The following is a 135,750-nucleotide window of genomic DNA, read 5'->3' as shown; positions in this document are numbered from 1 at the left end:
GTGATGTCTTTGTCTGACTTTGGTATCAGGGTAATGCTGGCCGCATAAAATGAGTTTGGAAGTTTACCCTCCTCTTCAAATTTTGGAATAATTTGAGAATTATTGGCATTAATTCTTCTGTAAATGTTTGATAGAATTCACCAGTGGAGCCATCTGTTACTTGGGATTTTCCTTCTTGGGAGGATTCGGATTATTAATTCAAACTCCTTAGTACTTATAACTCCATTCAAACTTTCTATTTCTTTTTTTTTTTAATTTATTTATTTATTTATTTATTTTTGGCTGCGTTGGGTCTTTGTTGCTGGGCGTGGGCTTTCTCTAGTTGCAGTGAGTGGGGGCTACTCTTCATTGTGGTGCGCGGGCTTCTCACTGTGGTGGCTTCTCTTGTTGTGGAGCACAGGCTCTAGGCACGTGGGCTTCAGTAGTTGTGGCACTTGGGCTCAGTAGTTGTGGCTCGTGGGCTCTAGAGCACTGTCTCAGTAGCTGTGGTGTATGGGCTCAGTAGCTGTGGTGCACGGGCTTAGTTGCTCCGCAGCATGTGGGATCTTCCCGGACCAGGGCTCGAACCCGTGTCCCCTGCATTGGCAGGCGGATTCTTAACCACTGCCCCACGAGGGAAGCCCTCAAGCTTTCTATTTCTTGATTCTTTCTTGGTAGGTTGTATATTTTTAGGAATTCATTCATTTCTTGTAGTTTATCCAGTTTGTTGGTATATAATTGTTTATAGTAATCTCTTATGATCCCTTTTATTTCTATGGCATCAGTTATGTTTCCTCTTTCCTTTGTAATTTTATTTAGTTTCATTATTAGTCTGCCAAAAGGTTTGTCAACTTTATCTTTTGAAAAAGCCAACTTTTAATTTCCTTGATTTTTCTATTTCTATTTCTAGTAAAAAAAATCTCGCTCTAATCTTTATTATATCCATCCTTCTTCTAGCTTTGGGTTTTGTTCTTCATTGTCTAGTCCCTTGAAGTGTAAATCTAGTTTGGGTTTTGGTTTTTTTTTTTTTTTTTTTTTTGAGATATTTCCTCTTTTTTAGGCATTTATTGCTATAAAGTTCCCCCTTAGTACTGCTTTTGGTATTTGGTATTTTTGTTTTGTGTTTGTCTTGAGATCACTTCTAATTTCCATTTTGATTTCTTCTTTGAATCTCTGGTTTTTCAAAAGTGTGTTTTTAAATTTCTACATAGTGAATTTTCCATTTTCCTTCTGTTATTGATTTCTTTTAATCTATTGTCAGAAAAAAAAAAAACTTACCAAACCATAGTGCAAACATCACGTACAGGAAAGTAATTGAGACAACCTTCTTAACTAAACTGCAGACCTTATGGCAAATTCACCATTTTTTCACTAATGTCCTGTTCTCTGCTCCTGGATTGGCATACAAGTAGGAAGTAATATCTCCTCAGCTGCCTCCAGCCTCTAAAATTTCCTCAGTATTTCCTTGTCCTTCATGACCTCAAATTGTGTTGATTTGGTGTTAAGAAGAAAGGCTTCCTAATGAAAGAATGCCAAAATTCTATGGTATCAGTTACATCAGTTTTCCTTATCAGCATATATTTCTGAACGACTAGCCATGTGTCTCGGTTGATATTCTTACCTCATATAAAGTAACTCGGCTTCCATACCAAATCAAAGGTCTATATATAAATCATGAGATGTATATACTACACCTACACTGTCCTTCACCTTCTACTTCATCATTCTTTCTCTTTTTTTGGCTGCATCAGGTCTTATTTGCAGCACGCGGGATCTTCATTGAGGCATGTGGGATCTTTCATTGCAGCGCACAGGCTTCTCTCTAGTTGTGGCATGCAGGTTTTCTCTCTCTAGTTGTGGTGCACAGGCTCCAGGGTGCGTGGGCTCTGTAGTTGTGGCGCACGGGCTTAGTTGCCCCGCAGCATGTGGGATCTTAGTGCCCTGACCAGGGATCGAACCTGCGTCCCCTGCATTGTAAGGTGGATTCTTTACCACTGGACTACCAGGGAAGTCCCCTGAGTATTTCATTTGCAATTTCCTTTCCATTCCTCAGTGGTAGATATACAATTCCACTTTACCTGTGTGTTCTTGTTCATGAACACTTAATCTTCTGGCTTCAGCTGATCTCACTGAGAAGTTAAAATTCAGAGATCCTTGAGATGAGGTTTGCTCCTTTGAAATCACTCCTTTATTGCTTTTTCTCCTCACACACATCTCCTCCCCAAGCCTCTCACATCTTGGGTTGGCCTTCAGAGCATTTCCTCTGTGGTCCTGGTTACGGTTTTCATTCATGACAATTGTTGGGGTCTTAGGGGGGTTCAAAGCATGGCTTGGGGTCATGGTTGGTCCAAGGATCCTCAAAGCTGTGTCTGAAGCACACGTTTTCCTCTCCATTGTCCATTCCTTCCAGGATCCCAGTTGGACATGTCAGACTTACATTTCTGTACCTCCAGCATGTATTCCTCTTCACTATGTTCCCATTGCCCCGGTCCAAGGAGGAAGGTGCTAGAAAACTGGTGTGCCTGACCGGCAGGAAGTAGTGCCCTCCATGGCCAGATCCCCCACAATCATGCCCAGGTGGTGGTAGTGGTGGGGGGGGGTGGATTGGGGACAGGCGAGGAGGGGGAACTTTGAACATTCTCTTGGAAGGCATTGAGAGAGGCAGGGACCTGTCCCCTGGGGTATGGCGCCAAGTCAGGGGCCTCCTCGGCCCACAACTAGGGGAGGTACTGGTATCAGGGAAAACGGATTTTCTGTGGATGCCATCACTTTCAGTGGGGACTCAGGGAACTTAATTGCCCCCATCTCACCATATTCCTGCCCTCCCCACTCCACTATCTGACAGCATTCCCACCCACCCCGACCCGGAAGTGCATCCACAGAGGTGCCTGGTGTGTCCTTGTCTAGCCACTGAGGCCAGCCGCCACCGTGGTGGCTGTGGTGCTGGTGGTGGTGGCAGCAGCGATTCAGATATGTGAGATCTCGGTAACCTGAGTAGAGGAAGGTGAGCACACCCTCCCTATCTACCCACCATCCCCCTCCCTCCCCACCCCCCGCACCACTCCACCCAGCCTCCCAGATTTGCACCCGACACTTGAACTGAGCATGTGCGAGCAAGGAGCGCTGTGAGCATCGCAATGACCACCAACGTTACTAAGCTAGAGTCCTCCAGGCTCTGTGGGAGCAGGATTGCCCTCTGGCAGAGGCCAGGTGCAGGCGCAGGCTGTGAAAGTTTCTCCAGTGGGCGCCAGTGGCCTATGTCCTCCAGTGGGTCCAGTGAATGAATGGAGGGAAGGACAGATATATGGATGGAGGTATAGAAGGATGGGTGGATATTTAGGACTCTTGAGAGTGGAAGAAGGCAAGGCCAGATTGACCAAGGGGATCAGAGGCCTAGCAATGGTAGCCTTTCCTCATGGTGGTGTTGAGGGTGTACCTGGGACTGTCTTGGAGAGGTACTGCTCTCACAGTCAATGGATTTGGGGTTGACACTACCATCACATTAGTGGGGACTCAGGGATCTTCGTTTCCCCCACCTCACCAGATTTCATCACCCTCCTCCCCCATTAGACCCCATTCCCACACACCCCAATCTGGATTTGGCCATACCCTATTTCCATTTCTTTGGTTTGTTCCATTTTGTCTTTAACCTCATCAAAAAGACTCCATTCCCTGTCCAGACTGAGCATTTCCCTTCTGTGTCTTACCTACGTTGAATGTATGTTCTTACCTCCCTGCACTTATCAATGAACTGTCTTTCAGCATGATCCACATCAAACAAAAGGCACTGCTTTTCCCTTTGGTGTGTGATGAATTTTAGCAGATGTACCGGGGCGTGGTGTGCTGCCACCACCAGAACCTTGAACATGGGAGGGGACAGAGCCCAGAAAGGCTTTGAAAGAGCTGATGGTGAAAATCACTGGGGCCTGGAAGAAACTGCTTCTTCCTCACTGTGGTTCCTTCAGGAACCATTAGCGACCTTTTCTTATGATCACCATTGTGGAGGTGACGATGGCCTGACACAGAATTTCAGTCAGTGAGCCAAGTGCCCACCAGTGTACATGTCTGAGCCAGGATTCAGAAACAGCTGGCTTCAAAGTCCAGAGTCCTGGCACATCACCACCAAGCTCTTCTGTCCATCTTAAGACACACCTAAGACTAAGATGCCTTGCCCTGAAATAAACACAGCCGGGTCAACCTCCAAACACGCTTAGTTCTTACTACAGTGTTGGACTCATATCTTCCCTCCAGATACCCTTGCCCCTCTCCCTTAACACTGGGCCCCCAGACACAGCCAGTTACCATGTGTGCCCACCTCTCCAAATGATGCCCAGGTCACTTCCGGACAGAAATAAGTGGCTGCAACCAGGCCCTGTTTGCCAACTCTGGTCTGGGGAGGAGGACCAAGGGTATCTCTCTGCTGGCTGGTTCAAGCCAGGCCACCCTTCTTCCTGGACAAAACACAGCCTCACATCACAGCTTGGATTTTTCCCTCCAGGAGGAGGAATATCCTTGCCAGGACAGAAGGCCAAGAAAGGCTTGCCCAGGGACTTCTCTGGCAGTCCAGTGGTTAAGAGTCTGGGCTCCCAATGCAGGGGGCACGGGTTCAATCACCAGTCAGGGAACTAAGATCCCACATGCTGCAGGGCACAGACCAAAAAAAAAAAAAAAAATTCAGAATAGTATAATAAGCCTGCCCATGTACCTATTTCTCAGCAGATAGGATAATTTAGCAATTATCAATCTTGTTTCATCTATTCCCCCACCAACATTTTTCCTGGAATAGTTTAAAGCAAATCCCAGATAACATTTTTAAGATAAATTCTTCCATGTATCTATCTAATATATAAAAACTTAAAAATACAGAACTAAGAAACCTTAATACACCTAATAAAATGACTTTTTAAATGTTGTATAATCCATTTCTTTCCTCCCATCTGACACTATTCCCACTCACCATGATCCAGATTTAGGTCCACAGGGGTACCTGGCGTGACTGCATCTGGCCACTATGTCTAGTCACCGCTGCGGTGGAGATCTGGGTGACCTGAGGAGGAAGACTGGCGCACCCTCCCTACCTCCCACCATCTCCCTTACGTCCTCTCTCTCCTCCCCTCTGAAACCCAGGTTGTCAGAATTGAAGCCCACTCTCCAACAGCCCATATGTGGGACGTAAGCCAGATTGCAGCTGGCTTCACAATGATAAGCACTATTGTTGCTATGCACCCAGTGCCCTATGCTCTGGGCGTGTGCTAGTTGCAGACAAAGGCTGTGTCCTGTGCTCTGTTAAGGGCCTGTGGCCTGTGTCTTCCAATGGTCCAGCGGATAGATGGAAGGATAAATGATGGACAAATGGAAAGATAGATGAATCGATGGATGTGCTGGGATGTCAGTAACCTGAGGAGAAGGCCAGCACACCTTCCCTACTTCCCACCATATCTTCCTTCTGTCCTCTCTCTCCTCCCTACTGACAACGCATTTTGCCAGAGTTGAACCCGCTCTCCAACTGCGCAAAAGAGACCAAGCGCCGCTGGCTTCACAATGACAATCGCCACTGCAATGCGCAGCTCCGATAAGCTCCGGTGGAGTGACAGCGCCGTTGGACGGTTGGCAGGGTTAGTGTTCCGTGCTCTTTTAAAAGGCCCGTGGCCTGTATCTGCCAGTTGTCCAGTGCATAGAAAGAGGGATAAATGGATGGATCGATGAATAGAAAGATGGATTGTTGGGCTCCCGAGAGTGGAGGAAAGCCCTGCTTTCCAAGGCTTTCCAGGCTTACCAAGTAGGATTAAAGGGGGCGGGAGAGGTTGGGGCTGGGGAAGAAGAATGGCAGGGAGGAGGGGCTTTCAACAGATGCCTGGAAGGCACTGCGAGAGGCAGGGACCCTGCCCCGTGTGGCGCCAAGACGTGGGCCTTTTCTGTCCATGTCTAGGAGAGATGCAGCTCTTGAGGGTCAATGAATTTTCGGGCGACAAGGACCAACACTTCAAGCGGGTACTAGGGATCCTCATCGCTGTCTGCCACAACAGATTTCATTCGCCCCCCACTCCCACCCCCGCTCCTTCCATTTAACACCATAACCGCCCACTCCAGTCCGGATCTGGGTCCACAGAGCGTCTCACCACCAAGTCCAGCCACCACCCTACCTCCCACCACCTCCCCTCTGTCCTCTCTCTGCTACCCTCTGCAAATGAGTTGTTGAAACTCAAGGGTCTTCATCTCTGCCTGCCGATGAGATTGCATCTCCCCTTCTCTTTTCATTTGACTCCATTACCACCCACTTAGATCCAGATTTGGGTCCACAGAGCCTCTCGCCACAAGGTCCAGCCGCCACCGTGGCATCGGCGTCGTGGAAGATGATGGCACAGACTCAGAGATCTGAGATGTCGGTAACCTAAGGAGAGGAAGGCTGGCACACCCTCCCTACCTCCCACCACGTCCCCTCTGTCCTCTCCCACTTACCCTCTGACAAACCAGCTTGCCAGTGTTGAAGCCCGTTCTCCCCCTGCGCATGCGCGGGTCATGAGCGTGGCTGGCTTCACAATGACAAGCAGTTGCTGTTGGACTGGTCCACTAGGCTCTGGGGGAGCGTGAGCGCCTTTTGGCTGTTGGCAGGTGCAGGGGAAGGTTGTGTCCGTGCTCTGTTAAGAGCCTGTGGCCTGTGACTTCTAGTGGTCCAGCGGATAGATGGAAGGATAAATGGATGGATGGATAAATGGAAAGATGGATGGATGAATAGATGGTTGGATTGTTGAGACTCCCGGCCAGGCCAGGCTTACCAAGCAGGATGAAAGGGGGTGGGGGAGAGATGTTGAGGGGTGGGGGAGGAAGAACGGCTGGGAGGAGGGGCTTTCAACAGATTCCTGGAAGGTACTTGGAAAGGCAGGGACTCCTGCCCCGTGTGGCACAAGGGCATAGGCCTCCTCCGCCCATGTCTAGGGGAGGTACCGCTTTCGGGGTTAATAGATTTTTGGGCGACAGGGGCCATCACTTTGAGCGGGGACATGGGGATTTCTTTTTTTTAATTTATTTATTTATTTATTTATTTATTTAATTATTTTTGGCTGTGTTGGGTCTGCGTTTCTGTGCGAGGGCTTTCTCTGGTTGTGACGAGTGAGGGCCACTCTTCATCGCGGTGCGCGGGCCTCTCACTGTCGTGGCCTCTCTTGTTGCGGAGCACAGGCTCCAGACGCGCAGGCTCAGTAGTTGTGGCTCACGGGCTTAGTTGCTCCGTGGCATGTGGGATCTTCCCAGACCAGGGGTCGAACCCGTGTCCCCTGCATTGGCAGGCAGATTCTCAACCACTGCGCCACCAGGGAAGCCCAGGGATCTTTTTTTGCCGTCCTCAGTACTAGATTTCATGACAACCCCCCATCCCCACACCTTCCTCCCATCTGACAGCATTCCCACCAACCTGGATCTGGATTTGGGTCTACACAGCATCTCGCCACCAGGTGCAGCTGCCATTGTGGCGGTGGCGGTGCCAGCGCAGGCAGCGTCAAAGATGGCGACATAGATACAGAGATCTGGGATGTCGGTAACGTGGGAAGAGGAAGGCTGGCATACATTCCCTACCTCCCACCAACTCCCCTCCTTTCTCCTGTCTCCTCTCGCCTCAGACTACCCAGATTGCTAGAGTTGAAGACCGCCTTCCAACCGCTGGTGCCGGGGACAGAAACACAACAAGGCCGGTTGCTATGCGATAGGTTGGCTAGGCTCTGGGAGAGCGCCACCGTGGCGTCGTGGAACAGACTCAGAGATCTCGGCAGTTGGCAGGCGTAGGCGAAGGCTGTGTCTGGTGCTCTATGAAGGGCCTGTGGCCTATGTCTTCCAGTGGTCCAGGGCACGGACGGATGGATAAATGGAAAGGTGGATGGATCGACGGATGGATGAATAGATGGATGGATTGTTGGGCCTCCTGAGAGTGGAGGAAAGCCAGGTCAGGCTTATCAAGCAGGATTAAAAGAGTGGGGGAATGAAGTTGGGGGGCTGGGGAGGAAGAATGGTGGGGAGAAGGGGCTTTCAACAGATTCCTAGAAGGCACTGGGAGAGGCACGAGCCCGCTCCCCATTTGGCGCTAGGGCATGGGCATCCTCTGCCCACGTCTAGTGGAGGGAACCACTCTCGGGGTCAATGGATTTTCAGGCGACACGACCATAATTTTGAGCAAGGACTTGGGGATCTTTATCGCTGCTCGCCACACCAGATTTCATCCTCCCTCTCCCCAACCCCAATTGACTCCATTATCATTCATCTAGATCCGGAATTGGGTAGACTCTGCGTCTCGCCACCAGGTCCAGCGGCTACCGCGGTGGCGGCGTTGTCAAAGATGGCAGCACATACTCAGAGATCCGGGATATTGGTAACCCAAGGAGAGAAAGGCTGGCACACCCTCCCTACCTCCTATCATTTCCCTTATGTCCTCTCCCTCTTACTCTCTGACAACCCAGCTTGCCAGGGTTGAAGCCCGCCCTCCCACTGCGCATGCGCGGGACACAACGGCAGCTAGCTTCGGAAAGACAGGCACGGTTGTCATTGGAAGGGTAAGCTAGGCTGTCGGGAAGCCGGCGCGCCGTTAGGCTGTTGGCAGGGGCAGGTGAAGGCTGTGGCCTGTGCTTTCTTAAGGGCCTGTGGCCTGTGCTTCTAGTGGTCCAGCGGATAGATGGAAGGATATGGATGGACAGAAAAATGGATGGATAAATGGAAAGTTGGATGGATGAATAGATTTGATGGATTGTTGGGGCCCCGGAGAGTGGAGGAAAGCCCGGCCAGGCTAGGCTTACCAAGCAGGATTAAAGGGGGTGGGAGAGAGAGGTTGGGGGGAGGAGCTGGGGAGGAAGAATGGCGGGGAGAAGGGGCTTTTAAGAGATTCCTGGAAGGCACTGCGAAAGGCAGGACATGGGCCTCCTCTGCCCATGGGGATGTGCTGCCTTCGAGGTCGATGGATTTTCGCCTTACAGGACCATCACTTCCAGCAGGACTTGGGGATCTTCATGAGCCCCTCCGCAACCAGATTTCATCGCGACCCCTTCCTCCATTTCCACCCGCTGGAATACAGGTTTGGGTTCACGGTGGTGCAAAGCATGTCTGCGTCTTGCCACCAAGGCCAGCTGCCACTGTGGCAGCGCCGGCGGCTGCGCCCACGGTGGCAGCAGAAACCCAGAGATCTGGGATCTCGCGGACCTGAGGAGATCTCCCCCTATCCAACACCCCACCCCCGCCCGCCCCACCCCCCGCAAGAGTCCAGCTTTCCATTGTTGAAGACCGCCCTCGAACAGCGCAGGCACTGGCCAAGGAGCGCTGGTGGCTTCAGTGACCAAGATGGTTGCTAAAGATGGGTCCTCCAAGATCAGGGGGAGCGAGAGCTCCCTCTGGTGGTGGGAAGGAGCAGGCTGTGGCCCGTGCTCCATTTTAGGGCCTGTGGCCTCAGTCTTCCAGTGATCCAGTAGATGGATGGAATGAAGGATGAAGGATGATGGACAGATGGATGGATGGATTGTTGGGGCTACAGAGAATGGAGGAATGCGGTCTGGGCCAGTCTGACCAAGCAGGATCAGAAGCCTACCAGTGGAATCCCTTCCTCCCGCCATGCTTCAGAGAGTGCCTGGGGCTATCCTGGAAGAGGACTGCCTTGTAACCCCCGAGATGGGACTGCTTGTGTATTTCTGGGTGGCTTTGCTCCCTTATAGGTTTCAAAGCAGGGAGTCAGAAGGAATTCCCGTGCGGTCCAGTGGTTAGGACTCCTCACTTTCACTGCCAAGGGCCTGGTTCAATCCCTGGTTGGGGAACTAAGATCCCAAAGCCAGGGCAGGGCGAAAAAAAAAAAAAAATCATGGAGCCAGAGCCAGAGCCTGAGGAGATGCCCCTGTGGGTGGATGAATGGGGCTTGTCCAATGGGCCTGGGACTCCCTGCAGTCCCTATTCTTCCTGATGACCTTGTGGCTGTATTGCTGTGTTTGGTTGTGACTGAATATGACTTCTTTTCCCTCGTTTTTGTCGGGTTTTCTTAAGGTGTGCCTGACTTTTCGATGGCTTTGGACTGGCAGTGTAGGAAGCCCCTCTCCATCCTGAAAGGCACCATTTCAAACACAAAAACACAAGAAGACCTTATCAGGAACTCATTTTCGACTTCCAGGAAAGGTGCCCAAAGAGGTCAAAGAAGGTGCTCGTGACTCTAACGCCCCCATACCTCCAGTCTTCTTCCCCCAGTGCTAAACTCTTACCTAATCATACTGCCATGATCCAGAAGAGGAAAGTCACTCTGGGACAATATAATTGACTCCTCTGTAGACTTTATGGTAAATTTATCACTTATCCACTTTCAGTTTAGCTGTTTTTTTGGCCTACCAGCCCTTCATCTTCTTGCTTTGACTCTTTTTACTGGGAAGTCAGTCCTGGTGGGGGGGTGTGTGTGAGTGTTCCAGCCAAGGAACACTCCTTGGAAAGTGTCCCATCTGTCTCTCTGGCTTTTGTTTTTTGCCTTGTCCAGATATATGACGGGAACAGTGTGCGGATGGAGGGTGCAGGAGACGGGAGAAGCAGTGTTTCCAGGAAGGTACTCTAAGAGGCATGGCTCTCCTTGGGTAGAGGTTTTGGAATTGCCCCTGTGGAACTAGGAAGTTGCTAGCCCACCAATGTGCCGAGCTCAGGAGATATCACTCTCCTTGACCAGGCCCTCTGTAGCCCAGCCCTCCTTGGTAGCCCCAGGTAAAGGTGGTAAGGTGGGATGCTTTTGCCATGTCTAGGAATGCACTCTAGAAGTCAGGGCCCCCGGGGGTTGAGACCCATATTGGGTCCCTTTTTGCTATGTCTGAGAGAGCCACTGGTCTCACAGTAAATGAATTTTCAGTTGACACTATCACTTTGGGACTCAGGGACCTTCATCTCCCTGTCCCCTCATCAGCCACATTCTCTCCTCACAAGGCTGAAGAGGTGGCAAATGGAAACTAGGATCCATTTGTGCTGTGGGATCCCTGTCTCAGGGCTTTGTTGACTGTGTGAGTGTGACTATCCCTGCAGGAGTCCACCAGAAACAAAACAACAGGGCTTCCCTGGTGGCGCAGTGGTTAAGAATCCACCTGCCAATGCAGGGGACACGGGTTCGAGTCCTGGTCTGGGAAGACCCCACATGCTGCGGAGCAACTAAGTCCGTGCACCACAACTACTGAGCCTGTGCTCTACAGCCCGCGAGCCACAACTACTGAGCCCACACACCACAACTACTGAAGCCCACATGCCTAGAGCCCATGCTCTGCAACAGGAGAGGCCACCGCAGTGAGAAGCCCACGCACCGCAGCAAACAGTAGCCCCCACTCGCTGCAACTAGAGAAAGCCTGCACACAGCAACGAATACCCAGGGCAGCCAAAAATAAATAAATAAAATAAATTTATTAAAAACAAAACAAAACAAACAACAAACCTAATAACACAATCCTAACAAGAAACTTCATTATCAACTCATTTTAGCCTTATAGAAAAGGTGCAATGACAGTTCAAGTAGAGTTCTTACAACATCTCACCACCCCTCTTACTCTAAAGGTAACCACATAACTAACCACTGTAGATATTTTGAGAACCAGAAATTCACAGAGGGACAATGTTATAAACTGAGCTACAGATCTTATTGGAAATTCTGCCATTTTTGCACTAACGTCTTTTTAAATTTTTGATCCAGGATCCACTTTGCATTCAGCTGCTATTTCTCCTTAGCCTTTTGCCATCTTCCACATTTCCTCAATCTCTCCTTATCTTTCATGACCTTTATGCATGTTTATTTTGTGTAAGTCGTAGAAAAAATAAAATGAAATTATAATAGAATTCTTTATTGTCATTTAAATCATTTTTTCTCACCAACATATATTTGTTTCTTCTGGGACATGCTATTGTCATATACGTCTCTGTTGACATGCTGTCTTTGTACAGAATTACTTTTTGTTTCGATGCAAAATCCTATTTCAGGTTGCTTCACGTATCAATACAATGGGATGAAGCCATTAATTCATGGTTCTTCTTGGCCTTTTTATTCCTGTTGTCCAGTGACTTCATCTGCAATACGACCATTTTTCTTTCATTCTTAGATATATCCAATTGTGTTTAACTCTTTGCTTTTTCTTATTAGCACTTTATCTCATGGCTTCTACCATTTTTCATTAAGCCCATCCTAGGGAATTCCCTGGCAGTCCAGTGGTTAAGACTGGGTGCTTTCATTGCTGGGTTCAATACCTGGTAGGGGAACTAAGACGTGGCAAGGGAAAAAAAAAAGTCCAATGCAATGGACTTGGTGCAATGTTTGCTCCTTTGAAGGCCATTCTTATTTTTCTGGAAGCTTCTAAGATCTTGTTTTTTGCCTTCAGCAAATTTCCTTTTTACGATCCTAGTTAGGATTTGTTGTTGTTGTTAGTCCTCTTGGGGTTCTAAGTGCATCTTAAAATTGTGCCTTGGTGTCATCTGTCAATTTTGGAATCTCCAAAAGTCAGAACTTTCTCTGTCTTCTTACCTTCTAGTATCCCCATTTCACAAATGTGAGACTTTTACAAGGTACTGTATACCTTGTGCTTGTATTAGGTCTTAATTCTCTTATCATTTTCTCCTCATACTCTATTCTGGAATTCATGTCATCTCTTCCACTTGGCTAACATTTTCCTCCCCCATGTCTATCTCTGTTCAACCTATCTGTTGAGTCCTTTCTTTCAGTTATTTGAATGTCATGAAAATCCCCATTTGGATAATTTTTCTTCTATAACAGCTTCCTTTGCCAAAACTCAAATCGTCTATATCTTTTTATATACTACTAGGTGTAGTTATTTTTGTATCCAGGCTGTATGCTTTAAATTAGCTTTATTGTGGTATGACTTGCATAAAATAAAAAAAAATAAATGCACTCATTTTAAGTATGAAGTGTGATGATTTTGGACAAACATAACTGGAAGTGGGGAATGGCCATAATAAAAACCTAAAATGTGTGAGTGGGCAGCCTTTAAGGATCTTTCTTTTTCATTTTGTTAACATACTTAATAACTACGTCAATTTCATTATTATAACCATTTTAAAGATGCCAAAAGTATGGCACAGAAAATTTAAGACGATTCCCATGTGCTCAAATAGTTTGGTTTTTTAAAATTATTTATTTATTTATTTTGGCTGTGCCGGGTTTTAGTTGCGGCATGCGGGGTCTTCGTGCGGCACGTGGGATCTTTAGTTACAGCACGTGGGATCTTTATTTGCAGCACACAGACTTCTTAGTTGCGGCATGAACGCGGGATCTAGTTCCCTAACCAGGGATCGAACCCACGTCCCCTGCATTGGGAGCACGGAGTCTTATCCACTGGACCACGAGGGAAGTCCCTCAAATAGTTTCTTATTTACTGTTTCCTGGGCCCTTGGCCATATGGATGGAACCTGAGAGTGGCCTCTAGTTGCTGAGAGTGGCTCCTGGCTGACAGCCAGCAAGGAAACAGAGATCTCTGTCCTGCAAACATAAGGACTAAATTCTGTCTACAACAAGAATGAGTTTGGAAGTGGATTTTTCCTCAGACCCTTCAAAATGGGAACTTAAACTGGCCACCACCTTGATTTCAGCCTTTTGATACCCAGAGCAGAGAACCAAGCATGCCATGCCAGACTTCTGACCTACAGAATTGTGAGCTAATATATGGATATGCTCTTGAGCTGTTAAGTTTGTGGTCCGTTATGCAGCAATAAAAAACGAATACAGATTTTGGTGGTGGCTTGCCTTCCAGTTAATTAATTATGCCTTGGCTCCCATTTGATCAAAGAGATGCCATTTTTCATTGGTTTGGTCCAATCAGTTATCATCTAATTGTTCCCTAAGATAATTTTGTTTCAGAATCATGTAAGTAATTTCATTTTTAAAGTTTTTATTTTTTTTATTTAAGTATAGTTGATTTACAATGTATTAGTTTCAGGTGTACATCAAAGTAATTCAGTTTTTCATATATATATATATATATATATATATATATATATATATATATATACACACACACACATATATATACACTCATACATATAGATAGATGTTCTTTTTCAGATTCCTTCCCCATATAGGTTATTACAAGATATTGAATATATTTCCCTGTGCTATACAGTAGATCCTTGTTGTTTATCTATTTTATATATAGTAGTGTATATCTGTTAACCCCAAACTTCTAATTTATCCCTCCCCCCCTTCCCCTTTGGTAACCATAAGATTGTTTTCTATGTCTGTGAGTTGTTTCTGTTTTATAAATACGTTTATTTGTATCATTTTTTAGATTCCCCATATAAGTGATATCATATGATATTTGTCTTTATCTGACTTACTTCATTTAGCATTGTAATAGGGGCAGGGCGGGCACACAGCCTAGAGTAGATGGAACTGCTTATACTGACTACTGTTTCTGCAGGGTCTCACTCATGTGGTTCTGTTCCCTTGCATGACTGATCATCTGTGACAGCTTGCTGGTCACTGTCCCTGAAAAAATTATGTGTGGAGGAATAGGCATAATATAGGTATGCCCTCCTTCAGAGTGTATCTTCATTTGCCCTGCAAGGTACTACCCGTCAAGACCGCCTCAAACCAAGTTCATAGTGTGAAGTTCCTTAATTGACTGATTCAGGTTTTGAGTCCGTAATGTCCCATATCTGATAAACTTTACAAAGGAAAAAAAAAGAAACTTACCCCAGGAAAAGCATGCCAGAATTGCCGAGAGTGGATCCCAATCATTAAAATTTTTAAAATCTGGGTGAATTTAAGATGTAACTAGAATTGACAGCCCCTGGACTTGAGAGATGGGCAAGGTAAAGGAACCAAGTCGTAAAAGAGAAACATATTTAAAATTAAATATTATGTCTAAATGTGAGCTTAAGCTGCGGTCACTGGTACATGGCACTGACCATAAGCAAAAGACCAGAATCTACTGTTTTTTTCTTTTTACCTTTTAATATAGAAAAGAAAAGAAGAAAAAAAAAAGCAAACATACACAAAAATAGAGAGAAAAGATTAATTAATCACCATGTATTCATTACCCAGATCCAACAATTATCAACATTTCCCCAATTTTGTGTTAAGAAAAATTATCAAAAACTAGGAAATAAGGAAACTATACTGTGTCATCCTGTGTGCCTTTTCAAAGTCATGCTAGGGCATGGTCTAACAAACCCACCCAAAATCTAACAAATCATTTTAGAGAAAGGTTCCCTAAACTCAGCACTGTTCACATTTTGGGCCAGATAACTCTTTGTTGTGCAAGGTTGTCCTCTATATGGTGGAAAGCATCCCTGGCCTCTATCCACCACATGCCAGTAGCACCTCCCCTCCCCCTAAGTCATCTCCAGAGATTGCCTAATGTGCCCTGGGGATTAAAACTGCACCAGTTTGAGAACCCACTTCTCTAGCAGAATGTAACTTTGTTTGATGGGCTTTTTACTACTAATGAGGATGCAGACTATATAGATAAATGTTAACTTGGAGACAATTGGTACATTTCATATATTTGTCTGTTATAGATGCAAACTGATTCTGTAAAGAAAAGATAATCTTAAAGGTTATGGTTTTACTGCCGTGTAGGACATTAAATAGTTTTGTATCTAACATTGCAATCTTATTCCAAGATTCTTTATTCCACTGACTAAATACCTGTTTACTTTGAACCAAATTTCCAATCATGCTAGTTCCCTCATTAATAAGTTAAGCGAATCTCTGAATATCTGTAAGAACTCTAATTTTCAACTTTTTGAAAATTATACTTTGAGACTTGTATCGCCAGTTACCACCAGCACCATCATCCCTGGCTCCAGACAGGACAGGATGGGGTGTAGCCTCAGCTCATGCCAGGCTACTCTCAAGATCCATCTTGATCCAGGGGACAGTCACATCCATCACATCCTATCTAGATCTGGAACAGTCTTCACTCATGCAAGGGCAAAGCCCTATTTCTACTCAGGCCAGGGCACAGTCCTTTCTGCTACAGAGCAGGGAAGAGCTATGCCTCCTTTTTAGGCCACATTTGGGGCCCGGTATCCCTTTAAATGATGACAGTGTAGAGGGCCACCACACCTGGTTCAACAGGCTGAGACCTATCAGCCAAGGGAATAAATAAGAGCTGATGGTCAGTGCAGGCTGGGTTAGCCCAGAGCCTTTAATTTGCCAAACCACAAACCCTTGGAGGCTCCTTTCTCTAATTCCTCTGCCTAGAGGGGGCACTGCCATAAGCCATAAGTGTTCATGATGGTCTTGACAGGGTCTCATCTTTCCACAGACTATAGTAAAGTGCTGTCAGTTCTTCTTCCATGCCTCTCTCTTTTCCCTAGACTACACGATCACTCAATACCCTGAACACTCTTTTTCTTCAAAAATTTAAGGTACAATTTACATATAATAAATGCACAAATCATAAGTGTTTACTTTGATGAGTCTTGACAACTCTTGAAACCACCACCCTAAACAACATATAGAACATTTTCACCACCCCAGGAAATTCTCTTCAGAGAATTCAACAGTCACTAGAGTCAACTGCGTTCTGAGTTATAACTCAACAGATTTGTTTTGCCTGTTCTTGAGCTTCACATAAATTGAATCCTACAGTGTATACTCTTTTGTAAACACTCTTCTTTTACCCATTTTCTCTTTCCTTGTGTACTCCGCCCCCCACCAGACCTCAACATCTTGAGTATCCTTTATTTTTATTGGAGACCTCAGTCTTCTCTTTGTTCCCTAATTCAGTGCCTTAAATATACTGAAGTAAAAAATTTAACAATAATGGTGATGATTCTTTACCTTCGTATAAAATAGACATACTTGGCTCAGAGTCCTTCTTTTTTACTTACTAGCTGGGTGATTATGGGTTGGTCACCTCATCTCTATAGTGCATTTTCTTTAGGATGGTGATGATAACATTGTTTTCATAGTGTTTGTGGACGTCTTTAAGGTTGTTCCTTAAATATTTCTAGCTCTCCCCATTCCAAGCTTATGGTAAGATTGTATTTCTATCATGTGGTTGGGTGACTACTCAGTGAGCAGTGAGAGGAAATGGTATGTGTCATTTCTGAAGCAGAGCATTTAATTCCCAGCATAAGACACTCCAAGGCTCTCTTTCCTTCTGCCTTTACAACTGGTGCTAGAATGAGGGTAGCCCTTGAAGTGAGAAGGCCGGCAACAGGCCAGGCATGTAACGGGGACTCTCTAAATGGTTATTTTTGTTAATTACTATAATCACTTCAAAGCACTGTCACATAAACCACTTGTATTAATTCAAATGAAGCAAGACTCTTAAACTTCGTTAAATTTTAAATATCTAGCAGAGCCATGGGCCTTTTATTTCTCTATCATGCAGGAGAGGAGGAAATTGCTAATAATCCCCTCTGGTTTGATAGAACAATCTCACAAGTTTAGGAACTTGTTTAAGGAATCCAGAGATGTCAATTATAGCATTTTTACCACAGCATCCAAGTTATTGATTGCTGCATAACACGTTACTCCCAAACTCAGCAGCTAAAAACAAATATTTAATAGCTTACACATTATATGAAGGTCAAGGATCTGGGACCTGCTAGCTGGGTGGTTCTGAGTCCCGCATGTGGTTGCAGTCATCTCAAGGTTTAACTAGGGTACAGGATCTGCTTTCAAGATGACCCCTTGATACAAGAATGCATCAGTTCCTCCCTGGCTGTTGGCAGGAGATCTCAGTTCCTTGCTACATGGGTCTCTTCATAGGCTATCTCAGTGTCCTCAGTGACATGGCAACTAACTTCTCCAGAGTAAGTTATTTGAGAGAAAGAGCATGAGCACCTCCAAGACAGAAGCTGAGGTGTCATTTACAACTTAATCTCAGCAGTGACAAGCCATCACTTCTATTATATACTATTAGTCTCACAAATTTGCCTTGGTACAACGTGGAAGGGGACTACACAAGGGTGTGACTACCAGGAGGTAGGAATTGTTGGGAGTTATTTTAGAGGTCAGCTGTTATACCACTTGGTAAGACCACCAAATATAATTTTTTTATTTTTTTAAAGCTATTTTCATAGGACAAGGCAATCATTTCTAGAGATGTTCCAAAACAATGCCTGTGATGTGCAGAACACTGCTTTGGATGCATTAAAAACAGGACTCTGGTGAATGCTATCTCTACCCCACCACTTTGCCTGGGCACTCACCATGCCCATATGCTGATGGCTGGCTTCTTCCCAACTACAGACTCTACTTCAGATCTGCCCACAAGGCAGGCTGAAAATGCTACAGCTTTAAGGCCCTTACAATAGCCCTCAACAATGAGGAACCAGAGATGACATATAACTATCTCAGCTTCATCAGCCCTTGAGTGGGACAGTTTGGAGGTGATTTCTACACAATCTCCCAGAGTTCCCCACAGGACTGAGCCCCCATTGCTCACAGGGGTACTCTGGCTCATGGATGCACTCTGTGTTGGTTTCCATTCCTCCCCTGTCTCACTTACCCATCGTCTACCTGTCAAATAAACTGCTTGCACTCACACCAGTGTTTCAGGTCGTCTTCTGGAGCATGAAAATAAAGGAAAACCTCACTCAAATGGAGTAGGGTGGCCTGAAAGGGGAGCTCTCAGGCAGTACCACTCCATGTCAATTACAGGAAGAACTGACCCCAACAGAAGAATCAACAGGAAAGAATCATCAATCACAGGCCTCAACAAGAAGAGATGAACATTGCATCTCCTACAAGAAATCCACTACCTCAGCAACTCAGCCAATGAGAAACTCTCATAACTCTGCATTTTCACTTTTCTCCAAAGGACTTTTCTTCAAAACAACCCCTCCCAACTACCTCCTTTTTCTCTATAAAATAACAGTTCCTCTCCTTTGTTTGGTGGACTTGCCTATGATTTTTGCTGTAGCTTGCTCGTCCGGAATTGCAATTCTCTGCTATTCCAGAATAAACCCATTTTCTGGTATTTCTTTTTTTTTAAGTTTCATTTTATTTATTTTATTTATGGCTGTGTTGGGTCTTCGTTTCTGTGCGAGGGCTTTCTCTAGTTGTGGCAAGTGGGGGCCACTCTTCATCGCGGTGCGCGGGCCTCTCACTATCGCGGCCTCTCCTGTTGCGGAGCACAGGCTCCAGACACGCAGGCTCAGTAATTGTGGCTCACGGGCCCAGCTGCTCCGTGGCATGTGGGATCGTCCCAGACCAGGGCTCGAATCCGTGTGCCCTGCATTGGCAAGCGGATTCTCAACCACTGCGCCACCAGGGAAGCCCTGGTATTTCATTTTTAATGTCAAAAAGCGTCAAGCCACCTAGATAAAGACTCGGCTTTCAACGTATTCTTTCAATAGCCGGCTAAGAACCTCCTACTTGCCCTCTCTTGCAGCTCCGCCCCCTCCGTAAAGTATCGCTGGGGCCTCAGCCTCCGCAAGAGAAGAGCCTCTCTTCTTCGCTATTCTCCAAATACTAGAGCTGGCCCAGAAAAAGTTTCACCTTGCTTTACAGACGTTCCTCCTGAGAGATGGCCGCGCCCATTTCACGTGAAAAGCGGTATAACGGACGCGGCCATCTTACCTCACTGCCTGCGCAGCTGGAGACAAAGAAAGCTCAATTTCCAGGTCAGGGAGCCTCTATATTGGTCTCAACAGGTTTGGGCTTCTGAGACGCTAAAAGCAGCAGTGACGTCTGTGTTTAGGGACCCCGGAACACTTGCTTCTCCCCGCCCTAAAATAGCCTAATCGTCTAACAAAGGGCCTAGCCATTCGCCGTACGGCACAGATTTAAACATGGCCGCCCCCGGCGAGAGGTTGTCAAGCAGGCGCGGCCATCATACCTACCGTTAAAATTCAGAAACCCAGAATCCTGTTCTCTGGAAGGTTGCCAGGTGGCGGCCGACAGCCTCAAAGATGCGACTGAGTCTGCGCACGGCCACTCCGGATGGGAAATGCTCATTCCGTGGAGAGGCGGCGTGGTGCGGCAGTTTCAGGTTACGGGCGCGGATGCGGGGAAAATGGGAAAGGTCAGTGTGAGAAACAGTCCAAATTCAGGACCTGTGTAGGAGGGCGACCAGACGGCTACGGTGGCCCACCTGGGTCAGTCATGGGAACCCATAAGGCTCAGAGACTGAGGGTACTGAAGGGTTAAGTGATTGGGCGTCTGAGCCTCTTGGGGGAGAGAGTCTGTGGTGGCGGGTTTGTGTGAGTCAGTGTCAGTGTCTGTGAAGAAGATGGATTGGGAGTATATGGGTATCAATAAACGAGTATTCTTGATTGAGAGAGTGCGTGGGGGTCAGTTTATGGTAGTCTTCAAGGGTCTGAGGCCAAGTGGGTTTCTTCGAAGACACTGATTTGAATGGCGTTAGGGCTCAGTGATCAGAAGCCTGAGGGGTCAGGGATTGGAGGTTCTAAGTTCTGTTTGGGTACCTGGAACTGGTGATTGTGGAAACTTCGAGGTTCAGTTCTGAGGGTGGTCAGTGAGGATCAGTGTTTGGAGAAATCTTTAGGCCATCAGTGATGAAGACTCCCTTTAGATCATCGATGGGGGTATCTGAGGGCATCAGTGACTGGACTTTTGTATATCAGGGAATGGGGAATAGAGGGATCAATGGGGGGAAGATGTCAGTGATTGGGACTGTTAGTAATTGTGGGGGGAGGTAGGACAGTGGGAGTCAGCGATTGATCCCCAGTCTTTGGGATAGCATTGGAAATCAGTGTGGGTTCGCCATCAGGGATCTGTGTAATTCACTGTTTCACTGTTCGGCAATCAGAATGGATCAGTGAGTTTTGTAGTCACTGACTAAGTGGTCCTTGATGGTCAAATTTGGCATTCCGGGATATCTGTGACTACAAGGACCTCTGGGAGTTATAGATTGGAGACACCGCGTGTGTCTGTGATTAGGAGGCTTAATGGGGGGTTGGTGTTGAGGCTTGCAAAATGCAGACGTTGGGGATGGGAGAGTCAAGGATTTGAGGCTGCATCCCTGCACAGTGGGAACACACTTCACCCATGTGACATGCCCCAGCTGATGAGCAGCCAGTTCCGTTCAGTTCGTTAGGGCCAAAGCCCACCTCAAAACTCTTTTTGAAACCTCCCTCTCTGGGAATTGCCTGGCAGTCCAGTGGGTAGGACTGCGTGCTTTCACTACTGAGGGCCCAGGTTCAATCCCTGGTGGGGGAACTAAGATCCTGCAAGCCACGGGGAGCAACCAAAAAAAAAAAGAAACCTTCGTCTCCCTTTTTTACCGTTCCCCACATTAGTGAAAGTGCTTTGAAAGGATCAAGTGTTAGAATTCTCTAAAGTAACATCTTGTTAAAAATGCATATTTCTCCTAATATTTCCTTTAAGGTTCTTTCTGGAAAATGTAATGACATGTCCATCTGTGACAGCATCCGAAGAGTCAGCCTGGTTTCTGGAAATCTATTCTGACTCCATGGCAGCTAGGATGGATGTAACTTTGCCTGTGGTTAGAAAACAAAGGGTTTACTGAGTAAGTATCTAAACTGATGTAAAAGATTTGCTGAAGGAGCAAACCTTGAGAGCATTCGGAAAATACTTTTATCTAGGCTTAACTTTAAAATAATGTTCTCACCAAACACACACACACACACACACACACAAAGAAAGAAAAAAAAGGTAATTATGTGAGGTGATGGAGATGTTAACTAACCCTGTCGTGGTAATCATTTTGCAATGCATACATGTATCACATCAGGGCATTGTACACCTTAAACTTACACAGTGTTATATGTCAATTATATCTCTATAAGGATGGGGGAAAAAAAGATGAATTATGGAAGGAAAAGAAACTGGATCTAGAAGTTACTGTGTTCTAAGAATTTTTTTGCTTCGTTCTGTGTTTTTTACGCATGGCACGTTTGACCTCCTTGAATCTGTGCCATATAAAATCCTGGTAGAACAATTCAATAAACGTAAAACCACAATAACAACCGCAAAAACAAAAGTTAAAGCTACTTTTAGAAACTGTTCTTCACTGAAATTAAAGTCAAACTAATGGTGATTAAGATGGACTGAGACAAAATTACAAATGAAATGCAAATAAGATTTTGACCATTAGCTTAATAAAAGGGTGAAATGCTGAAACAGTATTTTAATTGTTTTTATAAATATTACATTCAATCCTTATGTAGTCTTTAGACAAAACACAATGAGTATATCACCTTAAGGAGCAAAGGAAGTTGAGAGGTAAGGCAGGTAACATCTTTCAGAAGCCATACATGTCAAGCTTTCATTTTTAGAGCAGACAGTTCCTGATTTCTACCTGCACAGAATCAAAGATACAGAACACATATGCATGGGTAGGGAGTTAGGGCATTTTCTTTTTCTTGTAGCTCTTTTCCTTCATCACCTACACTGTGCTTAATGCCAGGTTTGGGAGCAAATACTTTTTCTTTTTTAAGTTTTTAACATAAATCTTTTATTGAGATGTAAAATGCATAGAAAAATATACATACAGCTCAATGAATTGTCACAAAGAGAACACCCCTGGGCGTTCAGATCAGAAGACAACGTTCTAGCACCCTGAAATTCTCATGATACCCCCTCCCAGTTACTACCCTGCCATGGGGAACCATTCTCCCAATTCTAACATTACAGATTAATTTTGTCGGTTCTTGAACTCTAATTAAATGGAATATCTATACCTGATGGGGTGGCAGTATGTGGGTCTATGTGAAAAAATTTTTTAAGTTTGAATACAGATTGTTTCATTTTATTTATGCAAGAAACATTTTTCCAGGTCGTTTCCAGATCTGGACACAGATACACAGACAGTCGAGTATTCTTATGTTAAGGCTACAGCTCAGTGAATTTTTATATTGCAGAGAACTGTGTAAACACAACGTAGATCACGATATACATCATTTCTAGCATGCCGAAGCCTTCCTTATCAGTCAATACCCACTGCCGCCCCTGGGTATAATTCAGTGGATTAATTTTGCCTGTTTTTGAACTTGAATTAAATGGAATCATAGAAATAATCTGAAGCCAAAACATTCATACAATGTGGAAGTTTTGTCTGAAATTCTGAAACCAGACACACACCAGGATAAAATTCTGTTCTATAGCCCTGGCTTGGCCATTTGAGATTGCCTGTTTTCTGTTATTCCCTCTGGAATCCAAAAACATAAACATTTAAGTGAACCCTGCAGTTTGGGGTGAATTTGGAGTCAGGATCCTGTTAATGAAGTTAACAAGTTAAGGCTGGTTCTTCTTTGTAGGTAATTTGGAGGGGGACCTCAGAGACCCCTGGTCAAAATCTCTTAGCCTTTGGAGACTGGCAATTGGCTGCAGAGACTGAATAAGGCAGCTTGAAAAAGAGCCTGCAGGGAATTCCCTGGCGGTCCAGTGGATAGGACTCGGCACTTTCACTGCTGTGGCCCGGGTTTGATCCCTGGTCAGGAAACTAAGATACTGCAAGCAGCGGGTCATGGCCAAAAAACAAAAAAGCCTCCATGTGGTTGCCTGCCTCCATTTGACAGTAAGTTGTAGACATGATAGCCCTTTTTACCCCTAACGTGAATTTCCTGAGTACAAGAACATTTTCTTATATGACCACAATATAATTATCAAAAGCAGGAAAGTTAACATTGAAACACTATTATTATTTAAAAAAATTTTTTTCACATCTTTATTGGAGTATAAATGCTTTACAATGTTGTGTTAGTTTCTGCTGTACAACAGAGTGAATCAGGTATATGTATACATATATCCCCACATCCCCTCCCTCTCAAGCCTCCCTCCCACCCTCCCTATCCCACCCCTCTAGGTCATCACAAAGCCTCGAGCTGATCTCCCTGTGCTATGCAGCAGCTTCCCACTAGCCATCCATTTTATATTTGATTGTGTATATACATCAATGCTACTCTCTTACTTCATCCCAGCTTCCCCTTCCCCCTCCATGCCCTCAAGTCTGTTCTCTACGTCTGTGTCTTTATTCCTGCCCTGCCACTAGGTTCATCAGTCCCGCTTTTTTAAATTCTATATATATGCGTTAGCATACAGTATTTGTTTCTCTCTTTCTGACTTACTTCACTCTGTATGACAGATTCTAGGTCCATCCACCTCACTCCAAATAACTCAATTTCGTTCCTTTTTATGGCTGAGTAATATTCCATTGTATATATGTGCCACATCGTCTTTATCCAGTCATCTATTGATGGACATTTAGGTTGCTTCCATGTCCTGGCTATTATAAATAGTGCTGCAGTGAACATTGTGGTACATGTCTCTTTTTGAATTATGGTTTTCTCGGGGCATATGCCCAGTAGTGGGATTGCTGGGTCATATGGTAGTTCTGTTTTTAGTTTTTTAAGGAACCTCCATACTGTCCTCCGTAGTGGCTGTATCAATTTACATTCCCACCAACAGTGCAAGAGGGTTCCCTTTTCTCCACACCCTCTCCAGCATTTATTGTTTGTAGAATTTTTGCTGATGGCCATTCTGATACCTCATTGTGGTTTTGATTTGCATTTCTCTAATGATTAGTGATATTGAACATCTTTTCATACATTTGTTGCCATCTGTATGTCTTCTTTGGAGAAATGTCTATTTAGGTCTTAACGCCCATTTTTGGACTGGGTTGTTTGTTTTTGTGATATTGAGCTGCATGAGCTGCTTGTACATTTTGGAGATTAATCCTTTGTCAGTTGCTTCATTTGCAAATATTTTCTCTCTTTCTGAGGGTTGTCTTTTCTTCTTGTTTATGGTTTCCCTTGCTGTGCAAAAGCTTTTAAGTTTCATTAGGTCCCATTTGAAACAGTATTATTATTGAAACAGTATTATTATTGTTATCATAGTAGCATCAAGTGAAAAAAAAATCAAAAACAAAACACACAACATAAGAGCTGTGAGTTGAGTTTTATTCAGTGTCTTACTGAGAACTATAGCCCAGGAGACAACCTGTCAGCTCTGAGGAACTGCTACGAAGAGGTAGGGGAGAAGCCAGTATGTATATGATTTTTTTTGACTGGGAAATACATGTAGTCAAGCATATAAAGATTATTGCTAGTCACAAAGAACAAACATCTCAAGTTAATGATTTTAGTGCTTTTCTGTGTATGGAAGAATTTGGGGTCATTGAAATTCTTCCTTAGATATGCATCTTAACTATCTAGGTGCCCTTCTAACCAAAGCACAGAGTGCCTCCTGTCTTTTCCATTCTCAATTTCCCTCAGGGCACACTGTCAGTAGGCACCCACAGTGGCTAATGACTTGATACTTGTAGAACTGGAATGGTGAGCAACATTTTTTGTTTACAGCTGTCTCATCCACAGACCTTATTTAGATTTCTTTAACTGTCCCAATAATGTCCTTTATAACAATTATGTTTTTCTGGTCCAGGAATCTAATCCAGGATTACATGTTGCATTTAGTTGTCATGTCTCTTTAGAGTCCTTTAATTTGGAATATTTTCTCAGTCACTTTTTGCCTCTTTTGACCTTGATGTTTTGAGGAGTACAAGCTAGTTATTTTTATAGGATGTCCTTCATTTGAGTTTTTCTGATTTTCCTTATGAAATATGTACATTTCTGATTGCTACTGGAGTTATGGTGTGTCCTCAATGTCACATATCAGGAGATGCATGATGTTGGTTTGTCATATTGCTGGTAATGTTAACTATGATCATTTGGTTGAGGTTATCCACTGTAACCTTAATAGTGGGTTGTTCACTATAAAGTTATGTTAGTAAGTATCTTATGGGGGCATTTTTTGAGACCATGTAAATAACCTCAAACTTTCATTCACTAGTGTTAATATTATCCTTTAATGATTGTTGCCTGAGTCAATTACTACTGTTATGGTTGCCAAATGATGATTTTCTAATTGTATCATTCCCTTATATTGATTAGTTGGAGCTTTCCCTTATCCCCCATGTATTTATCAGTATAAATATGATAGTGCGTCCTAGTTACATATAAAACAGGAGCTACACATTAGTAACTTACAAGCTGTTTACAGTGTTGCGTTAGATCATGAGCCAGAGCTCAAACCTTCTAAATCTCAAAGAAAACATCTTGGGAGATTGACTAGTTTACAGAGAAAGAGTTGTCAGATCATGTGACAAATAACCCACATAGACAGGAAACCTCTAGGGTCCCACTCTGGCCAGATAGATTTCTAAAGTGCTGTCACAATGAGGGATTTGGGAGCTAGAGAAGGAAAAGAAACGGACTGTCAGAAATGTAGTAGAACTGTCAAAACCTGATGAAATGATCCATACATATTGTAAAACCCAAGTCATGGTTTTATTGATTCTGTGACAGTGTATCATATTGTATTTTTAAAAAATCTTGGTGGAAAAGGTCAGATGAGATTATGTGGGATAGTTTCTTCAGTTGAGTTATACCAAACTGTGGGTAGTTTTCTGTGGTTTTATTTTCTGTCTTGATTAAATGTTTAATCAAAGAAGTTAGAAGATATATATGAAAAGTGGAAGGAATCAATAGATACAAACGGAGAAATTAATGAGTTAAAAAAGAAGAAAGGGAAAACTGATAAATCTGATTTTTTTAAAAATCAAAAATATAGATTAAACCACTAGCAAACCTTATCAAGTCAAGAGGAAATTAACAGATATACAAATACTGCAAAAAAGGAGAATAACCATATCATTAAGAAATATCTTTGTAAAACTTTACATTAATATATTTTCAAGGCTGATGCAAAGAATGATTTTCTAGGAATATATGGATATACGAAAATTCCATACAAAGAGAAGGAAAACTAAAAGCTGTGCAAATTTGAAATACTCAGAAAGGTACCTGTACACCACCTCCTGCCATTCCCTATTTCTCTTCTCAAAAAAGAAAGACAAGGCTTAGATAGTTCAGTTGGTGTTTGAGATTTGAAGTAGTTTCCAAATAACTTACAGTTCTTCAAATAGTTAAATTCTCCGAGGGAATTTATAAAGGAGGAGAATGCTACCACCTGTTTTTATAAAGTCATCAGTGTTGCTGTCAACAAAAAATTAGTCAGTTGATCTAAGAAAGAAATGGAAAACTTTATTCAAGCCAAATTTGAGGACTATAACCCGGGGAGAGCATCTCAGAAAGCTCTGAGAACTGTTCTACCTGTTAGAAGTCAAGGCACAGTTATATAAATGTTTTGAGACAGAGTTTTGTACAGTAAATGATATATTATTGACAGTTTACACAATCTAGATCTAAGCATCATCGTGGCCCCTTACAAGATCAAGAAGGAATGTTATCTTTTAAGGAGTTGTCTTGTTGATGCTAGGAGAATGTTGCTCTTTATGGTTGAGCAGGTGTTTCTGCCCATGGGGGAGGTTTGGTTGATGCATAATGCAGATGCACAATGCACAACAGCAGAGAGAGGAAGCCAGAGGTCAGAGAAAATTTTTTATGTTTGAATTTTTCCTTGACAGAAAATATGGATTTTATTTCACATTGCACTGATTGCAAAACTAGAAAAGGTGGGATTGCATAAGAAAACTATAGACCAACTTTGTGAATATATATGCAAAATCTTTTTTAAAAAATAAACAGTATATTCAAATAATAATGCATTCTGACTGAGAGGAAATTCATTCTAAAGATTTAAGGAAAGTTCATGTTTTTTTTTGAATTTTATTTTATTTTTTATACAGCAGGTTCTTATTAGTTATCTATTTTATACATATTAGTGTATACATGTCAATCCCAATCTGCCAATTCATCACACCACCACCACTCCCCACCCCCCCCTGCCACTTTCCCCCCTTGGTGTCCATACATTTGTTCTCTATATCTGTGTCTCTATTTCTGCCCTGCAAACCAGTTCATCTGTACCATTTTTCTAGGCTCCACATATATGCGTTAATATACAATATTTGTTTTTCTCTTTCTGACTTACTTCACTCTGTATAACAGTCTCTAGATCCATCCACGTCTCTACAAATGACCCAATTTTGTTCCTTTCTGTGGCTGACTAATATTCCATTATATATATGTACCACAAATGACCCAATTTCGTTCCTTTTTATGGCTGAGTAATATTCCATTGTATACATGTACCACATCTTTTTTATCCATTCGTCTGTCAATGGGAATTTAGGTTTCTTCCATGACCTGGCTATTGTAAATAGTGCTGCAGTGAACATTGGGGTGCATGTGTCTTTTTTTTTTTTTTTAATTTTATTTATTTATTTATTTTTGCTGTGTCGGGTCTCCGTTTCTGTGCGAGGGCTTTCTCCAGTTGCGGCAAGCCGGGGCCACTCTTCATCGCGGTGCGCGGGCCTCTCACTATCGCAGCCTCTCTTGTTGCAGAGCACAGGCTCCAAACGCGCAGGCTCAGTAGTTGTGGCTCACGGGCCTAGTCGCTCCGTGGCATGTGGGATCTTCCTGGACCAGGGCTCGAACCCGTGTCCCCTGCATTGGCAGGCAGATTCTCAACCACTGCGCCACCAGGGAAGCCCTGCATGTGTCTTTTTGAATTATGGTTTTCTCTGGGTATATGCCCAGTAGTGGGATTGCTGGGTCATATGGTAATTCTGTTTTTAGTTTTTTAAGGAACCTCCATACTGTTCTCCATAGTGGCTGTATCAATTTATATTCCCACCAACAGTGCAAGAGGGTTCCCTTTTCTTCACACCCCCTCCAGCATTTGTTGTTTGTAGATTTTCTGATGATGCCCATTCTAACTGTGTGAGGTGATACCTCACTGTAGTTTTGATTTGCATTTCTCTAATAATTAGTGATGTTAAGCAGCTTTTCATGTGCTTCTTGCCCATCTGTATGTCTTCTTTGGAGAAATGTCTATTTAGGTCTTCTGCCCATTTTTGGATTGGGTTGTTTGTTTTTTTAATATTGAGCTGCATGAGCTGCTTGTGTATTTTGGAGATTAATCCTTTGTCCGTTGATACGTTTGCAAATATTTTCTCCCATTCTAAGGGTTGTCTTTTCGTCTTGTTTTTAGTTTCCTTTGCTTTGCAAAAGCTTTGAAGTTTCATTAGGTCCCATTTGTTTATTTTTGTTTTTATTTCCATTACTCTAGGAGGTGGATCAAAAAAGATCTTGCTGTGATTTATGTCAAAGTGTGTTCTTCCTATGTTTTCCTCTAAGAGTTTTATAGTGTCTGGTCTTACATTTAGGTCTCTACTCCATTTTGAGTTTATTTTTGTGTATGGTGTTAGGAAGTGTTCTAATTTCATTCTTTTACATGTAACTGTCCAGTTTTCCCAGCACCACTTATTGAAGAGGCTGTCTTTTCTCCATTGTATATCCTTGCCTCCTTCGTCATAGATTAGTTGACCATAGGTGCGTGAGTTTATCTCTGGGCTTTCTATCCTGTTCCTTGATCTATATTTCTGTTTTTGTGCCAGTACTATATTGTCTTGATTACTGTAGCTTTGTAATATAGTCTGAAGCCAGGGAGTCTGATTCCTGCAGCTCCGTTTTTTTCCCTCAAGACTGCTTTGGCTAATCAGGGTCTTTTTTGTCTCCATACAAATTTTAAGATTTTTTGTTCTAGTTCTGCAAAAAATGCCACTGGTAATTTGATAGGGATTGCATTGAATCTGTAGAATGCCTTGGGTAGTATAGTCATTTTCACAATATTCATTCTTCCAATCCAAGAACATGGTATATCTCTCCATCTGTTTGTGTTAACTTTGATTTCTTTCATCAGTGTCTTATAGTTTTCTGAATACAGGTCTTTTACCTCCTTAGGTAGGTTTATTTCTAGGTATTTTATTCTTTTTGTTGCAATGGTGAATGGGATTGTTTCCTTAATTTCTCTTTCCAATCTTTCGTTATTAGTGTATAGGAATGCAAGAGGTTTCTGTGCATTAATTTTGTATCCTGCAACTTTACCAAATTCATTGCTTAGCTCTAGTTGTTTTCTGGTGGCATCTTTAGGATTCTCTATTTATAGTATCATGTCATCTGCAAACAGTGACAGTTTTACTTCTTCTTTTCCAATTTGTATTCCTTTTATTTCTTTTTCTTCTCTGATTGCTGTGGCTAATACTTCCAAAACTATGTTGAATAATAGTGGCAAGAGTGGACATCCTTGTCTTGTTCCTGATCTTAGAGGAAATGCTTTCAGTTTTTCACCATTGAGAATGATGTTTGCTGTGGGTTTGTCGTCTATGGCCTTTATTATGTTGAGGTAGGTTCCCTCTATCCCCACTTTCTGGAGAGTTTTTATCATAAATGGGTGTTGAATTTTGTCAAAAGCTTTTTCTGCATCTATTGAGATGATCATATGGTTTTTATTCTTCAATTTGTTAATATGGTGTATCACATTGATTGATTTGCATATATTGAAGAATTCTTGCATTCCTGGCATAAATCCCACTGGATCATGGTGTATGATCCTTTTAATGTGTTGTTGGATTCTGTTTGCTAGTTTTTTGTTCAGGATTTTTGCATCTATATTCATCAGTGATATTGGTGTGTCATTTTCTTTTTTTTGTAGTATCTTTGTCTGGTTTTGGTATCAGGGTGATGGTGGCCTCATAGAATGAGTTTGGGAGTGTTCCTTCCTCTGCAATTTTTTGGAAGAGTTTTGGAAGGATGGGTGTTAGCTCTTCTCTAAATGTTTGATAGAATTCACCTGTGAAGCCTGGACTTTTGGTCCTGGACTTTTGTTTGTTGGAAGATTATTAATCACAGTTTCAATTTCAGTGCTTTTGATTGGTCTGTTTATATTTTCCATTTCTTCCTGATTCAGTCTTGGAAGGTTATACCTTTCTAAGAATTTGTCCATTTCTTCCAGCTTGTCCATTTTATTGGCATAGAGTTGCTTGTAGTAGTCTCTTAGGATGCTTTGTATTTCTGCAGTGTCTGTTGTAACTTCTCCTTTTTCATTTCTAATTTTATTGATTTCAGTCCTCTCCCTCTTTTTCTTGATGAGTCTGGCTAAAGGTTTATCAATTTTGTTTATCTTCTCAAAGAACCAGCTTTTAGTTTTATTGATCTTTGCCATTGTTTCCTTCATTTCTTTTTCATTTATTTCTGATCTGATATTTATGATTTCTTTCCTTCTGCTAACTTTGGGTTTTTTTGTTCATCTTTCTCTAATTGCTTTAAGTGTAAGGTTAGATTGTTTATTTGAGATTTTTCTTGTTTCTTGAGGTAGCCTTGTATAGCTATAAACTTCCCTCTTAGAACTGCTTTTGCTGCATCCCATAGGTTTTGGGTCGTCGTGTTTTTCATTGTCATTTTTTTCTAGGTATTTTTTGATTTCCTCTTTGATTTCTTCAGTAATCTCTTAGTTATTTAGTAACGTATTATTTAGCCTCCATGTGTTTGTGTTTTTTTATATTTTTTTCCCTGTAATTGATTTCTAATCTCATAGCGTTGTGGTCAGAAAAGATGCTTGATATGATTTCAATTTTCTTAAATTTATTGAGGCTTGATTTGTGACCCAAGATGTGATCTATCCTGGAGAATGTTCCATATGCACTTGAGAAGAAAGTGTAATCTGCTGATTTTGGATGGAATGTCCTATAAATATCAATTAAATCTATCTGGTCTATTGTGTCATTTAAAGCTTGTGTTTCCTTATTCATGTTCTGTCTGGATGATCTGTCCATTGGTGTAAGTGAGGTGTTAAAGTCCCCCGCTATTATCGTGTTACTGTCAATATCCTCTTTTATAGCTGTTAGCAGTTGCCTTATGTTTTGAGGTGCTCCTATGTTGGGTGCATATATATTTATAATTGTTATATCTTCTTCTTGGATTGACCCCTTGATCATTATGTAGTGTCCTTCCTTGTCTCTTGTAACATTCTTTATTTTAAAGTCTATTTTATCTGATATGAGTATTGCTACTCTAGCTTTCTTTTGATTTCCATTTGCATGGAATATCTTTTTCCATCCCCTCACTTTCAGTCAATATGTGTCCCTAGGTCTGAAGTGGGTCTCTTGTAGACAGCATAAGTATGGGTCTTGTTTTTGTATCCATTCAGCCAGTCTATATCTTTTGGTTGGAGCATTTAATCCATTTACATTTAAGGTAATTATCAATATGTATGTTCCTATTACCATTTTCTTAATTGTTTTGGGTTTGTTATTGTAGATCTCTTCCTTCTCTTGTGTTTCCTGCCTACAGAAGTTCCTTTAGCATTTGCTGTAAACCTGGTTTGGTGGTGCTGAATTCTCTTAACTTTTGCTTGTCTGTAAATGTTTTAATTTCTCCTTCAAATCTGAATGAGATCCTTGCCGGGTAGAGTAATCTTGGCTGTAGGTTCTTCCCTTTCATCACTTTAAATATATCGTGCCACTCCCTTCTGGCTTGTAGAGATTCTGCTGAGAAATCAGCTGTTAACCTTATGGGAGTTCCATTGTATGTTATTTGTTGTTTTTCCCTTGTTGATTTCAATAATTTTTCTTTGTCTTAAAGTTTTGTCAACTTGATTACTATGTGTCTCGGAGTGTTTCTCCTTGGGTTTATCCTGCCTGGGACTCTGCACTTCCTGGACTTGGGTGGCTATTTCCTTTCCCATGTTAGGGAAGTTTTCGACTATAGTCTCTGCAAATATTTTCTCAGGTCCTTTCTCTCTCTCTTCTCCTTCTGGGACTCCTATAATGCGAATGTTGTTGCATTTAATGTTGTCCCAGAGGTCTCTTAGGCTGTCTTCATTTCTTTTCATTCTTTTTTCTTTATTCTGTTCCACTGCAGTGAATTCCACCATTCTGTCTTCCAGGTCACTTATCCGTTCTTCTGCCTCAGTTATTCTGCTATTCCTTCTAGTGTACTTTTCATTTCAGTTATTGTATTGTTCATCTCTGTTTGTTTGTTCTTTAAGTCTTCTAGGTCTTTGTTAAACACTTCTTGCATCTTCTCCATCTTTGCCTCCATTCTTTTTCCAAGGTCCTGGATCATCTTCACTATCATTATTCTGAACTCTTTTTCTGGAAGGTTGCCTATCTCCACTTCATTTACGTTTTTTGGGGGGTTTTATCGTGTTCCTTCATCTGGTACATAGTCCTCTGCCTTTTCATTCTGTCTATCTTTCTGTGAATGTGGTTTTCCTTCCACAGGCTTCAGAATTGTAGTTCTTCTTGCTTCTGCTGTCTGCCCTCTGGTGGATGAGGCTATCTAAGAGGCTTGTGCAAGCTTCCTGATGGGAGGGACTGTTGGTGGGTAGAGCTGCATGTTGCTCTGGTGGGCAGAGCTCAGTAAAACTTTAATCCGCTTGTCTGCTGATGGGTGGGGCTGGGTTCCCTCCCTGTTGGTTGTTTGGCCTGAGGCCACCCAGCACTGGAGCCTACCTGGCTTTTTGGTGGGGCTAATGACATACTCTGGGAGGGCTCACACCAACGAGTACTTCCCAGAACTTCTGCTGCCAGTGTCCTTGTCCCCACAGTGAGCCACAGCCACCCCCTGCCTCTGCAGGAGAGCCTCCAACACTAGCAGGTAGGTCTGGTTCAGTCTCCTATGGGGTCACTGCTCCTTCCCCTGGGTCCTGATGTGCATACTACTTTGTGTGTGCCCTCCACGAATGGAGTCTCTGTTTCTCCCAGTCCTGTCAAAGTCCTGCAGTCAAATCCCGCTAGCCTTCAAAGTCTAATTCTCTAGGAATTCCTCCTCCCATTGCCGTACCCCCAGGTTGGGAAGCCTGACGCAGGGCTCAGAACCTTCACTCCGGTGGGTGGACTTCTGTGGTATAAGTGTTCTCCAGTTTGTGAGTCACCCACCCAGCAGTTATGGGATTTGATTTTATTGTGATTACGCCCCTCCTACCATCTCATTGCTGCTTCTCCTTTGTCTTTGGATGTGGGGTATCTTTTTTCGTGAGTTCCAGTGTCTTCCTGTTGATGACTGTTCAGCAGTTAGTTGTGATTCTGGTGCTCTCACAAGAGGGAGTGAGCGCACGTCCTTCTACTCTGCCATCTTGAACCAATCTTCAAGGAAAGTTCAATGTTATTTAAAGAACTTATTAATGAATTTCACCATGTTAGTAAGTCAGAGAAGAAATACCCTACAGTCATCTCATAGATGATAAAAAATAAAAAAGCTTTTAATAAAGTTCAACATCTCTTCTGGATTTTCTAAAAAATAGTAAGACTATTTGAATACTTTCTTTTTTTTTGGTTCTCTGACCAGGGATCAAACCCATGCCCTCTGCAGTGGAAGTGCAGAGTCCTAACCACTGGACTGCCAGGGAATTCCCCAGTTGAATACTTTCTTAACATGATTAAGATCTTCTTTATCTCAAATTGAAAGTCAGTATCAGATTTCTTGGCAGAACACTAAGCATTCCCATTCAAGTTCGCAGCCTCTCCCAATTGTGTTTTCTTCTTTTTCTAGAGTGCTAGTGTTACCAAACCAAACTTGGGTCTGCTCGCCCACTGCACACCAAAGTCAATCTACTGACACTGGGTTGTGGTGAAGGAAAGTACAGCATTTACTGCAGGCACCAAGCAAGGAGAACAAGCAGCTCGTGCTCAACAGACCCAAACTCCCTGATGGCTTTTAGGAAATGTTTTTTAAATGCAGCATTTGGGGTTAGGGCTGCAGTTCATGGGCTTTCTTCTGATTGGTTGGTGGTGAGGTAAGAGGGTGATGTTTCGGGAGTCTTAATCATCAACCTTCTGTTCCAGCCAGTCTGGGGTCTAGGGGCTTGTGGTCAGCACTTAGTCACCATCCTGCACCTGGGTGAGGGGGGTCTTAGTTTCTGCTGAACAACTCAGAAGTATGCATCCAATTGGTATGTATATCCCTTGGGGAGTAACTAGGATTGCTTAACTGCTTTTCCTTTGTTTCTGCATTCTATCACTTCTCTAATTAGTTCCTGCTTGAGTCTGTCTTTGGAACTCAGGGAAGGCCTTGGAGACTAAAGCCTTTTTCTACAAATAGAAACAGGTAACGCAGAGGGCCTTTTGTACCAGGGAGGGCCCCGCAGGGTCCTGCTCAGTTTCAACCCCAACTTTTCTTTGATACTCCTCAATCTTGAGGGGAACAGGGGCGGGACAAGAAGGGAATAAAATTTTGGATAGAGAGGTTAATCGTAAACTCAGCAGGGGAACTTAGTTTTAGGGGGACTTGGTTTCACTAGTGGGTGCAGTTCATCAGGGAATGAGATAAGAGGTATAAAATACTGGAAGAAGAGAAGAGAAAACTAAGTTTTCGTGGATGATATAATTATATACACCGCCCCCCCCCCCCCTCAAGCTGAAAAGGATTAACTCTAAAACCATTACAGACATTAAGAAAGCTCAGTAAAGTGTCTGGTTTAAAATGAATATAGGAAAATAGATTGATAACTTTTCCATTTCAGTCAGTAATTCAGTGGGTGAAAATATGCCATTTAGAATAGCAACCAAAAACACAATTAACTACCTAGTGATAAATATAAAGAGAGTTAGAGTACCTTTATGCTGCAAAGTATAAAACTGTTTTGAGATGTAAGGGAAGTTTTGAATAAATGGAGAAGTCTTGATCTTGGATTGGAAGGCTCATTTTTCAAAATTGTCATCATTTTCTTATATGGACAAATTCAATGTAGTGTCAAGCAAACTCTAAGAAATGTTGGTTGTGTTTTTTTTAACTATTACAGAATAATTCTACATTTCGTACCAAAAATGAAACATTCGAGAATAGCCGGGATATTTCTGAAAAATAAGTAATGAGAGGCACCCTGCCAGGCAAAGTTTTCAAACATGTTATACAGCTTTGGGAGATAAAGACTGTGACCCAAGAGGAAGAGTAAGTTGAGGGAAGAGATACTGAGTTCACTTTTGTGAGTGGCGAGGAGAGATCCATGATCTATCTGGTTTTAAATTTGTGCCTGAGAGCATCCAGGTGTTGGTATCTATATAGTAACATATGGCTTTTGAGTTCAAATGTTAGGGTCTGGTGATAAGGATGTGCAAGTCACAGTCGTGTAGGGAAGGAGGAGATGGCATCCCTTCAGGTGACTGCCATGCTGCTGTTGGGGACTGACTGCATGGTGGTACCACTTACCAAGATTGGCTCTTTACCAAGAAATATAATGATTGGCTTCATCTTCCACCACACTATCTGGTGGAATTATCCAGATTTTCTCCCCACCCACCCACCCCCAAATAATCTGCTTTTTAATGAAAACAGAAAAATTTACCTTGTTGCTGAAGGAAATTGAAAAAGAAAATCTCCATAGTTTCACCATATGCACCCAATTACTGTTTCCTATCCTTTTTATTTTAGTCTGTGTGACATTGTGATTTATAATAAGAAATATGTATTTGGTCTCTTCAGTGTCATTTCTGGTACAGAACTCCTAAAACCCTTGGGATTTCCTAAGTGATAAGAGGGATAAAGGTGTCTTTTGTTATTTGGAACTCAGCCCCTTTCAATCACTTCTGGGTTTTGTTTTGTTTTTTTTCCTCAGTTCCCTGACCAGGGATTGAATCCGGGCCCTCAGCTGTGAAAGCCCGGAATCCTAACCACTAGGCCACCAGGGAACTCCCATGGGTTTTGTTAAAGGAGGTAACTTTTGGAAAGCCCCTAAGGATGGGCTTTTTTAAATTATCATTTATCATTCCTGTTTTCACAGATGAGGAAAATGAGGCCCAGTGAAGTGAATTGTCTGGACTAAATCGCTTCAGTCAGTTAAAGGAATCACTGGCTTCAGACTTCTGTCTGAGTAACTCTCAGGCTCAAAGTCTTTCCAGAAGTTCCCCCTGCCCCAAACCCGGAGCACAGCCATCATTCAGATATGTCTACTGCCCAGTCTTCTGCAGGCTTCTTCCTCTTAGGCCTCAGAGAGTATTTGGGGAGGGACCATTTGATGACTCTCACCATGGGGTCTGCTTATCTTCAGGTTTCCTGAGTGCCCTGTACACCTTTGGGTCCCACCACCTCGCTGGACAGCAGGGCTCTCCTTGGGGCCCACAGGACCTTGGACACGTCTACAGAAGGCCCTGTCAGCAACTGCAGCTGAGGGTGAGTTACTGTTTTTTTTTTAATATTTATTTATTTATTTATTTATTATTTGCCACGCCACAAGACATGCAGGAACTTAGTTCCCCGACCAGGGATCGAACCCTTGCCCCTTGCATTGGAAGTGTGGAGTCTTAACCACTGGAACCCCAGGGAAGTCCCAGAGGATGAGTTGAGAAATAGAGCTGTGAGAGCCTAGGAGACCAGGTAAAAGACCCTCTGGTCCAGGAGAGGGGAATTTGGGACAAAAATCCCCTTCTGAAGGAGTCACCTAGGGTCCAGACCTCTTGCCAGAGCAAAGATTCCTACATAACAGGAAATAGCATCATCCCTGAGCCAGAAGTTTAGCAAGACTCAAACTGTTGTCTCTCCTTCCAGGGACCCTCCATGGCTACATGGTGGGAGAAGGGTTGGCCCTAAGATTCAGAGAGACAGACAGAAGTGAAGAGGGAGGCAGGGAAGGCCATGTTCTCTCATGTGATAGGCATGTTCTCTCAGGGGAAGGTGACATTGGTCCAACCCAGTGCATTCTGCCATCTTGTAGTGTGGCATGTGGCCAACCCACTCCCTTATTTTTTCTGGCCCTGTCTGGACTCTTAGCTGCATAGCCACGGAGACCAGGCTGAGGCTGAGTAGCCAAGTCCAGGAAGGTGAGGGAGGGAGTGTACTCTCTTAGAGTCCAGGAAGGTGAGGGAGGGAGTGTAGTGGCCCAAAGCTGGATTAACTGCCCCAGGCCTTTCCTGCCAGCTCAATTCCTAATGGACAGTTCAGTTCTCTCAGAGAACCCCGTCCCCTTTTCGAACCCTCATGTGACTTCCCTCATAATGAAAAAAGGCAGTGGGAAAATGAATGAAATATGTAAACAATGAAATGCATATGTGTTACAGTTACAGATTAGAGTAAGAAACATCTGCCACCCAAATCGAGCCACTAATAATATTTTATTGTATTTCATAACAAAAGTTTTTCTACATATATATTTCTTAAATAATGGGATTGTGGGTTTTTTTGTTTTTTAAAACTTGAGATGTAACTTACATAGAAAATAGCATGTAGCTTTATGAAATTTTCCATATATGCACCCTCATGTACCCACAGCCCAGATCATGATAGAGAATATTTCCAGCTCCTCAAAGGCTTCCCCACTTCTCCCAAGCAGTGCCTGCCCAAAGCCATCACTTAGGTCAGGGCTGCCTGTTTCTGAACTTCATATAAATGAAATTGAAACAAGTAGATCATACCTTGTTTTTTAACTGCTTTTTTGACTTACAGGTATAACTTGATTAATATATTATTTAAGCAAAGAAGTATCTGTATTTAACATTCAAGAAAATCACTTTTTATTTCTTCTGTAGAAGAGACAGGAATCTAAGTAGTTCATCTTAATACCATTGAGGCAAATTTGTTATATCTTGTGAACAGGATGTTCCTTAACAAAAGACATAAGGGAGCTTTCTGGGTGATGGAAATGTTCCATATCCTGATTGTGTGGTGATTACATGGGTGAATAATTTGTCAAAACTTATCGAACTGTACAGTTAGAATGGGTTCATTTATTATGTGTAAATTATACCTCAGTAAAGAAAAAACATTTTTTTAAGACACAGTAAGCTCATTGCTCAGTCTCTTCCGCTGCTGATTCGATAGTTAAATGCCACTTTCACACTAACCATGCTTTATGACTTATGCTTTATGACCTGTACAGTATTTCAGTGCATTTAATGGATATTTATTGTCTACTAAGAGAAAAGTAAAACATTAACTCACTTAGCACTGTAGTGTTAGGAATTTTTCCATATATGTACCCTCACGTACCCACCACCCAGATCATGATAGAGAATATTTCCTGCACTTCAGAATTATTCTCTTTTTCAAAAGATGATATGTCAGTAGGTTCATGAGAAAGAACTTCTGTAAAACAAAGCAAGGAAAATGTATTCATTTGGAAACAATTTTTTCCCTTAAAACTAGTGTCTTCTGCCAATCACTAAACTAATTGGAAGCTGTTCACTTTCCTTAAAAGGAGAAACTCATAATTTTATTCACATTCTTTCAGAGGTTCAGAAGGGCTTCTAGAATTTCCTCCTCTCAGAGAATCTTTATTTTTTCTTAGTAACAACTTGAACAGTTCTTCATCTACACTATTGGAATATATAAGTAAAGCAAACAACAATTTTTACCACCATTATTAAGATGTTGTATAAAATTCTTCCTAGCTTTTGAATAATTTAGTAGGTCTGGACCTTGGGTGACCTTGAGGCCTCAGTCTTCATCCTGAGGTAGTCTGACCCAATGAACCCTCTGTATTGTTAACATTTGGCATGCCTAGGCTATTTTACCAAGAAAGTTTACCTCCACTTGTCCAATTAGGACAAGTATTATCTCAGTTCGAGGATGATAATATTATAGGGATTTCACCTTCAGTGCTAAGCTCACCATGTGGGCAAGCTTAATATTTAGGGACACTGAAGTCCTGTTATACTTATGTGACATTTGGAATAAGTCATTTTTAAATTCTCAGGCTTACTTGACACATAAAAGTATAAAATTAAATAAAGTCTGTTCTTCCAGCCGTGGCCATTTCTTCTCAGTCTCCTCTGGTTAATTTTCTTTGATCTCAGAATTGACCAACTGTAAGAAAAGGGCAGTCACTGATTAGTGTTGGAGGGATTATTCATGATTATGTAAAGAAACCTCAGGACAGTAATTTGCTAGACCTGTTTTTACAGGAGAGAAATCAGGATAGTCAAATGATGTGAATGTCACTATACTCAGGAAAAGCTCTTCTCTGTCTTGTAGGAGAATTATAGTCTCTTCTTTTTGCAAAGGAGAGATATTAGTTGCTCTGTTTTAAAGGTTGTCCTCCTAGACTGTTTCTCAGTGGGCAAAGCCTGGATCTGGGGGGAGTCAGCTGTGGGGTTGACAAAGTTGGAGTTGTCAGCCATCAGGGCCACAACTCAAGAATGCCAATCAGGAGACAAACTCTTGTAGCCCCACAGTGGTGGGATGGTTTTCCTGCCCTCAAAGGCGTGAATCAGTTCTGGTGGATGTTAAGACTTATTTTGTCTGAGCCTTGCCTTTTGCTTTTTGCCTTTCTTTTCCTTTTCTCTTTTACTGAGGTATAAAATACATAGAGCAAAATGTACAAATCATAAATATACAACTTGATGAATTTTTAAAATACATATACACACTCATGTAACCACCACTTAGATCAACACTTCCATCACCTTAGAGCTGGGGTTGGCAAACTCTAGCCCACTAGCCAAATATGGCCTGCCAACTGCGTTTGTAATTAGTTTTATTGGAATACAGCCACACTCATTCGTTTACATATTATTGTCTACAGCTGCTTTCGTGCTACAACAGCAGAATTGAGTAGTTGTGGAAAACTCCATATGACCCCCAAAGCCTAAAATATTTACTGTCTGGTCCTTTAAATGAAAAGTTTGCTGACCTACCTTAGAAGGCTCCTTTCTGCCCCATCTCAGTGATTCATTCCCTTCCCCCATTCTGACTCTGTCTCCATATTATTCCTTTTACCCATTCTGGAACTTTCTAGAAATTGAATTATACAGTATATTCTCTCCTAAGTTTGACTTCTTTCATTTGGCATAATGTCTGTGAGATTTATCCATGTTGTTGCATGGATGTCAGCAGTTCATTCTTTTTTATTATTGAATAGTATTTCATTGTATGGATGCATCACAATTTATCTAGTTCTCCTGGGCAGTTTCTAGTTTTGACTCACTATGATCAAAGCTGCTATGAACATTCTTACATTAATACAAGTCTTAGTTGAACAATATGCATGTATTTCTCTAGTATATATCCAGGAATGGAACTACGTTCAGCTTTAGTAGATATGGCCAAATGGTTTTCCAAAATGGTTGAACCAAATTACAGTCCCCTCAGTCATGTGTGAGAGCTCTTGTTGCTTCTGGATGTGGATTTTCAATCCCAGGCTGTAAATTATTGGCAAAGTATAGTCAGACCTATTTGTAAGGTTTCTCACTATTGTAAGTGAAAAACTTAAAACATTCTTAATCAATGTTTGGTACAAATTTAGTTCCATATTTCGTAATATGGTAGATGTTTGCTCTCATCTGTTAAAAATTATTTTTTAGGGAATTCCCTGGGGTCCAGTGGTTAGGACTCAGCGCTTTCACGGCAGTGGCCCAGGTTCAATCCCTGGTCAGAGAACTAAGGTCCGGCAAGCTGTGCAATGTGGCCGAAAAAAAATTATTTTTTAATGACAATACTTAATAAACTGCTGGGTGAATAACAAGGTTTAGCCTTTCAGTAATTATTTGTACCATACTTTAAGTAACCATTAGTTGTATTAATGTTACACAGCTATTTTACTTTGCTTTGAGTTTTTTTGATAATATTTTTATTACAGATATAGAAGCCCCTTTTCCAGAATATACTTGGGGACAGTTATTTAAGTTTTAAGGATTTTGTTTTTTAATAACTTTCAGTTCTTACTTGGTAGCAACTTTTGTTTCCTGATAAGTCTCTTCTGTGCATCCACATTCTGAATTGAATGGCAACACTTTTTTCTTCTACCCCAGTGATCTAAAGCATGGGTTTTTGTCCAAGATTTACAGGGAATTTGCAAGTTCTAAAACAAGCCCGGTCCCTCACAGCTCTGTTCTCTTTCCCCATCCTCCTCCCCACCCCTCCCCCCATCTCTATCTTCACAGGCCGCAGATCTTTTTCCAAGAAAACAGAAAATGATCGAGTACCAGGTAAGTGTGACATTAACGCGCCTACTTTTGGGACTTCCTTGGCGGCCCAGTGGTTAAGACTCTGTGCTTCCAATGCAGGGGGTGCGGGTTCGATCCCTGGTTGGGGAACTAAGATCCCACATGCCGCACGGCGTGGCCAAAAAACAAACAAAATGAGCCTACTTTCCCTTCTTGGGGAAACTGTTCTAGAAAAAAATATATGCATTTCAACCACATATGCTTTGTCATAGGCTGGGTTCTCAGGAAAACAAACTTGGGGGTGGAAATTTGCACACAGAAGGTTTACTAGGGAGGCTCTTGGAACACCTGTAAATCAGTGAAGGAAGCAAGGTGGGCAGAGGGAGTTGTTGAACAGAGGCATCAGCTGATCTTATAAGATGCTCTGGAGCTGGGATGGTCCTCAATGTTGTCCTGAATGGAGGCAAGGAGGCCTTTGTATTCTGAAATCAACCAGTCATTGGTTGTAGGCTGCCCCAGGGAGGGGACATAACCTTGGGTGGGGTCGCTCCCTTCGGCCAAGGGAAATTCTCTAAAGGTTTCAGGCCGGCAACAGCCAGCCATCTCCTAGCAGCTGGGAGAAGTACCTTGGTACTGCAGGGAGATTTGGGTGGAATACCACAGCCTCTCTATACACATAGACACAATGGCCAGATACTTATTATACATACTACTCTACCCTTTTTTCCCAATTAAAATATCCTAGAGATTGTACCATATTAGTACTAAGAACCATGCTTTTTTTTTTTTTTTTTAATAACATACATAATGCTCAATCATATGCATGGAATACTTAACCCATCCCCCATATTATGGACATTTCGGTAATTTCCAAATTTGATATTTTAAGCAATGATGCAAGGAACATTCTTTGTTGGAATACAGATGTACAAGGAGAGAGTCCAGTGAGAGTCAACTGTGGACTTCCTGGTAGCCCAGCAAAAAGGCAAACACAGCCCATGACTTGCATTGGCCATAAGGGAGAAGCATATTGTTATTTCCAAGAGAAAACTAGCTTTTCAGGGCACTTTTTTAAGAAGTGTCTTAGACATTGATGTTCCTGTGGGTTTGAACCTTCTCTGGGGCCTCTGGGGGTGGTTTCATCCACTCTTAGGTTGATGCTGGTGCGTCTGCAAGTGACTCCCACATCCATACCTAAGTTGAGGCCTCCTCTGAGAGCTTCAGACCCCTTTGCCCAACATCTGCACCTGGCTGCCCCAGAGCACTTCAGATTTAATGTGTACAAAGTTGAACTCTTGATTTCTGTCTCCTCTTCCCTGTTTCTCATCTCAGGAGATGGTACCATCCCACGAGGCAAGCCAAGACCCTGAGATTTACCCTTGACTTCTCCCCGCCTTCCACCTCTCACACTCAGTCACCAAGTATTGCTGATTTTACAGCCTCAGTGTTTCTTCCATCTCTCTCTTCTTCATCCCTGTGTTCGGTGGAAATGACATGGCCTTTTAGGTGCAGGATTACGTCTTTTCTGCTTTGCTCTGTTCTATTCCCTCCTATTCTGTTTCATCCTGTCCTGTCCCACTCCACCCCATCCCATTCCAGTTAGCTCTTTTTGGGAAATACTGCCCAGAACCTGTCACTGAGCCAGGTCCTGTGCTCTGTGATGAAGCCTGACTGCTGCTCACCCACTACCACAGTATGTTGTTCTGGCATCAGAGAGGGAGTCTAGTTGGTACCTCCTTTGTGTGGGTCTTAGGGTCTCACATGCCAGCTTCCATGGCCTCCACCCTGGTTTTGGTCCTGCCTTCAGATGCATCTGCCTGGGCCACTACTCAAGTGCTACTGTTGCAGGAAAAAGAGTGGGGTGCGAGAGGGTGGTCACATCCCAGGTCTCAGGTGAGTCCCTGGGACGGCCGCCAAGTGTGGGTTCTTGGCTTCGTGCAGGAAAGAATTCAAGAGCAAGCCACAGTAAAGTGAAAGAAGGTTTATTCAGGGAGATACACACTCCACAGACAGAGTGCGGGCCATCTCAGAAGGCGAGAAGGGCCAGGGTATGTACGGGGGTTGTCAGTTTTTACAGGGGTGGGTAATCTCATAGGCTAGTAAGTGGGAGGATTATTCCAACTATTTTAGGGAAGGGGCAGAGATTACCAGGAATTGGGCCACCACCCACTTTTTGGCCTTGTATGGTCCACCTTGGAACTGTTATGGCACCTATGGGTGTGTCATTTAGCTTGCTGATGTATTACAATAAGCGTATACTGAGGTATACTGAGGCTCAAGGTCTAGTGGAAGTCAGTCGTCCACCATCTTGGACCTAGTTGGTTCTAACCAGTTTATGTCGTGTCCTCAATGGCTGTCATTCTTTTAAAGGTTGTGCCCTGCCCCCTTCCTGTCTCACCACCATAGGACCCAGCATTCTTCAAGGAGACCTACAGCCTCCTGAGAGTGGAGAGTGGCTGCTCTCAGCCCTTTCACCTCTGTGGGGCCCTATCAATGCTTCTTCCCTCTGGCCCCTCCCAGAGGTAGTGGGCCAGTGCCACTGGCACTGTGTGGTGCACTAGGGCTCTCCACCCCACTGACACCGAGGCACAGGTCCTGGGTGCATCCCCCCACCTTTTTTTCTGTCCTTTAGAATTGTTTTCCCTTTCTTAACAGATTTTTAAATATTGATTTACAATCTTTTTCTACTTAAAATAGGTACTTTTATATTGTGCTGTCATATGCCAGGCACAGTTTATAAAGGCTTTACACATGTTAACTCATTTAAACCTCATAATATAATAACTAAGAGACACACACTATTATTATATCCATTTAACAGATGAGAAAACTGAGGCACAGAGAGGTTAAAGAGCTTTCCCAGGGTCGCTTATTTAGTGGCTGAGCCTGTATTTGAACTCGAGCAGTCCTGCCCCAAAGTTCATGCTTTTAACTGATCTGCTCCATTGCCTCTCACATCTGTCAGTGACTGTAGAGCAGTGGACAGCAGTCCACAAAACCACCCTCACTTCTGACAGCAACTGTAAGTTTGGAGGTTCCCAAGACCACCCTCGGGTTTGATAATTCGCTAGGAAGACTCACAGAATGTTATATTCAGTTAGGGTTCATTACAGCAGACGTATACAGATTCAAATCAGCCGAGAAAAGAGACACTTGGGGCAGAGTCCAGGAGAGTTCCACACACAGGACTTCCATGTGTCCTCTCCCAGTGAGTGTGGACAGTGCGAAATTCTCTCAGCTACCATGTGTGACACTACAGAGTATTACCAACCAGGGAAGCTCACCTAAGCCTTGGTGCCCAGAGTTTTCTTTGGGGGTTGGTCAAGTAGACATGACTGACTGCTGACTTCAGTTTCCAGCCCCTCTGGAGGTTGAGCTGATTGATGTCTGTGAGCCAAAGCTTCCCCCAGAAATCATGTTGTTAGACTATCTGGTGTGGCCCAAGGCCCCCAGGTAAACAGAGACACTCTTACCTAGGAGGATGTTACAGGGGTTTAGCGATTAACTTCTAGGAACTGAGGGCAAAGGTCAGACCTCTCCTTGGGCAAGGTTAAATTCTCTACTATACAGTCACTTGAAGATAATATCTTAGGTACTAAAGAAAAAACTGTTTCCTCTACTCACAGGAGTAGAAGAAGTTTTTTCCCCACACAAAACAATTCTCCAATTCTATGCAGACCCTACAAGTTAGGGGGTCAGTCTTACAAGACTGCCCCCCACTTCAGATGCCTATTGGATATCCCAGGTGGTTACCTGAACTTCTGAGTAGCCAGCTATAAGTTGGGGGTTCCCATGACCCCCCTCCTCAGTTTTGATAATTTGCTATAACTCACAGAACTCAGGGAAACACTTTACTTACTATTACAGGTTTATTATAAAGGATATTATAGAGGATACAAATGAACAACCAGATAAAGAGGTATGTAGGGCAAGGTACAGAGGGGTCCGGAACACAGGAGCTTCTGTCCCCATGGAGTTTGGGGTGCACACCCCCTGGCTGAGTTCACGAACCTGGAAGCTCTCCCGGGTTTTTATGGAGATTCCATTATTTAGGCATAATTGATTAAATTATTGGCCTTTGGTGATTAGCTCAATCTCAAATCCCTCTCCCCTCCCCAGAGATTGGGGGGTGTATGGCTATAGGTTCCAACCATCTAATACCTGGTTGGTTCCTCTGGCAACCAGCCCCCATCCTCAAAGAGTTACATCATTAATATAAACTCTGAGATGATTGACACGGGCTTGTTACTACTAATAAAAGACACTCCTATTATTACTTCTGTCGCTCTGGAAGTTACAAAGGTTTAAGAAGCTCTGTGCCAGGAATCAGGCAAGAAGATCAAATATATATATATTTCTTTTTTTTTTAATTTATTTATTATTTTTGGCTGAGTTGGGTCTTCGTTGCTGCGCACGGGCCTTTCTCTAGTTGCGGCAAGCGAGGGCTACTCTTCGTTGCAGTGCGCGGACTACTCTTCGTTGCGGTGCGCGGACTTCTCATTGCGGTGGCTTCTCTTGTGGAGCACGGGCTCTAGAGTGCGGGGGCTTCAGTAGATGCGGCACGTAGGCTCAGTAGTTGTGGCTCATGGGCTCTAGAGCATAGGTGCAGTAGTTGTGGCACACGGGCTTAGTTGCTCCGCGGCATGTGGAATCTTCCCGGACCAGGGCTCAAACCTGTGTCCCCTGCATTGGCAGGCAGATTCTTAACTACTGCGTCATCAGGGAAGCCCTATATTTCTTAATATATCACAATATCACAGATGCCTTCTTAGGTTAGTACCTGTGGGTCTTTCAGCAGGTATCTGGTTCCGGGGCACTGGGCTCTTTGGAGAATTTGTTCTCTGTGCCCTAAACCAGAGGACTGACTGCCCGGACAGTGTAATCTGAGGCTTGCCAGGCTGTGGAGCCTCCTTTCCAAACTTCCTCCTCTGGGTCTCCAGCTGGACTCTTCTGCCATTGGCCTCTTGTGTTTTAGTGTCCCTTGGGCCTCTGGCCTGAGTACTCTGCTCATCCTGTCTCCTTGCTGAGAGAGACCACACTGTGTGACAACTTTAGCTACCACTTCTGTGCTGATGGTTCACACAGCTTTAGCTCCGTTCCTGTTCTTGCTCCTGACATGACTCATGTCCATCCTGCTGCCTGCCGAGTGTCTCCCCCTTTGTGTCCCCCAACACACCACGTCCTCTTTGCTTTTGCAGTTTTTCTCAGCTGCAATTGAGATTGGTGACCAGTGTCACCCAGCTGCATTTGAGATACCACAAAGGTAAGGGTGTTACCCTTACACCTTCTTCACACCCCACGACCAGTTAAGGTACAGGTTCTGCTCTTCTTTACATTGGTCCTTCTCTGTCTCACTGTTTCCATCCTACTTGTGAGCATCATCTTCCACCTAGGTTAGTACAGAGTCTTTCCTTTCTTCTCCCTCCAGGTCACCCACCACATTTCTCTTTCCATCCATTCACTTTCAGACTATCTGTGAGTTCTGTATCTCTTGTAGGCAGTATTACTTTTTTCTCCAGTCTAACAATCTCTGACTTTTTGGAGTGTTTAATCATGTATTAAATAACCTTATAATTTAATATAGTTTAATATAATTATTGGTAGGATTGGATCTATATCTTTTTAGCATTTAGTTTTCTATTTGTCCCATCTGCTTTTGCTTTGTTTCTTTTCTCTTGTGTGTGTGTTTTTGTGCGGATTAACTGAACATTTTTTAGAATTTTATTTACTTCAATACACCTCTTTGCACTGAGTTTAGTGATTACTCTAGGAAACAATGTACATCCTTAACTTTTCACAGTCTGCTTAGAGTTACCATTGTACAGCTTGACACAGAATGCAAGAAACTCACCACATACCTTCTAGAATGTGCTTTCTACATACCCCACTCCCTTGATAGATTTCTCATTGTCTTAAAGTCCATCATTTCATCACTCACAGGCCTCTGTACTCTCTCCTGTAACTGAGTGACTTGCCATCCTTAAAATCACTGTTTGGCCCCCGTGCCTTTGTTCATGCTGCTCCCTCTGCAAGGAAGGCAGTATTTCCACCTCTGCAGAGAAGATTCAGCTGCACATATCCCTTAGCTCTGAAGCCTAACTAGACCCTGATAATTTTAGTGGACCATTCACTTCTCTGCATGCCATAGCCCAGATGTCCTGCTATCACAGCTCTTACCCTTTCACCCTGAGGGCCTTACATATTGCTCTCCCTGCCAGGCTGTGAGCTCCTTGAGGTCAGGTGCCACCCATGACTGTGTCCCCAGCAACCAGGACTGGGTCAGACACAGTCTTCAGTCAATATGTGTTGACCCAAATATAAATGACAGTGGCTTCCAATCCCATCATATATAGTCCAAAGCCAGGAATATAAAAAGCATCCTAGATAAATGATCATAATAAGCTCTGACCTATGAACATTATAAAAAATCAGAACCATCCACCTCTGCCTACACTTTCCCCACATGACTCAATGTCATTTCATCTTCAGCAGAGACCTGTGTCATTCAAGGATGTGGTAGTGGGCTTCACTCAAGAGGAGTGGCACAGGCTGAATCCTGCTCAGAGGGCCCTATACCGGGATGTGATGCTGGAGACCTACAGCAACCTCGTCTCAGTGGGTAAGAACAGCTCTGCCACACAATTTAGATTATGCTTGAATGACCACCTTTCCTTTTTCAGTTGCTAAAAGTAACTGAAGTACCTAGAACCTCTGAAGTACCAAATACTTTCTATGTGCCAGATACTGTTTTAGCCACTTTTAAAATATTAACTCATGTAATCCTCATAAGAGCCTTATGAGGTAGGTACTGTTAGTACCACTATTTTACACATTTGGGAACTGAGGCAGAGAAGGTGAAGTAACTTGCCCAGTGTCACCCATGCAGTACATAGCAGAGCCAGAGCGGGATTTGAACCCCAGCAGTATGGCTGCACAGTATGTATTCCTAACCTTTATACTGTGTGCTTCAGTGAGCTTGGCTTGAGTTTCAGTGGTCCTGGATTACTAGTTCCTTTTGAGTTCTGGACAAAGTGTGTGTACAGTCTCCTCCCAAGTACAGTGTCTGTTGTGTAGCCTTTAATGCTGCCTGAGAAGAACAAGGAGCTCAGTCCAAGGCCTGGATCATTTCCCTGGAACAGGTTATGAAGGCACCAAACCATATGTGATCCTCAGGCTGGAGCAGGAAGAAGCACCATGGATTTGTGAGGCGTCATGCTCAGGCTGCCACTGTTGGGGTAAGTATGATAAATCCAGCAAAAGATGTACTAAGGGAGGCTGGCACCTTTGGGATTTTGTTCAGTGTCCAGCTTTTAAAAGCCTTAGAGCTTTGAAAGCCGCTGGACACATTTCTCTGAGAGCTTCAGCCTTCTTGGTGACCCTTCAGCCTCCATGCATCCCACCTCCCTGTGTGCTTGCTCCATCTCCTTTTCTCCAGAATCCTTGGTCTCTCTCTTGAGGTTATCAGTACACTTTCTCTTTCACATTCAGGCATTCTTACAAATAAGCTTCTGTGATTCTCTTGTTCTTGCTGATTCCTTCCTATTCTCTATTCTAACAGTTTTTGGGTAAAATGCCCCAGACCTGCCTGCCATACTCAGAGTCTCACTTCCTATCCTTTCTTTAATCCCTTATGTTATCCCTGAGTCCCTTAATTTCCTAAGTCACAGAGGAGGAAGCAGTGAATTCCAGGAAGTGAACAGGGACAGTTGGGTAGTGAAGGAGATGCCTGAGTTTGGCCTGTCTTAACCACTTCTATTTAATTTTCAGAATAACTGCCCCTCTCCCATCAGCTCTATAAAATATCTCAACAATAATCCCTGGTATCCTGAGTGTTGGTAACCTACTCTTTAGAATGCCTCTGGACTTCTGCTTCTCCAATAGAGTCATGAGTTTAGCAAGAAGAGTCAGTGCCATCTGTTTCTGGATCTCTTTATGCCATTTGTACTTGGTGTTATAATCCCATAATTGAATTAAATATTATATAAACCCCAAAAACATTCAAGTCATTTCATGCTTCTCCCCAAAATAATGTCTTTGAGATTACAACCATCCAGCTTTCACTGGTTGTAGTAGTAGCAGCAATAACATTAGCATTTCTGGCCAACACTCAGTGTGTGCTCACTTTGTGCCAGGTCTGTTCTCAGTCCTTTACATATATCAACTCATTCAACCCTTACAATACCTGTGAGGTGTTTATTACCAGCCTTTATTCCCCCATTTACAAATGAGCAAACAATCACAGAAAGGTTAAGAAACTTGTCTAAGAACATATAACAAAGTAAGGGACCAAATGGGGATTTGAACCCAGGTGGTCAGGCTCTAGAACCAGCATTCTTTTTTTGTAATTTTTTGGCCATGCCGCACGGTATGTGGGATCTTAGTTCCCTGACCAGGGATCGAACCCGCTCCCCCTGCAGTGGAAGTGCAGAGTCTTAACCACTGGACTGCCAGGGAAGTCCCTAGAACCAGTATTCTTAACCATCACACTCTGGTGCCCTCTGAGGTGTATATTGCTTCATGAAACTGCTCGTCAACCTTCCTGAAACCATTGTAACCTGGCTATCAACTGCTTTTCTTTTCCCTCTTTCAAGAATTTTATATAATAATTGCCAAAAAAAAGTATCTAGTCAGCCCTCCTTTCTAAGTTCTCTGTATCCTCTATTTCCCTGCCTGCAGCCCAGCCTTTTCCTTCCAAGGGACTACTGCATTTTCTGTTTTCCAAACTTGATTCTGTTCTCAATGATGTAACTCCCTAAAGAAGTCGTCCGTTCTGAGACCATATGATGCTCACAACCGTCCTCTTTGCCATTTTGCCACCTTTTGTCCGCCTTGTACCACCTAGGCTCCCCTATCCCCCATTTTACCAGTCTGGATCATCTCCACAGTTATGTCCACTTATCCCTGTTTTTTGTCGAGCAAGAACTGAAGTCATCCTCTTTTCTACTTGCTACCTCCCCTCCACCCAACACGCACACAAGTGCACGCATATATATACCTCACCTTACTTCTCATTCCAGAGTTTTGCTACCATGAGCTCATTTTGAATCTTCTGTCTCTGTCACCCTAATTGTTCTATGCATATGTGCTAGTTTTGTTGGTTTTCCTTTGAGAAATGACGTTAAATCTTCCTGTCTACTTTTCATTTTCCACTGACATCTCCTAAAGTTGGACCCAAATTACCTCATGCCTGAATGTCTTTAAGTTAGGGTTTCTTAATCATTTTTGTGCCATGGAACTCTTAACCATTCTGGTGAAGGCTAATAGACCCCTTTTTTACATATTAAAAAAAAATAAAACCCATAAGATTACATGAGAAACAAATTACTAAAATACAGTAATTACTGAAATAAAGTTAGAAAATGCAGTATCAAAATATTAATGATGTTAATGATATTAGTGATAGTAGTAGATATACTTCCTTATTTATACATTAAATTATGAGATCTCCCATCAGGTCAAATGAATTGTCATGATCTCAAAGTAGAGATGATTGTAAACATATTTTGAGAAATCTGTGACAACTATAGTGTGACATGAAAATACCTTATTCACAAACTAGGACAGTTACAGGAGCTAATACTACTGTGTTTTGTTGTTCACATCCATAATCAAAGGAAATGCTCAATTGTAGTTAGAACAGATTTCTATATACCAAGTTAAGAGCTCCTGCTTTAAATTCTAGTTAGCTTCGTTGATTCCTTCTTTTATCTAGTTCATCTTAGAGCCCTTGCCATTTATATTATTACTAACTAGCTCAACATAAGCTCTCTGACTGCTATAACAGTGCTTGTCAAACTCTTAATATGATAACGAAGCATCTGGGCAACTTGTTAAAATACAGATTCTGATTCTGTAGGTTTGGGGGTGGGGCCCAAGATTCTGCATATCTGCCTACATATCAGTTCCCAGATGAGGCTGATGCTGACCATTGAGAACCATGCATTGGGTAACAAGGTGCTTTATGACATTTAAACCCATTTCCTCTGTAACAGGGATCGGCAAACTTTGGCCTGTAGGTCAGCCACCTAATTTTGTGCATAAAGTTTTATTGGAACACAGCTGCACCCTCCTTACATTTACATACTGGCTGTGTTCTCACCATACAATGGGAGAGTTAAGTAATTGTGACCGAGACCATATGGCCCACAAAGCCTAAACTAGTCACTGGTCCTTTAAGAACATGTTTGCCAACCACTGCTATATAATATCTTCTCATCTTCAAAATTATTTCTCTCTATCATCTATGACATGTTCCATTACATTTGTGCCGGTTTCTGAATCTTCTATACTCGTATAATACTTTTCCCTGTATTGGTGCCTTTAGTTACGATTCATGCTCTCTATTCATATACTGTGCACCCTTTAAATTTTTAGGGCATTTCTCAAATAGTTTTATTCCAGGTCATAATAACAGATTCATAAGGAAAGATTTGCTGTACCTTCTCCAGAAAACATTTGGCAAGGTAACGTCCAGAAGAAGAGACAGCAAGACATGCTTTTGAGGCAAGGTACATTCATCAGCAAGAAAACGTTGCCCAAGGAAAGAAGCCATGAATGTAATAAGTTTGGGAAAATATCACATCTGAGCACTGATCTTTTTCCTTCAATTCAAAACCCTAATAACTGGGACTCTTGTGGAAAGAGTGTGAACCATAATTTAGACTTGAATGGTTTTAAGAGAAACTATTCAAAAAAGCAAGATGAGTGCTATGGATGTGGGAAATTATTACAACATACAAAGCATGATAGAAGACCTAATGGAGAAAAATTCTGGGAATGCAGTCACTGTGAGAAAGCTTTCAGCCATAACCCAGCACTTACGTATAAACCAGCAGTAACCAATTCTCTTGTGTACAAACGGAAGAGGGTTCCACCTACAGAGAAACCCCATGTCTGTACTGAGTGTGGGAAAGCCTTCTGCTACAAGTCTGAATTCATTAGGCATCAAAGAAGTCACACTGGGGAGAAGCCATATGGATGCACTGACTGTGGAAAAGCCTTTTCACATAAGTCAACCCTCATTAAACACCAGAGAATACACACTGGGATAAGACCCTTTGAGTGTTTCTTTTGTGGGAAAGCTTTCACCCAGAAGTCACACCGCAGAGAACATCAGAGGACACATACAGGAGAGAGACCCTTTGTGTGCAATGAATGTGGGAAGTCATTTGGTGAGAAGTCATACCTCAATGTACATCGAAAAATACACACAGGAGAAAGACCCTATCGTTGCAGAGAATGTGGAAAATCCTTCAGTCAAAAGTCATGCCTCAATAAACATTGGAGAACTCATACCGGAGAAAAACCCTATGGATGCGACGAATGTGGCAAAGCTTTCTACCAGAAGCCAAACCTCAGCAGACATCAGAAAGTTCATGCTAGGAAGAATGCTTACAGGAATGAAAACCTAAAAATTGTAGGAAAGCCTTGAACAAGATATCCTGTTTCATTATATGTGGAGGAATTCATCCTTAGGAGAAATCTCATTGATCTAATGACCAAGTGTTTTATCATAAGGCAAGTCATGCTCCAATTGTGACAGAAAGTTTTATACTAAAGATTATAGAAAATATTTTATAAAACATAAACCTGTTCATTCTGGCTTATGAAAGTTTAAATGATAACAGAATACAAAATATATGTGAAGAAAATTAGAGGTATATTATGGTATGTCCCACAGTGAGCCACATAATAAGCACTACTTATATTTTAGAATTATAAATGTGAATTTAATAAATTATGAATGTCAAGCACATATGTAGAATGCCATTCACCAAACTTTTTCACTCTAAATATCACCATTGTCTTTTGGTGTCTAACAATACAAAAAACAACAACAACAATCATAATAATAATATGGCCAGCTATTTTTTTTAAAAGTTTTAACATATTAAACCAGCACATTTTCTCCACCTTTTCTAGCACAACTGGCTTTTTAATCAGGAAGAAAGTAAAGTTGAACCAACAGCACAAACCATACGAAAAAAAAAACTGCAGGCAGACTTAAGATTTAAAATTTTAAAATAACAGTAAAATTCTTGAAATAAAATGAAAGGAGACTACATGTACAATCTAGGAATTGGGGGAGATTAACTTTACCAACCCAGGACACTCAAAAGCTGTTAAAAAATAAATATTTGACTACATAAAAAGTGCAATCAGACTTCCCTGGTGGTGCAGTGGTTGGGAGTCCGCCTGCCAGTGCAGGGGACACGGGTTCGAGCACTGGTCTGGGAAGATCCCACATGCTGCAGAGCAGCTAGGCCCGTGTGCCACGACTGCTGAGCCTGCGCTCTAGAGCCCGCGAGCCGCAACTATTGAGCCCACGTGCCTAGAGCTTGTGCTCCACAACGAGGAGAAGCCACCGCAATGAGAAGCCCACGCACCGCAATGAGAAGCCCACGCACCGCAACAGAGAGTAGCCACCGCTCGCTGCAACTAGAGAAAGCCCCCGCACAGCAATGAAGATCTGATGCAGCCAATAAATAAATAAATAAATATATTTTTTTAAAAAAGTGCAATCTTTTGCACGGCAAAAGATGCCATCAACAGTCAATAAACAATGATTTGGGGGAAAATATTTGCAGAGCCAATCAGAGAAAGTGGTCTTCGTATTGACAGGAAAGAAAATAACCCAATAGCAAAACATGGCAAAGAATGGACAGTTGAGAGAAGAGCAAATCCAAGTGGCTGATGGGCTTATCAAAAAAATGGTTAGGGCTTCCCTGGTGGCGCAGTGGTTAGGAATCCGCCTGCCAATGCAGGGGACACGGGTTCGTGCCCCGGTCCGGGAAGATCCCACATGCTGCGGAGCGGCTAGGCCCGTGAGCCACAACTACTGAGCCTGCGCATCTGGAGCCTGTGCTCCGCAACAGGAGAGGCCGCGACAGTGAGAGGCCCGCGCACCGCGATGAAGAGTGGCCCCCGCTCGCCGCAACTGGAGAAAGCCCTCGCACAGAAACGAAGACCCAACGCAGCCAAAAATAAATAAATAAATAAATAAATTTATTTTTTTAAAAAAAAGGTTAGCCTCAGTAGTTGTTGGAGAATGCAGATTTAAGTTATAATGACAGTATGCAATCAAGCTGACGAAAAAGAGCAGGAATGCTTTTTGCTCTCAGGACAAAGGGTGTTCTTAAGACACTGCTGGTAGAAACATGAATTGTTACAGCTCTTTTGAAAAGCAATCTGACATCTATTATAACTTAAAATACTTATGCCACTTTGGGGAATCTTCTCTTAGAAGTAAAACCCCAATACATAAGGGACATGTACATTTATTGTGAATTGTTCCTAGTGGCAAAAAACACTAGAATCAAAATAAATGCCCATCAGCAGGGAAACTTGAAGAGGGAAGGAACTATAGTATATCCATTCCATAGGATGTTTATATAGCCATTAAGGATTAAGGTGGACAAGTTAAAGCTATGCTAGTGGACTTGAATGGAATTCCACAATGTTTTCTTGAGAGAAAAAAGCAAGGGAGAAGTGTGTAAAATGACTCTGTTTTTGTAAATCAGTTACAAAATGCTTCTAGGTGCTTATGAGTGATAAACATGTATCATATATGTTTGTGTAAGATTTTATATGCATGGAGAAAAGTATAGAAGAGTATACATTGGGTTCGGGGAAGGTGGGTGATGCAGGTGGATAATGGGGTAGTCAGAGAAGGAAAATGAAAGCCCCAAAGAAAAATTATGTAAATAACTGAACCAAGTATGATATGTCAAATATGTGATTAAGAAATTTGAGGGGGAAGCTAGAACTCTACTAATTTGTGGAGATATTTGTGGTATATTGTTAAGTGAAAAGAGAAAATTTCAGAATAATGTATATGAATCTATTTTTTTAAATTAAAACACGTATATGTGTGTTTATGCATGTATGTGTTTATATGAACAAAGAGAAAAGTGTGGAGGGATAGATATAAAACAAGGTATTAACATTGGTTACCCTGGTGGGGAATGGAAATGTAAGTAGTTGTTTAATTTATATATCTTTGTATTGTTTTACTTGTTACAAACATATGTTACTTTTGTAATTTGAAAAACAAAATAAAGGGGGGAAGAGTGTTTTGAAATACATGAGGCCTTGCAAATGTTTTTATTTTCTGACAAGATGGCACTCTGGCCTGGTCTATTGCCTCTCCCCTAGCTCAGTCCTTGAGATATCACCAGAGTAAAAGAAAATATGTAGATATAAAGAGCAAAAGGCAATACTTTGAGAACCCCTCAAGTAGAGATTTTTTTGATTTTATTTTGAAATAATTTTTGACTTATAAAAAAGTTGCAAAACAGTTCCCAAATATTCTTCACACAGCTTCCCCTAATGTTAACATCTAATATAACCATAATACAATTATCAAAACCAGGAAATTAACATTGATATAATACTAGTAATTAAACTATAGCCCTTCCTACTGATGTCTTCGTCTAGCCCAAGATCCAGTCCAGATCCCACATTGCATTTACCTGTTATTTCTCTTTAGTCTCCTCCAGACTATGATAGTTCCCCAGTCTTTTCTTGTGTTTCATGACTTAGACACTTTTGAACAATACTGGCCAGTTATTTTGTAGAATATCTCTCAATTTGGGTTTGATTAACTGGGTTATGCATTAATATTACAAAAGTGATGCATCTTCAGTGCATCATATCAGAGGGTACATGATGGTGATAAATCTTATTGGTGATGTCAACCTTGATCATTTGGTCAAGGTGCTCAATGTCAGATTTCCCCACTCTAAATCTGCCATTTCTGCCTTTGTAGTTAATAAATATCTTGGGCAAGATACTTTGCAGAGAATTTTTTTTAAAAAAACATATTGGCCCCAGAGATTCTGTTTGATTAGTTCTGGCAGAGGGTTCAAGCATCCTTAGTAATTCTGATGGTCAGACAAGGGTGGAGCTGTGGTATGGATCACACACCTAATCATTAGCCCTGAAACAAAGCATCCTCCTCACAGAACAGATAGTAATGAGAAAAAATTATGACATTTGTTAACACTGGTCTCTAGCTTTGGTAACCTAAGTGTGTTAGTTACCTAGTGCTACCTAACAAATTATCACAAATTTAGTAGCTTAAGCCAACCCACATTTGTTATCTCACAGTTTCTGTCAGTCCAGACACAGCTTAGCTGGGTCCTCTGGTTCAAGTCTCACAAGGCTATAGTCATGGTGTTGTCAAGAACAGTGGTTTCATCTGATCCTCAACAAGAGAAGGAGCTGCTTCCAAGATCACATGGTTGTTAGCAGAATTCAATTCCTTGTGAATTGTTGGACTGAGGGCCTCCATTTCATTCTGGCTGTGGGCCAGAGGCTACCCTCAGTACCTTGTCACATGGGCATCTCCAAAGTCCAGCTCACAACACAGCAGCTTGCTTCAAATAAGGAGTCTGCTACCAATACAGAAGTTACACTCTTATGTAATATTATCATGCAAGTGACATCCTGTCACGTTTGCTGTATTCTGTTGGTTAGATGCAAGTCACAGTTCCCAGCCACATTCAAGGGGGAGAAAGTACACAAGGGGGATTTCTCTTTCCAGACTTCCAGGAGGTAGAAGTCATTGCAGGCCATCTTAGAACCTACCCACCTCACCAGGGAAATAGATTTGAAAAGTAGGAAGGAGTCAGGAAGGCGATTGTGCTGGAGCAGAGATCTGAGTGAGTCACAGATTCTGGATGTGCTTGTTGGGAGTTCTTGAACTCTAAATAGAAGTAATATATCCATTTACCCACAAGTGCATTCTGAGTGCTTACCATGAACCGGGCACTGTTCTTGGCATTGGGGATACATCAGCAAACAGAAAGGGAAACTGATAATTGTCAATGAGCAAAAAGTAAATAGGGAAAGGGTATATAAAATAGTAGGAGTATCGGGACTTCCCTGGTGGCCCAGTGGTTAAGACTCCGCACTTCCACTGCAGGGGGCGCAGGTTTGATCCCTGGTCAGGGAACTAAGATTCCACACGCCATGCGGCGCAGCCAGAAAACCCAAAAACTAAATAACTAATAAATTAATTAACTAGTAGGAGTGTTACAGAGCCCAAGCTCACTCTGCTCACTGTAGGACAGGCCAGTAAATCGGGAGACGAATTGTTCTGGCAAGGAATAACGACTTTAATTGGAAAGCTAGCAGACCAAGAAGATGGCAGACTAGAGTCTCAAAAAACCATCCTCCCTCAGTCCGAATTCGGTCTCCTTTTATACAGAGGAGGGGGAGGGGAGAGGCCCACTGTTGTGCTGACCAATGGCTGAGCGGGACTGCTATAGGTCGTGCCTGCGCCTCCCCTATTACAGGAGGGGAGTGAAATTTTAGATACAGTAGCCAAGAAAGGCCTCCAAAGTGACCTCTGCATAAAGACCTGAAAGAAATGAGGGACCTAATAATGCACCTGTCCCCCCCAGAAAAAAATTATTCCAGGCAGAGGGAACAGCAAATGCAAAGACCCTAAAATAGGGAGTGTGCCTGGAATGTTGGAGACCAGCAAGGAAGGTGTACTATCTATTGCCGAAAAACAAACTACCCCAAAAATTTACTGACTTAAACCAACAATAAACACTGTCTCACATAGTGACTATGGGTCAGGTTGGAAGCGCCATTGGAGCTGCACTCCCCCTTACTGCGGCTTCTTTCCCCTTGCCCTGCCCTTTCCCAAATCTTTGTCCACCCAGGGCCTCTTTCCCAACCCCATCAAGCCAGAGCCCAAGTGCCTTTTGCACTTATTGGAAGGTACCCCCTTGCCATGGCCTCTTTGGTTTCCCTACCCAGAAGCAGAATGTAAGATGCCTGGCACCTCCTCCAAAATGGTGGCGCCCAGGATGCCCTACCTTAACGCTAATAAAAACAGGTTGCAGGGCGCTGCTATTTTTCTTATGACCGACAACAGGTGATTAAGAGGAGACGCTGGCTGTTGTATTGCTGCAGAAGTGGCAGCGCCAGAGCTGGAGTCCCTGAAGAAAGGATGGGAGCAGGTCGGTATCAGTCGCCTATCCTACCTACAAGCAAAAACTGGGCCAGAAAAAGATTGGGGAATTGCCAGAAATATCCTTGATAATGGTTGCCCCCAGGGGGCCAATGGGCGCAGCTACCTGCTTCACCACCATAGACCCACCTGCAAAGACTGTACACAAATGTCTATAGCAGCTTTATTTGTTATAGCCCAAAACAGGAAATAATCCAGTGTCCATCAATAGATGAATGAATAAACAAAATATGGTATACAGTGGAATGCTACTCAGCAATAAAAAGGAATAACTATTCATACATACAACAATATGGATGTCTCAAACTAATTATGCTGAGTGAAAGAAGCCAGATTTTTTTTTCCTCCGCAGGGCGCAACTTGCAGGATCTTAGTTCCCTGACCAGGGATCGAACCTGTGCCCCCGGCAGTGGAAGCGCTGAGTCTTAACCACTGGACGGCCAGGGAAGTCCCCAAAAGCATACATTCTGTATGATTCCGTTTATATGAAACTCTATATAGAAAGCAGATCAATGGTTGTTTGGGGGATGGAGTTTTGCCCGGTGTGGGAGGGAGAGTTACAAAGTAGCACAAGTAACCTTTTGGAGTGATGGGCATGATCAAATATTGGTTGCGATGGTTTTACGTGTGTAGGTATATGTTGAAACTTATTACACTGTACACTTTAAATATGTGCAGTTTATTGTATGTCAGTAACATCTCAATAAGTAACTAACAGGGCAAGAAATAAATCTTTAAAACAATTTTTTACAATGAAATAAACAATTGTTATTTTAATATTTTATTTTAATTTTTAATATCTATATATTGAATATTCGAAAGTATTCATGTATTTTACATACCTTAATTTGTGTAATAAACCTGATCTTCCAAAAAAGTCCTATCACACATATGAAGCATTAATGTGAAAATCGTCCCCCTGAATTTATTTAAAAACCATGCCTGCTTTCAAACTCTAAGTATAATCTATTACTGGCATATTTTAATGGTCTGAGAGGCTTTTTCATCAGGAGCCATCCTGATGTGGGACTTCAGATGCACTGTTTTTTTCAGATATGTCTGGTAGGTCGGAAGGAGAGAGTTGGGGCAGGACCAGTTACATAATTTGTGGACCTAGGGCAAAATGAAAACGTGGGGCTTCTTGTTCAAAAATTGCCACAAACTTCAAGACAGCAACAGCAGAGCGTTAAACCAAGTGTGGGACCTTCTGAGTGTGGGGCTGTCTGCAGCTATACAGGTTGCATGCCCATGAAGCCAGCCCTGGGTAGAGGGGAGTGTCCTGGGTAGTCTGTTAACACCTGAGTGAGTTGCCTTGCCATGGCAGTCACTGTGTGTGTTGATGCTTAAAATTCCCTGGGTCTCTTAGTGCAGGAGCAATGGAAGCGGAGGTCCTCCCTTGGAAGTCAGTAAAAATGCCCTACACAAGAGTCAGTTCCTCAGAAGTTACCCCAAGATCAGCCCATTTGTAACCTTCTTCACGTTCTCTTCCCCTGTTACCCCTCTAACTTTGTATTATGAAAACTTTCAAATATACAGAAAAGTTGGAAGAATTGTCGAGTGAATACTCATATACCACCATTAACATTTTACCCTATTTGCTTTTTTATCTTTCCATCTATCCATTCATCAGTCCATCTCAATTTTTCATTCATTTCCAAGTAAGCTGAAGAAATCGGAATATTTTATAAGTGTACATTTGCTGAATTTAAACAAATGCATGCACTTGTATAACCCAAACCCTTCTGCAAAGCCCTTTTAATCTCAAGAAACTTTTACCTCCCAGTTCTTTATTCACTTTCTCTATCCTTTCTCCTCAAAACCTTGTTTCCTCTTCTTTCTAATAGACTTTGCAAATCTGTTAAACCCAGAACCAGAAGTAACTCAACAGCTAATCCCCCTTTCTCCCTAGGAAGTGTTAATCACCTCTGCAACAGCAGATTTAGTGCTTTAGAGCTTGGTGAAGAGCCAGACAGTATTTTCAGCTTTGCAGGCCTGGCCCTACAGTCTGTCACAGCTACTCAACTCTGCCCTTGTAGTGTAAAACCAACCACAGACATTACATAAACAAATGAGCATGGCTGTGTTCTAATAACCTTATTTACAGACACTGAAATTTGTGTTTCATGTAATATTCACATATCACAAAATATTTATTCTTTTTGATTTTATCTTAATTACTTAAAATTATGAAATCTTGGACTTCTCTGGCCATGCAGTGGTTAAGACTCTGCATTTCCACTGCAGGTGGCACGGGTTCAGTCCCTGGTCAGGGAACTAAGATCCCACATGCCACCAGTGCGGCCAAAAAAGTAAATAAATAAAATAAAATTATGAAATCTATTTTTAGCCATACAAAACGAAGGGACTTCCCTGGTGGTCCAGTGGTTAAGACTCCGTGCTCCCAATGCAGGGGGCCCAGGTTCGACCCCTGGTCAGGGAACTAGATCCTGCTTGCCACAACTAAAGATCCTGCATGCCACAACTAAAGATCCTGTGTGCCACAACTAAAGATCCTGTGTGCCGCAACTAAAGATCCCACGTGCCACAACTAATACCCGGCACAGCCAGATAAATAAATAATATTAAAACAAAACAAAACCAAGCAGCAGGCTGATTTAGTCTGTGGGCTGTAATTTATTAATTCCTGCTTTAGAACCTCACTGCTCCTAAGGTGTCCTCAGACTAGCCCTATGGCAGCTTATTTGAAAGAGATTCTCTGGTCCCACCCCAGACCTCCTGAACCAGAACCTGTATTTTCACTGATTCCTGGATGATTCTTGTTCACATGAAAGTTTGAGAAGCACTACCCCATAGCTTGGGTTTGGAGACCAGAATGCCAGAGGTTGAATTCATCCACTCTTACTGGATGAGTGACTGATGGTAAGTTACCATAATTGCAGGTTTAAAAATAGAATTCTACTTATTAGTAATTATGAGACAAATTAACAATTACTGATACAGATTGTGTAAAAAATTCTGAAGGAAAGAACACAATATGGGAAAATGAAAGAGTTGTGAAATGAATGTTATATCTATCTGATTGTTCACTTTATATGTGGAATAAACTCTTAGAAGATATATACTGGCAAAAACTCCTAAATATTTATGTACTTTAAAAAAACAAACAAACCTGATCTTACTAACAATTTAAAATATTATAGTGGTACAATTTTTTTTTTTAATGTGATATTGAATAGAGATAAAGTATAGTGAATACTGAGGTGTGCCACCCATCTCTCTCCCTTTCAGGGCCAAAGCACTCATCCCCCTAGCTGCTGGGATTGTTGGCTGCTGACAACTCACAGCTGAGTCCCTCTTCAGCAATTGCAAAGGTACAAACACCCAACCTCCTTGCCATTATTCGGGAAATCACTAAGAGCCATCTTAGTTTTAAACCACACCTGAATATCCATTTGGTGTCAAGGAACCCAGGATCTGACACAAATCAACAGGATATAGAAAGGACATCAGCAAAAGCAATACTACTGCAGTAGTAAAGATGCTCTTGTCTGAAAGCTAAAGAAACCAACTCTGGCTACCTTCAGCAGAAAAGGCAATTAACCAGAATACTAGGGTAAGGAGTGGGTTGAAGAAAACCCTGGACAACCAAGAATTATCTGATAATCAGCTAGGGCTGTTTTGAGAATGTTTGAACCTTCTATATTGCGGCAGCTCCCAGGCTAGGCATATCTCCCTTCCAGATTTCAGACTGCCAGGAGAGGGAAGGTGACTGGCTGAGCTTGGGGTGAGGGCAGCTCTGACAGGGTCGGGAGGTAGGGGAAAGGGGAGGTGGTGGACAAGACGTAGTCAAGACTACTTATAGGGTGACCAACTGTCCTGGTTTTCCCAGGACTACCCCGGTTTTAGCACTGAAACACCTGCTTCCCGGGAAACCCCTCCTCAGGACATGCAAAGTCCCAGTTTTTACAATGGGTGCAAAGGTTGTGGGTAAAGTAGAAAACTGATATGGTGGCCCCCAAAATAGGAACTGCTGAAAGCAACAGATTTTAGTGTCAAATGGATACAGCAGAGATTTTCTGCCTTCCATACTGCCTCTGACTGCTGCTGTTGATAACCATGATTGGTAGTTCACAATAAGGAATCATTCATTGATGCATCACTCTGAGCAACGCAATTTAGGTGTGTTGTAATTAGGAGCCGTAACTGTCTTTGCCTGTGCCTGTGGATTAACTCGTGCTTTGTATCAAGTAGTGCTAGTTTTAACTTCTGACATTGTGAATACTGTGATAATGCTTTCTAAGATTTTAGATAATGAAAAGAATGGTTACAATACCAACACCAGCATAACCCAGACCAAAAAAAGGCTAAGTGAATGTGTTCTTTTAATGACAAATGGAAGGACACATGGATTAGGGAGATAAAAAACCAAAACAGAGAATACTGAACAATATGGAGAAAAGAATTTAGGATTGAGTATTCGGGAGAAAGGTATGTAAAAGTACACACGGTGACAATCTCACAAGTCTGGGACAAGACAGGTAAGTACTTTTAACTTCGTCAAGGTTTTTCAGCTCCCCCAAAGACACCAATAAAAATAGTGGTGGTGAACTGGCTTAGGTATACCAAACACACATCATCATCATTCCTTTGACTGCTCTGTGAAACCAGGTACAGTTCAAGTACAGTTAATTTTCCGAACTCAGAGCTTGCAGCTAAAACGTCCCCGTGGGCAAGCTAAAGGGGAAATTTTGACAAGATATGTTGGTCCCTTACAGTCTAAAGCCTATTTTGTCAGATCTTGCCAGCCATCATTATAAGCTTTCTACAGTTTATCAGGTGGTATGTGGAGTCATTGTAACAAAAAATTTCCCCCTAGTTCTTAGGTACTCGAAAAATGGAGTTTCAAATCATCTTCTTGATTTCTATGAAGATTTTAATGAAACCACACCCACACAAACATAAAACGAAAGGGTGTTGATATCTTGTTCAATTAATAACTAGATTTTGTTCATCTATCTGCACATTTGGCAGACAATGTAGGTGTAATTTTGGTGAATTCCATTCAGTCCCTAAACTTTTCACCAAAGAAAATTAAAAGATATTAGGGACTTCCCTGGCGGTCCAGTGATTAAGACTTCGCCTTCTAATGCAGGTGATGTGGGTTCGATCTCTAGTCGGGGAGCTAAGATCCCACATGCCTCGTGGCCAAAAACCCAAAACGGAAAATAGAAGCAATATTGTAACAAATTCAATAAAGTCTTTAAAAATGGTCCACATCAAAAAAATCTTTATAAAAAAAGAAAATTAAAAGATTTTATCTGCAACACTGCAAAAAAAAAGGGGATGTGATTTGCTTATCTGAATACTGAGGCTTTCACAATGAAAGGTTTTGGTTATTTCTCGATTTCTTCAAAACATGCAGAAGCACTTGGTAAGATTTTAAGCTTTAAAGAAATAGACGGAGATGGCCTCCTTAGACATATGCCTACCAGATTGCTATTGATGCTAGCCATAGAAAAGATGTTAAAATGTCTTACTGTACAATTATATTTTCCAAGTGTGGAACAAGCATGTCCTTCTCTAATTTGGAGAATGAGGATGAGAATGGAGAAAATGATTATAGTAAAACAAAAGTTATATGCTGTTTCTCCAGAACTGTTTGATGATCTGATTAAATAGAACTTTCTCAATTTCTTGACTGAAACTTAAACTGTTAACTTCAATTTCACAAGTTCAAATTACCTTTCTCATTTTCCCTGAGAGGGGTTAACTTACAGTTACATTCAAACATTGAAGTGCTTAAAAAGTGTGGACCTTTTAGACATGGATAGCCTCTGTTGAATTTATAGACCCAAGACCCAGCAAACAGCTGCTTTACTAACATAAGCCTGTTAGATACAAAATGGATAGACATTTTTAGAGAGCTGGAAATGAATTCATCCAAATCTAAAAACCTGCTGTTGCTAGTAGGTAAAATCATTAAGTATCCCATGCTCATATGCTTTTGTTTAGAAGATATTTGGCTTGCTGTCATCAAATTGGGGTGACACCAGGAATTAGCATAACGTGGGCTTGATAGGAGCAGAGCTCCAAGTCAAAGTGAATTTTGTATGTAGTCAGTTTTACCACTACTGTTCATACAAGAAAAGAAGTATGTCTTGAAGGCCACAGGCAGTTCAGAGAAATATTATTGACAAAGGCAACAGAGTGAAAACATCCCACTATATCATGAGACAGAAATATTTCATTTTTAAAATTAAATATAGGTATTATCTTTTTCATTAGCCCTATTGCATTTATGTTCTCCTTTTAAAGTCTTAAACTTATATACTGTAGACTATAAATTAACATAGCCCACAGATTTTAAATATCCAATGGAGAGTTTTTAAAAAGTTAAACTGATGTATCAGAGGAAAAAAAGAAACATAAAATACTGGGGTTTCTTCCTTGCATAAAGTATGTTTAATTTGTTCTACTATTAATTACTACTAATTATCACAATTAACTGATTCTATTGTTTTACTCAGACCATTGCATGATTTGCCTCTGCACCCCTCACCCTATCTCTCTCCATCCCTTTATACTGTCTTTTCATTAGAGCACTCACCTGTGTTTTAAAAGTTTAATGTTGTCTATTGCTCAACTAGAACATAAGCTATTGAGACCCATCTGTCCTGTTCACTGCTGTGTGCCCCACTTCTAGAAGTGTCCAGCACTCAGCAGGAACTCAGGCAGTATTTCCTGAATGAATTAAGTGACGTGATTTGCACAAGGCCACGTTCTGAGCCACAGGAGAAGCCAAGAGTTAACAAGCTCAAGCTCTAGTCCTTTTTCTTGGTATAAATAGGTGTCATGAATCATGCATTCATTTTGTACTCAGAGGAGGTAAGATTTAGTTGTAAAGCGTAGAGTAAAATGAGATATAGTTGGGATTTAAAAAGAGCTGCTTACAAGCTCTGGGATCCCAGGGCAGGCCCCAGTTTTATGGCATGTAAAATGGGGACAATAGACGCCTCCAGAATTGGAGCCCCAGGATGTAACATCGAAGCATCAACCCCTGTCTTATTTATTTATATTTTTATTTTTATTTTTTATTTTTGGCTGCGTTGGGTCTTTGTTGCTGCACGTGGGCTTTCTCTAGTTGCCGCGAGTGGGGACTATTCTTCATTGCGGTGCATGGGCTTCTCATTGCGGTGGCTTCTCTTGTTGCAGAGCACAGGCTTTAGGCGCACGGGCCTCAGCAGTTGTGGCATGTGGGCTCAGTAGTTGTGGCTCGCGGGCTCCCGGGCTTAGTTGCTCTGTGGCATGTGGGATCTTCCTGGACCAGGGCTTGAACCAGTGTCCCCTGAATTGGCAGGTGGATTCTTAGCCACTGCACCACCAAGGAAGCCCTCTTCTTTTCTAATATATATATTCAATGCTATAAATTTCCTTCTAAGATCTGCTTTCACTGTATCCCACAAATTTTGATAAGCTGTATTTTCAGTTTTATTTATTTTAAGATATTTTAATATTTCTGAGATTTCTTTGACTTGTGTGACATTTAGAAGTGTGTTGTTTAATCTCCAGGTATTTTGGGGTTTTTCAGCTATCTTTCTGTTGTTAATTTCTTGTTCAGTTCCACTGTGGTGCGAGAGCATACATTTTATGGTTTCTGTTTTTTTAAGTTTGTTAAGGTATGTTTTAAGGCCACAGATGCTTGCTGTGTTTATCTTGGTGAGTGTTCTTTGTAAAATTGAGAAGAATGTGTATTCTACTGTTGTTGGAAGAAGTAGTCTATAGATATCAATTATATCCAGTTAATTGATGGGGCTAGAAGTCAACTGTGTCCTTACCGATTTTCCATTATTAAAAAAAGGGTGTTGAAGAAATCCAATTATAATAGTGGATTTATTTATTTCTCCTTGTAGTTCTAAAAGTTTTTGCCTCACATATTTGGATGATCCATTGTTAGGTACATATAAAGATTACTACTGCTTTGTTACACCTGTATCATTATGTAATGGCCTTCTTTATCCCTGATAATTTTCCCTGATCTGAAGTCAGCTTCCTCTAAAATTAATATAGCTGCTCCAGCTTTCTTTTGATTAGTGTTAGCATGCTATACTTTTCTCTATTTTTTTTTTTTAAATCAGGGTTGAAACCTTGCTTCCTTCCTGCTAGGAGGTGCCATGTCATTTATTGAAACAAAACAAAACAGGGCAAACACATTTCTTAATAAGCACAGTTTGTTAAAGTCCTGTTAAAACATATGGATCAAGGGGAAGTAAAAATAATCAGAGGATCACTGTAGGAAAAACCTTTAGGTCTGGCACCTGGGAGAGCTCTGGAGAGGAGGCAGTGAGAAACTTCATGTTCTGAAAGGAAGGAGCCCCCCAACTCCCTTCTTTCCTCTCACCCGATTAATCCCACCAGAAACTACCAAGACGCCCAGAATAAAAGGTTTCAAGTTCAATAGTCACACTCTCTCCAAATACAAAAGGCAGGTACAATTCAACTCAACACAGAAGCTTGTGTGCAAAGTTACGGGAAACTGAGACATTGTATAAAAAGTTAGGTTAAAGATGATTCTGTGGTTTTGTTTTGTGTGTGTTTTGTTTTGAGGGTGTGGCTCTTCCTCGGTCACCTGAACTCAGCAAAGAAATGGTTATCCTGATGAAATATCAACAGCTGACCCACAGTAAAAAGGGATAAATTCTAAAAATTAAAAAAAAAGAAGCATAATTACCAAAAAAAATCTGTTGCTTCTTCCTCCCACTGCATTTTGCTTTTTTAAACTTGTGTGTGTGTTTAAGTTTTTGATTTTTTTTTTTAAATCCTGAAAAGTAGACAGTAAAACAGCTCCTGGAAGAATTTACAACCAACTGCATGAGAATCTGGGAAGCTGAGGGGCTGGAGCAGGGCTGGGACCAGAGTACAGGAAGGGGCCCTCCCCACAGCCCTGTAGCCTCACTGTACGACCAAGGGAGGAGGGTCTTTAGTCAAAAAGGAGGAAGGGAGGAAGAGGAAGAGGAGGGGGGTGGGGGGACAAACAAAATAAATGGTCATTGTTGCCTGTTTGAATCCAGAGGAAAATGCCCGGCCCTGTGTGGGGGAAGAGCCCCTTGGAAGGGAGGCAGCCCTGGGAGGACCCGTCCCCCAGCACCACGTGACCCAGTGGGGGTGGACAAGGGGGGCCAAGGTGGGCGCTGGTGGAGGAAGCCGGCAGAGGCCTCCAGGACACACTGGCTACTGTGTGCTTGTGCCCCCCTGTGTGTTCCCGGAGTAGCTCCCGTAGTCGTAGTTCCCATAGTACGTCGGCCACTGGCCCTGGTTCTGATAGTACTGGTTCCGCTGCTGGGCATACTGTTGGTACTGGTTATAGCTGGGCTGAGGGTAGGTCTGTGCAGTGGGGGGTGGCGGAGGGGTGTAAGGGGCTGGGTTGTAGCCGCCGTAGCTGCCATAGTTGTAGGCAGGTGGTGGCGGAGGTGGAGGTGGTGGAGCTGTGTAGCCCTGGCTGTAACCTCCTTGGTTGTAGGGAGGTGGCTGGCTGTAACTCGGCTGTGGAGGGCTGTAGCTGCTGACAGGAGGGGTGCTGGTATTGGCGCTCGAGCCAGGGATGTTGCTGCTCTTCGTGTAGCTGCCAGCCCCCGGGGGGTTCCGAGCAGGGCTGTAGCTGGGTGGCGGTGGAGGCTGCTGCGGCGGTGGCTGCGGGGGCGGCGGCTGTGGCGGCGGCTGTTGCTGGGGAGCCCGGTTGTAGCTGCCTCGGGTGTTGGAGTTGTTGTTATCCCGGCTGTCGCTACCCCAGCCGTTCTGGTTGTCGCCACCACCTCCACTGTGGTTGAAACCTCCTCGGTAGCTGCCTCCTCCACTGCCTCCTCCCTGATTCTGGAAGCCTCCTCTGTTTCCCCCGGGGGGACCTCGGTTGTCATAGCGCTGGAAACCGCCGCCACCCCCAAGACCCCAGAAGCTGCCACTGCCTCGGTTGTCAAAGCGCTTTTCAGGGGATGGCCCAGCCTTGTGGCCTTCCTCATTGTATTGCCTCACCAGCTTGTCTGCTTCCTCTCGCTGCAGCTCAATGAACAGCACCTCGTCCAGGAAGTCCCCAACATCTGGCAACGTGAAGTTGGCTTTCATTTCTAAGACCGTGTGATCTGGGACATCCTTTGCTTCTTCGTTGGTTTGCTTTATTGTTCGGTCTTTTAGGTCCTCATCAGTGGGACAAATTACAATAGCTTTGCGCTGGAAGCCTTCAAATGGTCTCATTTTTCGTCTCTGGGCTGACCCATAAACATTTGTCTGATCTAGGATATAGTTGCGTTTCTTTCGGGCAGCGATCTGGATGAGGCGGTTGAGGCACTGGGTGGCCTGCTGGATCAGGACGTCCCAGCAGCCAGCGTAGTTCCTCTGACTGCGTAGGCCCATCATCCGCATCTTATCCATGATGGCATTGGTACCCAGGATGTTATACTTCTTGGAGGGGTTGGAGGCTGCATGTTTCATGGCCCATGTGGTCTCACCGGTGGCAGGCAGGCCCACCATCATAAGAATCTCACACTCTGCCTTGCTCTTTGGTCCAACAGTGCCCTGGATTCGCTCACTCAGGGGAAGGTGCTGGATGAAGGTGTAGCCTGGGAGGACAGAACAGTAGGGCTCTGCCCTCTGCCCGAAGTTGAACTCCACTGCACAATTCTTCACCAGGACATGAGGGTAGAGGGCCTGACCCCCTAAGTCTCCCTTCTGGATTCGGAAGGCAATGCCCATCTACTTCCCATTTTTGGTGAAGGAAAGTTCCACGTCATTTCCACATTCAAAGTCCGCAAAGCAGCCAATCACATCATTCTCTGCAAATTTGTCTCCATAGTTTTCAAACCAGCTATTGGTGGACTTCTTCCCAGTGCCTCCATAGCCATAGGAGAAAGGCTCTTCGCCTAGCTGAGTGCTGCAGGAGTCCAGAGACCAACCAATATGGACAACGTGTGGGTCGGGCTCTGTAGATGGAAGGTGCTTCACAGAGATTTCCTCATTGATCTTCATCTCAAAGCACACACGGCCCCTTCCGACCCCATAGCTGGCACGGGCTCCTGACCACAGGTATGCAAAACTTTCAGTTGTGAGTGGGTAGCCACTACTCCGGTCTCAGGCCACCTTGAAGTGGAGGTCGCAGTTATATGTGTCAATGGCAACAAGGGTGTCGTCAAAGTCATCTTCATCCTCTTCAGCAGGAGGCTGAGGAGAGCGGCCCCTCTTATCCTCTCGGTGCTCGCAATACCCCCATCCCCGGTTTTCTTCATAACGCCTCTTGCGACTCTGGAACTGCTGTCTGTCTGGTTTGAGTTGAGATGCTTCGGGCAGGAGGAAGCTGGTGGGTGCCTCTTGCTTCATCTCTGTCTTCACTTGTACTGGGCGATAGGTCCATTTCCAGCGTTCTCCTCTCGTAGCCTGACTCGTTCTCTTTCTTGATGACCTGCATCTCATAGAATTGGTTCTGCATGGTAATATTGTCCATGACATCTCCTCATTGTTGTGCCCGGGTCGCCCCGGTTCGTCATCGGCCTCGAGCTCCCGCTCGTCGACGGGCTCCTCGGCCTCCAGCGCCTCCTGCAGCCGCTCAGTAAGCTCAGCCTTGAGGCCACGAGTGTCCAGGCCACGGCGCTGCAGCTCCTCGCGAAGTTCGTTCACCTTCAGTCGGCGTACATCCATGGCCCGGGCCCCCAGGGCGGCCCCTGAGCCCGGCCCGGCCTCCCAGGGCCCAGTCCCCCTTAAACCTTTCCTGTCAGGAGGCAAAGGGGGAAAGGGGGGGCCCACTCCAATCTCTATTTTTTTTAAATTTATTTTTTATTTTTATTTTTGGCTGTGTTGGATCTTTGTTGCTGTGCGTGGGCTTTCTCTGGCTGTGGCGAGCGGGGGCTACTCTTTGTTGCGGTGCGTGGGCTTCTCATTGCAGTGGCTTCTCTTGTTGCAGAGCATGGGCTCTAGGCGCCTGGGCTTCAGTAGTTGTGGCATGCAGGCTCAGTAGTTGTGGCATGTGAGCTCTAGAGCGCAGGTTCAGTAGTTGTGGCGCACGGGCTTAGTTGCTCTGTGGCATGTGGGATCTTCCCAGGCCAGGGCTCGAACCTGTGTCCCCTGCATTGGCAGGCGGATTCTTAACCACTGCGCCACCAGGGAAGCCCCACTTTCCTCTATTTTTGATTTTATCTTTGATATGTAAAGTGGTTATTGATATAATTGGATTAATACCTATCATATTTATTACTGTTTTCTGTTAATTGTCTCTGTTGTTTTGTTTGTTTTTGTTTAAACCTAGACTTCATGTGCTGGGTAAAAGGAACACTGGTAAGACCTTTAGTGATGTGGTGATAAGGTGTAGGGGGAGGGGTTATGTTCTATAGTCCTGTGATTAAGATTCAGTCTTGGTGAAACTGCCACTGGACTGTGAACTTTGCCAGTGTCTCTCAGTCTACCTCCCTCCCTCAGGTGGGACAGGATGACTAGAGTGGGCTGGAGCTGAGCATTTCTTTTCCCTCAGGTTGGTGAGACACTAATGAAACCTCAGTAGGTTATAGGCTCTGGTACAATAGTTTCTCTTTGTGGCATGCCTTATTAAGAACAGAATGCTTTGAGAATATTTCAAAATAGCGACTTTCCCCCTCTCTCTGCCAGAAACACAATGGGGAGTTTTCTCCAGTCCTCACTATGAGGACTTGATTGGGCTCCTGGAGGTAAAGCTCATAAAAATGCAGGGGCTTCTTAAAGACTCAGACCCCCTTGGAGCATTTAACTCTCAGATTTGTCCACACTGAGCCTCCTGCAATTTGTCCATTACAGTTTAGGTTTTCCATCTTCTGTACTGGTTCCCACAGAGGTTTCTGCTAATGTGCCTATGCTCTGGTAAGTTGTGATTCTCTGTATCCACGTGTCTGTGGGCAGCAGTTTACCCTGTGACCTTAATTCTCTGATGGATCTACGCAAGAGTTGATTTTCAGTTCATTCTGCTTTTTACTTGTTGTTATAACGGATTGATGACTTCCAAGCTTGTTATGGACTAGAAACTGGAAGTCTTATCTCTAGTTGATTTTTTGTAGTGACACGTTTCGATTCCCTCCTCATTTCCTTTTTTGTGTATTCTATAAATATTTTCTTTGTGGTTACCAGAGGAATTACATATAACATCCTAAAGTTACAACAATCCATTTTAAATTGATACCAACTTCAATTGCATACTAAAGCTCTATTCCTTTACAGTTGGCTCCTTCTCTTTATGTTATTGATATCACAAACTGAATCTTTATATATTGTGTATACTTTAACCTAGATTTACAATTATTTTTATGCATTTGTTTTTAAATCTTGTTTAAAAAAAACCCAAATTTTGCAAATCAAAATTACATTAATACTGTTTTTATATTTATCCATGTCTTTACCTTTATCAGCGATCTTAATATTTTTGATGGCTTACAGTTGTGTCCGGCATCCTGTAGTGCCTGATATTAGGGAGATGGAAAATACTCCATCCCCAAATTCCTAGCTTACCTGTAATGATTTCTTTAATTTCATTCTTTGATTCATGATTTTAGCCAAAAAACAAAATAAAAACCCAAACAGTTCCCAAACATATACACTTCCCAAAAATGTTACCAGTAATTAGGAGCAAATAGGACTTCATGTTCAAATTAGTTTGGATCACACTTGGATAAACCAGTTAAGTGGGAGTTCTGTCTCTTTTTTTTAACTGCACAGTTAATATGCTGCTGTGCATTATAGGATGTGGGATTATAAGGCTATTGCTAAGATGCAGACATAGTATTTGGAGGTAACTCCTAAAGTCACTCATTATATCCACATTCATTTTATTATAGAATGTAACATACTGTTTTGTTTTTAACAAAATATTTTGCAAAGTGCGTGGCAATGGTGAGATGCATTAAACTATAGGTGACTGGTGTTTTCTGGATCGCTAAATATTTGGAATGTGGACAGAATGGTAGTGATGATAGCAGTGACATCACAGCAGATGGGGTAACAACTCATTTTGAGATCAGGTTGCATGTATGTTGACATATGTAAAATGGTGAATATATGTTATAAGAATATATTAAAAATCCAATTCTAGGGACTTCTCTGGTGGTGTAGTGGTTAAGAATCCGCCTGCCAATGCAGGGGACACGGGTTCCATCCCTGGTCCAGGAAGATCCCACATGCCATGGAGCAACTAATCCTGTGTGCCACAACTACCGAGCCCTCGTGCCATAACTACTGAAGCCCATGTGCCTAGAGCCTGTGCTCTGCAACAAAGAGAAGCCACAGCAATGAGAAGCCCGCACACCTCAATGAGGAGTAGCCCCCGCTCGCCGCAACTAGAGAAAGCCCTCGCACAGCAATGAAGACCCAATGCAGACAAAAATAAATAAATTTTTAAAAATCCAATTCTAATAATGCTTAGAAAAATAAAGCTCAAGGAAACATAGAAGATATTGGGGCTTGGTCAAACAAATTCTCAATCTTATGGAGTTTAGATATATAAACTCCAGATTTCCCATAGGAATTATCTTTTGTTGCATTTCAAGAATCCCTCACTATGGATCTATTTGTTTTCTGAGTTTGGATAGCACAGAATACTGTGTTAACCTAATCTATTTGACGTCTGTGTTTCAGAAAGTGACTCCAGGCATACCTCAGAGATATTGTGGGTTCGGTTACAGACCACTGCAGTAAAGAGAATATGGCAATAAATTTTTTGGTTTCCCAGTGCATATGAAAGTTAGTTTATACTATACTGAAGTCTATGTTTACCCTACACTGTGTAATCTATTAAGTGTGCAGTAGTGTCATGTCTAAACAATGTACATACCTTTAAAAAATACCTTATTGCTCAAAAATGCTAAGCATCTTTGGAGCCATCAGTGAGTTATAGTAGTAACATCAAAGATCACTGATCACAGATCACCATAACAAATATAATAATGAAAAGGTTTGAAATATTGCGAGAATTACCAAAATGTGACAGACACAAAGTGAACAAATGCTGTTGGAAAAATTGTGTTGATAGACTTGCTCAATGCAGGGTTGCCACAAACATCCAATTTGTAAAAAACGCAATACCTGAGAAATGTAATAAAGCGAAGTGCAATAAAATGAGGTATGCCTGTATCTAGAGCAAGGATTGATGAACTTTTTCTGTAACAGGCCAGATGATAAATATTATAGGCTTTGCAAACCACTTAGTCTGTCACAGGTACTCAACTCTGTTTTAGTGTGAATGCAGCCAAAGACAATATGTAAGTGAATACATGTGGCTCTGTATTAAAAACTTTACTTATGAACAATGAAATGAATTTCATATAATTTTCCAATATATTATTTTTCTTTTCATTTTATTTTAACCACTTAAAAATGTAAAAACCATTCTTAGCTTGCAGGCCATACAAAAACAGGCAATGATCTGAATTAGTTAACTGACCCCTGACTTAGAGTTTGATGGTAAGTTTTATCGAAAGTATTTGATTTCTGAGTTTAGGTAATGGATTCAGATTATGATGAATATCTGTATTCTTTTAATAGACTGCTAGAATAAATTTTCATGTTTGCAGACTTAGTACTATATGACACTCAAATTATTATATTTTTGACATCAGGATTATGTAAAACTCACAGAACAAGATGGCAAGCTTTTTCTCTCACATGATTTGTAAATTCCTTGAATATTTGATAGATTTTGCCCATAAAATGATCTGGCTTGGTGATCTCTTTAAGTAGAGATTACATCAAAATATTATTTCTGCATTGTTTGGGTCTATTAAGGGTTTACATCTTTTGGAGTTAATTCTGTCATTACATTTTCCTACAAATATCACATATTTCACTTGATTTCCAGATATTAGTAAATACATTAATCTCTCTAAACATAATCATGTCCATATATAATTTATGTATTCATCTGTCTTCTATTTTTTCCATCAGAGTTACCAATGCTTGTATCTATATGTATTTTTTTCGGACAAAGAAATAATTTTACTTTTTCCTTGAAGTATTTTTGCCTTTTATTTTTACTGATACCTTTTATTCTATATTTGGATTTAGTTTGCTTTTATTTTTCTAGCATTTTGGCTTGTACATTTAGTTCACTTATTAATAATTTCTTTTTTCCTTTTGGCCGTGACATGCAACTTTTGGGATCTTAGTTCCCTGACCAAGGATTGAACCCCGGCCCTCAGCAGTGAGAGCGCAGACTCCTAACCACTGGACTGCCAGAGAATTCCCTGTTAATAATTTCTTCATGTTTTAATATCCACATGCCTATTAGGCTATACATTTTAATCTAAATACAGATCTGGCTGCCTGTCAACCCTCAACGTTTTTCTACATAATGTGCTTATTTTCATATATTCATAATTCAGGGATTGATTTCCTTCTTAACTAATATTTGGAGGGGTGTTATCAATATTCAGATATTGTTGGCTATCATATTTTTTTCCCATTCTGGAAAAGAATGTGACCTACATGTGTTCTGCTTTGAGGGAGAAGTGATTATTAATATTTCATGTTTTGCTCTTTTTTGACAAATGTGTTTTCAACTACTATAAATAGGTTTTTTTGATGGGTATGAAATTGTGCAGCATGAAATATGAGGTGTGAATGTAGGCTTATTCACCCATTCTTTGTCTTTTTCTTAGGATTTTAATTTTCTTTTTAAACTTCATGCTGAATAAGGAGTAAGTGTTGGTGAGATGCTTTTCTAAAAACATTATACCCACTGGTCTTTTTTCATTATAAATTCTTTGATATAAATTAAGGTGTGAACATGATGAAACATGGTAGAAGTCCTTTCCACAAATAATAACAGTGAAAATATTACTGCTAACGTTGGATAACTATCAGCTAGTTACTGTATACTGGTAAGAGTCCCAACCATTTTACACTTAACTCATTTATCCTTACAGCAATCCAAGACACACATCATCAGTATATATTTATACAAAAAAAATTATAAAGCAGCACTTTTTCTACAAGCATTTGCTTATTTGGTTGTGTGTGCATGCACGTAAAAAAGTTTTTTTTAAAAGGTCTCAAAGGATAGGGCTTCCCTGGTGGCGCAGTGGTTAAGAATCCACCTGCCAATGCAGGGGACATGGGTTTGAGCCCTGCTCCAGGAAGATCCCACATGCCGTGGAGCAACTAAGACCATGCGCCACAACTACTGAGCCTGCGCTCTAGAGCCTGCGAGCCACAACTACTGAGCCCACCTGCCACAACTACTGAAGCCCGTGCACCTGGAGCCCATGCTCCGCAATGAGAAGCCACTGCAATAAGAAGCCCACATACTGCAATGAAGAGTAGGCCCTGCTCACTGCAAACAGAGAAAAAGCCCGCATGCAGCAAAAAAGATCCAACACAGCCAAAAATAAAATAAATTTTTAAAAAAAGTCTCAAAGGATAAAAACAAATTTGTAATAGTGATTATGAGGGAATTGGGAGTTATTGGCAATTTTTTATAGGAAGAAAATGTTCATCAGTTATTTCAGCACTGATATTTAATGTTTTTTTTAAGTTTCAAACAAAAAAAGTACTAAAGTTGCATTTAGAAGGCAACTTTTCTAACTGCAAAGTTTAAACAGGCACCAAAATGTTTATCGGTAGTTATTTAGCAAAATGATAGTCGACCACAGAAAAGATTATTATGATACCATTAAAAAGAATGATACATAAACATCTATACTTGCTGAAATAGTAGCATGATAAAAGCAGGTTATGGTACAGCATGCATGTCACGATTACACTAAATAAAGCCTGGAAGGATATGTTGTGATAATTTGAAGTAGTCATCTCTGTTTGGTAGGCTTACAAATAATCTTTATTTTTTTCTTGGTGTCCTTTTTTTTTTTTTTTTTACAATAAGAAAATATTAATTTTACAAAAGGAAAAAAGAATACAGCTGCCTTCAAAAACAAAGTTATAATTCCACCATGAATTCAAAGATAGCCTATGTAACATAATTTACAGTGTAGTAATTCTGTAGGCCACAGATATAGAAAAGACGGCCCTAAAACATAAGTTAATACAAGCTATATAACCAAAACAGAGAATAAATGGGAAGGAATTATGGAATAAGTAGTTTGGGGATAGAATCTTTTTTTGGGGAAAAGGGTGTTTAATTTAGACCTTGAATTCACATTTTAAAATACATTTGATTACCTTTATGTATAAAATTACAAATACATTAGAAAACAGTGTTAACAGAGTGTAATTGGTTGAAATATGCTGAGGTCCTAACACCTGGTATCTGTGAATGTGATCTTACATGGAAATAAGGTCTTTGCACATATAATCAAGTTAAGATGAGGTCCTTAGGGTGAGCCCTAATGCAATATGACCAGTGTCCATATGAAAGAAGAGACACAGAGAGAACACAGTGTGAAGATGGAGGCAGAGATTGGAGCAATGCGTCTACAAGCCAAGGTATGGCAAAAATTGCTGTTACAAGAAGCTAGGAGATAGGCATGGAACACATTCTTCCTCGGAGCCCCAGAAGGAACCAACCTTGCCAACAACTTTGTGGGTTTCAAGGCTCAAAAACTGAGAGAATAAGTTTCTGTTGTTTTAAGCCACCTAGTTTTGTGGTACTTGGTACTTTGTTATAGTAGCCCTAGAAAACTACTACAGAGAGGAACTTTGATCATGCATTATCTGGGATTTTTTGTTTATTTTTTGCATTACCTGTTTTAAAAAATATTATTATAAAGGTTATCAAAAGGGCCTATCATTTATCCAATATGAATTCCTTCATGGTGGATGAGGTCACAGCGACTACCAAAGGCCTTTCCATACTCCTTACAGTCATAAGGGCCTTTCATTTATCCAATATGAATTCCTTCATGGCGGATGAGGTCAGAGCGACTACCAAAGGCCTTTCCACATTCCTTGCAGTCATAAGGTTTCTCACCAGTGTGAATTCTTTGATGTCGAGTAAGGTTTGAGCCTTTATTAAAAGCCTTTCCACATTCATTACATTCATATGGTTTTTCATCTGTATGTATTCTCTGATGTTGAATAAGTTCTGAGCTCTGAATAAAGGCCTTTCCACATTCTTTACATTCATAGAGTTTCTTGCCAGCATGAATTCTGTGATGGTTAGTAAGTGTTGAGGCACTACTAAAGGCCTTCTCACATTCCTTACACTTATAAGGTTTCTCACCAGTATGCATCCTGTGGTGTTGAATAAGCCTTGAATGTTGAGTAAAGGCTTTCCCACATTCCTTACATTCATAAGGTTTCTCACCGGTATGAATTCTCAGATGTGGAAAAAGTTGTGAACTCTTAGTAAAGGCTTTTCCACATACTTTACATTCATAGGGTTTTTCACCAGTGTGAATTCTCTGATGATCATTAAGGTTTGAGCAATAATTAAAGGCTTTTCCACATTCCTTACATTCATAGGGTTTCTCACCAGTGTGAATCCTCTGATGTTGAGAAAAATATGAACTACAACTAAAAGCCTTGCCGCATTCTTTACACTCATAGGGTTTTTCACCAGTGTGAATCCTCTGATGTCGAGCAACAAGTGAGCCACGACTAAAGGATTTCCCACACTCCTTACATTCATAGTTTTTTTCAGCAGAATGAATTCTCTGATGTTGAACAAAGTGTAAGTTTTGATTAAAGGCTTTTCCACATATTTTACATTCACAGGGCTTCTCTTCATTAATAGTTTTTTGATGTGGAATAAGAAACGTGGGCTGAATAAAAGTGGGTATGTCTTCATGGGTAAACATCACTTGACTAAAATGTCTCTTCTTTAGAGAGAGTAACTTGGTCTCACACATGGATTCCAGATCTGGAAGAAAATAAAAAGGCATACGCTCATTTTTCCTATGCTGGGAAAGGTTAAACTTCTGAAAAAGAAATGCAAAGATTAAGCTGAAAATATTTGGGAAAGTAAATGCTTAGACAGTCCTCAAATATGGCTAGGCAATTTGTAAAATTGATAAGAAAAGCACAGACATTAAGGAGAAGCAACAGAGGAAGTTGAAGAGGGTAATTAGGGAAATAGATGGCCTCTATAATCCTGGTGTGGATCAGAATCACCTGCAACTTCAATGAATCCACACTATTCAGGGCCATCTTCCACATTATACAGTGATTCTAATCATATATACATTTATATAAGCATATACTCACAGAGCGTCATACTATATGTTTTGTTATTTGTGGATAACTGTCATACCTATAGGACTACTAAGGAATAAATGTGTTGAAATGTATAAATGGGGGTGGGGGAGGGTCAGCAACTCTAAGCAAAGGGTATGTTGTTGGCAAATTCACACTGGGGGACAGCCCTCAACAAGTCTAGGGTGCTGAATGAAACTGGTGAGAATGGCAGACACGTAAATTTCTTCTGTGAATAGAGCCTCATATATGTTGGGGATTCACTGAAAATAGTTTACCTTGGAATTCTGTGATGCTGATGCTGGGAAAGAGAAATGGAGTCTTCAAGTCATGGCAGTTACTAAGAAGGGAGGAAGCTTGAGTGTTAGAAAGAAGAGAATAAGAATGAAACATTCTCTGTGAGAAAATAGGAACTCCATGTCAACATTTTCTGCCACTCTGCATATGTCTGCTAATTACCATGAAAGCACTGTAAGTATTGATTTGGGGCTTACAAATAAATCTTAGTAAGTGAATTCATAAATAATCTGTGAGTAATGAGGGTCAATTGTATTTTTAATAAAAGGGGGGCATAATTTCTGTTAAAAATGGCAGACAGTATATATAAGTTTACCAATTCTTGTTCATGAATCCACAAGAAAATTCTAGTAAAAGCTTAACAAGGGGAAAGGAAAACCCCACTAGGACAAAAGATACTGGAGAAGAAACAGTAGCAATAAAACTTGGAAACTGGAAAGCCAATGGATGAGTGGTAAGTGAGTGCAGACTGGAGAATATCAAATTGAGCCAACAGTGGGTAAATTCCACAGTACTGATTCATGGTGCAAATCCCTACAAATGCACAAGAATTGGAGGCATCAGGCACTTCTAACAGTGGAGTGCAGAGAACAGTAAAAGCTGAAGGATGAGTTCAAAGACTGTATCTCCTCCCCATCGCACAGGACAGGATGATTATAGTTTTCCATTCTCACAGAAAACTAGAAATCTAGAAAAATGGAACCAGAGAAAATCTGGACTCAGGAATATCCAGCATAGCTGTGGGCATGGGTACTGAACTGAGGAGAAAGAATTAACAGAAAATATACATACTTGTGATACAGAAAATACATCTGGTCTTTGTTTCCAGTTCCTGGCACAGAGCTTCAAAAACCATTGGAACTTCAAAAACCACTAGACTGTCTTTTGTTATTCACAACAAGTGTCTTTTGATCATACCTGAATTATGATAAGGAGGTGATTCACAATGGACCCTTAGTTTCAAGGGATGGCACTGGTCACCACTTCCCACATAATGACACCCCCAGTAAAAAACTTGGCAAGGATTGGGGGAAGCTTCCTGGTTGGTGAACATATCTATGTACCAGAAGAGTACAATGTCAACACAAAGTGTGGGTAGTGAGAAGTAAAAGTGTTTTTGTATGTGACTGAAGTTAAATTGTTATCAGCTTAAAACATACTGTTATATTTTTGAAAGCCCAATGATAACCACAAAGAAGATACCTTATAGAGATTACAGAAAAGAAAAATAAAAAGGATTCAAAGCATATCAATACAAAAAATCAAAGAAACAAAAGGAAGGCAGCAAGAGCGGAAAAGCAGGACAAAAGAACTACAAAAAGAACAGAAAACAATGAACAAAATGGCAATAGTAAATCCTTCAATAATAACTTTAAATGTAAATGGATTAAACTCTCAAATCAAAAGAGACTGGCTGAATGGAGAAAACAACAATATCCAACTATATGATGTCCTCCAGAGACCCACTTTAGATTTAAGAACACAGATAATGGCTGAAACTGAGGGATGGAAAAAGATAATCCATGCAAATGGTAACCTAAAGAGAGCAAGGGTGGCTATACTTACATCAGATAAAATAGACTTTAAGCTAAAACAGATTTTAAGCTAAAGCTGTCACAAGAAACAAACAAGGATATTACACAATGATAAAATGGTCAATTCACCAAGAAGCTATAACAATTATAAACATACCTGCACCCAATATCAGAGCACTTAAGTATATTAAGCAAACACTGTCAAAACTGAAGGGAGACATAGACAAAAATACAACAGCAGGACACTTCCATAGCCTACTTTCAATAATAGATAGAACAATCAGACAGTAAATCAAGAAAGAAAAGTGACTTGAACAATACCACAGGGCAAATGAACCTAAATGACATATATAGAATATTCCATTCAACAGCAGCAGAATATATTCTTATCAAGCATACATGGAACATTCCCTAGGATAGATCACACGTTAGTTCACAAAATAAGTCTTAAGAAATGTAAGATGGAAACCATATCAAGTATCTTTTCTGACTACAGTGGAACAAAACTAGAAATCAACAGCAAAAGGAAAACTGGAAAACTCACAAATATGTGGAAATTAAAAACACACTTTTGAACAACCAATGGCCCAAAGAATTAGAAAATATCTTCAGACAAACAAAAACACTTATGGGATGCAGAAAAAGCAGTATGAAGAGGGAATTTTATAGTTCCTACATTGAAAAAGAAGAATCGCAAATATACAACCTAACTTTACATTTCAAGGAACAAACTAAACCCAAAGTTAGCAGAAGGAAGGAAATAATAAAGATTAGGGCAGAGATAAATGAAATAGAGAATAGAAAAACAACAGAAAAGATCAATGGAACTAATAGTTGGTTTATTGAAAAGATAAATAAAATTGACAAACTTTTAGCTAGATTAAGAAAGAGAGGAGACTCAAATAAAATCAGAAATAAAAGAGACATTATAACTGATGTCACAGAAATAAAAACTATCATAAGAGAATACTATGAACAATTATACACCAAGAAACTGGATAAACTGGAGGAAATGGAAAAATTCCTAGAAACATACAACCTACCAAGACTGAATCATGAAGAAACAGAAAGTCATGAAGAAACAGAAAGTCTAAATAGAAAGTCTATAACTAGTAAGGAGACTGAATTAGTAATAAAAAGCCTAGGCTCTTCTTTGTTGGGAGGTTCACTAGTGAATTCTACCACACATTATGCCAATCCTTCTCAAACTCTTCCAAAAAAACTGAAGAGCAGGGAAGACTTCCAAACTCATTTTATGAAGCCAGCATTACCCTCAGACCAAACCCAGACAAGGAAGTCATAAAAAAGAAAATTACAGGCCAACATCCCTAATGAATATAAATGCAAAAATTCTCAACAGCACACTAAAAGGATCATACATCATGACCAACTACGATTTATCCCTAGGATGCAAAGATGGTTCAACATACAAAAATCAATGTGATATACCACATTAACAAAATAAAGGATAAAAATCACACAATCATCTCAATAGATGAGAAGCATTTCATAAAATTCAACATCCTTTCATGACTAAAAACTCTCAATAAACTTAGAAGTAAAATTGTCCCTATTTGAAAATGACATAGAAAACCCTAAAGGCTCCACATAAAAACTGTCAGAATTAAACAAATTTAGTTTTCAGTTGCAGGATACAAAACTACAGTGTTTCTATACACTAACAATAAACAATCTGAAAGGAAATCAGGAAAACAATTCCATTTATAATAGCATCAAAAGGAATTAAATACTTAGGAATAAACTTAAATAGGGAGATGAAAGACTTGTACAGTGAAAACTATAAAACATTGAAGAAATTAAAGATGACACTAAATGGAAAGCGATCGCATGCTTGTGGACTGGAAGACTTCGTATTGTTAAAGTGTAATCTACAGATTCAATGCAACCCCTATAAAAATCCCAATGGCATTTTTTACAGAAATATTAATAGAAAAAAAATTGGAAGAGCTAAAAATAATCTTTAGAAAGTGTAAGAAAGCTAAGCGGTATCACACTTTCTGATTTCAAAGTATATGACAAAGCTACAACAGTTAAAACAGTATGGTACTGGCATAAAGACAATCACATAAACCAATGAAACAGAATATGCTAAGCACGTTTTAAAGATTTATTTAACCCATTAATGAGAGGGCCAGAGGAATGATCAAGCTAGTTCCAATTATCTAGGAGAGACTGAGTTCATATGGTATCCTAAAGAAAGAATGCAGGAATAACATCACTAAGTTGGATACAAAAATGAGTTACTGTGTTATAGGATAATAAAACTATACCTTTCGGCTACCTTTTCCACCAGACGAATCATTCGCAACTTATCAATCTTTTTAAATTTAACATCTAATTTTAAGAGAACCTGGTCCCTAATGAGTAGTAAATAGTAAGTGAAACAATGATACATTTCCCCAGATAATTAAATAATCCTCGAATGGACCTGATAGATGATACACTGGTATGACATTTGAAAGACATGAAGTATTTATCCTTTTGCATTATTTTCAATTTTAGATATATACCCCAAAGTGGGGCATATGTATACCTGTTTAAGTAGTACCAGATGGCTGTAGAGAAAGGCAACACCACTGTATACTTTCACCAAAAGTGCGTAAGAATTTCTTTGTCCCCACCCACAGTTGTCATTATCCAGCTTTCTACTTTTCTAGCCTAATAAGTGAAAAGTGATATTTCATTATTGCCTTCATTTGCATTTCTAATTATTAATAAGTATGAACATCTGGTAGGCTTATTAGCATTTTAGCTTTGTTAACCTTTATTGGTATTTTTATTGGGGTCACTAACTTCTTCCTCTTAATTAGCAAGTATCTTCTAGTCTACTCTGCATTAAATTTATCTATTGTGTCCTTCATTTAGCAGAAATCCTTAATTCAGATGTATTTCCAGTTCATGTTTTTGCTGTATGGTTTGTACTTTTGGAGTTTTATTTATTTATTTTTAACAATATTTACTTAAAAAGGGAAAAAGAAAAGCTTCAAAACCAGAGTGTGATGCCCTGTTAAGTATATCTAATATGCATTCGAAGTATTGGAAAGCAATTTTACCAAAGGGCAATGTCACTAGGACATGTGGACCGTAATTACAAAAGAAACTTTGAAACATAAAGGTGCCCATGGAAAAGAATAAAGAGAGGGAACAACGGCAAGGACACAGAACAATGAGCAGGTGCTTTGAGAGTAAGACTCTAAGAAATGACTTGGACATTGGCCCAGGGCTGAGGTGGATATCTGGCCAACAGTCTGGGTTCCGAAGGGGAAGAATACAATTAGCAGGATTCGAGAAGGCACTGCTGCAGCCTCCAAACAAGTCTCTAGTTCTCATTCCCAAGTGGATATGCTTTCCAGATTTCAACAAGGTCTCCTTGGGAGGATTAGCTCTCCGCTGTGTAGTAATGATACAGAATACCTAAGAGAACATGGTCTATGATGGGGAAGATCCAACACGACCAGCAGCTTTTGCATGTGTTGCTTTTTGGAGGGTCCTTGCTACCCTTTCCATGTTTTTTTGTTTGTTTTTAAAATATTTATTTATTTTGGCTGCACTGGGTCTTAGTTGCAGCACGTGGGATCTTTAGTTATGGTATGCACGAGGGCTTCTTAGTTGCAGCACACAGACTCTTAGTTGAGGCATCCATGTGGGATCTAGTTCCCCAACCAGAGATCAGACCCAGACCCCCTGCATTGGGAGCACAGAGTCTTACCCACTGGAGCACCAGGGAAGTCCCCCACTTCCAGGTTTAAAGTCATTCAGAGGCACATCACCAATATAGTACTGCTTGAGCACTTCTCTGGCCTCAGACGAGTGGCCTACATCTTCAAAGCTTTCAGTTGCATCTCCACGAGCTTGATCCAGCAGAACCTCTTCTCCACCAGGATGCTCGTTAAGAAAGCAGGTGACATCACAGACTTGCCCATGGATCACCAGCCATATCTCCTTCAGGGAGTTGCACTTTGCCACCTCCTCCAATCAGTAAAAGGTAACTGAAGTCTCGACTCCCTTGCCCTTTCCCATTGCTGCTGCTTGCTTCCACAGTCGCCACTGGGCCTAAGGTAGCTCTTCTCCACCGCTATCCAGGTTTCCGCTGCCAACTTCCTTGAGGTAGACTTCGTGCTCCTACTTTTGGAGTTTAAGGTAAGTTATCTTTCTTTGTCTATTTTTCACAAAGATTTTCTCTTTAAAAAGTTTAAATATTTAAAAATTTCCTTTTTAAATAATAGTTTTACCTTTCATGTTATATATTTAATACTATTTAATTAATTATTAAAAAGTGGAAAAAGAATAAACAGAGACCATGTGTAAAAGTATGGGGTCAAGGAAAGATAGAGAAGGGAGTGAGTAAGCAAGTTGGTAGGGAGGAAAAGCAATAAGAGAGACACAGAGAAATAAAAACAAAAAAAGGAAAAATACTCCAGAGGCTAAGCAAACCTTGGATCTGAAAAATAAGAAGGTGATATTAGATATTAAAAAATACAAGCCAAAGAAATAAAGACACTCGTACTGGCATTACACCATAACAAGACAATAGAGTGTGGAGAAAGACTCATATATGCGAATTTATTACCCAATAAAGATGGCACCAGAAATCAATGAAGAAAGCTCAATTCTTTTACAGATGATAGAGAGGAAAATGATTCAATTTATGGAGGAAAAAAATTCTGGATCCCTGCTTATAAAATATTTAAGGCTAGCTGAGACCTACTGAGGGCAAGGAAGGAGATTCACAAACTCCTGCCTAGATTCCTAGAGCTTTGTTGAATCCAGAATTCTCTCTCAATGGAGGCATGGTCTATTTCTATCACTATCTCGATAGGTTACATCTACTTCCAAGGATCCAACAATTAATTTCTACTTGAATCAATACCACTTCTGTACTTTTTGACTGTTCTATAACTTTCTTCTGAGCTTCCTATTTGTTCTTCTTGTTTGCTGAATTCTACTTTGTAGAAATAATTTACAGAAATGTTCTAGTTCCCACATTAAACAATGAATTTCTTAATAAGTCTACATATTTTTTAAACTATGTAGCACCTAGCAGACTACTTGCACAAATTAAAAAATCAAACTTTTTTAGAAGACTGTTCCAAAATGTTAATTCTCCAGAAACTGATGTATAAATTTATTTTAACCTTAATCAAAATGTCAGCAGTTATTTTTATGTGTGTGTGAATATTAATAAACTGATTCTAAAATTTATAATGAGGACTTCCCTGGTGGTGCACTGGTTAAGAATCTGCCTGCCAATGCAGGGGACACGGGTTTGAGCCGTGGTCTGGGAAGATCCCACATGCCGCGGAGATACTAAGCCCGTGTGCCACAACTACTGAGCCTGCGCTCTAGAGCCCATAAGCCACAACTACTAAAGCCCGTGTGCCTGGAGCCCGTGCTCTGCAACAAGAGAAGCCACCGCAATGAGGAGCCCGTGCACAGCAACGAACATACAACGCAGCCAAAAATAAATAAATAAATTTATGAAAAATAATTATAATAAAATAAAATAAAATTTATATGAAAATTACCAAGAAGAAGAAGCAGGAGAACTTGCTCTGCCAGATAATAAACCTTATTATAGACTACAGTACTATTATAGTGTGGTATTGGGACAAAGGTAGACAAGCCAATGGAACAGAATAAAGTTCAGAGACAGACTCACAGATATGGCAACACATGATTTATGACAAAAGTAGCATTATAGAGAGAGGGAAAAAGTCTTTTCAGTATACACTGCCTGGTCAATTGGATATTTATGTGGAAAAATAATGAAATTTGACCCCTACTTCATACTATATACAAATATCAGCTCTAGGAAACTGGAGATCTAAATGTAAAAGGTAAAACAATAAAGCTACTAGAATATAACACAGGAAGCATCTTCATGACTTTGGGGTAGGCAATGAGTCCTACACAGAACACAAAAAGCAACAACTATAAAGGAAAAGATAGATAAGCTTGACTACTTAAAATTAATAAAATTAAAAGACAGCACTAAAAGAATAAGAAAGTAAGCTATAGAGTGGTAGATGATATTTACAAAGGCTCATATACAGACTATACAAAAAACTCCTTCAAATCACTAAGAAAAATGAAGACAACCTAATGAATAGAACCAAGAAACTTAAACGGGCAAGTCACAGAACACACACACACACACCCACCCACACCCACCCACACCCACAGAATGTCTAAAATTAAAAGGTCTAGCAATATCAAGAACTGGCAAGGGCTTCCCTGGTGGTGCAGTGGTTAAGAATCCGCCTGCCAATGCAGGGAACACAGGTTTGAGCCCTGGTCCGGAAGGATCCCACATGCCATGGAGCAACTAAGCCCGTGGGTCACAACTACTGAGCCTGCTCTCTGGAGCCTGCGAGCCACAACTGCTGAGGACCGCACGCCTAGAGCCTGTGCTCTGCAACAAGAGAAGCCACTGCATTGAGAAGCCCGCGCACTGCAACAAAGAGTAGCCCCTGCTTGCCGCAACTAGAGAAAGCCCACACACAGCAACGAAGACCCAACGCAGCCATAAATAAATAAATAAATAAATAAATAAATTTATTTTAAAAAAAGAACTGGCAAGAATGCAGAGCAATAGCAACTTTCACACTGCTAGTGGAAGTATAAATTGGTATAACCACTTTGGAAAACTGGCATTATCTTTTAAAATTGAACCAACACATATCCTATTACCTAGTAATTCCACTCCTGGGTATACACCCAAAAGAAATGTGTACATATATGCACCAAAGGAATGTTCACATAGCTAAAAACTGGAAAACAACCCAACGGTCAATAGTAGAAAAGATATTTATTTATAATAATTAGCAATACATAATACATACTATAAAATATATTCATAGAATGGAATACAGCATAGCACTGAGAATGAACTAACATCAGCTATATGCAATAACATGGATGATGTGTCCCATAAACATAAAGTTGAGAAAAAACAAGGGCAAAAGAATAAATACTGTATGATTCCACTTATATTCAGCTCAGAAAAAGGCAAAATTATTTCATGGAGTTAGAAGTCAAGAGGAGGACAAAGAGGCTAGTGATTGGAAAAGGGCAGAAACGATTCTAAGGTGCTAGTAATTTTCTATTACTTGTCTGAAGTGGTGGTTACATGGATGCATTCACTTGTAATTCTTCACACTATACAATCACTCATGTAGTTTCCATATGTATGTTATATCTGAATTTTTTTAATGTAAAAAAAAATCAAATGTTTGATAAATGAAACAATGAACTACTATCCAGGACAACCTGGTTAATGAAGTTAACAAATACTTGGAAAGTAGATAAAATGAAAACCAGTATCGGAACACATACACACAACACACACACACTTCTTAGGGTGGGAATATCTACTGTTAATACAAGTCTAAATGCAGCAGATCCTATGAAGGAATGAAATCTAAAAGGTAGGTAGAATAACTCTTGGAAACGACAAAGGAAGGTACTTGCTACTTTGGACTAGGAACAAAGTATAAGAGAAAAAAAGCAAGATACCTTTTTTATGGAAGAGGGCTTGGGTTTTTGAGGGGAGTTTTCTGATAACATCTTATATAGGTAATACCTCCTCAGGTTCTGCTCCTGCTCTATCACCTCTCACTTACCTGAACAAAGGCCTCTCGTCAGCTCTCTGTCAACCATCCAGGGCTCTTTTCCTTGTTCCAATAAGGAGATCACAGCTGGCTTAGAACTGGAAAGTCCTGATCACAAGAAAAGACATGGGACATGGTTATGCTGTTGGTGTCCCAGAAGCCAGATCCAGTCCCTTGGTGATCAAGAAAGAGATGCCCCTATAGGGAAGGACCGGAGAAAGATGAAGATGAAGCTTCAGCCACAGCCCAGTGGAGCTGCCCATTTCCAACTCTTCCATTCCATTCCAACTCAACCATTCCTTGGGGAACAGAGTGCAGAGATTTAGCTGGTTACTTGAAATGAGTAATTCACAATGGAGAAAGGAGACATTCCCAAGGGCAGACTCTGAATTTCGGGGGAGAGTTATCCTTACCCACTGAAACCAGGTTGCTGAAATTCTCCAACATCACTTCTTTGTATAAATTCATCTGACCAGAGTCCAGGCACTCCCATTCCTCCTGAGAGAAGTTTATAGACACATCCCTGAACATCACTGACCCCTGAAACAACAAACATGCTTTCACAATGGAAAGAGAGAAGAAAAAGATGATAGTAGATGAGGTGGTAGAGGGCTCTACAGAAAAGGACAGGGATTATTAAGCAAACTGAAGGAGCTGGAATCGATTATATCAATATAAGTCAAGACATATCTCCTATATACAGAGGGGTATGTCTAGGAATGTGCAAACAGAGTGGACTTTTCCAATGAGATGAAATAGCAAGCATGCAGTTCAGTGCCTGGCCACAGTAAAGTCTGCATAAATGAGAATTCCTTCCCATGTTCCCTTTAAGCCCCAAGAGAGGGAAAAATGTGACGGACTTAAAAAAAAAAAAACCTTATGATATATTTTGGACTAAAATTTCAGAATATCAGGGAAAAACAGAACTTTCCAAAAGCTTCTGTGGATCACATAAAAATTTTCAGGAATCAGAATGGCAATGGATTTCTCAACAGCACCATTTAAAACAAGAAAATGAAGTGATTCCTTTAATATTACAAAAAACAACAAATTCTGGCCGAGAATTCCACACACAGCCAAAGCTAGTATGAAGATAATATACGAAGCAAGATTAAATACCAAAATTGGTTTGCAATAGTAAGTCATGCTTTTCCCCTAAAAGGGGACGGAGGGGTGGTAATCCACGAGATAAGCTAAATTCTTAGAAGAATCCCTTGATCGGAAATTATGGCTTTGAGTTTTGTTGTTCTATTTCCTGAAAATAACTTGGAGATGCTCCTGATTTGTCCACCTACTGCTTTGATTCCTTGGATACCACTCATTCTTTCACTTTAAGCAAAAACAAGTAATTGTTGCACAGGTCTCTGTATTTTGCAGCTGCCCTCTTGTAAGATGCACTTTTCCCAAAGAAAACAATTTTTAAAACCCATTAAAAAAAAGAAAGATTAAATACCAAGTTAGCGCGACGATTAAATCAAGACAATTCTAGGGACTTCCCTGGCGATCCAATGGTTAAGACTCCACACTTCCAATGCAGGGGGCGTGGGTTCGATCCCCGGTTGGGGAACTAAGATCCCACAAGTCATGTGGTGCAGCAAAAAAAAAAAAAAAAGAGACAATTGTAGAACCACAGAGAATGAATGTTAAATTATCTCCTGTCTAGCTTTTCTCAGGAAGCTACTGGCCTAAGTGTTCCATCAAAACTAGAGAGTAAATTAAGAAAATGAAAGGTATTATATTCTGAAACTAGAAAACTAACATGAGAATGGTGAACAAAGTCCAGTATAATTGTAAAAGGCAAGTCCCCGAACAATATCTAGACCTAGAGAGCAGACCTAGAGAGCAACACCTAGAACAGGAGGATAGAGGACTATAGTAAAGAAACTGACTACTGAGCAAAGAAAAGAGGAGTTCAGATTAAAGAAACAAAGCAGCTTAGTAGGTCCCCCTTTTCACACTGTAAGCTTCTAGCCTGAAGCAAGTCTGAGCTCAGAGAAAAGGCTTTAAATGAAATTTGCACATTATTACACTCAACTAGAGGTTGTAATTAGTAAAATGAGACTGATCTTGTGACTGAAAATAACCAAAGAATACCAAAGAGTGATCAAAACAATTATAGGGACTACACAAGCTTTTATTCAGGGCAACAAAAACATTAGCCATAGAATTGAGAGTGGAAATTACAGGGGGAAAAAATTCTTTTGCTTGCTCCCTATGGAGTCCTGCTTATTTCAAAGTGTTGGTTACAAGTTGATTTGATTTTCCAGGTACACAGTCATAGCATCTGCAGAAAGTAATAATCTTACACTCTCTTTTCTAATTTTTAACTTAATTTTTCCTCTTGTCTAAGTGCTTTGGTTAATACCTACAGAACAATGTTAAATAACATCGGTAATGCTGTATAACCTTGTCTTTTTCTGATTTTACCTGGAATGTTTCAGATATTTCCTGATTAAACATTAGGTTAGCTTCTAAGAACAAAATTCATTTTATTCCTTTTAAAATTTATTTTCCACTACAGTATACTACCTCCCTAGAGTTACTCCCATTAATATTGGGCAATAATCTTCATTACAGAGATGGCGAGTGTAATTAGAGGTTGATGGGGGAAGGGAACCAGATGCTCTGTTCGGGCTTTGGCACAGGAGAATGGATTAGAAAGACTCAGCCCTTTTCTGAAGAAATTCAGATAGAAAGGCCTTAAACTGAACAGACTTGGGGAGACTGATTCTCATCCTGACTTTCTTTGCCTCAGTACCAAACACACATTTTTAAAATTGAGAGTTCCAAATTTAGTTTCAGCTCCCAATTTATACCTTCAGAAAACACAATCCCTATTCTGAGTCCTCTACCTTGGTACACTCTAATTTTCAGATAAGAGAATCATAAAGTGAACTGATAGCCTTATGATTTGGTGAGCTCCCCAAGATTAGAAGTGTTGAAACATAACTGAATAAAGATATTTTTTTCTACCAGTTAGAGGAAGAACCCAAAAACTCTAGCTACCTGCCATGCCCTCCACTCCTGTCCTGAAACAAGGTAAAGTTCTTTTGCCTAATATTGCTTTGATTTTAGCTACAAGTATTAACTCTAAAAACCAAAAAGAAAGTAATAGACCAAAAAAAAAGGAGAGAAATTATAACCTGTGTATAATTAGAGCCTAAGAAGAAGAGAGAGAATGAGGCAGGGCAATCTTTGAAGATGGCTGAGGATATTCCTGAACACCTATCCACAAATTCAAAAACTCTTAACAAATTCCAAGCAGATAAATAAAAAGAAATGCACATTTAGGCACATCATACTTGAGTTACAGAAAGCCAAAAACAGAGAGAAAGCCTTAAAAACAGCCAGAGGAAGAAAAGTCAAATTACCTCAAATGAGGAGCTAGAATAATTAAAAATAGGTTAAGTAAATAAATGGGATTATCGTTTTAAATATAAATATAGAATATTTGCATAACCTTGGGACAGGGAAGGATTTCCTAAATAAGATACAAAAAGATACCACCAAGGGAAAAAAATTTGATAAAAAATTAGGGGGACTTCCCTGGTGGTGCAGTGGTTAAGAATCCGCCTGCCAATGCAGTAGACACGGGTTCGAGCCCTGGTCCAGGAAGATCCCACATGCTGCAGAGCAACTAAGCCTGTGCACCACAACTACTGAGCCCGCGCACCACAACTACCAAAGCCTGTGTGCCCTAGAGTCCGCGCTATTAACTACTGAAGCCCGCGCGCCTAGAGCCCGTGCTCTGCAAAAGAGAAGCCACGGCTCCCTGGGGGCGCAGTGGTTGAGAATCTGCCTGCCAATGCAGGGGACACAGGTTCGGGCCCTGGTCTGGGAAGATCCCACATGCCGCGGAGCGGCTGGGCCCGTGAGCCACGATTGCTGAGCCTGCGCGTCTGGAGCCTGTGCTCCGCAACAAGAGAGGCCGTGATAGTGAGAGGCCCGCGCACCGCGATGAGGAGTGGCCCCCGCTTGCCACAGCTAGAGGAAGCCCCTGCACAGAAACGAAGACCCAACACAGCCATAAAAAATAAATAAATAAATAAAATAAATAAATTTTTTAAAAAAAGAGCTATTATATGTAAGTTTAAAAAAAAAAAAAAAGAGAAGCCACGGCAATGAGAAGCCCACGCACTGCAACAAAGACTCAACGCAACCAAAAATTAAAAAAAATAATTTAAAAAATTCAAATTTTATTCATAAAACTACCTTAAGGGAAGTGATAAAACAATCCAAATAGTAGTAAAATATAATCAATAAAGGATCCATATCCCGATAATATAAAGAATTCCCATGAATCAATAAGAGATAATCCAGGGACTTCCCTGGTGGTGCAGTGGTTAAGAATCCGCCTGCCAATGCAGGGGACACAGGTTCCTGGTCCGGAAAGATCCCACATGCCACGGAGCAACTAAGCCCGTGTGCCACAATTACTGAGGCTTGAGCGCTAGAGCCCGTGAGCCACAATTACTGAGCCCGCATGCCACAACTACTGAAGCCTGCCCACCTAGAGCCTGTGCTCTGCAACAAAGAGAAGCCACCGCAATGAGAAGCCCGTGCACCGCAACGAAAAGTAGCTCTCCGCAACTAGAGAAAGCCTGTGCGCAGCAATGAAGACCCAATGGAGCCAAAAATAAATAAATAAATAAATAAATAAATAATTTATATCTTAAAAAAAAGATAATCTAAGAGCAAAATAAAAGATTTCAACAGGTGTGTCACAAAAGAAGAAACCCTGATAACCAATAAACATATGAAGTGGTGTTCAATCTCATTATTAATCATGGAAATTGCAACTCAAGCCTATGTGCATCTATGTATATGTGTTTGTACAAATAAATATTTTAAATAAGTGTTTAAAGATTTCATGTCTGACACAACTCATCTGACGAATAAACCATAACTCATTCACAAAAAATAGTGTATCTTTGAAAAATGGTATTTACAAAGATCATTTGACAACACAGGAGAATGATACTTTTTAGTGAAAATATAGGATATAAAATGGTAAATGAAGCATAATTTGATTTTGGAAAAATAATGAAAATACACCAAAATATTAACACTAGTTATTTGAGTGGTCTCATTTCATTTTTTCTTGGTAATCTGTGTTTTTAAAATCTCTAAAACATTATGCTTTTATTTTAAAGTCATAATAAATATTGCATTTAAAATTTTAGAAGAAAACTTGGGACTTCCCTAGTGGTCCAGTGGTTGGGACTTCGCCTTCCAATGTAGGGGGTGCAGGTTTGACCCCTGGTGGGGGCGCTGGGATGCCACATGCCTTGCAGCCAAAAAAACCAAAGCATAAAACAGAAGCAATATTGTAACAAATTCAATAAAGACTTTGAAAATGGTCCACATCAAAAAAAAAAAATCTAAAAAAATTTAAAATATAAAAATAAAAAGAAGAAAACATGGCAAACAGAGTGGAGCCATTTTCCAAATAAGTAAACGTTAGGTATATGGGAGTTACTGTGCTTCAGTAGCAGGCTCAACTATCCTTTTCTCCAGTGGGAAAATTATAGGAACCTATAATCAAATGGCATCTTTATTAAGCATTAACTTTCAGAAGAACGAAAGAAAAGAGGAAACCCCAACATACCCTGAAAACTGCTTGTAGAAGTTCAGCATGCATTGTTTCCTTCTCTTCTGCGCCTCACCTGGAGAAGGACAGAACTTGGAAAGTAGAAAGTCATCGTAAGACACCAGGTTTTTCTTGTTGCTCAAACTGGTCAGGTCACAGGTCAGCCCCATCCCCATCCCCCAGCACATAAAGGGAATGAGATCAGAGGAATGGGGCGTCCCGTCCAATCCCAGTGTCTCAGGAGAAAGCTGAGGTTACTGCTGTTGAGGTCAATAATCTAACCAAACCTCACAGAGATTTCCTAAGGACAGAGTTCTGGAGTAACAATCGCACAGTTGACAGGAGCCTCATACCCATACACACAGTGCCACATACCTTAAACAGTCGTTCTTAAAACAAGGGAACACGCACTCCACATCCGCACACAGAACCAAACATGGTATCACAGATACAATCACAAATTCAACACGAAACACACACACTCGCACAGTCGCAGGTACCCCAGTGTCGCGGGGCCACAAGGACACACCACCATAGGGGGGCACAGTCACAATTCCACAATGACAGGCATCCTATATCTGCACACGGGTCGCATAACCTCCCTCTTCTCACGCCGCTCCGCCCGCACAGGCCCAAGTACCGAGCTCCATATCGGCCTCCGGTCTCCTCAACTTAGGCCTTTCGGGTCCCCGGGGGTCCGAAGCTGCAGAGCTGAACCAGTTCCCCCAGGTGCCCACGATCTCACCTCAAGGATCTAACGCTCCCGCCAGGCGTGATGAGAAGTTCGAGTTCCCGCGAGAAGAGCACGAGTCGCCAGGCCCTCTGGGAAATGTGGTCCACAGCGAGCCCCACGGCCGATTCCTCTCAGCGCCCTCGCTGGGTCCACCCGAAACGACTGCTCCTGCAACTCTCAGAGTTTAGCCAGGTCTCAGAGTTGCAGTTCGCGGTAACTCGGCACGCTCGGGCTCAGCCACCAGAGCAGACCTGGCTCACCAGCCGCCCTCACACAGGAAACTCCTGCTCCGTTCTGGCCGGAAGTTGAGTCGGGCCGCGAGGGCTTCTGGGAGGCGTTGTGTAGTGGAACTTCCGTTGGGAGGCGGGTGCGGAGGGTTGGTTCGGCGTTACCGGCGTCTGGTTCGGGCCATCGTGCGTGTCACCTTCACCCAGCCTCCCAGAAACTGCGCGTTAGATGTGCACTCGGGCCTTTCCGGCAGGTGACGCTACCGCGTCCCCGGAGCGGGACTTGAAGGAGGGCCTCAAGCAATCTGGGCTGAACCAGCGCGCGCCGCTGACGGGGCGGAGCCTTTAAGGAGGCCCAGAGTGTCTGGAGTAGTGGCAGTGCAGAGTGCTCGGGGTGGGAGTACGCTCCTGGAGCGTGGCTGGAGTTGTTGGGACAAGAAACTGGTGAAGAGTTAGTGTGTGTGTGATTATGATGGACTGTGGGGTTGTGATCCTGTGTGTGTGTGTGTGTGTGATTGTGATGATGCGACAGTGATGGGGGTGTGGTTGTGTTGAGTGTGGTGGAGTAATTGTGATGGGATATTTGTGTCATGGTGATGTTTGTAATTGTCTGTGATTTATGATAACGTGTGTGGTGTTGTCTGTGATTGTCAGGTAGATGTGCAGAGTGTGGAGGTGTTTGCAATTGTGATATGTGTAGTGGTTCTTGTCTTACCTCATTTGACTTTTGTGTAGCCTTTGGCATAATTGGTAACCGCATGAAAAAATTTTCTGTATTTGGTTTCACGTGGTCTTTCCTCCCCATTGGCCACTCTTTCTTAGTCCCCTTTGCTGCCCCCAGCAGTTCTTGGCCCGGTTCTGTTGTGCTCCAGTTTCCCTTGGTGATCTTTTCCAGATTTATTATTTCATCTTCCTATGTCTTCTTTTATTATATGTATTAGTTATTGTGACCATAATAATGCTGCCTAACAAACCACTCTTAAACTCAGTGGCATGAAACAGCAAGCATTTATTCTCTTGTTCACAGGTTTGCAGGTTCTGTGTTCAGCTTATCTAGGCTGGGCTTGCCTGGGTGGCTGGACTGCAGAATCGATTCAGACCTGCTCCACATGTATTCTTTCTGCAGCTCAGGCTAAAAGGACAGTGGTTACCAGAACATGTGCTTCTCCTGGTGGATCACCAGCATACAAGACAGATCATAAAAACACCCTTAAAAACCTCTGCTCCAAAGTATACTAATATTAGGTTAGCGAAAGCTATTCAGGTGCCTAAGTGTAACATTAATTACACCCAGTCAGAGGGCAAGACAAAAAGTGTGAATGTGTAATCCTCTTAGCGGAGGGTGAAACATTGGGACCAAGATTCCAATCTACGACATTAAGAAACATGCCTCTTTATCCTGGTGAATGTCTTTTAGTCCATGTTCTCATTTGTCTGATAATATTGCTTCTCACGTTTTGTTATTGTATTTTCCAGGAATTTCATTTTACAACCCCTTCCCTTTATGTCTTTATACTTCAGGTCTGTCTCTTGTTAAGAGCATATTGCTGGGCTTTTCCCCTTTTTATCCTGTTTGACTGTTATTTTAATAGGTGAGTTTAATTCATTTACATTTATTGTGATTGCTGATAAAAATTTGTTTTATTTTCTATTATGCCTTCTTTTTTTATTGTGCAGGTTTACCTTATCCCCATTTCTTTCTCCAATGCTTTGGTTTCTTATCCTTGAATTTTTTTTTAATTAATTAATTTATTTATTTTTGGCTGCGTTGGGTCTTTGTTGCTGCGTGTGGCCTTTCTCTAGTTGTGGTGAGCGGGCTTCTCATTGCAGTGGCTTCTCTTGTTGCAGAGAACGGGCTCTAGGGCATGTGGGCTTCAGTAGTTTTGGCTCATGGGCTCTAGAGCTCAGGCTCAGTAGTTGTGGTGCACGGGCTTAGTTGCTCCGCGACATGTGGGATCTTCCTGGACCAGGGCTCGAACCCATGTCCCCTGCATTGTCAGCCGTATTCTTAACCACTGTGCCCCCAGCGAAGCCCTCTTATCCTTGAATTTTTAACATGCATGTTTAACAAAACCCAAACTTAAATAAGGTTTTAGAACACTTGAACTCCAAACTACCCACCCATTTCTATGTTATTCTTATCTGATATTTGGCTTTCTTCTAATTTTAATTACCCCAAATTAGTATTTATTCATTTGCTCAATATGTACAGCTGACCTTTGAACAACGTGGGGGTCCGATTCCCTCCCCACCCCTTGCAGTCAAAAATCTAAGTAGAACTTTACAGTTGGCCCTCTGTATCCTAGGTTCTGCAGCTGCAGATTCAACCAACCTCAGATCGTGTAGTAGTACTGTAGTATGTATTTACTGAAAAAAAAATCTGCGTGTAAGTGGACCCACACTGTTCAAACCCGTGTTGTTCAAGGGTACACTCTGTGTGTATTTTTTTTAATTGTGGTAAAATAGAGATAACATAACACATGACATAAAATTTGCTATCATAATATCTGTACCCCTATGTTCGTTGCAACAATATTCATAGTAGCCAAGATATGGAAACATCTATCCATTAACAGATGAATGGGTAGAGAAAATGTGGCATATATGTACACTGGAATATTATTCAACCTTAAGAAAGAAGGGAATCCTGACATTTGTGACAACATGGATGAACCTTTAGGACATTATGCTAAATGAAATAAGCCAGTTACAGGACAAATACTACATGATTCTTTTACATGAGGTATTGAAAATAATCAGACTCAAAGAAGCAGGGAGTAGAATGGTGGTTGCCAGGGGCTGGGAGAGAGGGAAATGGGGAATTGTTTTCCAATAGGTACAAAGTTTCTGTTATGTAAGATGAATAAGTTCTAGAGCCCTGTACAACATAGTACCTATATTAACAAAGTGGTACTATGCACTTTAAAATACGTTGAGAGTAGATCTCATGTTAGCTGTTCTTACTGGAAAAAAAACACAAAACACAAGGAAGTGTTTGGAGGTGATGGATATGTTTAGTACCTTGGTTATGGTATTGGTATTAACAGATATATGAATATGTCCAAACTGATCAGGACATATACACGTAGATTTGTGCAGGGTTTTTTTGTATCAGATATACCTCAATAAAGGCAAAAAAAATACACAAAAATTTTACCATCTTACCAACCATTTTTAAGTGTTCAGTGGCATTACATCCATCATGGCTGTGCCACCATCACCATCTGTTTATCCATAGAACTCTTTTTATCTTGCAAAACAGAAACTGTACCCATTAAACAATAACTCCCCATTCCTTCAGTCCCCCAGTTCCAGGCAACCACCATTCTACTTTCTGTCCCTATGAATTTGACTTTACCTCATTATGTACTCTGTGTACCAGATTGTACAGTATTTGTCCTTTTGTGACTGGTTTATTTAACTTAGCATAATGTTCTCAAGGTTCATCCATGTTAAAGCATGTGTCAGAGTTTTCTTCCTTGTTAAGGCTGAATAATATTTCATTGATTGTATATACCACATTTTGTTTATCCATTTATCTGTCAGTGGACAGTTGGATTGTTTGTTTCTTTTGACTATTCCAAATAATGCTGCTACAAACATGGGTGTACAAATACCTGTTCAAGTCCTTGCTTTCAGTTCTTTTAGGTATATATCCACAAGTGGAATTTATGGATCATATAGTAATTCTATTCTTAATTTTTTGACTGCCATACTGTTTTCCCTAGTGGCTATACCAGTTTATCAACATATTTTTTGAGCACCTACTATCAGTGGCAAAAAGACAAAAATAAATCCCTGTTTTCATGTATTTTATATGAGGAGGTGGAAAGACAATATGCATGATAAATTATATAATTTGTTAGTGATAATTGCCATTCGAAAAAAATAGAAACTGTGTGAGGGACAGTAGGAGTATATCCCAAGCATAACACTTCTCAAAATTTATTATAATTGAATGTTTTCTGTTTTATTATTTCTTTTCTGTCATTCAGAGTAAGGATTAGTCTACTCTCTTGTGTATCATTTTTTTCACCATAGATGATAAATTAATGTCATGTGACAATGTCACTGTGACATGAGTATAATTCTCATTTCAAATGACGAGCATGGGAGTTCTATGTTACAACTCTCGTTTATCTCAATTGTCAAGATAGATAGGAAATGGAGTAGCTGGACTTTTAATGCACCTCTCTTTCACACCAAATCTGGGGTTGCTGAAAATCTGAATGTTTTTTGACTCAGCTTTATATCTGTCACTGCATCAGGCCTACACCTTTATGCTTACAAAAGATATTTGAGGAGCAGATATTATGTGAACATCACTATTGTATTCACTTTGTTTCTAGACTCTTAGTGTTTCTATTGGTTCAGCCTGAGTTGCTGAGTCTTTGAGTTTTCTTCCAGACTCCTGCTGTCTCAGCATTTCTGGTCAGTGACTCCAGGGACTGTGAATTACAAGCAAGGAAGCTAATTGTTTGGGACTGTATTAATTATCTATTACTGTGTAATAAGGTACCTCAAAATTTAGTGGCTTAAACAACAATAAACATATTAAACAACAATAAACATTTATTATCTCAGTTTTTGGGGAGTGGAGAGTGACTTAGCTGGGTATTCTGGCTCAGATATTTCATTAAGTTGCAGTCAATTGCTGGCAGGGCTGCAGTCATCAGAAGGCTAATGGGGACTGGAGGATTTGCTTCCAAGATGGCTGGCAAATTGGTGTTGGCTGCGAGCACAAGCCTCTCCCTAAGGCTTGTTGAGTGTCTTCATGGCATGGTGGCTGGCTTCCTTCAAAGTGCGTGATTCAAAAATGTGCAAGACAGGCTTCCCTGGTGGCGCAGTGGTTGAGAATCTGCCTGCCAATGCAGGGGACATGGGTTCGAGCCCTGGTCTGGGAGGATCCCACATGCCACGGAGCAACTAGGCCCGTGAGCCACAATTACTGAGCCTGCGCGTCTGGAGCCTGTGCTCCGCAACGAGAGGCCGTGACAGTTAGAGGCCCGCGCACCGCGATGAAGAGTGGCCCACGCTTGCCACAACTAGAGAAAGCCCTCGCACAGAAACGAAGACCCAACACAGCCATAAATAAATTAAAAAAAAAAATGTGCAAGACAGAAACCATGATGTCTTTTATGACCTAACCTTGGAAGTCACACACTGTCATTTCTGCAATATCCTATTGGTTATACAGGTCAACTGTATTCAGTGTGGGAGGGGTATATGAAAGACATGAATACCAGAAGACAACGATCATTGGGGGCCACCTTGGAGGCTGGTTCCCATAGGGATCCAGTGAGAAGACATCAGGTAAATTGGATTTATATCATAAGCCCACAGGTCCTGGCTCCACAAAGATAAGACAGATCTGTGATGTGAGGATAAAGAACCGTGAAGAGCAGGTATCTATCGTGGAAGGAGACCTCCTGATCTGAGACCTTCCCTGGAAGCTGGGGAGTCCTGAGATAGAGTGGACCCTGGAATTGCTAGACCTGCACCCTATCTTAACCCCTCTGTTTAGAGTGGGAAAGGCCTGAATGACATCTCAACCTTCAGAGATCAGCAGTAGGCTGTGTGACAACGGAGCGTTTGACCCAGATGATGGAAAGGACAGGTGAGGTGGCTCAGAGATGGGCAGAGTTTAGGAGAGAGTCTGTAAAAAGAGTTACGAAGTTCAGTACTCCTACCAAGAAAGTTCACAAGTTATTGACCATGTTGACGTTTGTTTTTTATTTTATTCACTTGACAACTTTTTTAAAATAAATTTTTAATATAATTCCTATTTTTCTTAAATACATTTAGATTTTTTAAAAAGTACTGTTAAATATATAACTGTAAACAAAAGTTTCCTGTTCCATTCCTTCCATACCCTGGTCCCACTACCCATAGGCAATTACTTGGAACATTTTTTTCTGGATATTCTGGTATTCAGCTCTGCTTTCCTGAATAACATCCTCATACTGCTAATGTTTGAATTCAGTTTTAGATATTTCCTATTGACTTTTGACAGTAGAAATAAGGATTTATCTCTGTTTTCTATCTAACCCCTTCCTCATCACCCTCACCCCACCCCGACTCCCACCCACTCTTCTCCTTGCCCTTCTTTCTAATATGGTGTTTTGTTCGAGGTTGGAGGTTGACCAAATGTCAGGATATGTATGCATTTTCTTTTGAGCTAGTCAGTTTTCCCAGCAAGAAGTCCTAGATTGTTTGAGGAGTATAAGCCAGGACTCCTGCTTTTGGGAGGCAAAGAAAAGAAAAAAGTTGAGGGGAGCACTTCATCTTTCAATCTGACAGCTTTTACTTAATTCCCTTATTTTCTCTACATTGCTTCAACCCCACCTTGTATGTAGTTCCCTGTTTTTCAGCCCCACCCCAAACTCCTGCCTGTAGCAGTACCTAATACCTCCATTCCTGAGCCTTTCAAGTGTTCTGCCATGGTTTCCCCACCCTCACTTAAGCTTCATCTTTCTCTAAGTTAGAAACCAGTCATTTGCTCTCTATCTTTCAAAATTTTGTTGACATCTCTTATCCGCTAAAATCTTCTGTATTCTTTGTCCTTGTGAGATTGTTTCTTTTGTTTCTTTTGTTTTGGTTGTGTTTCAGAGAGAGCAGAAATAAATGCAAGTATTCAGTCTTCCATTTTTAACCTTAAGGCCCTGAAATTTTTAGGGTAAAAAATAAGTCAATTAAGTTATTTTAAAATGTCTTTAGAATTATAACTGCATTTCATTCCATCATATGAATGTTCCACAATGCCTGTAACGTGTCTCTGATTAAAGTTTTTTCCAAATTCTTTACAGTGCTTCATAAATAATTTAATCCTTAAATCTTTGTGGTATTTATTATTATGTACTTTAAAAATCTCCTATTAGGAATAAAATAGCAGGAAACTAGGGAAATAGATTCATTGGGCACCCTAGACTTAGCCCTCCAGAAATTCCCATAGAACCCTGTATGATTAAATTACAAGCCATCTATGTACATTTCAGTGTCTCTGTAGCCTGGTGGTGGTTAATATTTCTCAAAGGTCTGAGGATCATTATAGGTGATCTTATAGCTGGTGCTGAAGATTTCTCTAGTCCTTTATCTGGGGCTCTGAAGTAAACAGATTTTTATTTCTCTTTCCTCAGCTTGGTGTTCTCCAGATTCTGCCCTTTTCAAGGAAGAAGAGGATATGACCAGTTCTCTTGTACGTTGCTTTTTTTTTGTTATTAATTAATTTATTTTTGGCTGCGTTGGATCTTCGTTGCTGTGCGCGGGCTTTTTCTAGTTGCGGCGAGCGGGGGCTACTCTTCATTGCGGTGCACGGGCTTCTCATTGCAGTGGCTTCTCTTGTTGCCAAGCCCGGCCTCTAGGCGTGCGGGCTTCAGTAGTTGCAGCACACCGGCTCAGTAGTTGTAGCACATGGGCTTAGTTGCTCCGCAGCATGTGGGATCCTCCTGGACTAGGGCTGGAACCCGTCTCCCCTGCATTGGCAGGCAGATTCTTAACCACTGCACCACCATAGAAGTCCCCTCTTGTACGTTTTAAGTATTTATTTGTTTCCTGCATTATTTTACAATGCAGTTGCAATGGGTTACCTTAACATACCAGTAAGTTGGAAAAAACTAAATCAAAAATCAAGGTGAGGAAAAATACAGCTAGAAGGTCAGAACCTGGGGAAATTTGACATATGGCTATGCAGAAACAGGTCCATACAGGATTATAAAACTTGAGTTCAAATTTGAGGAACTTCCATGGCAGTCCAGTGGTTAAGACTTTCCCTTCCAATGGAGGGGGTGAGGGTTCAATTCCCTGGTCAGGGAGCTGAGACCCCACATTTCTCACAGCCCAAAAAGCAAAACATAAAACAGAAGCAATATTGTAGCAAATTTAATAAAGACTTTAAAAATGGTCCACATACAAAAAATCTTTAAAAAAAATTTTTTGAATATGATCTGGAGAAGCAAAAGCAACCTGAGACATAAAGTTCATCCCATAATTTGCACTACTTATGAGGAAAAAGCTTATAATTCAGGAAAGAAGAAAGCTTTTCATTGGCACCTAGGTCAAAAAGAAATCCAAAATAATTCCATAATTCTTAGGATTTTAAGCTCAGTTTATTAAAAGTCCTTCTTGGCCATAGATTAAAAACTAGAATTATCAGGAAGAGTAAATCGAGTACTTCTTTCAGATGATCCTCCATATATATTTCCTTCAGTTGAGACTTTTTTTTTTTTTAAAAGAATTATTTATTTATTTATTTTTGGCGTGTTGGGTCTTCGTTTCTGTGCGAGGGCTTTCTCTAATTGTGGCAAGCGGGAGACACTCTTAATCGCGGTGCGCGGGCCTCTCATTATCGCGGCCTCTCTTGTTGCAGAGCACAGGCTCCAGACGCGCAGGCTCAGTTGTTGTGGCTCACGGGCCCAGTTGCTCTGCAGCATGTGGGATCTTCCCAGACCAGGGCTCGAACCCGTGTCTCCTGCATTGGCAGGCAGATTCTCAACCACTGCGCCACCAGGAAAGCCCGAGACTTTTTAAGTTGAGCTAAAATATATACTAAAATTCTGTGGCAGAATTTTTATAGTTCTGGTATCTGTAACTCTCCACGTCTTTTTTTTATGGTCTCAAAAGATACAGTATTCTTCATCTTCTTACAAAATGACTCATTTTCCTCTGCTGTTGATTCTTTTTGTTTCCAACACTGGAATCCCTCATACTTCTGTATTTTAAATATTTTCCACTGCCTCTTTTTCCTCAGCTCATATCTTTTCCATCCTGAAACACATACACACTTCTATTGACCATATGATTCTGTGGCTTATCCAGTTATTTCTCCTTTTGGCAGAGTGGTTTTCTGGGCCTAGACAGACTTGGGTTCAAATCTTGGCTCAGTGACTTACTAAGTGCATGATTATGGGCAAGTTTCTTAATCTCTTTGGCCTTAGTTACATCATCTGTAAGTGGGGATAATAATAATACTTACCCCATAGGAATATTGGGAGGGTTAAATGCATAGTAAGTGCTCCATAAATGATAAATATTGTTAATAATTATTAGCTATATAAATCTTTCTACCTGAAAAGGTCTTTGAATGTGTTCGCTGTATTCATTGACCTACTTTTTTACTTTAACATATGAAACTGATAAGATAAAAGAGTAGATGCCTCATTTGTGTTCACAAAATTAATCCTTCTCTTCAATAAAACTACCATAAACACTGTAATAAGGCAAAACTGGAAACAGTTTTTGTAATACATATGCAGAAATATACTAGCAATTCTTGAAAACCAATAATTAAGAAAATAGAAAATTGGGTGAAGAACATGAGCAAGCAGTTGGAAAAAATGCAAGTGGCCAATAAATATTTTAAAATAAAAATGTCACAAAAAAAAAGACTATTCAGATTTGTAGATACATTTTTTAGATGTATTTTGAATTAGTGGGTAATGACCATCTTTTATGAGAGGATTCCAAATAATTAGTTCACATGTGAATTTTCCTTATAAAGTAAAAAGCTGGAGATAAGGAGTTGTGATCTACAAATAGGACACTCTATTAGCTTTCAAAAACTTCATTCAGTTCCTTTCAGACACTAGAGCCAGACATCTTGGTCTGGACTATCAAACAGAAATGGACTGCCTATGTTTCTGGGCATTCATTCTAGAATATGAATGTAAATATATTCCGTGGCAGCTTTTATTTATATTTGAATAGACTACCCAGCAGCTAGAAAAATCTTCTACAGCAATAAGTATAATAGCTTTACTGAGTACCTATTATGTGCCAGGTATATTGTGCTATAAGCTTAACATAGCTTATTTCATGTAATCATTATCAGAAGTGTGTAAGGTAGATATTATTTTAATTTTTACAGAGAAAGGAAGTGAAGCACAGAGATTAAGAAACTTACATAACTTCATGCATCTAGTGTGCAGTAAAGCCAGGATTCAAACCCATGCAACCTGACTCTAGGACCACACTCTTATGATACTGTACAAATGGAAATCCACTCATGAGTGAAGAAATGCAAATTTTGCCAATTGACTGTTCATATTATTTGTCCATTTTATGCCATTAGTCCTTTTTCTACTTGAAATTAAGGGATTTTAAGAATGCCTGCTTCAGCATTAGGATTTATGGAGATATCTTCTTCTAATTTGTCACTTATATGTTATTGTGTATCTTTTGTTGTATATAAACTTTAAATTTGGATAGTTTCATCTAACATATGATAAGTTTGTGCATACAGTAAGAATTCAGTCAAAATTAATATGCAACATTAATTTTTATTGTTGTTGTTAAACTTGGGAAACATTTATTTTTACTTTCCCATATCAGCAATCATGGATATAAGTGGTTAAATCTTGTATCTCCTCAGGAAGACATAGCACTGTTGAGTGACTATTATTACATTCCATGGAGAACTTCAGTCTTTGGTCACAGCATTAAGAGCTCCTGGTTTTGGTCTCATAAGCCCTCTTTGAAATGACATATGCAACATTAATGTTTAATGGTCTTCTTTCATGAGTTGCCAATGTTGGTATTTTATAAGATATCTTTCCTAATGTTATGTTACAGTTTCTTTTCAAAGCTTTGCTTTTCATATTTAGTCTTTGATCCAACTGGAATTCAATTTTGTAATTGGTCCAAGGTAGGAATTTACTGATAATTATATCAGTAAAATTATTTTTGCATGTAGGTGACCAGTGTTCCAATACCATTTGTTAAATAGATCTTTACTTTGTGATGCCACCTTTATAATATACATGCTTAATCGTTTCTAGACTCTTTATTCTGTTTCTTTAATCTATTTGTCTACATCTATACCAGTACTATGCTCTGTGTGTGTGTGTGTGTGTGTGTGTGTGTGTGTGTGTGTGTGTTTACATTGTCTTAACTACTTTAACTTTATAATAACCCTGTTTGCTTGGCAGGGATTTCCCCACTTCCCACTACACAAATGTTCCAGTTTTAAAAAATTTCTCAGCTACTTTGGGACCTCTGTGCTTTCATTTGAATTTTAGAATCAGTTTATCTAGCTCTAAGGAAAAAACGCTGTTGGGATTTTAATTGGAATTGCAAAGAATTGTAGACTACAGACCTTCCTGACTTACATCCTGATAAACCCATCATAACTTGAAAATAGCATAAATTGAAAATACATTTAATACACCTAACCTACCAAACATCATAGCTTAGTTTAGCCTACCTTAAATATGCTGAGAACACTTACATTAGCCTTCAATCATCTAACACAAAGCCTATTTGATAATAAAGTGTTGAATATCTCATGTGATGTATTGACTGCTGTACTGAAAATGAAAAACAGAATGGTTTAATGGGTATAGAATGGTTTTAAGGGTGTACTGGTTGTTTACCCATGTGATCACATGGCTGACTGGGAGCTATGGCTTGTTGCCGCTGCCCGGCATCACCAGAGAGTATCATACCACATAAAGCTAGCCTGAGAAAAGATCAAAACTTAAAATTCAAGGTATCTATGTTTTCTGTGTGTATCACTTTTGCACCATTGTAAAGTCGAAAATTCATAAGTTAAACTATCTTAGGTTGGGGACTGTCTGTAATTGGAGAAGAATTGAGTGAAACATTTTTTTCTGTCTATCAGAAAGATGTTTCAATTTAAGGAAATCCATTAATATAATTTATCATATTCAAAAAAATATATAATCAGCTCCATAGAGCTACTAATTTTTTTTTAAATCAGAATTTGAGATTTTTTAAAGAGGATCTATTTATAAAATAGAAGTAAAAGGACACTTCCTTAACATGATATTTTAAAAAATTATTCTACACACATACTAAGCTAAAGGCCAGAACCATGTTTCCTGCGGGAAATGATACATATTCCTACTAAAGTCAGGAACATAACCAGATTACTCATGGTACCACATTTATTTACTGTAATTCTATATGCATATAGAAAAGAAAAAAAAGATAAAAATTGGGAAGGTGCATACAAAATTATATCTAGGCGATACAATTATGTATGTGGGCAGTTGAAGAGGAAACAAGAGAATTCAATACAGTATGGAAACAAAATTAATGTACAGAAATCAACAGCATTTCTATATACAAACCACTAACCAGTTCAAAAGTAAAATGGAAGGTGGGAATTCCCTGGTGGTCCAGTGGTTAGGACTCGGTGCTTTCACTGCCATGGCCCAGGTTCATTCCCTGGTCGGGGAACTAATATCCTGCAAACCTCACGGTGCAGCCAAAAAAAATTAAAATTAAAAAATAAATACAATGGAAGAAAAATGTTAAGAGTAGAAACAAAATCCTAAAGGAAAAAAAAAATGTATCTGATGTATATGGGAGAAAGAAACCTTTAAAGCATTACTGAGACCTAAAAGGATTTGAATAAATTTTTAATACATACTTTTTTTGGAAAAGATCATCATTATTAAATCAATATAAAGTCTCTTTAATCTTGAGATTTATTGGAATCTCAAATATTCTAAATATTCTTTTTAAGGCAAGTCTATTCAAGCTGAGTGTAGAAGACATTTGAAAAATAAGTGTGTAAAATATCCAAGAAAAAATATGAAAAATGTTATGTGTTATACTCTAAGTTTTAAAAAGAAGAATATTCGGGCTTCCCTGGTGGCGCAGTGGTTGAGAATCTGCCTGCTAATGCAGGGGACACGGGTTCGAGCCCTGGTCTGGGAAGATCCCACATGCCGCGGAGCAACTAGGCCCGTGAGCCACCACTACTGAGCCTGTGCGTCTGGAGCCTGTGCTCCGCAACAAGAGAGGCTGCGATAGTGAGAGGCCCGCACACCGTGATGAAGAGTGGCCCCCGCTTGCCACAACTAGAGAAAGCCCTCGCACAGAAACGAAGACCCAACACAGCCAAAAATAAATTAATTAATTAATTAATTTAAAAAAAAAAAAGAATATTCGTTTAATGTTTGTGTGACTTTAAGGAAAAAAAAAAACTTTTACAAAAAGTTGCCGGTCAGAAAGAAAAAAGTTGCCAGTCAGCATATATACCATAGAACTAACATGTAATTACCTTTATGCCTTCACTGTAAACTTTGTTATTTTTAAAAAAAGATTTATCATATTAAGTATCATAAAAATGAAGGAGAGGAAACTGCTGTGATACCAGCAGGACCTCTGGAAATGCTAAGGCTTCCTGCCAGGGCCCAGGAGATACTCATCTTTTTCTTGGTTCTGTCTGACAGGAGGAGGAATAAAATTTAATGACACGAACTGTGAATTTGTGTTTTTTAACAATCCTCTTTGTTCCTTGCTCCTAATATGGAATTCTTGACATATGTATGTAAAGAGAGTCAGCATCTTAGGAAAATAGACTATTTGTTCTAAAGCACTGATTCATCATTTTATACAGTTAGAAATTAACCCATATTTACTTTTGTTACTTGTTTTATAATTTTTGGCAGGAGTACAATTTTTTTTTTGGTATGAAATTTATGCTAATTTACTAGTTAGTGGGAAAGATGTTTTAATGCTAATTTACTAGCACTAGTAGAAAATATATTTTCTTTGTTGTTGTTCTTCCCTAGTTTTTTTAGTGGTTCATATTCCATAGGGGTTATCTATTCCTGAAACATTTATTGAATGATTATTGGGTGCCAACCTCAGTTCTGAGTGCTTCACAGTTTTTGGTCTCATTTAGTCCTCATAACACCCCTTGGAGGAAAACGCCACTTTACAGATGAGGCTCAAATTTGGCTATTTGTCGATTTTAGTTTAAAAAAAAACTTTTTTTTGTTTTTGGCTGCGCTGTGAGGCTTGTGGGATCTTAGTTCCCAACCAGGGATTGAACCCGAGCCATGGCAGTGAAAGCGCCGAGTCCTAACCACTGGACTGGCAGGGAATTCCCACACGATTAAATTTTGAAGCCAGGATTTGAACTCATGATGTCAGACTCTACAGCCTGTTAACCAGTAAAAATATCTAAATCCAGCTCCATTTTGAGAGCCTAATTCTTTGAAAAATTTTCAATCAGGTATCTTTTCAGCTTTTCTGCTGCTTTTATGAGACCTTTATGCTCATGCAGGTTGACTATGTGGGCTTTGGGTTCTGCTTTGGGCTGCAGATCACCTGGCCCTGACTCAGGCTGTGGCATGGGCACATCTCCTCCACGTGCGTTCACTCAGGTGAAAGAACAGCAGCTTTCTGGGGCAGGGTCTTCACTTGCCTGATCACTGGAGTACATGAACCAAGTCAAGGATGTGTTTAAAAACAAAATTCAACTGATTACATTTTGAAGATCTTATTGGCTTTATTCAATGATTCATGAGTCAGGGAACATCCAATCTAGCAGATACATAGAACTCTGAGGAGCTGTACCAAGTCAAAGACCTTTATAGGCAGAAGGGAGTGGGAATAAGGAAGTTATAGTAGCAAAAAGTGGATTGGTTCTGGCCAGGTTACTTTCCTTTAGGGGATGATAGGGTCTATCAGGCAGATTACCTCACTAATGCTGATCAGGTGATTCCTGCTTGACTAGTTTAAGGTTTTATTTCTAGGAGAGGCTGAAATTGTAGGTAAGTCTCAGTTTGGTGACATGAGGCTTAGCATAAGTGACTCCATTTTGGACCTGTTGTCTTGTTTTTAACAGGTATAAGCGCGTTTCAGGCCTCTACTCACATCATGTTCACTGACATTCCTTTAGCTCTAACAAATGGCTCATTCAGGGCCCACACTGGGGGATGGGACATTAGCTAGAGACACAATATTTGTGGAATAATAATCAAGTTAATCAGTAACATTTTCTGATGGAATTATTTTTATTGGAATTTTTTTAAAACTTGAAATACATTGAAACGGTCTCACAACCTAAAAAAAACTTTGTTGACATATAAGTCACATACCATAAAATTGACACATTTAAAGTATATAATTCAATGATTTTTAGTATGAGTTGCCATTACCACAATCAATGTTAGAACATTTCATCACCCTAAAAAGGAACTCTGTACCCATGAGCTACCACTTCCCATTTCCCCCCAAGTCTCCTTTGTACTTTCTGTTTCTATGGATTTGCCTATTCTGGACATTCATATAAATGGAATCATATAATATATGGTCCTTTGTGACTGTTTTCTTTCACTCAGCATAATGTTTTCAAGGCTCATCCATTTTGTAGCTTGTATCAGTACTTTGTTTCTTTTTATTTCCAAATAGTATTCTCTTATATGAATATGACTTTTTTTATAAATGTATTTATTTATTTATATTTTATTTTTTTGGCTGTGTTGGGTCTTCGTTGTGGCAAGTGGGGGCTACTCATCGTTGTGGTGCATGGGCTTCCCATTGCAGTGGCTTCTGTTGTTGCGGAGCATGGGCTCTAGGCATGTGGGCTTCAGTAACTGTGGCACAGGGGCTCAGTAGTTGTCGCTCATGGGCTCTAGAGCTCAGGCTCAGTAGTTGCGGTGCATGGCTTAGTTGCTCCACAGCATGTGGGATCTTCCTGGACCAGGGCTCGAACCCATGTCCCCTGCATTGGCAGGCAGATTCTTAACCACTGCGCCACCAGGAAAGTCCTGAATATGACATATTTTATTTATCTTTTTATCAGTTAATGGACATTTGAATTATTTCCACTTTTTGGCTATTACAAATAATGTAGCTAAGAACATTTGTGTACAAGTTTTTATGTGGGCATATATTTTTAGTTCTCTCATTATATGTAGTGGAATTGCTAGCTTATACAGTAACTCTACATTTAACTTTTTAAGGAACTGCCCCACTATTTTACACAACAGTTGTACCATCTTACGTTTCCACCAGCAGTGGATGAGGATTCTAGTCTCTCCACATCCTCATCAACACTTATTATTATCTGTCCTTTTGATTATAACCATCTAGTGGTTGTGAAGTGATATTTCATTGTGATTTTGATTTACGTGTACCTGGTAATTAGTGATGTTGAGCATCTTTTCATGTGCTTATTGGCCATTTGTATATCTTCTTTGAAGAAATGTTTATTTAGATCCTTTGCCCATTTTTTAATTGGTTTGTCTTTTTATTATTTAATTGTAAGAGATTTTCATATATATTCTAGATATGTTTCTTATCTGGTATATGATCTGTAAATATTTTCTCCCAGCCTATGGGTTGTCTTTTCACTTTCTTGATGATGTCCTTGAAAGCACAAGATTTTTACATTTTTCTGATGTCCATTTTTATTTAATTTTCTTTTGTTGCTTGTGCTTTTGGTGTCATATCTAAAAAAACCATTGCCTATCCACAGTTACAATTTACCCTTTTTTTTCATTCGTTTTTTCCTTTCACATAGTCATAATATCTCAATTTTATTTCAACTCCAAGTTTTTTTTTTTTCCATTTGTGTTTTTGGGTTTTCTTTTATTCTGGTTCCTTGGCAATGTATATAGCTTTTAGATTAGATCTTCATTCTCCATCCTTCATGTTTGTATCATCTCTCAACATTTTCATCTCTGGTGTATGGGGCTGGGTCCTGGGCCCCCTGGTGGACAGGGTCATGTCCAGGGGTGGCTGTGGGCTCAAAGAATCTTAAGGCAGCCTGCTTGCTGGTGGATGGGTCTGTGTCCCTGCCTGGCTAATTGGTGGGCCTTAGGAGTCACAGTACTTTTGCCTACAAACTTGTGGGCAGTGTGGAGCTGAGTCCCAAGGCTAATAAGCTACAGAGAAGATTCCAAAATGGCACTTGCCAGCACCAGTGTCCATGTGGTTGAACGAACTCCCCAAAATGGCTGCTGCCAGTTTCTATGTCCCCAGGGTGAGCTCAAGTTGCATCCTGCCTCTCCAGAAGACTCTCCAAGGTCAGCAGCAGGGTCTGAACCAGGCTCCTTTCAAATTCCTGCTGCTCCCCTGAGTCCCAGAGCACATGAGATTTTGTGTGCGCCCTCTAAGAGTGGAGTCTCTGTTTCCTACAATCCTCTGGGTCACCTGAAAATAAGCCCCACTGGCCTTCAAAGCCAAATGCTCTGGGGGCTTGTCTTCCCCAGTGCAGGATCCTCAGGCTCTAGAGCCCGATGTGGGGCTCAGACCCCTTGCTCCTTGTGGAAAACCTCTGCAATTGTAATTATTCTCCCATTTGTGTGTTTCCCATCCAGGAGTATGGGTCTTGACTATACGTTGACTCTACCACTCCTACCCATCTTGTTGTGGTTCGTTCTCTTTATAGGTTTCAGTCTTTCTCATCAACAGTTTCTCTGTAAATAGCTGTAATTTTGGTGTGCCCATGAGAGGATGTGAGCTCAGGGTCTTTCTACTCCACCATCTTGAGCAGTATTTTATTCTTTCTGATGCTATTGTAAATGGGATTTGTTTTCCTTGATTTCATTTTTGGATGTTCACTGCAAATGTGTAGTTATACAATTGGGTTTTTACTATTGATCTTATATTCTGCAACCTTGCTGAAGTTGTTTATTAGTTCTAATAAAATTTTAGTGGATTTTTTATGTTTTCTGAAAATCATGTCATCTGAAAATAGAGATGGTTGTATTTTCTCCTTCCCAATCTGGATACCTTTTATTTTCTTGCCTAATTGCTCTATTTAGAACCTTCACTGCAATGTTAATAGAAGTGGTAAGAATGTACATCCTTGTCTTGTTCTTGACCATAAGGGGAAAGCATCTAGTCTTTCACATTTAGTATGATGTTAGCTGTGGGGTGTTTGTAGATGTCTTATAACACATTGAGGAAGTTCCTCTTTTTCGCTAGTTTGTTGAGTGTTTTTCTCATGAAAAGGTATTGAGCTTTTTCAAGTGCTTTTTCTGCATCTGTTGAGATGATCGTATGGATTTGTTCTTTATTCTATTGGCATCGAGTATTACATTAGTTTATTTTCAGATGTTAAATCAGTATTGCATTCCTGGGATAAATCCCACTTGGTGATGGCACATAATCCTTTATATATTTTTTTGTTTGTTTGTTTTTAAAGAGCAATTTCAGGTTCATGGCAAAGTTGAGAGGAAGGTACAGGAATTCCCCATATACCCTTTGCCCCCACACATGCATAGCCTCCCCCATTATCAGCATCCCCCATCAGAGTGGTACATTGTTATAATTGATGGACCTATACTGACACATCATAATCACCCAAAGTCTAATAGTTTACATTCAGGCTCACTCTTGGTGTTGTATAATCTATGGATTTGGACAAATGTATATACATGTGTCTGTCATTATAGTATCATACAGAGTATTTTCACTGACCTAAAAATCCTCTCTGCTCTGTCTAGTCATTGCTCTCCTCTCCTCCAGCCCCTGGTATCCACTAATCTTATTACTGTCTCTGTAGTTTTGCCTTTTCCAGAATGTCATATAGTGGAATCATACTGTATATAGCCTTTTCAAGTCAGCTTCTTTCACTTAGTTATATGCATTTAAGGTTCCTCCATGTGTTTTCCTGGTTTGATAGCACATTTCTTTTTAGCATTGAGTAATATTCCTTTATCTGGATGTACCACAATTTATTTATCCATTCACCTACTAAGGGACGTCTTGATTGCTTCCAGGTGTTGACAATTATGAATTAAAGCTGTTATAAACATCTGTGTTCCCTTTTTATATATTGTTAGATTAAATTAGTTAACATTTTGTTGAGGATTTTTACCTCTGTATTAATAAGAGATAGTGATCTGTAGTTTTCTTTTTTTTTTTTTTTTTGTCTGTGTCTGGTATATCAGGGTAATACTGGCCTCATAGAAGGAGTGTTCACTCCTCTTCTATTTTGGGAGATTTTGTGAAGTATTGGTATTAACTGTTCTTTGGTGTTTGGTAGAATTTACCAGTGAAGCCATCTAGCCCTGAGCTTTTTTTTGTGGGTAGTTTTTTGATTACTAATTGAATCTCTTTACTTGATACAGGGTTATTCAGATTTTCTTTTTTTCTGTCCTTGAGCAGTTTCATTACTTTGTGTCTTTCTAGGAATTTGTCCATTTCATCTAAATCATCTAATTTGTTACCATACTGTTTTTCATAATATTCCACTATAATCCTTTTTAATCCTGTAAGGTTAGTAGTAATGTCTCCTCTTTCATTCCTGAGTTTAATGCTTTGAGCATTCTCTCTTTTTCTTGGTCAGTCAACTTAAAGGTTTGTCAATTTTGTTGATCTTTTCAAGGAACCAATTTTTGGTCTTATTGATTCTTTCTATTATTTTTCTGTTCTCTATTTTATTGATTTTCTTTTTAAAATATTTATTTATTTATTTGGCTGTGTCAGTTCTTAGTTGCGGCACATGGGCTCTTTGTTGCGGCGCGCAGGCTCCAGAGCACGTGGACTCTGTTGTTGTGGCACATGGGCTCTAGTTGAGGCATATGGGCTCTCTAGTTGTGGTGCGCAGGCTCAGTAGTTGTGGCATGCAGGCTCATTTGCCCCGCAGCATGTGGGATCTTAGTTCCCTGACCAGGGATCGAACCCGTGTCCCCTGCATTGGAAGGTGGATTCTTAACCACTGGACCACCAGGGAAGTCCCCAGTTTTTGTATTAAAGTCTGTTTTGTCTAATATTAGTATATTCACTCCAGCACTTTTATGGTTATTCTTTGCATGATAATATCTTTTCCCGTCAATTTATTTCAACTTATTTTTACGTTTGAACCTAAAGTATGTCTCCTATAGACAGCATATAGTTTGATCTTGTTTTTCTATCCAGTCTGACAGTCTCTGCCTTTTTGATTGTTAAATCCATTTACCACTAATGTTGACACTAAATTATGTCTGTCATTTTCCTTTCTCTTCTCCATGTCTCATGTCTTTTTTTTTTTACATTAAAAAAGGCACTCCTCATGTATTTAATTTAATTAATTAATTTATTTGTTAACATCTTTATTGGAGTATAATTGCTTTACAATGGTGTGTTAGTTTCTGCTGTATAACAAAGTGAATCAGCTATATGTATACATATATCCCCATATCCCCTCCCTCTTGCGCCTCCCTCCCTCCCACCCTCCCTATCCCACCCCTCTAGGTGGTCACAAAGCACTGAGCTGATCTCCCTGTGCTATGCCACTGCTTCCCACTAGCTGTCTGTTTTACATTTGGTAGTGTGTATATGTCCATGCTACTCTCTCACTTCATCCCAGCTTACCCTTCCCCCTCCCCATGTCCTCAAGTCCATTCTCTACGTCTGAATCTTTATTCCTGTCCTGCCCCTAGGTTCATGAGAACCTTTTTTTTTTTTTTAGATTCCATATATGTGTTAGCATACAGTATTTGTTTTTCTCTTTCTGACTTACTTCACTCTGTATGACAGACTCTAGGTCCATCCACCTCACTACAAATAACTCAGTTTAGTTCCTTTTTATGGCTGAGTAATATTCCATTGTATATATGTGCCACATCTTCTTTATCCATTCATCTGTTGATGGACATTTAGGTTGCTTCCATGTCCTGGCTATTGTAAATAGTAAAATTTTTTGTTCTAATTCTTTGAGGAATGTCACTGGTATTTTGATAGGGCTTGCATTGAATCTGTAGATTGTTTTGGGTAGTATAGTCTTTTCACAATATTGATTCTTCTAATCCAAGAACATGGTATATTTCTCCATCTGTTTATGTCATCTTTGATTTCTTTCATCAGTGTCTTATGGTTTTCTGAATACAAATCTTTCACCTCCTTAGGCAGGTTTATTCCTAGGTGTTTTATTCTTTTGTTGCAATCGTGAATGGAATTTTTCCTTAATTTCTCTTTCTGATTTTTCATTGTTGGTGTATAGGAATGCCAGAGATTTCTGTGCATTAATTTTGTATCCTGCATCCTTACCAAATTCATTGATTAGTTCTAGTAGTTTTCTGGTGGCATCTTTAGGATTTTCTATGTATAGTATCATGTCATCGGCAAACAGTGACAGTTTTACTTCTTCTTTTCCAGTTTGTATTTCTTTCATTTCTTTTTCTTCTCTGATTGCTGTGGATAGGACTTCCAAAACTATGTTGAATAAGAGTGGCGAGAGTGGACATCCTTGTCTTGTTCCTGATCTTAGTGGAAATGCTTTCAGTTTTTCACCATTGAGTGTGATGCTTGCTGTGGGTTTGTCATATATGGCCTTTATTATGTTGAGGTAGGTTCCCTCTATGCCCACTCTCTGGAGAGTTTTTATCATAAATGGGTGTTGAATTTTGTCAAAAGCTTTTTCTGCATCTATTGAGATGATCATATGGTTTTTATTCCTTAATTTGTTAATGTGGTGTATCACATTGATTGATTTATGTATATTGAAGAATCCTTACATCCCTGGGATAAATCCCACTTGATCATGGCATATGGTCCTTTTAATGTGCTGTTGGATTCTGTTTGCTAATATTTTGTTGAGGATTTTTGCCTCTATGTTCATCAGTGATATTGGTCTATAATTTTCTTTTTTTGTGATATCTTTTTCTGGTTTTGGTATCAGGGTGATGGTGGCTTTGTAGAATGAATTTGGGAGTGTTCCTCCCTCTGCCATATTTGGAAGAGTTTGAGAAGGGTAGGTGTTAGCCCTTCTGTAAATGTTTGATAGAATTTGCCTGTGAAGCCATCTGGTCCTGGACTTTTGTTTGTTGGAAGATTTTTAATTACGGTTTCAATTTCATTACTTGTGATAGGTCTGTTTATATTTTCTAATTCTTCCTGGTTCAGTCTTGGAAAATTGTACCTTTCCAAGAATTTGTCCATTTCTTCGTGGTTGTCCATTTTATTGGCATATGGTTGTTTGTAGTAGTCTCTTATAATCCTTTGTATTTCTGCAGTTTCAGTTGTGATTTCTCCTTTTTCATTTCCAATTTTATTGATTTGCGTCCTCTTCCTTTTTTTCTTGATGAGTCTGGCTACGGGTTTATCAATTTTGTTTATCTTCTCAAAGAACCAGCTTTTAGTTTTATTGATCTTTGCTATTTTCTTCATTTCTATTTCATTTATTTCTGCTCTGATCTTTATGATTTCTTTCCTTCTACTGACTTTGGGTTTTGTTTGTTCTTCTTTCTCTAGTTATTTTAAGTGTAGGGTTAGATTGTTTATTTGAGATTTTTCTTGTTTCTTGAGGCGAGATTGTATTGCTATAAACTTCTCTCTTAGAACTGCTTTTGCTGCGTCCCATAGGTTTTGGGTTGCCATGTTTTCATTGTCATTTATTTCTATGTATTTTTTAATTTTTTCTTTGATTTCTTCAGTGATCTCTTGGTTATTTAGTAGTACACTGTTTAGCCTCCATGTATTTGTGTTTTTTACAGTTTTTTTTTCTGTAATTGATTTCCAGTCTCATAGTGTTGTGGTCAGAAAAGATGCTTGATACGATTTCAATTTTCTTAAATTTTCCGAGGCTTGATTTGTGACCCAAGATGTGATCTATCCTGGAGAATGTTCCATGTGCACTTGAGAAGAAAGTGTATCCTGCTACTTTTGGGTGGAATGTTCTATGAATATCAGTTAGATCTATCTGGTCGGTTGTGTCATTTAAAGCTTGTGTTTTCTTACTTATTTTCTGTTTGGATGATCTGTCCATTGGTGTAAGTGGGGTATTAAAGTCCCCTGCTATTACTGTGTTATTGTCAATTTCTCCTTTCATAGTTGTTAGCATTTGCATTATTTATTGAGGTGCTCCTATGTTGGGTGCATAAACATTTATAATTGTTATATCTTCCTCTTGGATTGATCCTTTGATCATTATGTAGTGTCCCTCCTTATCTCTTGTAACAGTCTTTATTTTAAAGTCTATTTTATCTGATATGAGTATTGCTACTCCAGCTTTCTTTTGATGTCCATTTGCATGGAGTATCTTTTTCCATCCCTTCACTTTCAGTCTGTATGTATCCCTAGGTCTGAAGTGGGTCTTTTGTAGACAGCATATGTATGGGTCTTGTTTTTGTATCCATTCAGCCAGTCTGTGTCTTTTGCTTAGGTCATGTAGTCCGTTTACATTCAAGGTTGTTATCGATATGTATGTTCCTATTACCATTTTCTTAATTGTTTTGGGGTTTTTTTTGTCGGTCTTTTTCTTCTCTTGTGTTTCCCACTTAGAGAAGTTTCTTTAGCATTTGTTGTAAACCTGGTTTGGTGGTGCTGAATTCTCTTAGCTTTTGCTTGTCTAAAAAGCTTTTGATTTCTCCATCGAATCTGAATGAGATCCTTGCTGGGTAGAGTAATCTTTGTTGTAGGTTTTTCTCTTTCATCACGTTAAGTATATCCTGCCATTCCCTTCTGGCCTGCAGAGTTTCCGCCGAAAAATCAGCTGATAACCTTATGGGGATTCCTTTGTATGTTATTTTTTGTTTTTCCCTTGCTGCTTTTAATATTTTTTCTTTGAATTTCATTTTTGTTAGTTTGATTAACATGTGTCTTGGTGTGTTTTTCCTAGGGTTTATCCCGTATGGGACTCTCTGTGCTTCCTGGACTTGGGTGACTATTCCCTTTCCCATGTGAGGGAAGTTTTCAACTATAATCTCTTCAGATATTTTCTCAGACCCTTTCTTTTTCTCTTCTTCTTCTGGGACCCCTATAATTCGAATTTTGGTGTGTTTATTGTTGTCCCAGAGGTCTCTGAGATTGTCTTCAATTCTTTTCATTCTTCTTTCTTTATTCTGCTCCTCGGCAGTTATTTCCACCATTTTGTCTTCCAGTTCACTTATTCGTTTTTCTGCCTTAGTTATTCTGTTATTGATTCCTTCTAGTGTATTTTTCACTTCAGTTATTGTGTTGTTCGTCTCTGTTTGTTCTTTAGTTCTTCTAGAGCTTTGTTAAACATTTCTTGTATTTTCTCAATCCATGCCTCCATTCTATTTCCGAGATTCTGGATCATCTTTACTCTCATTACTCTGAATTCTTTTTCAGGTAGATGGCCTATTTCCTCTTCATTTATTTGGTCTTGTAGGTTTTTACCTTGCTCCTTCATCTGTGACATATTTTTTTGCTGTCTCTTTTTTTTTTTCTTTTTTATGAGTGGGATTGTGTTCCTGTCTTACTGGTTGTGTGGCCTGAGGCTTCCAACACTGGAGTTTGTAGGCTATTGGATAGAGCTGTGTCTTGTTGCTGAGATGAGGAACTCCATGAGACCTCACTGTGTTGAGTATTCCCTGGGGTCTGAGGTTCTCTGTTAGTCCAGTGGTTCGGACTCAGAGCTCCCACTGCAGGAGCTACAGCCTGACCCCATGCTCGTGAACCAAGATCTTGCAAGCCACCTGGGGCGGCAAAAAAAAAAAAAAAAGAACAATAACAAAGTAAAAAATAAAATTAGACTGGGAAACTAACAGATGTGTTAGGAAGAATATAAAATTTAAAATATAGATGTATCAACAACTGGAAGGTACATCTGTACCACAATAATAAAAAAGAGGAGGGAAAAGAAAAAAGAAAAAGGAGGGGGGGAAAGGACTTGGCTGTGGCGGGCAGGGCCTAAGCAAGGGCAAGGTTTGGGTGGTGGGCGGCGCCACTGCTCAGGACCCACAGGCCTGGAAAAGGCCCTGGGGGCTGTGGGGGGTGAGGCTTAGGCTCAAGGAACAGAAGAGGCCCAGGCGTGTCCCCCAACCCTGGTCTCAGAGGGCAGCGGACCTCACCTGGGAGCCCAGGAGGCTTCCTGGGCTCGAGTGGGTGGGGCAAATGAACTCCTTCCTCTCCTGCTCCTCTGGTCTGGGAAGGCCCCTCCTGCCTGCCTCTCATGATCTCCCCGGCCTCTCTCCTATGCCCCCAAGGACCCACGCAGACTAGAGGGGGGTTTGGAGGGCAGGGGATCTGCCTGCAAACTCAGCAGGCTCCCCGTACCCGAGTGGGTAGGGCAGTCGCCCTTCTGCTCCTCTCCTGCTCCTCCCAGAGGGCCCCTCCTGCCTGCCTCTCTGGTTCTCCCCTTGGCCTCCTTCCTATGCCCCCAAGGACCCACGTGACCTGGAGGGGGCTTTGGAGGGCAGGGGATCCGCCTGGGAGCTCAGCAGGCTCCCCGGGCTGAGTGGGCGGGGCAATCTCCCTCTGCTCCTCTCCCGCTCTTCCCAGAGAGTCCCTCCCGCCTTCCTCTCCTGATCTCCCCCGCTTCAGGGGTGCTGATCCTGTCTGGCCTTCACTTCTCCTCTCCCCCCTCAGTCCCCCTATGTCCTACCAGTTCACTTTGGGGTCCCTCCCATCTCCTTGGGCGCCAGAGTGCCCCACCAGTGGCAGGCAGGCGCCCTAGTTGTGGGGGGATGCTAACTCCATGTCTTCCCACACTGCCATCTTCTATGTGTTCTTTTTAAATCCCAAGTGGATAATTGTATTTTTATTATTTTTCTAGCATATTTTGTGTTTTTCTAAAGTATAAAATTAATTTGTTTCTACATTTACAAAGTCATACATAGCAAGTATTTGCTCCAAAGTTATTTTAATGATTCCCTCAGTCTTCATGTAAAATCTAAATGCTAGTTTTTGTAAGTGCATTTGACTAATTTGGTTAATACAATATTGGATAGTAACAGCAAAAGTATTTTATATTGGCTTTTGTTCACATAGTGATTAGTGAAACCATTACACCAGAGGCCAGTTTTCTACATCTGGTTTTGTCTTCAGTCTTCCTCCTCACTGCTTCATCAGACTTCATTATGCTTCTTCAAGTCAGGGTGATGTTCCATTGTCATTGGCTTTTGATTTTTTTGTCATGATATTTATCCTACGGTTTCCCATCATTGGTGATTTCACATGCTTTCAACCTCAGCAAGAAAGTGAATTTTGAGTGCAAGAGTTCTTGTGTTTCCAATTGTCTATCTTGAATTGGTGAATATTTGTGGGATTCTGAGACTTCCTGCTGACTTGGAGAAGTATAATATGATGGATAAAAACATGGGCTCTGCAGCTACACTGCTTGGGCTGGAATTTCAGCTCTACCACATAGTAGCTTTATGACCCTAGGAAAGTTAACTCTTAGCACTGGTTTCCTTACCTTTCAAATGGATAATAACAGTACCTACTTCATAACCTTATTAGGGGAATTTTGGAAGTTAATATATCTAAAGAAATTCTAACAATGCTTGGCATATAAGTACTCAATAGATGACAGTGATGATGATATTGATGGTAGTAATGATCCTAGAGATAGTTTCCGAGACACATTAATTGTGATTCAGCTTTTAGTAATTTGCATTTATATTTCCCATTTTTCTATCTTATTTATACTATTTCTTGAATATTCTCCCAAATATGGGATATATATTTCTTTTTTAGAGCCTTTGCAGGTAAAGATTTTTCCATATTTGGATACTGAAGTTTTTAAATGGAGAGGAAGAGTTGGTTTTTGTGATCAAGTAACATTCTTTTCTAAAAATTTATCATTTGTTTTTTAGTTTCTGTCACACCGCTCTCATAGTTTTGATTCTCATCCCACGACTGTAAATATAAGCAAGAAACAAAAACCTAAGACCCTTTCTTTAATGCTTAACGGTTGATTCTGACCTTGGCCCTTTACCTACCATGTATGTTCTTTTTTTTTTTTGAATTTTATTTTATTATTTTTTAATACAGCAGGTTCTTATTAGTTATCTCTTTTATACATATTAATGTATATATGTCAATCCCAATCTCTCAATTAATCCCACCGCCACCAACACTACCCTGCCCCCGCTTTCCCCCCTTGGTGTCCATACATTTGTTCTCTACATCTGTGTCTCTATTCCTGCCTTGCAAACTGCTTCATCTGTACCATTTTTCTAGATTCCACATATAATCATTTATATACGATATTTGTTTTTCTGACTTACTTCACTCTGTATGACAGTCTCTAGGTCCATCCACGTCGCTACAAAACCCAATTTTGTTCCTTTTTATGGCTGAGTAATATTCCTTTGTATATATGTACCACATCTTCTTTATCCATTCGTCTGTTGATGGGCATTTAGGTTGCTTCCATGACCTGGCTATTGTAAATAGTGCTGCAGTGAACATTGGGGTGCATGTGTCTTTTTGAATTATGGTTTTCTCTGGGTATATGCCCAGTAGTGGGATTGCTGGGTCATATGTTAATTCTATTTTTAGTTTTTTAAGGAACCTCCATACTGTTCTCCATAGTGGCTGTATCAATTTACATTCCCACCAACAGTGCAAGAGGGTTCCCTTTTCTCCACAACCTCTCCAGCATTTATTGTTTGTAGATTTTTTGATGATGGCCATTCTGACTGGTGTGAGGTGATACCTCATTGTAGTTTTGATTTGCATTTCTGTAATAATTAGTGATGTTGAGCAGCTTTTCAGGTGCCTCTTGGCCATCTGTATGTCTTCTTTGGAGAAATGTCTATTTAAGTCTTCTGCCCATTTTTGGATTGGGTTGTTTGTTTTTTTAATATTGAGCTGCATGAGCTGTTTATATATTTTGGAGATTAGTCCTTTGTCCATTGATTCTTTTGCAAATATTTTCTCCCATTCTGAGGGTTGTCTTTTCGTCTTGTTTGTAGTTTCCTTTGCTGTGCAAAAGCTTTGAAGTTTCATTAGGTCCCATTTGTTTATTTTCGTTTTCATTTCCATTACTCTAGGAGGTAGGTCAAAAAAGATCTTACTGCGATTTATGTCAAAGTGTGTTCTTCCTATGTTTTCCTCTAAGAGTTTTATAGTGTCTGGTCTTACATTTAGGTCTTTAATCCATTTTGAGTTTATTTTTGTATATGGCTTTAGGGAGTGTTCTAATTTCATTCTTTTACATGTAACTGTCCAGTTTTCCCAGCACCACTTATTGAAGAGGCTGTCTTTTCTCCATTGTATATCCTTGCCTCCTTTGTCATAGATTAGTTGACCATAGGTGCATCAGTTTATCTCTGGGATTTCTATCCTGTTCCATTGGTCTATATTTCTGTTTTTGTGCCAATACCATATTGTCTTGATTACTGTAGCTCTGTAGTATAGCCTGAAGTCAGGGAGTCTGATTCCTGCAGCTCCGTTTTTTTCCCTCAAGATTGCTTTGGCTATTCAGGGTCTTTTGTGTCTCCATACAAATTTTAAGATTTTTTGTTCTAGTTCTGTAAAAAATGCCATTGGTAGTTTGATAGGTATTGTATTGAATCTGTAGATTGCTTTGGGTAGTATAGTCATTTTCACAATATTGATTCTTCCAATCCAAGAACATGATATATCTCTCCATCTGTTTGTGTCATCTTTGATTTCTTTCATCAGTGTCTTATTGTTTTCTGAGTACAGGTCTTTTATCTCCTTAGGTAGGTTTATTCCAGGTATTTTATTCTTTTTGTTGCAATGGTGAATGGGATTGTTTCCTAAATTTCTCTTTCTGATCTTTCGTTGTTAGTGTATATGAATGCAAGACATTTCTGTGCTTTAATTTTGTATGCTGCAACTTTACCAGATTCATTGATTAGCTCTAGTAGTTTTCTGGTGGCATCTTTAGGATTCTCTATGTATAGTATCATGTCACTTGTAAACAGTGACAGTTTTATTTCTTTTCCAATTTGTATTCCTTTTATTTCTTTTTCTTCTCTGATTGCCATGGCTAGGACTTCCAAAACTGTATTGAGTTATAGTGGCAAGAGTGGACATCCTTGTCTTGTTCCTGATCTTAGAGGAAATGTTTTTAGTTTTTCACCATTGAGAATGATTTTTGCTGTGGGTTTGTCGTATATGGCCTTTATTATGTTGAGGTAGGTTCCCTCTATGCCCACTTTCTGGACAGTTTTAATCATAAATGGGTGTTGAATTTTGTCAGAAGCTTTTTCTGCATCTATTGAAATGATCATATGGTTTTTATTCTTCAGTTTGTTAATATGGTGTATCACATTGATTGATTTGCGTATATTGAAGAATCCTTGCATCCCTGGGATAAAACCCACTTGATCATGGTGTATTATCCTTTTAATGTGCTGTTGGATTCTGTTTGCTAGTATTTTGTTGAGGATTTTTGCATCTGATTCATCAGTGATATTGGTGTGTAATTTTCTTTTTTTGTAGTATCTTTGTCTGGTTTTGGTATCAGAGTGATGGTGGTCTTGTAGAATGAGTTTGGGAGTGTTCCTTCCTCTGCAATGTTTTGGAAGAGTTTGAGAAGGATGGGTGTTAGCTCTTCTCTGAATGTTTGATAGAATTCACCTGTGAAGCCATCTGATCCTGCACTTTTGTTTGTTGGGAGATTTTTAATCACAGTTTCAATTTCCTTCCTTGTGATCAGTCTGTTCATATTTTTTATTTCTTCCTGGTTCAGTCCTGGAAGGTTACACCTTTCTAAGAATTTGTCCATTGCTCATGTTGTCCATTTTATTGGCACAGAGTTGCTTGTCGTAGTCTCTTATGATGCTTTGTATTTCTGTATTGTAACTTCTCCTTTTTCATTTCTAACTATTGATTTGAGTCTGCTCTTTCTTTTTCTTGATGAGTCTGGCTAAAAGTTATCAATTTTGTTTATCTTCTCAAAGAACCAGCTTTTCGTTTTATTGAGCTTTGCTATTGTTTTGTTTCTATTTCATTTATTTCTGCTCTGATCTTTATGATTTCTTTCCTTCGACTAACTTTGGGTTTTGTTTGTTCTTCTTTCTCTGGTTCCTTTAGGTGTAAGGTTAGATTGTTTATTTGATATTTTTTTTGTTTCTTGAGGTAGGATTCTATTGCTATAAACTTCCCTCTTAGAACTACTTTCACTGCATTCTTTAGGTTTTGGATCATCGTGTAGTCATTGTCATTTTGTCTCTAGGTATTTTTTGATTTCCTCTTTGATTTCTTCAGTGATCTCTTAGTTATTTAGTAACGTATTGTTCAGCTTTCATGTGTTTGTGTTTTTTCCTTTTTTCCTTGTAATTATTTTCTGATCTCATAGCGTTGTGGTCGGAAAAGATGCTTGATATGATTTCAATTTTCTTAAATTTGCCGAGGCTTGATTTGTAACCTAAGATGTGATGTATCCTGGAGAATGTTCCATATGCACTTGAGAAGAAAGTGTAATCTGCTGCTTTCGGATGGAATGTCCTATAAATATCAATTAAATCTATCTGGTCTATTGTGTCATTTAAAGCTTGTGTTTCCTTATTAATGTTCTGTCTGGATGATCTGTCCATTGGTGTAAGTGAGGTGTTAAAGTCTCCCACTATTATTGTGTCACTGTTGATTTCCTCTTTTATGGCTGTTAGCATTTGCCTTATGTATTTAGTTGCTCCTATGTTGGGTGCATATATATTTATAATTGTTATATCTTCTTCTTGGATTGCTCCCTTGATCATTATGTAATGTCCTTCCTTGTTTCTTGTAACATTCTTTAAGGTCTATTTTATCTGATATGAGTATTGCTACTCCAACTTTCTTTTGATTCCTATTTGCATGGAATATCCTTTTCCATCCCCTCACTTTCAGTCTGTATGTGTCCTTAGGTCTGAAGTGGGTCTCTTGTAGACAGCATATATATGGGTCTTGTTTTTGTATCCATTCAGCGAGCCTGTGTCTTTTGGTTGGAGCATTTAATCCATTCACGTTTAAGGTAATTATCGATACGTATGTTCCTATTACCATTTTCTTAATTGTTATGAGTTTGTTTTTGTAGGTCCTTTTCTTCTCTTGTGATTCCCACTTACAGAAGTTCCTTTAGCATTTGTTGTAGAGCTGGTTTGGTGGTGCTGAATTCTCTTAGCTTTTGCTTGTCTGTAAAGCTTTTGATTTCTCCGTCGAATCTGAATGAGATCCTTGCTGGGTAGAGTAATCTTGGTTGTAGATTCTTCCCTTTTATCACTTTAAGTATATCGTGTCACTGCCTTCTGGCTTGCAGAGTTTCTGCTGAAAAATCAGCTGTTAACCTTATGGGAGTTCCCTTGTATGTTATTTGTCATTTTTCCTTTGCTGCTTTCAATAAGTTTTCTTTGTCTTTAATTTTTGTCAACTTAATTACTATTGTGTCTTGGTGTGTTTCTCCTTGGATTTATCCTGCCTGGGACTCTGCACTTCCTGGACTTGGGTGGCTATTTCCTTTCCCATGTTAGGGAAGTTTTCGACTATAATCCCTTCAAATATTTTCTTGGGTCCTTTCTCTCTCTCTTCTCCTTCTGGGACCCCTATAATGCGCATGTTGTTGCGTTTAATGTTGTCCCAGAGGTCTCTCAGGCTGTCTTCATTTCTTTTCATTCCTTTTTTTCTTTTTTTTCCCACATCTTTATTGGAGTATAAATGCTTTACAATGTTGTGTTAGTTTCTGCTGTATAACAAACTGAATCAGCTATATGTATACATATATCCCCATATCCCCTCCCTCTTGAGCCTCCCTTCCACCCTCCCTATCCCATCCCTCTAGGTCGTCACAAAGCACCGAGCTGATCTCCTTGTGCTATGCAGCTGCTTCCCACTAGCCATCCATTTTACATTTGGTAGTGTATATATGTCAGTGCTACTCTCTCACCTCATCCCAGCTTTCCCTCCCCGCCATGCCCTCAAGTCCATTCTCTACGTCTGCGTCTTTTTTCCTGACCTGCCACTATGTTCATCAGTACCACTTTTTAAAATTCCGTATGTATGCCTTAGCATACAGTATTTGTTTTTCTCTTTCTGACTTACTTCACTCTGTATGACAGATTCTAGGTCCATCCACCTCACTACAGATAACTCAGTTTTGTTCCTTTATATGGCTGAGTAATAATCCATTTCATTCTTTTTTCTTTATTCTGTTCTGCGGCAGTGAATTCCACCATTCTTTCTTCCAGTTCACTTATCCGTTCTTCTGCCTCAGTTATTCTGCTATTGATTCCTTCTAGTGTATTTTCTTTTCAGCTATTGTATTGTTCATCTCTGTTTATTTGTTCTTTAATTCTTCTAGGTCTTTGTTAAACATTTCCTGCCTCTTCTCCATCTTTACCTCCATTCTTTTTCTGAGGTCTTGGATCATCTTCATTATCATTATTCTGAATTCTTTTTATGGAAGATTGCCTATCTCCACTTCATTTAGTTGTTTTTCTGGTGTTTTATCTTGTTCCTTCGTCTGGTACATAGTCCTGTGCCTTTTCATTTTGTCTATCTTTCTGTGAATGTGGTTTTCGTTCCACAGGCTGCAGGATTGTAGTTCTTTTTGCTTCTGCTGTCTGCCCTCTGGTGGGTGAGTCTGTATAAGAGGCTTGTGTAAGCTTCCTGATGGGAGAGACTGGTAGTGGGTAGAGCTGGTGTTGCTCTGGGGGGCAGAGCTCAGTAAAACTTTAATCCACTTGTCTGCTGATAGGTAAGGCTGAGTTCCCTCCCTGTTGGTTGTTGGCCTGAGGTGACCCAACACTGGAGGCTACATGTTCTTTGGTGGGGCTAATGGCAGACTCCAGGAGGGCTCCTGCCAAGGAGTACTTCCCAGATCTTCTGCTGCCAGTGTCCTTGTCCCTACAGTGAGCCACAGCCACCCCCTGCCTCTGCAGGATACCCTCCAACACTAGCAGGTAGGTCTGGTTCTCCTATGGGGTCACTGATCCTTCCCCCTGGGTCCTGATGTGCACACTGGTTTGTGTGTGCTCTCCAGGAGTGGAGTCTCTGTTTCCCCCAGTCCTGTCTATGTCCTGCAATCAAATCCTGCAGCCTTCAAAGTCTGCTTCTCTGTGAATTCCCCCTCCCGTTGCCAGACCCACAGGTTGGGAAGCATGACATGGGACTCAGAACCCTCACTCCAGTGGGTGGTATAATTGTTCTCCAGTTTGTGAGTCACCCACCCAGCGGTTATAGGATTTGATTTTATTGTGATTGTGCCCCTCCTACCGTCTCATTGCAGCTTCTCCTTTGTCTTTGGATGTGGGGCATCTTTTTTGGTGTGTTCCAGTGTCTTCCTGTCGATGATTGTTCAGCAGTTAGTTGTGATTCTGGTGCTCTCGCAAGAGGGAGTGAGCACACGTCCTTCTACTCTGCCATCTTGAACCAATCTACCATATATGTTCTTTACAACCACTCATATCCTTCTGCCATGGATTCAGCTCCCAATTTTCGGTTGATGGCTAACAAATTCTCATCTCCTTTCTTCATACCTCCAGTTGCATAGTGGGCATTTCCATCTGGAAGTCCTATAGAAATATCAAATTTTGCATGTTCAAATTTTCATACCTCTCCTCCTTCCTCCAGCCTTATATCTCTTCCTTCCCCACTATTTCCATATCCTCTTTCTTACTAGATCACACAATTGCTTGGACAGGTTCTGAGCCAGTTACCTATGTATCATATCTATGTCATCTCTGTCACAGCCTAGTATAAATCAGTGACCACTATTTCCAGCTTCCTGAATAATAGATGATGAATTCATCAGTTTGCTGATGCAATAATTAACATAATTCTACAGGATATTTCTATTATGGTATATTTTCCCCTATAGTATAAATACAAAATTAAATAAATATGCAAACCTGATATATGTTATCTGATCCCTGGATACTAGCTAATTGGGTTCTTACATGTTTTGACCACAGTGTTTAGTTTTGATGACTTCAAATTGTCTTTTTACAGGAAACAGTAACATTTAAGGATGTGGCTGTGGACCTCACCCAGGAGGAATGGCAGCAAATGAAACCTGCTCAGAGGGACTTGTACCGTGATGTGATGCTGGAGAACTATAGCAACCTAGTCACAGTGGGTAAGGGTAGCTTTGCAATTTTACACAGAATTCTTTTCTATCTGAAATGTGTGAAGACTTCAACTTGCCAGATGTCTTTAACTAGCCTTCCCTTTCTTCATTTGATTGTATGTGCTTGTCTTTAGGGTAAAGGCTAATTACTTTGTCTCACTGTGGAAGTTCCTCCATCCTCATCTTTTATAGGCCCTCAAGTCCCCAGGAATCAACCCAAGATCTGGATGGTTGTCTCCAACATTAATACCCAAGTCCTTTGTTGTCTCTCATCATAGGCTGCCAAGTCACCAAACCAGATGTGATCTTCAGGTTGGAGCAGGAAGAAGAACCATGGGTGGTAGAAGAAGAAATGCTTGGGAGGCCCTGTCCAGGTGAATAAGTGAAAGTGCAGGTCTGAATGAGAAAGACACATGACAGTTGTTCAGGGGGTTGATAGCATTTCACATTTTCCAAGATTCGCTTAAGTCTTCTAGAGTGACAAAAGGTATGAATGCCTTGGATTATGGTGACACTTCCAAATACTGTATTGGAGCTATCTTCCTTTTTTCAAATTTTAGGTACCAAAACTTCCCTAGTTCATTTACAGCATTACTTTCAAGATTAGTGTCCCTCTCTATGATCCTTAAGCTCGCTCTTTCCTTTGTGTTCATAGAGTTTTTTCTTATGCATTCAATATTTTGTGGATGTACAGTATTTTAAAAACATATTTGTTTCAGAGTTAGATTCCTTTTCTTTCTATTTTGAAAAGCCTCAGATTTGTTTTGTAACAATACTCACACTTTCCATTGTACTTCACAACTCTCACAATCCCACATAGGTTTAAAAGTTTCTGGCTTACAAATTGTTACCTCCTTCCTGCTTATTCACACCTTTCATTCCTTTAATTTTTTTGAAATATAATATATGAACACTTAGTTAAAAAATATAAACAGTCCAAAAGATAACATTGAAAAGTAAGTCTGTCTCTTACCCTTGACACTCAGTCCCTTTCTTTTCCCAGTTGAGTACACTTCTTTTTTCAGAGTTGTGCTGGCTATTCTTTTTTTTTTTTTTTTTTTAATTTTATTTACTTATTTTTGGCTGCGTTGGGTCTTCGTTGCTGCGCGTGGGCTTTCTCTAGTTGCGGCGAGCAGGGGCTGCTCTTCATTGTGGTGCACGGGCTTCTCATTGCACTTGCTTCTCTTGTTGCAGAGCATGGGCTCTAGGCGCATGGGCTTCAGTGGTCGTGGCACAGAGTCTCAGTAGTTATGGATTGTGGGCTCTAGAGCACAGGCTCAGTAGTTGTGGCACATGGGCTTAGTTGCTCTGCAGCATGTGGGATCTTCCTGGACCAGGGCTCAAACCTGTGTCCCCTGCATTGGCAGGTGGATTCTTAACCACTGCACCACCACAGAAGCCCTGTGCTGGCTATTCTTGATTGTTTATTTCACCATAAGTATTTTAGATTCAACTGTCTCTTTCCAGAGAAAAACCTGCTGGATTTTTTGTTGGGCATGTGTTAGAAGTATAAATTAACTTTCGGAGCACCGACATCTTTATAATGTTGAGGTTTTCTAGCCAAGAACATGTTCTCTGTCTTTGTTCAGATCTATCTATTTTTGTGTCCTGCAGGAATGCTTTCCAAGGTTTCCTTTATACCTTTTGTAAATTTCTTACTAAGTTTATACCTAAGTAATAGACAAGAGAAAAAAATCAGTACTAGAAGAATTGGAAAGGACCCTATAAAACCATCTTTATTTATAGATTAGAAGATTATATCCCTTAAAACACAAGAGAATCAACTGCAACAAATAGTAAGAGAATCCAGTGATATGGTAGGGTATCAAATTAACAAATAAAAATCAATAGTTTTCATGTATACTTCAACAACCGAGTAGAAGATATAACGAAAAGGAAACCACATTTATAGTCATAACAATATACATAAAATACTATTCTGGGCATGGGCTCATGGAGCTTATAATTTAGTGGGAACTGGAGTCCCTAAGGTTTTGCAAACAAGCAAATATCTTTTTTTTAAAACCTTTATATTTAGTTGAGAGTTGGCTGTGTATAAAATTCTTGAGCCATACTGTCTTTCCTAGAGGTTTTGTAGACAGTTCCCTGAAGACTTTAGATAGTCCTCTGCTGCCTCTTGGCTTTGAATTGTTGCTTGGAGAAATCTGAAGTCTGATTGTTTTCCCTCATAGGTGACTTGATTTAGTTGCCTGGATGCCCATAGGTTTGTTTTTCTTGAAAGCTTTAGAGCTTTATGAGGCTTATTGATCAGTCAATATCAGTTTTTCCTGTAAGCTTGTATATTCATGTTTTTTGATTCTTGTAGTGTGGTATAGATCTGAATACTGGTTCCTTTTATAACTATCATTCCTCATCTTTGAATAAGGTTATTTCCTGCTGGACCCACTATTTACAGAAGGAGAGTGCTGGAGATTGTCTAGAAAAATACTCTTGAGCTAGAAGGAAGCCTCTGTTGCTCGTATTGGCTTCCTGTGTCATACAAGGTTTGGTGTTAAGAGTTGGTTTGCCCTTTACTTCTTCTGAATCAGAGATTATTAATTGCATGCTTCCTCTAGCACTCAGTATCTCTTCTACCCTCCTATGCCAACATCCTGCTTATACAAGAATAATGGCTATTTGCATCTCCTTGTTTAGCTCTGCCTTCCCTACCATTTGACAGGGCCAGAAGAAGACCATTATGTTCCTGCCACCATGCAGTCTTAACACATCTGGATTCCATTGTTGTAAAAAATGACTCATTCATTCTGTCCACAGGGTGTGCCTTCTGTTTTGGAGAACTCTGTTCACCATGCTTTCTGTCTAAGATAAGAAAGAACAGCCAGTGTCTCGGTTTCTTCCCTACCTGGTTCAGTCTACCCTCTGGTCTTCCTTATACTCTGGAATTGGAGTTTAACTGTCTTTTAGTTTTATTGAGGATATATTTTCTTTTCTGTTTCTTCTTCATGTTTGCAGAGAGGAGAGGACACAGAGGTGTTTAATTCCACCATATTGAAACAGGAATTCCTCTTCTATATTTGATCCTATGGATCACCCTTCCTGGAAATGTCTTCTTTTCTCTAAAGAATTCTGATTTCTCCTCAGTTCCTGTTTATTTTTTCTTATTCCTTTATGAACTGTGTTTTACATGACTCCTTTTCTCCAGCCCTCACTGAGCATTATCCAAAATAGTTCTAAATTACATATAGACTCCTTTTTCCTTTATGTACCTTCATGATATAGATGTGTTCATGCCTTCAAATCAGTATATAACTACAGACTTTAAATTAATCCTCTGTTTTTCAGCCCCACTCTTATCCCTGCCTTTTAAGTACCTAAATCCTCCAATTTTTGAGCTTTTCTAGTGTTCTGTTGTCAAATCACTTTGTTGTTGGACATTTGCATCTTCGTAGCACAAAACTTGAATTTCTTAGCTAAGCTATCAGTTGACGGTTTTCTTACCCTTTTGCCTTCCATTATTTTGTTGAAATGTCTTGTTTACCCTTCTTTTTACTCCTATTTCCTTTGTTCTTATGGGTTTGAATCTTTATTCTTTTTTTTTTTTAATTATTTATTTATTTATTTATGGCTGTGTTGGGTCTTCGCCTCTGTGCAAGGTCTTTCCCCAGTTGCGGCAAGTGGGGGCCACTCTTCATCGCGGTGCGCGGGCCTCTCATCATCGCGGCCTCTCTCGTTGCGGAGCACAGGCTCCAGACGCGCAGGCTCAGCAATTGTGGCTCACGGGCCCAGTTGCTCCGCGGCATGTGGGATCCTCCCAGACCAGGGCTCGAACCCATGTCCCCTGCATTGGCAGGCAGACTCCCAACCACTGCACCACCAGGGAAGCCCTGAATCTTTATTCTTTTACTGTCATTTCAATGGAATTTTAAGAAGTGGGAGAAATAAACATATACATTCGATCTGTTTTGTTTAACCACAAGTGTTAATTTTATCCTCTAGTCATTTGACTTGCTATCCAGTCATTTATGTGTTTGCCCTTTCATCTTAATTATTCTATTCATTTTACTGATATCTGCATTGTATAAGTATGTTTTGTAAATCAATCAAAGCAGGTTGGGCCTATTAATGGCAGTTTTCTCTCCATAATATTATCTATAGGCGTTAACTTCTCAAATCTTAGAAACTAGGGACATTTGCACTTTGGATTTCTTTCATATTGGGAGACTAGAGCCAATATCAAAGATCAACCCCACTTTGGCAAATTTCTGAAATGTTATCAATAATGCAGTAGGAGAAAAATTCAAAAGTTATAATTTTTGGTCCTCCATTTTAGAAGTTTGGGAAGATGGTGAACAGATCAAGGAGCAGCAGGAAACACTTGTGAGGAAAGTCACATCCATCTCCAAGAAAACTCTAATTAAGGAAAATGTCATTGAATGTAAAAAAGTTGCAGAAGTATTTCCTCTGGGCTCAGACATTGTTACTTCAAGACAAAACTTCTATGAATATTATGACTCATTTGATAAGGGTTTTGAACATAATTTAGACTTACTTAGTTATGAGAAAGGCTGTATAAGAGAGAAAAATTATGAGTGTAATAAGTATGGGAAACCATTTTACCATTGCTCATCCCATGTTGTAACCCCCTTTAAGTGTAATCAGTGTGGACAAGACTTTAATCATAAATTTGACCTCATCAGACATGAGAGAATTCATGCTGGAGAGAAACCGTATGAATGTAAGGAATGTGGAAAAGCTTTCAGTAGGAAGGAAAATCTTATTACACATCAAAAGATTCATACTGGGGAAAAACCATATAAGTGTAATGAATGTGGAAAAGCTTTCATTCAAATGTCAAACCTTATTAGACACCAGAGAATTCATACCGGAGAAAAACCTTATGCATGTAAGGATTGTTGGAAGGCCTTCAGTCAGAAATCAAATCTCATTGAACATGAGAGAATTCATACTGGAGAAAAACCCTATGAATGTAAAGAATGTGGAAAAGCCTTCAGCCAGAAGCAAAATCTTATTGAGCATGAGAAAATTCATACTGGCGAGAAACCTTATGCATGTAATGAATGTGGTAGAGCTTTTTCTCGAATGTCATCTGTTAATCTACATATGAGAAGTCACACAGGGGAGAAACCTTATAAATGTAATAAATGTGGAAAAGCCTTCTCTCAATGCTCAGTATTTATTATACATATGAGAAGTCATACAGGTGAGAAACCCTATGTATGCAGTGAATGTGGGAAAGCCTTCTCTCAAAGTTCATCCCTTACTGTACATATGAGAAATCATACAGCTGAGAAACCCTATGAATGTAATGAATGTGGAAAAGCCTTTAGCCGGAAAGAAAATCTCATTACACATCAAAAAATTCATACTGGAGAGAAACCTTATGAATGTAATGAATGTGGGAAAGCTTTTATTCAGATGTCAAACCTCATCCGACACCAGAGAATTCATACTGGTGAAAAACCCTATGCGTGCGCAGTATGTGGGAAAGCCTTTAGTCAGAAATCAAATCTCACTGAACATGAGAAAATTCATACTGGAGAGAAACCCTATCATTGTAATCAATGTGGAAAAGCTTTCAGTCAGAGACAAAATCTCCTTGAACATGAAAAAATTCATACTGGAGAGAAACCGTTTAAATGTAATGAATGTGGTAAAGCCTTCTCTCGAATCTCATCCCTTACTCTTCACGTTAGAAGTCATACAGGGGAGAAACCGTATGAATGTAATAAATGTGGAAAAGCCTTCTCTCAATGCTCATTACTTATAATACATATGAGAATTCACACTGGTGAGAAACCCTTTGAATGTAATGAATGTGGGAAAGCATTCTCTCAAAGAGCATCCCTTTCTATACATAAGAGAGGTCATACAGGTGAGAAACGCCGAGTATACTAAATGAATAAAGACCTTCTCTTAAATTCAATCCATGCTTTACTTAACTTTAAAATATCTTGGCATAGTCTCAAAAAATGAAAAAGATCTTTATGAAAAAATTGTAAATCTTTATTGAAGGGCAAAAGACTTGAGTAAATGGAGGGAAATACCACAGATGTAGATGGAAAAACCCAATATCATAAAATGTCTTTTCTCCCCAGATTAATCTATGGACCTAATATAGTTCCAAACATCTAACAAGAATTTCCTAGGATTTTTACCAAATGCTTCTAAAATCCATATGAAATAAAAGTCTATGGATTGCTGAGACAATATTGAATAAGAACAGAGAGGACACACCTTCTACCATATACTACATGTATTATGAAGTTATGGTCATATAATAGTGTGTGGCATTAGAACATTAATGGATAAATAAAAAGGTTTTACAGAATAGAATGCCTAGAAGTAAATGAATGAGTATATGCCAACTTGTTGTATATTAGACATGACATCGTGAATCAGTAGAAGAATGACGGCCTAGTCAATAAAAACAGTTGGAGTATTTGAATCTCTATATTGGGGAAAATAAAATTACATACAACCTTACAACATATAAAGAAAAAGAATTCCAAAGGATTTGAACACTGAAATGTGAAAAGCCAGACTTTGAACTTCTTGAAAGGAAATAACAGGATATTGTCTATGACTTTGAGGCAGGGAAATATTTTTTAAAAGGACCCTGCCATTCCACTTCTGGATATACATCCTAAAGAAATTCATAAATATGAATAAGAAATATATATATATATCTGAATTGAAAACAACATATATATTGAAGGGATAATGGATGAATAAAATGTGATATATTCAAATAATGGAATGGTATACAGCAGTTAAAAGCAATGAGCTTGGTCTGTATTGTGTAACATGGTTGTTATCTAAAATAATGTTGAGTGAAAAAAAAATCAAGATCCAGATGAAACATACCATATAATAACATTCATGTAAATTGGAGTGAAATCATTCACAAAGAATAGAACTATGTTTTTATTATTGAAATATGTATGTAAAACTATTTTAAATGGATTAAAAAGGACACATACCAAATTATTGACAGTGTTGTCTCTGGCAGGAGATTAGGATTGAGGGTGTTGGTCAAAGGGGGCTTTTAGCTTTACTTGTAATTTTTATGCCTTAAAAAAAGATGGGTAGCATATAAAATAAATTTTAAAAGTTAATGATACACAATGGTGATATGGATGTCTTATCTTAATAGTGTTTTTGTACTTATTTCTCAGGATTTATGGGCTAGGGGAAGCCTATACCCAGAGAAGAAAATGTTACAATGGATTCATGTGTCCTATCAGGTGCTGAACTATTTTGTCAAAAATATTTCCAGAAAAGTAGTAATTAAAAGTGATAGTTCTGTTTACTATATAATATGAAGTTAACATGTTTTATCAATCCCATGATGCTTTTTTTCCCCACATTTTCACATTTTGAATTTAGAACTCAATTTTCAACCAAGTATATCTTAGATTCAAGGAAGTATATTATTATTTATTAAAAATTTGAAAATCAGAGGGCAGTGTGACAAATCAAATGTGATTTTATTTACTATTTTAGGGCATCATCAAGGTCTAATGATCCCTACTCTCTCAATGTGTCTTGCATTATTTGGCAACTGACTTGTTGGAGTCATAGCTAATAAGTTAGTAAGTTAGTAATATGCTTAGAGTCATTGTGGAGAAAAAAAGATTTTCCTGAGAAATTAACTCTACAATATTAGTCTTGCACTGTAAGTTTCCATACAAC

General features: G+C 40.5%; 3 protein-coding genes and 1 pseudogene across 27 annotated transcripts; 2 read left to right on the top strand and 2 right to left on the bottom strand.

The window, feature by feature from the left end:
* The first annotated feature begins 19,803 nt into the window (after positions 1-19,803).
* Positions 19,804-55,607, top strand: ZNF793 (zinc finger protein 793). 5 transcript variants are annotated; one of them, XM_082367411.1, is made up of 8 exons: positions 19,805-19,949; positions 21,275-21,416; positions 23,167-23,426; positions 36,698-36,819; positions 41,523-41,567; positions 48,015-48,144; positions 48,665-48,760; positions 51,974-55,607. In XM_082367411.1, exons 5-8 carry the CDS (start codon positions 41,553-41,555, stop codon positions 52,954-52,956), a joined length of 1,224 nt encoding a protein of 407 aa, XP_082223537.1. In that variant the 5' UTR covers positions 19,805-19,949; positions 21,275-21,416; positions 23,167-23,426; positions 36,698-36,819; positions 41,523-41,552; the 3' UTR covers positions 52,957-55,607. The 5 variants fall into 5 exon arrangements, with proteins under 5 accessions (XP_082223538.1, XP_082223540.1, XP_082223539.1 ...); XM_082367412.1 differs by lacking the exon at positions 23,167-23,426 and having other exon boundaries at positions 19,804-19,949; positions 48,018-48,144; XM_082367410.1 differs by lacking the exon at positions 23,167-23,426.
* Positions 55,608-66,920: 11,313 nt separating this feature from the next.
* Positions 66,921-76,176, bottom strand: LOC309616587 (heterogeneous nuclear ribonucleoprotein U-like protein 1 pseudogene; annotated as a pseudogene). Its single transcript has one exon. The product of its transcript is annotated as a heterogeneous nuclear ribonucleoprotein U-like protein 1 pseudogene (transcript).
* Positions 76,177-76,299: 123 nt separating this feature from the next.
* Positions 76,300-94,702, bottom strand: ZNF829 (zinc finger protein 829). Of its 8 annotated transcripts, none has more exons than XM_082367407.1 (6): positions 94,306-94,702; positions 93,684-93,741; positions 89,529-89,642; positions 88,489-88,615; positions 88,088-88,183; positions 76,300-78,280 (listed from the first exon to the last, which is right to left on the bottom strand). In XM_082367407.1, exons 4-6 carry the CDS (start codon positions 88,604-88,606, stop codon positions 77,301-77,303), a joined length of 1,194 nt encoding a protein of 397 aa, XP_082223533.1. In that variant the 5' UTR covers positions 88,607-88,615; positions 89,529-89,642; positions 93,684-93,741; positions 94,306-94,702; the 3' UTR covers positions 76,300-77,300. The 8 variants fall into 8 exon arrangements, with proteins under 8 accessions (XP_082223533.1, XP_082223534.1, XP_082223528.1 ...); XM_082367408.1 differs by having other exon boundaries at positions 94,411-94,702; XM_082367402.1 differs by lacking the exon at positions 89,529-89,642 and having other exon boundaries at positions 93,684-93,757.
* Positions 94,703-94,733: 31 nt separating this feature from the next.
* Positions 94,734-135,045, top strand: ZNF568 (zinc finger protein 568). 13 transcript variants are annotated; one of them, XM_082367346.1, is made up of 8 exons: positions 94,734-95,069; positions 96,147-96,217; positions 99,969-100,030; positions 100,150-100,242; positions 101,762-101,820; positions 127,959-128,085; positions 128,355-128,450; positions 132,368-135,045. In XM_082367346.1, the coding sequence occupies exons 4-8, from the start codon at positions 100,227-100,229 to the stop codon at positions 133,951-133,953; spliced, it is 1,884 nt and encodes a 627-aa protein (XP_082223472.1). In that variant the 5' UTR covers positions 94,734-95,069; positions 96,147-96,217; positions 99,969-100,030; positions 100,150-100,226; the 3' UTR covers positions 133,954-135,045. The 13 variants fall into 13 exon arrangements, with proteins under 13 accessions (XP_082223472.1, XP_082223476.1, XP_082223480.1 ...); XM_082367350.1 differs by having other exon boundaries at positions 99,962-100,030; XM_082367354.1 differs by having other exon boundaries at positions 94,734-95,019; positions 99,969-100,242.
* The last annotated feature ends 705 nt before the right edge of the window (positions 135,046-135,750 follow it).

This window comes from Balaenoptera borealis, assembly GCF_965194805.1.
Source record: "Balaenoptera borealis genome assembly, chromosome: 19".
NCBI lineage: Eukaryota > Metazoa > Chordata > Mammalia > Artiodactyla > Balaenopteridae > Balaenoptera > Balaenoptera borealis.
This window is presented reverse-complemented; position numbering and strand designations above follow the sequence as displayed.

What these genes read in the sequence shown, in the direction of transcription:
- ZNF793 (XM_082367410.1), top strand. An exon ending in CAGCAACCTCGTCTCAGTGG is followed by an intron (nt 48,145 to 48,664) that starts GTAAGAACAGCT and finishes TCCCTGGAACAG; the next exon opens with GTTATGAAGGCACCAAACCA. An exon ending in CTCAGGCTGCCACTGTTGGG is followed by an intron (nt 48,761 to 51,973) that starts GTAAGTATGATA and finishes TACCTTCTCCAG; the next exon opens with AAAACATTTGGCAAGGTAAC.
- ZNF568 (XM_082367354.1), top strand. An exon ending in AGGATATGACCAGTTCTCTT is followed by an intron (nt 101,821 to 127,958) that starts GTACGTTGCTTT and finishes GTCTTTTTACAG; the next exon opens with GAAACAGTAACATTTAAGGA. An exon ending in GCTTGGGAGGCCCTGTCCAG is followed by an intron (nt 128,451 to 132,367) that starts GTGAATAAGTGA and finishes CCTCCATTTTAG; the next exon opens with AAGTTTGGGAAGATGGTGAA.
- ZNF829 (XM_082367402.1), bottom strand. Translation starts at nt 93,716, where the DNA reads ATGCATGCTGAACTTCTACAAGCAGTTTTCAGG. An exon ending in TTCTACAAGCAGTTTTCAGG is followed by an intron (nt 88,616 to 93,683) that starts GTATGTTGGGGT and finishes TTGTTGTTTCAG; the next exon opens with GGGTCAGTGATGTTCAGGGA. An exon ending in CAGCAACCTGGTTTCAGTGG is followed by an intron (nt 88,184 to 88,488) that starts GTAAGGATAACT and finishes TCTTGTGATCAG; the next exon opens with GACTTTCCAGTTCTAAGCCA.